Here is a 103,027-nt window from a genome sequence, read left to right on the forward strand (position 1 = left end):
TATTGTAGCGTATACATGGAATAGATAAAATATTCTCATAAAATAGGAGGGTCTAGAGCACAAGTGATATAACTACAAAAATCCCATTTTTTGAAAATTGACCTCAAAGTCTAAACCATGTGCATTTCACACCACCATTGGTACCCTATTCAAATTATTACTGAATATTATAGACGTTGTATGCTATCTCTGTCTATGTGCTCACTTCAATCTGACTTTCATGAAAAAAGCTACAGGCTTTTTAATTTTAGATAGATCACTTGAACACAAGCAAATTATCCAACTTGGATTAAAAACTGGAGTTATAGCAATTGTCACAAATCCATTTTATTATGTATTGGTCACTGAATTTAGTCAAAAAAGCATTTATTGCTGCCTGGGTCACCAGTTAACATTCGTGAACAGAGATAATCAACGGATGATATTTTCATGTCTTAAATCAAGCAGAGTTTCTATGGCTCAACTTAATGAAGTTGGAGTTCTGCAGATTTAAGGTGGACGGCGGAGGGGAAAGATGGAAGGGCCAGGCGGTTAAAATGAAAAGTGAGTGTAAAGTGTATAGGACGTATAAAGGCATTGCCCCTGTTCGTTCATATGTCTGTCCGTCCGTCTGTCTATTTAATTTTTTTGTGGACCCTCTACAGGTCACAATTTTATCTGCTTTTGACGAACCTTTAATTATGGCTTTATATCCCAAAGATAGCAGTTCCTTTCGATATTGGCATGTGTCGGATCATAACTTCATGGATTATGGCGACATCATTGTACGAAAAATCCCGCTTTAGCTTGTGGACCCCTAGGGGTCACAATTTTTATCAGATTTTGCTGAAACTTTAAATATATGTTTATAACTCAAAGATCACGGTTCCTTTCGATATTGCGCATATCGCACCGCAACTGCCATTATTAAAATTGAGAAGACAGTTGGCCCAACTACAGATAGATCACTCTACCATAATCAACCCCGGAGCTTCCGCTGCACATTAGATCCCTTGACACGAAATACATTATGAGTCAAAGAATATGGCCAACTAAATAGTTCAAAATATGACAATTGGTAGTTAGATCACTTGTGCTCTAGACCCTCCAATTATATAGAACGGCATATGACTAAGAGTAACATAATACATGTAATATCTGCAACGCCTAGTGACACGTGGTACCGGGTGTATTTGAATACTTATATTATTAGAAAGAAAACAAAGGTTATATTAATCTGGCATTTATCATATCAAAATACAATATATTGATAATCTCGGATTAGGATACAACGCGGATCATTCATAATCACTGTTATTTGATCAAAAAGATACATTATGGGAGATTCGATAACGAGTTGGCAGTTCTCACTATAATAGTTAAAAACTAAATTATGTAAAGGCAATTTGCTGAAAATTTCTTTCAAATGGATCAACTATGAACCAAGAACAAAGCGATCGAATTTCCGCCTAGCCTTGATCATCATTACTAAAGTCAGTACGATAAACAGCATAGTCTTGATTATCCACTTAATCGTTAATTCGTGAAGGAAAATTATGCAGTAAATCAGCTCATAATCCACTAAAGATCGCAGGCTAGCGATGCCAGTTAATTAATGTCTAATTAATAATTTAGATAACAATTCAGGCCTAAAGAAAGACCTGCAATAGACAGATTTAGCTCTTGCATAATGTATGTTTAGGCACAGGTTTTACAAAAAATTCTCAGACTTAAGAATTTAATCACCTTTCAATCACTATTATGAGAACTATCTTTGATCTAGAAGCACACAGATTTGCACATAGTTTCTTATTGATGTATTTGATACATTAAAACAACAAAGGTTTCATAAAGAGCTATATTTTAGTTAAAATAAGGCGAACCATTTTGAGTAAATTCTTAACTTAAATCTGAGAATGTTGTGTGAAACCGGGGCCATCAAATCCCTGCTCAAACGTGCTCTAACATGCTGTTTTGGAAATTACCAATAATTTGTATATAAACGTGAATTTATTTTATGACAGTGTATCTAAATGAGTGTATTATACCTTTTATAGAATGATATTAGGTTATTGTTTATCAAATCCATTATTATTTTTCTATGGTTGGTTTGGAGTGTGTTAACTGCGGTTAGCTCCCTTTAATCATAACTATTTCAAAAAGAAAAATGAAATGAAAATTAATGAGATGGTGATTAACGTCCAACTGCACGTTAATACTTGTATGTTGGCATAAGACAAACCTCGCCCCCGAGCTTAAAATAAAAAACCCAACGTGGGCTAAGCAGAAGAAGCAAAATCATAATCTATAGGGGCCTACGGATATGAATACAAAATAGACTGTGTGACATTTAAAATAATTATACCAATCTATAGTATAGCAACCTTATACATAGAAATATTCAAATGTATATTAAGACAATGTCTGCTATCAAAGCGAGAGAGAGAGAGAGAGAGAGAGAGAGGTTAACGTCCACTCGACACAAACTAGGTCATTTCGGGACTAACACATGGTTCAATTTTATTTCAATAATTCGCTTGCGCGTAGGGGTCTTTAGCAGTGGGAGGAAACTGGGGGACCCGGAGAAAACCCATGAGGTTGGAGAGGCGACCCTACTCCTTGTCACGTACAACTGGGGAATCGAAACCCCGCCAGTTGACTGAATGACAGACCGCATGATACAGCGCAGCGCGCACGTGCTAACCATTCACCCCCCCCCCCCCGCTATCAAAGCAGTTCATAGATACGTTTGTATTTGATCGTTATAGGGCTAAGGTCTATAGGCAATAACAATTCTATTCAACGAATTATGCGAAATGACATATTATATGGGATGAAATGAAATGAAATGGGATTTAACGCCCTACTTTTCTGCACCAACTGGACTAATGAAGACGGGAATACGCCGTACAGTGTACTATGAAGAAATTTTGACCGGACAGCGGCACTACGGCCTACTCTTATATAGAACTCTGTCAGCTAAGCATGTCAGATAATGACTGTGTACACAATAAAACGACTGGACACGCCCTGCTTTAATTTCCAAGAGTGTTCTTTGCCTCTTGGTGCATTTCCACGATCATGTTTATGAGTTTGCGTAAGATATTTTACTTTCAGAACTCAGACACGCAATTTCATATAATTTATACCGAAAATCTCCCAACATAATTGGGTTGCATTTGCACTGCAAATCCCCAAGATAATTGATATGGAGTTGTTTATAAGGTTTCTCTTGTAGATCACTGTTTTTATACAGCTCCCAAAAGATTACATTACACCTTTAATATGATTTGATAATGTATGAGATCATGTAAGATGGCTCAAATTAAATTAAATTATTTTGAAAAACTGATTTCCCCTATCTGCTTGTAATCATGTCAGAAGTCCTTTGCGCTAAAGCTGTGTATTTTTTACGCAAAGAAACCCCATAATCTTTATAAAATGGTTTACCAGATATAAATAGGGAAATTATTCTCCATAATTCCGCTATAATTGTGCAGATTTAACAAGATTTACGGCTCTATCTAAGAGAGTAGGTTTTCTGATCTTTACCATTTATGATTTAGATTACCGGAGAAGAAACGCTATCATAATCTCTTTTTTAAAGAAAACTCTTTATATTCGATTAAATTGACATACCATCGACTATTTTAAACAGACCCGTCTAATTCCTAATATATCAATTTAAATGTAGTTTTCACAACATTTAAATATTATGCTACACCTTTCAAGTATCCCACGATTTTATTTTAAAAAAAACATCATGATATTAATGCCGGGTTTTTAAAATTGCAGGTATAGACTAAAATATTTTATCAAAGTAAATTAGAATCAAAATGTGTATGTTAAAGTTACAATTTCATATTTTTAAGTTATATTTTTAAAATGTATTAAAATAAAGCCCTAAAATAGATGTATCTATAAACAGTCCTACCTTGTTAAAGAATAATCCTAATAATCCTATAATTCACTATTGGCAGTTAGAAATTGGCAAAAATATCATTTTCAACTTCAAATTCAAACGTTTGAAGATAGCTATTCCGTTGTGAAGATTTTTAAGTGTGAGAAAGATAACCTATGATCGAATAATAGTGAGTTGACAACCTATTGAGCAAAAGACATAGAAATAATTATGTTTTGACTTTCTTAGAAAATATAAAATTGTAACTTTAAAGAATCCAATAACGACGAAGTAAGCGGTTGATTTAAATGATTAAACTAAAGCGTCATGAATGCATATTCCTGAAGCAATGGCCCGAGAAATCCCTCTCTGGCCATTGCTGGATTGGCTTCTGATACTTGAGCTTTTGAGGGAGTATGTCTATTCTTCCCGTTCAATCAAATATATCCCAAGTATAGCAACATGACAGCCCTTCGTTTAATCTAGGGTCTTCCGTAAAACTTTGGACAGTGATTTAAGGTATTAAAAACGGTGGAAGTATTGCTCGTCTCCAAACAATATTGTTTACATTGTATCAGTTTTGATATCCGATTTGTCACGCAATTAGTTTTTCTGCAATATTCTGCTATTCATTGGTTAATAGCAGTTAGCTATTGGTTGTTAATCGGACTATTGACCAGTCATAATTTGGAATAGAAATTTGCTTCCATTTCAGCAGTGTTAAGTGGGATTAGCTCTAATCAAACGAAAAACACTGCGGGGATATGCATGAATGCGGTGTTAACTATACTTGATAATCAAGCTTTCCTATATACACCATAAATCAGCGACAAAATTTATGATTCAGAATATTGTTATTAAGGAATAATCTGTATTTTTCTGTCTCCATGCCATGTCCTTTTAAATTCTGGAATTGAGACTCTAAAGGTTTTCTTTCTATTAATATTGTAGAGTTCCATTTTTAGGCTGTTATATCTGGAGTTTTTATTATTTACTAATGAATACATAAAACTTTATTTTTTAAATGAATGTCAATGAAATTTACTTTCATCTCAAATTATGTTCGTGATGACAGACCTATCGATTTTATGGAGGCGCTATACTTCAAAAGACGGAAACATTAACTAATTTGTTGTATTTTTTAGGATGATTTTGCCTTTAATTTAGCCAACAAACGACGTTCAATGCAGGAAATCATAATCATTAAACCAATACAGCAAACTTTCATTATCATTTTTTATCGAAACAAATACGAATTTGTAATTAATGGCGATCATAGCTTTTCTAATGATGTTCATTACCATTTCTCCTGCTTCTCTCTCTCTCTAATCATGTCAAGGTCTTAAACTACGTTATCAGTTTCAATGAACATGAAATTGATTCCTTAATGAACGTTATATGCCGAATAACAACACCGTTTTCATTACGTTTTATTTGTAACCCGTTGATGACTTAAATGTTATTAGTAGGAAACGCCATTAAAGAGGAATTGAATGGTATGAAATCAACGTATCTTCTGATAAAACCAAATAATCTCACAAGTTATATCAACACGCATCGCCTTCTATTTCGCCTGATATCGTGTAATCTCTATGAGTTGGGGCTATTAAACCTCTCTAAATTCAACACTTTCAAAAGAATGGAAATTTAAGTAGTTTTCACAACATTGGTAAAGGAGAATCCTCGAATTCTGAACTCTAAGAAAGTCGTCATACAAACCCACACCATTACGAGTAAGTCGATAATCTTGGGCGATTTTCTCAGAAAGCAATTTGTCAAGACCGAAGACTATCAAGTCTTGTATTGGGTAATCAATGAAAAACGACCTTAAAGTTCTCTTCAAAACTCTTCAGTGTTAACATTTGTCAAAGATTAAATATAGGTGATATATTGAACTATCTTTGTCGATCTTTTAAAAAAATGGGTGAAAACCACTCATTTGAAGAAATTAGTTGAGTTGTTCGTGGAGAAAATGAGATACAATATGTATTCTTTGGTTATTCTATTGTAAACGTTGCAAGAAATGATTGCTTGTGTAAACGTATTGTGGTTTGACAACATGATTTTTTTTATTTTATCATGAATTCAGTCTAATGATGCAATTTGAAACTAAAAACTCTCTAGCTATTAATTTACATCATCTTTTTGTGTGCCAAATTGACATAGTGCTTCATTATTAATCCGTTTTTCTTACTTTTTTCGCCTGTGCGTGTTTATTAACTTCCTCTCACCTCGGTCAAATTGGTTCGTTCTTAAAATCCAGTAACAATTTCCTAAATTACAGAATATCTCGATATTATGGACATATTTTCTGTTCAAATATTTTTGATTATATTTTTTTATTATTTTCCATAGGTATACATAATTAAGTTCTTCTTTTTAACCAAACGAATATCATCGACAATCACCGCTTCGGCTTTGGGTTAAGACTTAAATATTCGCGCATGTGCTGTCAATATACGAGAGAGACACTGGTTTTTCGTCCGGTTTTTAATTGCCAGTCCCGCTGTCTTGCACCACTGATAAGGGAGAAACCAGACTGGACAATTAATTGCTTCGCAATTATATATAAGCCAACGTTATAAGGGTTGGATTCAGATGTAGCAAGGCCCTAGGTTATTCTACTAAAGAGCCCCCCCCCCTCTCCCACTTACACCCATCGCCCACTCTCACGACTATAGGAAGATGAAAATGTGTTTTAAACACTATTCATGCATTGAGCAAAGACGAGGATAGCGACGGATGTTTATGACTTCAGTGCGTGAAAGCTTATTACAGTGTGTCGTACCGTTGGTTCGAACTCAAGAAGGTGTTCAGCTTCGAATGATCTTTATTACAGTTTTACATTACATAAAATCTGACAATGCTTGTCCTGTCTTCCATCCTCACTCACCGCCAACAACAACAGCCCAGCGCGTGTCATACACCCTTCTCATTGGCTATCTCTCCCTGCACTCACCGCAATACCTTATATGGACATACAAAAGGAGTAAAGGTACATTCGCACGGCTTTCAGATTAAAGGTGCATTCACACATTTACTGTTTGTCACACCTCCCCCCTTAAAAAGTCAATGCCTCCTGGCAGTGGTACATTTAAAACAAAAACTAATTCCCATACTATGCAATAAGAAAATGAACTAAATATGCCTATACCTAACCTAGGATTTCGACAAATAGAGATAAAATCAATGATAACATTAGTGATACATGTATTAAGAAGAGGGGTCAAATCTGACTACAGGTTTTGTTTTACGACTAGATCGGCGTAATATAGGACGTGGTGACGATGTAGACAGAGTTGGTTTAGGTATTTTTGTTCGTAGGGGTTGCTTCTGAGGATCAGGTGGTCGTAGAGGTACTACTGGCTGTTGTAGAGGGAGCTCTGGTCTGTTAGGTTGTAATGACGGCTCATTGGCAAAAAACAAGATATCCTCATCTGGATCAAATGTTTTATGGCGAGGCACCTCGGATTTATTATTAAGTGAATTGTGGTCAACAGGCTCTATAAGTTCACTTTCTGGTACTTCTCGCATATAGGCTGGTTTCAGGTTTTTATAATGAACGATAATTTTATGATTTTTTAGTTCATCAAATATTTCATAAGTTGTTTCCCCCAACACTGTTATGACTGTATATGGACCTTTCCAACGATCGGCAAATTTCTTAGATTCACCTGCATCAAATATCATACGACGTAGAAATACATGATCTCCAACTTCATAAGCTTGTCCGCGTATTTTCTTATCAAACCAAGACTTTTGTCTGGCTGCTGTTAATTCGGTATGTCGATGGACCTCTTGAAAAGCAGTTCGAAGATTTTCGGTAAGTTGTTTGGCATAATGATCAACTGTTTGGTAAGCTGTTCCAGTGTTGGTGCCAAATATAGCATCAAGTGGAGTCCTTGGAATTCTGCCATATACTAACATCGCAGGAACATGTTTAGTCGATGAATGTTTAGTGGTATTATATGCTAAGCAGACGAGTGGGAGATAACGATCCCATTCTGATAGTTTACCAGTTGAACACTGTTTAACGATTGCTGATAATGATTCTGCAATAACTTTATTTGACCTTTCAACTTGTCCGTTGAAACTTGGGGTATATGCTGGTGTCTCCGTTTTTCTAATATGAAGTAATGAGTATAGATCTTTCATCAGTTTAGATATGAAGCAAGATCCCTGATCAGTATGGATTGTTTCTGGTATTCCAAAATGAGGAATGAAGCGATCTATTAAGACATCTGCAACTGTTGTAGATTCTTGGTTAGGTAAAGCGTAAGCTTCCAGAAATTTTGTAAACTTGCACTGGAGAACCAGGATATAACGTTTATTACGCGTTGAGCGTGGAAGTGGACCCTGAAAATCCATGGAAACCAATTGAAATGGTCTTTCTGCTATAACAGGATGAAGTGGGGCCTGTCTACTTGGAGTAGGTGATTTCCGTAAAGCACAGAATTGACAAGTTTTACAGAATCGTTTAACATCTTCTCTCCAGCCTGGCCAGTAAAAACGCGATCGAATTTGGTCCAGAGTCCGATCTTCTCCCAAGTGACCAGAAGCAGGGTTATCATGGGATACTTCTAAAACTTCAGTGATCATGGACTTGGGGACAACGATAAGAAGACCTTGGTTTCTACCATCCGGTGTCTCATCTCTCTTATAGAGCATTCCTCGTTTTACTCTCAGTTGGTCAAAAACTTTCAGGTATGGTTTGACTTGTATATCTTGGGTAAAAACTGGTTTTCTTTTACAGAGTACATATTTATATACTGTCTGGATAACCGGGTCTTGAAGTTGGGCAACTTCCAGGACTTGCGAGGACAACATAGAGACGAATACACCACTGGAGGTCATACTAAGAATATTCGAAACAGCATGCGTACTTGGGGAATTGTGAGATTCAATAATATCTGAATCTGGAGATGGCTGAATTCTAGAGAGAGCATCTGCGTTGGCATGTTGTTTCCCTGAACGATGAGAAATTGTATAATCGAACTCCTCCATATCAAGACTCCATCGAGTAAGTCTGGAGTTAGTGCCACTATACTTCTTTAAGTATATCAAGGGTTTGTGATCGGTGACTAATTGAAACTGTCTGCCTAGAAGATACGATCTGAAAACTTTACAGGCCCAGATAATGGCAAGACATTCTCTTTGAATGGTTGAATAATTCTGTTCAGCTTTAGATAGTGATCTGGATGCATACTGTATGACGTGTTCTCGGCCATCGAATACTTGACACAATATGGCACCGATAGATAGTAAGGAGGCATCAGTCTGTACCACAAATTGTTTCGTAAAATCAGGAAAACTGAGGATTGGCTCAGTAATCAAACATTGTTTTAGATGAAGAAAAGCTGTCTGACAGTCTTCTGACCAGACAAAGGGCACTGCCTTAGCTGTGAGTTTGTTGAGCGGTTTGCTGATTTCTGCGTAACCTTTAATGAAGCGACGGTAATATCCGGTGAGGCCAAGGAAAGCCTTAACATCTGTAACGTTTTTTGGAACAGGGTAGTCTCTAACAGCCTGAATTTTGGATGGGTCAGGTTTTACCCCTCCATTGGATATAACGTGTCCCAGATATTTGATCTGTGTGCTGGCAAAATGACATTTGCTAGGTTTAAGTTTGAGGTTTGCGTCTTTCAGTCGAGTGAAAATGGTCGTCAAATCAATCAGGTGTTGAGTAAAATCTTTGGAAAAAATTACAATATCATCCAGGTACAAGACACAAATCTGCCATTGCAAACCTTTCAATACGAGCTCCATTAGCCGGGTAAAAGTTGCTGGGGCATTAACTAGACCAAAAGGCATTCTGCGGAATTGGTATAACCCTCCATCTGGTGAAGCAAAGGCACACTTCTCTTTGCTGTCTGGATCTAAAGGTAATTGGAAATATCCCTGGGATAAATCGATCACTGAATAGATATAGCTTCCAGCAAGTGCATCGAGGGTCTCATCCACGCGAGGGATAGGGTAGGCATCTCTTCTGGTGATCTGGTTGAGTTTACGAAAATCGATGCAAAGTCGTAACGTGGAGTCGGATTTCTTTGCCAAAACAATTGGAAATCGCCATGGGCTTTCACTTTCCTCTATAACACCATTTCTGTGCATAACATCGATCATTTTCGTTACTTCCTCCTTTAGATGATGAGGAATTCGACGAAGTGGTTCTCTGATTGGTCGATCGGTGAATGTTTCAATGGTGTGTTGAATTCTGTCACAAAGTCCAGGTTGACTGTCAGGTTTAATAAAAAGATCTTCATATTCTGCAATTAAGGTGGATAGTTGGTGTTTCTGTTGTTCAGTAAGGTTACCATTGGCTGAAATGCCATCCAATATTCGCGTAATATGACTTGGTGGTTTCGGAGTATCAGTACAAACATAACGATTATGGACAAGTTCCTCGGCTTCTGTAGAAAGAGGTTCAGCATTCCGATAAACAGTGGAAGCATTGGTAACAGCTGTAGCCCAAGCTATATTATCGCCTTTACAGAGATTAATGTGTTTATCCCCAAAGTTAAACATCATAAGCATTGCCCGCTTATCCTGAACTCTGGTTAAAGTTCTTCCAACTATAACGTCAGTCTTCTCTGATAGTCCACATAATGGTTCAAGGATTGTGTCAAAAGAAATGTTGGAGGTAATGTTCATTCCCACAGGAAGGATAAGCTGTTCACCGGGTGCTATAGATACATCCGATATCAGAGAAACGCGACTAACTGTAGGCGCTCTGTTATCTTCTAAAACTGGAATGACAGTATCTTCACGAACTATCTTCCGTTTCCCATAATCTATCACAATGTCATTATGTTCCAAAAAATTGCGACCAAGGATACATTTCTCTGATAGGTCGTTGACAATATAAAAAGTTTGGAAGTTAGATCTACCTTGAAAGTAAACTGGTAGAGATACAACACCATAGATGGTAAATTTTGAAGAATTAGCGACACGTAAAGTGGTTGTTGATGTACTAACGGTATACTTTTTATTGTTTGGTAGGGACAGGAAAACCCTAGTATCAAGTAAACAAACATCGGATCCACCATCAAGCAGGGCCTTGGTATTCTGTCCAATGATTTTGGTAGTTATTCGTAGAGGGGGAGATTTCATGATCGTGGTATCTTCAAACTTATCTTCATCATTGGTACATGTTGACGAAAAATGTGACCTGGGGGTGGGACACTGCCTTGCTATATGTCCGATTCCACCACAAATCTGACAGATAATACGACTGGATCGTGTGTTGTTCTCTGAGCGATACAGGTAATTTTGGGAACTCGGTTTAACATCTTCACGCAGCCACTGACGTGTTGGAGATGATGGATGTCTATAATAATCATGACCAGAATACACTGGATATTGATAAGGTGGTGAAGGACCATGATGCATTTGTTGATATCGCTGAGGAGATGGAGTCCGAAATCGCCTGGTTGAGTCATAGGCGGGTGAATAACTTCGACTGTTCGAGAGCTTTCTGGATGGAGAATGGTCACGAGAGTTTGGTGAAAATTGATAACGTTTTGTCGATTTTTGTGAGCTATAGCAGTTGTCATAAGGCTGGTTGTAATTGGTTCTATATGGGGATGGAGACCGTTGACGGTGGGTAAACCTTGGGCGGGATTCATAGTTCGCTGGCGAAGGTGATCGATGCCCTGACTGGTGACGCTGTTGTTCGGTGGAATACTGCGGAGTTGGACAATCGCTGTGGTTATGGCTTGAAGGTAACCTTTTTTCACGTTGTGACCTGTCGGGGTCTTCTTGGTATGTACGGTTAGAGGCTACAGTAGGACTGTCGATCTTCTCCAATGCGGTCTTAGTTTTAGCAATATGGATAATTTTAGGTAAAGATTTTAGCAATTTCGGTTTATGCTGAGTGTGCTCAAAAATATACTTTCTAACAGAGTCAGGTATAGCAGATAGAAATTTATCAATAACAATAGCTTCTAAAACACTAGAGTCAAAATTATAATATTCTCTGGCCAAAATCTGTAACCTGGCGGCAAAAGCTTCAAATGTCTCGGTGTCTTTCATTTTAGCTTCATTAAATAAGATTCCAGTTGTATGATGATCTAAAGGACTAACGAATTTATCTTTCAACATAGAAATGATGTCTTCATAGTTGTGTTGTTTATCAGTAGGCATAGCCTCCCAGCTGGTTTTTGCATGTTTTTCAAGCAATAAGGACAACACTTGACCTGCATAAGGGGTATAAAGTGGACTGTTCAGGGCTCTTTGAACTTTGTTTAACCAGTCTTTTAAATAAATGTCAACATCAGGTTCTTCACCTGAAAATGTCCCAGTAAACTCCTTCACTTTTGAATAAATGTATAAATGATCTCTGACTGGGTTGGATGTGTTGGATTGAGTGGTGGGTTGCCACTGTTCAGCTGCTAAGCGTTGACGGAGATCTGCCAATTCTCTTCTAAACCTATCCTGTTCTTGTTGGTGCAGTAGTAAACTGCTTTCCATCATGTTTTGTAATTTCTCAACCTCGGTAAGTTCCTGTTCTGTACGACCTTTTGCCCCAAGTTGTTCTCCGTGGGTTGACATTTTAAATATTAAAGCCAATGTGTTACTATTAGAATAACAGAAATCGAAGGTCGGACAACTAGCCGAAGAGGTTTGCGGTATCACTAATGTTAAAAAGAAAAAATAATGGACAAACATACAAATATATATAGTGATGAAAACAATACTATTACTGGATATCAAACGTCAATCAGAGTCTATCAATCAAATGACACACACGTAGTCCAATGCATCAACATACATGACAATATGATATACAAATTACCACATTACAATTATTATGAGGAACACAATATTCATATTATTTACGTTACATACAACATCAACAATCGAACAAAATAAAACTCAAGACAATAGAGTCTATAAAAATTGAAAATAAAATACTTGAATATTTTATTGCGGTATGAAGTCCATAAAACACACAAGTGTTCTGTTGTGGTCTGGTAAACGACTGACTAAATGATTCTTATAGAAATTGAATTTAAATAAGACACCATGAGTTTATTATACTGTCGATTCACGGGAAAAATGTTCGAGCATTTCGTCGGTGGATCTTCAATTCGACGAGTGAACGTTGTACTCACTGGCAGTTGACTGACAATAATAAATCGTCACTTCTTATAATCACCAATTATCAAAAACGTCACTGGAAATATTTGAAATATATCACAGCTTAACTCATGTCACAAGTTACTGATTATTCATCGAACAATACTCAGAATCCTGGTTCGGCGGCGAGCTGTTAGTAAAGAAGCACAGGCCTTCTTCTTTCTTCGACTTTGAACGACTTTTCTTTACGAAGGTTCTTCATTCTCGTTCACACAAGTAAATTTCACACACCTCCGTGACTATCGGGGACGCCAATTTGTCGTACCGTTGGTTCGAACTCAAGAAGGTGTTCAGCTTCGAATGATCTTTATTACAGTTTTACATTACATAAAATCTGACAATGCTTGTCCTGTCTTCCATCCTCACTCACCGCCAACAACAACAGCCCAGCGCGTGTCATACACCCTTCTCATTGGCTATCTCTCCCTGCACTCACCGCAATACCTTATATGGACATACAAAAGGAGTAAAGGTACATTCGCACGGCTTTCAGATTAAAGGTGCATTCACACATTTACTGTTTGTCACACAGTGTTAAAAATATTATACCTCATTGTTAGAGGTCAACTAGAACTTGAGGACAAGGTTTTAGCCTGCCAAGGTAGATCCAGCACTGGACGTTATAATCCTAAAGCCATGGTCATTAAAATACATGTTTGTTTAAATATTGCTGTTTTTGGTTCTTGATATAATTCATTAAGAGAATTACTACTTTTGAAAGAAGCAACGAAAGAGAGAAAAACAAACTGTTATTCATAATTACAACTGTGGATTTTAAATGATTTTATGAAAGTATTTTATATATTTTTAAAAACTAAATTTATTTGAGTTTATATAAGATATAAATGAGTAAAAGAGATTACACCATGAGGCTATCATATTTCGATAAATCTAAAAGAGCTATAAAAGAGCTTAAAATAAATTGAAAGAATATAAATACTCCGTCAGAGTTAACAAGAAGTACAGATAGTTCAATACAAGGTACACATCTGAGATTCAGTGACTCAATGCTATTCGCTAATGGAAAGGGTCTATAGGCTAAGTTGGTATCCATGTTTAACAGAATTTCAATGGCTTTCACCACATCAAAGTCGAAAAATCTATTTCCTTCGTCTTAGCCCGAATTTGTCAATACTTGCCATGGTTTCATCTCTTCTTTTCCAGAATCAATCACAAAGAAATTGTGCTACCGTTTTATTTCGATTATTTGAGGGTTTTAATAAGATAAGAGTTTGTTAAAATCAAACATAGTGTAAGTGGTCTTTTTAAAAGTTAAACAATATAACTGTTTTTTTTTTTACAAGTTTTAGTCCTTCATTCTTTAGTCTTCTGTTGTAAACCTCATTTTTACTGATACTGTATTTATACAAGCAACGTCCATCCTCGTCATTTATATTGTCACATGGATTGATTGAGGTGAATCACACAGCTTCTAGATTTTAGGACAGGTTTGTTTCGGGTCTAACATCACTGTAACCCTTGATAATTGAGCATCACGCATAATCGATCCAACTGTAGAAACAAATTCCAATAGAAAAAATCGGCAAAATCGTTCAAAATCCAATGGAAAATGTCAAATAAAATATATTCCGTAATGGTAAGTGGAACTGGTTGCTCCCTACATTATAATCGCCATTTGCCACTACTTTTCTGAAATCAGTCGACAGTCTATGATGCGATATTTAATGTGAAACTCTTGATTTTACCTAAGGGAAGTAGATATGTTTTCAAATGGGCACGATCTGTACACATATTACAGCCCACAAGGGAAGATAAACAGATTAATGTTAATTTGAGGATTCTATGACAATGGGACCTATCCAATTCTCGTGATCGATGCTGTAAATCCTACATGATATATTGTTTACCAAAACAGCAAGGCGTATGTCTACTTTTCATCGAATTATGTCAAGATTTGTTTAAAAATGTCAAGCCAATGCCGCCATAGGTCGACATTTTTTCGTGCCGTCCGAAGTACTAGGCATTAACTTCATTGTCAGCCTCACCAGCATCAACCCTGACAAATTGGAATCGGACTTGAAAAAATCCAGAGAGTATTCTCGTGCCACACCTGGGATTCGAAAGAAAAAAATAATATGGGGTTTAACATCCTACTGTTCTGCTCCGACTGGACTAATGAAGATGGACATACGCCATACGGTGTGCTATAGGGAAATTTGCCTGGACAACGGCGCTCTGGTCTATTCTCGGTTTTTGATCCCATCCGAACGACTATACGTTGTCCCTTGATAGGTCATCTGTCCTGCACCACTGACAAGGGGGAAGCACGCTGGGAAATCTCAAAGAACTTTCTCGGCCACACCGGGATCGAAAACTGGACCCACAGCTTGGCTAGCCAACGCCTTACTCGCTGAGCCACCGTGCCCCAACATCTGGGTGCGACCAGGGGAGTATTTCAGTCCAATTCTTTATCCATTCGTCCACCAACCACGCCCTGTGAAGAGTACACTGAAGACAAGTACTAACGCACAGTAAAACCTACTTGTACTGACTATTATCATACAATTCAGATTCATTGTCGCCTGTTTTATTCTAGACAGTGGTATGTGAATACGTTAACTTTCATTTAAGTCAAACAGATAAATAAAGAGATATAAGTACTAGTGATATATTTTATATACAATAGAGAACAATACAAGTATTTGATATAATGACAATGTACAAGGTGGAGAAGAAAATACATTATTGTGATAATCATATATTATATATGATTTTATATATTGACCCAATTGACACATTTATTATCATTCATACATAATTCATATAGATTCACAACCTCTAGTCTGATATTAACACAAGAAATACCTACATATACAAGCAATTTATATATCTACAAATTATACCGTTTACGACATATTTTTCTTTACATTTTCTTTTAACTGTTGACTTTTGTTTTAAAAGATTGATTCTATTAAATTCAATTATTCAACTATTCATTTGATTATGAAGCTCAGTTCGAATTGAATACTTTTTCACTCTTGGAAATAGTCTCCCACAAATGGAAAAATTATTACATGCAGGCGCCTCACATACCGGCCAAAATGTTCATAACCACATGAAAGGGCCAAATGAATTTGAAGTTAAAATTTTATTTAAATACCCTTTCACCATAACATTTCAACACTGAAAACATATCTTTTATTATGTCATTGGTAGGTATGCGTGATTGTCATTTTAACTATTACTATTTTGCAGGAATCAATGGCCCTCTCTACATTTGAGCTAGGCTGAATAGGCAATATTAAAAAAACAAATATACGCACAATAAAAATCCATGTTATATCAGATCAGGTATAGTATTAAAAACAATTGGTTAGATGTATAATATGTTATCTTAGATGAAATGGGGTCTAACGCCCTACTGTTCAGCTGTAAAGGAAATTTTTTCCCGGTCAGCGGTACTACGGCCTACTCTTATATCGAATTCCAACTGCCAAGGGTTCTTTAACATTTACGCCAATGTATACAATGTGTACATCAGGTATAGTATTTGAAAAATTTGGCGAGCTTTAGAATCTGTCCACTAATCAGATTCACCGTACGAGTGAAGATTCCAGGTTATCTCGTATCGAGTAAAGTAATAGAAAATAACTGGTGGTCAGATTCGTCCTCATTTAATGATAGAAATTATATATGAGTGTTCTTTAATCAATATTAACTGTTCAATATAGCAAGCTGATCAAATATAGAGAAAGAGATGGATTAATACGGCAATTGATAGCCTATAATTATTTTTGTCACACATCTAGAATTTTAATCGATCACAGTGATCGACTTGTCTTGAAAAATTGCTCAGTGCAAGACGATTTGTTTGGCTATAATCTGTCTGTCTTTGAATCCCTTGGTATTTCAAGTAAATGGGCGAACAATTGTTAGGACCTATATTTCAAAGATTATCCTACCGATTTTGTCGCGTTTCTTCCTTTGATATCCAGGCGCTGATCTGTTTTCAATCCACCCTAAATCAATATACTGTCAGGGCTCAGAAAAAATACAAATTTTGGTTGCATTTAAAGAAGCAAGGGTCATTATCAACATAAATACGTTATAGATCGTAGTGAGGCGCATACTTTTATGGAATGCTTTCACTAAGAACGGTATTTAAAAATCCCCGCTGAACAGCAGTACAAAAACAGACATTAGGTTGAAATGAGAGGAGGTTGATTCATCTTCATAATGTTTCGGGTTAACAAACCCTTTATGAAATGAGTAGGGATTTTTAAATTTCTATTAATACTCTCTCCACCGGTATCATCGTTTGATCCAGCAGCTACACAGAGCTACCGGCCTGCCCAACCTCTGCTACTTCATATTTACGAAAGCTTCGAAGTTATGACCATGGGAACTGCCTGCTTTGGGCTCTTCTGCTTGTACTGCTTTGTATACATACGATATCCGTAATGATACATCAAATAATAAACAGAGATGAGACATGGCAAATGACTGGCAAGTGTGGAATTGTAGAAACTAAATGGACGTTTGAAAATATGTTCACGTGATCACAAATATAATCCACCATCTTGAAATCATCGGTGCTACATTAGACGCAGTGAGATCACACAATCACAATATTTAAAAGCACCCATTTTTGGAAAAATATATTATGTGCACAGCTATATATACATTGTATACAATCTAGATAAAGTAAAAGATGGATATGTTATGTACAATTTAAATATATTTTGTGAGAATATATTTTAAATTAAGATTCTTAGTGTGAATAATAAAGATATGTTAGGTAACAAAATATACACCCACCAAGAGCTTTGTCAGATTATGACCACTGGCAATTGTGTGTTAAAAACAGTCTACAGTGATCGAGGGCAGCAACTTTTGCAGTCAATATTAGAAATGAAATTCGAAATGACAAGTTCCACTAAGTGATTTAAGAAAAGAAAGTGCAAATAGATCGAACAGTTTGTTTTTGTCAGTACAGAGTTTATAATAGTGTGCAAAAAAGATCAAGGATAATAAATTTAAAGATATAATCAGCATTTCAAAGGAAATTTTCGTTTCACTAAAGTAAAAGGAAAGGGTGGATCCAGGAATTTTTGCAAGAGGGGGTTTGCCAGGCCCCTGTTAAGGAAATTTGACTGCTGACAATGTACGATGCCGTCATCGTCTCTACACATTGAGATTTTTAAAGAGAGAAATCCAACATCTCGTTTAATGTCAATTTTTATAATGATCCACCCATGAAAGGGTGGAATGACAATCGACCGGAAAAAACAGAAATGAAATGGGGTTTAACGTCCTACTGTTCTGCTCCGACTAGGCTAATGAAGACGGGCATACGCCATACAGTGTGCTATGAGGGAAATTTTGCCCGGACAGCGGCACTATGGTCTACTCTTATATTGAATTCCAACTGCCAAGGGATCTTTTACGTGCATGCCAATGATACACGGGACCTCGAGTTTTCGTCCCATCCGAACGACTAGACAGCTATCCTTGTCAGGCCCTCCGTCCTAAACTTTCTCGGCCTATCCAAGGATCGAACACCCGTCCTCCAGGCTAGGGAGCCCGCGTCTTACTCACTTATCCACCGTGGCTGTCAGGAAAGACAGAGTGACAGAAAGACAGGAGCAACGACAATATATGATCACATAAAATATGGGTGTATAAAAAGTAAGCTAAACATTGATGCTTTGATATGTTGAAATAGTTTTACCCAATATATAATGCGATTTTATTTCTTGATTTAATATTCATTTTATTTTTACTTTACATACAAATACGATGGGAATTCATGAAGGGGCTTGAAATGGTTGAATTTATGAACAGACCGGAACTTATTTGTTCTGCTCCGTTTCCTGCTTTGGCGCAAGTTCTTTAATGAATCCGGTTGTCAGTGGAAAATCTACTCTTAATTATCTGTAGATAATTTGAAGCTACGCCTTGTATCAAAACTAGTAAACTATATCTTATGCTACCTTAAAACACACTTAACAGACATGGCAGCATACCATTTATTTAGTTCTAATTCAAATTTGGCGCCATCACAACAGGCACGTGGTATATGATCTGGATCTTGATTACTGGACCGCACTTCCGTTCCTGGCTGATAACACACTGGACGAATGTGAGTTTTGGGCTGAAATATGAATCAATATTAGTTTATGATATTTTAAGATAAACTTGAGGGATAATCCATCAAAAATATTATTAGTGATTGAAATCCACAATTTCTGAGCATAATCGTAACCCGCGTGTGCTAAGGGTAATTTGTATGGGCAGGGTATAGGTAATTTGCCAGGACAACGGTGTCTCGAACTACTTTCTCTTCACCAAATTCTAACTGTCATTGGTTCTTTTACGTGCATGCAAATTTGTACACGGGTCCCATCCGAAACTAGACATGTCCTCCCTGGAGAGCGGGGTTGGATATCCGAATGGTTAGCGCGTGCGCGCTGCATCATAAGGTATATCATTGAGTCAACTGGTGTGGTTTCGATTCCCCGGTTGTACGTCACAAGGAGTAGGGTCGCCTGTCCAACCACGTGGATTTTCTTCGGGTCCCCCGGTTTCCTCCTACTGCTAAATACACCTACGCGCAAGCGAATTATTGAAATAAAATTAAACCAAATGTTAGTCCCGAAATGACATAGTTTGTATCGAGTGGACGTTAAACCCCATTTCTCTCTCTCTCCTCCCTTGAGAAATCCCGAGATTTTTTTACCAACGCCAATTGGAAAATGGGACTTGATAGTTGAGCATCAAAATTCCCTACCACGATCTACACCAAAATGAAGTGGGGCTAGTTTCGCGTAGAAAATATTTTAAAGAAGGGTATTTCATCTACATTAAACAAAAATTATACAATGCCAAACAATATCCATTTTGAACGTAGTTTTTTTTTTTTAAAAAAAACATATGTTTCATTATGGTATTTAATTAAGACCTTTAAGCATCATATAGGAAGTGATATCGTTTGAATATTGTCTGTTCAAAGGGATCAGAGAATAACTAAACAAATTGTTTTGGAATATAACTGTCTTTTGTCTAAGACTAATTTCCTTGTACAGACAGATTTTTTTCAAGTCTAATTGAGTAAACATTTATTTTTAGAGACAGTGACGACTAAAATAGCTTCAACAAATCAAGTATCGCCGGGAACCATAATATAATGACATTGATATAAATAACAAATCTTTTACATAGCAGCAATGCACATCTAGAGGTGATACTAATAGTTAAAAATACATTATGGGAGATAAGATAAAGAGATGGCAGTTCTCGCTATAATAGTTAAAAACTAGATAGTGTAAAGGTAATTTGCTGAAAATTTCAGTCAAATTGATCCACTCTCAGCCGAGAAAGAAGCGGGGGAAAGTTTTGCATGGTCTCGGTCATCATTACTAAAATCATTAATATAAACAGCATAATCTCGATTATCCACTTTTTTTAAATTTAATTATCAATGGCCGTTAGCGGCATATAGGAATCTAATCCAGCCAACATCGAAGGCTAGCCTTGACATCGAGAGTTTATTATGGTCTGGATAAGTTAATTAATGTCTAATTGATAATTTAGATAACATTTCAGGCCTAAAGAAAGACTTGTAATAAGCAGATTTTGCTCTTGCATCATGCATGTTTAAATCATGTTAAAATACCCCAGCCAGCCTTTTAAATTCCCGTCAAATAAAGTTATTCTGAATGGAAACTGAACAATGTAACGGTACAGAGAAGTAGAAACCTCGAACATTACTTTTCCAAATAACTTTTCAGTTCTTGGTCTTGTTAGCAACCCGAGGCACTTGGGCATAGTGGGTGCGGAGATTGATGACCGGAGGGTGTGTGTGTGTGTGTGTGTGTGTGTGTGTGGGGGGGGGGGTTGTCTTCTCCATGCGCGATAAAATGGAGATTTCAATATTAGCGTATCTTTCACTTTCGATCTGACACCAGACTCAAAAAGCATTATGACAGACGCAGTGTATAGAAAATAACATATTTTATCTTATGTCGTTTTTTGAAACACCAAATCGCTCTAAAAGCCGCTTTAAACATATTGTATAGTTGGAATGAGTATTCAGCTGTCTTTTGCACTGCTTCTTTATTTATTGTTTTTACACTTGTAAGATCAGTTTTAGGCACCGTAGCCAATTATAAGAAAGTTTATCATAATTCGTGCCATTCAACACGAGATCTTCTGACCAAAATCTAATCTAATAAAAACACCAGTATCAGTATTATTTAGTAATATTTAATTTTCCGATAAACGGTACAGTTACCATGAATCTAGAATTATTGCAATTGAATATTTAGATCTCGGGGAATAAGCCTAATTTAAAATCAATAAATCGTTAGGAGTTACAGTATAAATGGCAATGTTTGTTTGGTGTTCTTGTTATTACAAGTAAATAAACAAAAGATTGTTTAATGTTTATATTATTTTAAATTCTTAATCTAAGATACATACCATACAACGGAAACGAAATCCTAAAGCTACCTCAACTGGGATCACTGCTACAGTTTCACTTCCGTTACAGCACTTCATTTTTGAACACGTCACAGAAAACTGTGCATTGTTTGTTGCGTATCCGAGGGTACCGTTACAACATTCTGAATCCTGTGATATTTTTGAACGACCAATATCTCTGACTACCTGAAAAGTAGAAATACATTAAACATTACTTTGTTGTTTAACTTCCACTCAACACAAACTATGTCATTTTGGTACCAAAATATGGTTCATATGGTTCATTTTAATTCACTTGCGCCTAGAGATCTTGATCAGTGGAAGGAAACAAGAGGTGCTAAAGAAAACCCACAAAGTTGGACAAAACAAAACTCAATAAAGATCTAATTTCAGTTAAATTGTAGAAGGAAGATTCGTGTATGTCGAATATCTGTTAGAGTGTAGAAGAACTGTTGGTTTATGTCAGTGAAAAAAGCATACGTTACCCCAAACCCCACACCAAGTGATGCCTGGATTTGATATTATGTTTATTGCAATTTGTTTTTAATATCCATTGTGATTTTATAGCAATAAAAAAGAGTATTGTAGGGCTCAAGACTCTCCTTACTCCTATTTATTAATCCGCCCACATAGAAAAAACATATTAAACATGCGAGGAATCGGAATCTACGGAAACTATATCGAATGTAGCACTGAGAGTATGGCGATGTGTCATATTTTCCCAAGAGCCGCCGCTGTCGATTAAACAGGGATTCGGTAGGCGTTAAAGAATCTGAGAAGGTGTATATAGGAATTACACCCTTTGAAATAAATCCACAGTTAATAATATTGGTTTATTTGGTATCTATGGTTATATCACCCTTAGATTGTCATCCAACACTTCACTGACAATAGCGATGTCCATTTAATGTCATTATTAGGAACACCAGTCTAACGGATAGATCATATAACTGTCACTCCAATTATACCTGAAAGTGACAACTCCGTAAAATCCTAATCACACCATGTTGGATGGTTTTGTGTGATTCCGACAAAGAAGTCCATTTGACTGTCAGTTATGGTTATGAAAATATGTCACTGGAAAGTTACGGGACAAAAAATCGTATTACAGTTGGCTTTTTGTAAGGTGTACCTTTTTATTTCGAAACTGTCATTGATAGTAACCAGCCCGTGTTATATTGAATTCATGTCGAAAATATTGACGAGATAGACAGACATTTCGTGACTTCACCAAAAGTTGGTATCAATTTAAAACAGTTGTATCAGCCGGGGGCAGCGATTTCGTCAACACACCGTAGATCCCAGACAATCTAAACCAAACCCGGCCCCGCCATGCAAATAGCTCTAGTAATGTGGGGAGATTTAATATGAAAGTCGGCACCAGTTGAAAAGCGCTGTAAGAGCCTAGGGCAACTGTCTCGACATAGTCAACACTAGAGGAAATTAATCTTAAACTCTACTTTTTACATTTCAAAAGTTCGTCTGGTCGAAAACACTGCCCTCGCCGAGAGATTATATGTAATCAGCAAACATGGAAACGGGAATTCGCGCCGAATCTATTGACTGACGTCTAATTTCCCGGGGGGTGTTACACCGTAACTCCTCCAACCTAAAATTAGCCCCAACGCGCTGACGAAGCAACTCTTTTTTATTTACACAACCCTTACTTACGGTTCTCATCTGTTCCAAGATCTCTTATTTGATTCAACCTGGTTTGATTCAATCAATGGACGAGGACTCGATAAGGTTTTTGATGTTAAAAATACGTCAATTGTTCAATAGAATATCAATTAAGAACAGAGACAAGTCAAGGGTATAAGATAAAACAAGATGGTACTATTACACAATCTCCTCTAGCAGAAGTCAACAACTTGACATACCACTTGAGACCGCCTGTGTCTCACTCTCGGCATAAGATCTCGGACATGACTGATTACAGATGCCAGCAGTTTGGAAATGATATTTATAGGAGAAACACCAGACATATTTCAGAGAATAAAACTGGTTTATTCTGAGTGGAAAGATCTTAAAAGCCGTTATAGAAGTCACACCCATATGACTCGATCAGTGTGATAACTCTTCGACGAAATAACAACGTCTAGTTTTCAGATGCATAGAATTGAAAACTACCAACAACCTTGTGCCTGCAGGATAAACCTTTCTATAACCTGTGGTTCCAATATTCTTCTGGGCCCTTATTCACGAAAACTTAAACTAAGATACAATCGAAATTTTAAGCAATACCGCAATTCGATTGGCTGACCAGTAAAATCAATTTGCATATATCCAATCAAGTTGCAGTATTTCTTAAAATTTCGGTTGTAACTTAGTTTAGGTTTTCGTGAATAAGGGCCCTGCTTTCCAGCGAGTAATAACTTTTTCATTGTAAAGTTTACAAACGATATCAAATTTTCGGGAGCGCTCTAACAATCTGACGTATACACTGGTTCGAGCGTATGTTAAAGCTGAATTCCGATTACAAAACTACAGAAATAATCAAATAAAAAAAATATTAACGCCCTAAATAATCGCCATACTTGTTTTCAAAGTTGTAGAACAATCATGTCGATTGTACGGACTACTTGTTGATGTCCATAGAAGTTAATTGTGGTGATTATCTACGCTAAAATGTAAAGTTATGTTTAAAGAACACCACCAACACAAGTACACCTATAAGCATTTCCCCTGGACACGCTTATTTCCCCTGGACACGCTTATTTCCCCTGGGTACGCTTTTTCCCCTAACAATATGCATTTCCAATATTACCTGACTAATAGTCCCGTTTTTGAACATCTCACGTGTTTAAACAAAAATTCCCATTCAAATTACCATTCTACGCTTTTGTGGACTTTTGTGTAATATTCAGAAGATCGACTGAGAGCGTTTTTTAGCGGACGTGCAACGGCGGGCGCCATCTGACTAATTTAATAAAGAAATTATTGGGCGTGGCTTAGATCGAGGATGATGCAAGATCATCGTTTCGAACTACATGCAGAGAGTTTTACTTCCAGACCATCGAATTAAAAAAATCATCGTGCATGCATCTATGAATTATATTATGTCGTAGGCTAAATTCCGAACGATATTTTATTTAAACAGCGGTGGAACTTTTTACTAGTAATTGAAAATGCTTCTGTAATAATTAGCTCAAACAATTTATTCTATTAAATGTTAAAGGTTCCGCCAAAAAGCAAATACAATGTGCAAATTAAAACATTCCATCCATCATCGAACGTGAAAAATCAATGCTTTCAACGATCCAAGTCTTTTTAATCGACCAACAAAATAGACTTTTCGTTAAAACTGGAATAGTGATGTAATAGATTTTAAAGCGAGGTAATTTTCCAATTTGAATTAATCTACGGATTGACAATTTTATTGAAGCGAGTTTTATTGTATTTAGATCTAAAAACCATTTATATTTATGTCCCCGTGTTCATTAGCCCAGACGATAATCTCCAGTCGCGTCATTCATTATATTATACCAAGTGTCGTATTCGCACAAAATTGATACTCGATGATCGGTCTTTGTGTTCCATATATTTAGAGAGAATAATCAATCAGCGTATTAAAGTTAATGATCAATAATAATAATGAAATTTTAACTGCTTAGGTGTAGATATGTCATTACCTTTTCAAACCATTAATGATAGGTCTTTTATCAACGAGAAACACAATACACCATATTAATATCTCGGATATTTGAAACGGAAGATAATTGATAAAGCACCATCTAGTACTATAAATGATGGAATACATAGATAATTCGGATGAATAGTTTTCACTTGAGCTATGATTATAGTTATTTGATTCTCGTGTAACTTGTCGAGTTGAGATGTAATCACTTTATGACTATAGTCGGTGTATAATAAATGGCATCTATAAATTTACATATTCAGTCATAAAACTGTACCGGGGACATTAAAAAAGACCAAAAAACATTAATCTCATAGTCTGGTATGGTAGTGTGGTCATCATAAATATAATACACAGACGATTAAAGTTCCAGGCTGGTTGGTATTCTGGGTGAATCAGTTATGGCGTTAATCAGCCTGAAATACGACTTAATTAATCGTAAGAAGTAAATGTAAGGGAAGGTCCATTAATGTCTTGTTATTATAGTCTAAACCAAACCAAGCAGAAATAATTAACCAACAAATAAATCATCCAGTGATCTATACTTTTAACCTATCAGTTATAAATTATAAATATATCTGTTGTTTTTTTGTACTCGAGACAGTAATGATAGCAAATTATGTTAAGTCAATGACGTGAAGCCCAGTTCTTACTATCAATAGCAGCAGCTTTTGTTTCCTGTAAAACGCCTCTACCGATGTAAACTATGGTAAATTAGCTCAAATTAAGGCACGAAAGGTTTTTAATTTGGTAACAATGACCGACATATAGTTCTAATGATTCGTGTAATGTGTTGAAACTGTCTATATACTCTCAAAGGTGTGATGGATCGTTGGTACTTTTTAATATAACCCTGTTACTTTCTCAGTACATCAAAACATCTATCATACACTTGTATTTTGCAGACAGTGTGTGGGGGTGGGGGTGGGGGTGGGGGTGGGGGAGGGGTTCAATCAGTGGCCACCACCCTCTCACCTAAACCTCCATACAAATATATAGGTTTTGTCCACGGCGTTACAAATAAAATACTAAAAATCGGTCAATTACCAAAGCAAATTGCACTATTTCACCGAATATATGGACAGTGTTTGCCTAGCTCAGTATCGTGGACACGAAATGTGCCCCCCCACCCCCCGTTCAAAACTTATTGAATCTGCGTTAGTACGGACATCACGCAACTTAGTTCTGGTAAAAGATACAGTTTTATTTAGTACACTTTTAGAAGATATGAGGGTCTGTTAACCGCTATAAGCTATTTAATCATACGATAGCTCAACAAATTTAATTGGACAAGTCGTTAGTCCTTCAATGGTTACCTCTAATCTATTTCAAACGAGTCTTAACATTTTACTAGACTGGACGTAAATATATATACATTAAATTCATTGATTTTCTATTAAATGTTTTAATGCTGTGTTCTGGTTTTGTGAATTGCCTTTCATGCTTACCTACCATGATGCGCTTTTATCATGCTAGATGGCCATTTGCTTTATGTTTTGGCTAAAAATACTTGCTACAGACAAAACATATCACTTTATATATTCACATCCAGTTGGACCATAGAATTTCAAATCATGCGAGTATTTTTTAAAATCTGTTTATTGTTTACATACAACTGTAGTCCATTTTAATAAAATCAAAATCCAAAAACTAAAAAGACAGATCACCTTAATGTAAGTCTGATGACAAAGATGTTTTACATCATATTGAATACCTGAGTAACGTTGTTTAGAATGGAAAGGGTTTTGAAGGTTTCAACAGGGAAGGGATATGTTTTAGTCTATTTAAAAATGGTGACCAAAAGACTCGCCACATTATTACCATATACGCAAGCCAAGAGAAACGTTATCGTATGTTCTTGAATACAAAAACTACAAAAAATAGTAGTTTTGTAAAGTGGGCCCGATCGATCTGAAATAGTAAAAATTCCCCGTTTCAGATACACCCATAGTATTTCTAATTCTATGACTGTATCGCGGTGTTACAAACAAAAAAGAAACTGATCAATTCCAGAAGGGGTCCAAAATGGTGGACAAACCGTCAACAAGGTAAGTAATATCTCCGTTGAGGCAGATGAAGAAACATATGCTGACAGTCAGTCCTATTTATGCATCCGGATTGCAAGATTGAAAGAAACGGGTGTAATGCTAAAGTCAATTAAAACCAAATAAAAAAACAATTTTATAATATTTTATAAAACTGATTTAGCAATAATTTGAATTGTAAAATAAACGCTATATGAAACTATGAAAAATGACGATTTTGAAGTATGAAAACGCCTGAACACAATGATCAAAATTGAAAACAAACATATCTTTAAATTTGGCATGCTCATGCAATAAAATGGCGATGTTTTTTTTAGAATTCGGGTTCCCGTTTAATTTGCCTATTACCCTTTTCAATCGACAATTACTATTTCTGACCCCGCCAATGACGTCATGAACGTAATATTAATTTAGTGTGGCATTTAAATGACACGTGGTTACGTCGATAAAGTTTTTAAAAGTTAGTTCTAGTATAGCAGTCATTATTAACTCCGTGGCTTGCTAAATGGAGGTCCTGTGTTCGATCGCTGAGTTGACCGAGAAAGCTTATCGGGATGTGTCCGGCGTGGGTCCCACTTGTCAGTAGTTTATGGAGGAGGGCCTGGTAAGAGGGAGCGCATAGTCAAGATCTCTTGACAGTTGGAATTCGATGTAAAAGTATGCCGTAGTGCCACTTTCCGGACAGAATTCCACATAGCACACTGTATGGCGTATACAAATCTTCATTAGCTCAGTATGATGTTAAAGTTAATTTCATTTCATTTAATTTCTATATACATGTACGCTATTAGTATATACATGTACTGAAAAGTTTTCAGACAAGTTTAACACAATAATATATACTGTTGATAAATAAGAGGATATATATTAGTTTTATTAAGTATAATGTAAGTAACAAACAAGATACTTCAAAACCATGGATAAATAGTTTACACGTGTCTGGTTCAACGTCGTTGACATTTTGATTTGGCTACTATCTTCGAACATCAATATATTGAAATCTACGTTCCCGTTATTTGATTGGATATGTATGGAACTAGTGGGGAGACATAAGTTTATTTAGAGTAGATAAGTCTATACGAGATTGTTGATTAGAAAGTCTCGGCTTGTCATTGGAAGGATTTTTAATCCGTTTCATATTACAATATTGTGGAAGTGGAATCTCTATACGAAATATCAGTCTAGAAATGGTTCAATTTACAAAGATATGGTGAATTTGTCATTATTCGTCATCTTCTGCAGGAAATATAAACAGAATATAGTCAGAACAAGCCAGCGACAGCTATAATCTTCATAAATCTTTTTATGATCTTCTTTAAATCGTACTGGCCTTCGTGTAACTGTATTGGTCCACAGCTCTGAATTACAAATACAAATTTTCATTGCATGACTGATTGTGAAATGAAATGGGGTTTAACCTCCCACTGTTTTGCGCCGACTGGCGTAATGAAGACGGGCGTGTGCCATGCAATGTGCTATGCGGGAATTTTTTCCCGAAAAGCTGGATGACAGATTGTGTTAATGGACAGACTAAATAAATACATTCCAGGGGCCTCGTCTTTACGTTCCAGGATGCATTCTAGTGTAGTTTAATGCTCTGCTCTAAAAGAAATAAGACATTTTTGTTATGTTTCATACATTTATTTTTAAAATACTGATGTGGTGGGAGTGGTAATATCTTTTAATTCTTATTGCCATCACCATGAATAACGTCATCAACATTGTAAAATCCTAATCAATATGAAATACAGGATTCTTTTTAACTTTTATTATTGACGATCATTCTACTGCAGGAATCAGCCAGTGTAGCTAACGTGTTTGTGTGTCCATTGGTAAAAGGATTGGAACGACAACCTCACTGAAGCATCTGTTGGCGTGCCTATTATCCAACACAAAATAGAATCAAGTATAACTTGATTAACACATCATGGTGACTCCAAACAGTTTACCTCTTCTCATTTCACGCATCATACTTTTAATGTCCAGGCTTTCATTTGATTTCTAAATTAAGTTTCAACCTCTCCAAATCCGATTGACATTTTTTTGTCATATCGCTTCTAGTCACATTAAGACGGGAAATGGTTTGAAATGATCACAGCCAATGTAATACAAAGGTGGGTTCTGGGTAATATTACGTTACAATGACGCTGAAAAAAGTTAAATTTTATTAGCTTGTGTTTGATTGATGCTAACGGGTGATTTAAAGAGACAGGGAAAATGGGATATTATTATAAAATGATCAGTAAGAAAATGTGATTCGTAATTTGAGAAATGTATTTAAGATCTCTTAAGATGAAATGGGTCGATGGCATGTATGAATCGTTAGCCACTAAAAGCTTTATTTTGTATCTTTAAATCTGTCTTTCAATTGAACAGATGAAATGTATTATTTTATGGCTTAGGGAAAAAGTTGACTTTAATGTTGAAGTAGATTTTCATGCTTGTCGTGAATTGTAAGCTTTTAGTATTATCTCTACGGATTTGCCGGAAAAACGACTGCTCAATAAAATCAAACGATGTTTTCTTTACAAGCAAAATATATTGATATTTCTAGAAATTTTAAAATCACAGTGGAAAATTTTTGATAGGGACACAAAACTGTATGCAGTTATACAAGTCTTAGATGACATCCACATCTAAGAATTCCTAACGAGTCGTAGAAAAATAATCAATGCAGAGTGCATAATGGTGCATTCTATACTCTTCAAAAAAAGAAACGTATAGCACATTTTCATTTTTTTTATTTATATGAATGATATTGTTGTTTCCATAAATCTTACATGTTTTTAATTTCATTACGTAAGGATTAAAAAAAAATCATTATTGGTTTTAAATGTAGGGTCACTAATTGTGACTGGTCATCATTTTTTCCGAAATTTGTTTTCGTTTGATTGCACCAAGACCCCATAAGTTTAACAACTTCGCAAGCTTTTAGCATAAACCGCAAATCTAAGGCCTTTAAAATCCCGGGGTTCTCGGTTTGAAAATCAGTTGCACATGTAAACACTCAACAAGCCAAGTGATGCCACATCTGAACGAAGACTATCGGTCGGTTACAAGCAGGTGAATCCCATACAGATGTAGCCAGGCTGCTGAATGTTTCCCGAGTATCATTTCTCGCCTTTGAGATAGGCACCGACAGCGAAGATCAACATGTGACCGCCCAAGCTCAGGCCAAACAAGATTGATCTTACCTGCTCTGGGTCTTCACATCCAGTTGCGTCATTTGCGGAAACGGTTCGAAAGAGTGACCTCTACTGCAGCAGTAATTCCTGGACGGCATAGGATCTCAGACCAAGCAGTCCGTAAAAACCCACACGAAACCCGATTTCGAGCCAGACCTCCCGTTAGAGCTGCTGTTTTGAAATACGCCGTCACCATCAAATCCGACTTCAGTAGGTTCAGATACACAGGGTATGACCACAGTAACACTCGAGAATAGTTTGGTTCAACGATGAGTCGCGCTTCCGGTTGCAATGAGGCGATGGTAGAGCGAGGATATACCGACGACGAAATGCCACTATGCGTTTCTTTTTCAGAAGAGTATGTTATGGCGAAAACGGTTGCGGCAATATGAAGAATATGAGTCCCTGGGTAGCCCACTCTTTTTAAAACGCCTGATTTCATATCTTTATTATCAAAAGATCACATAGCTACTTCGGTATCAAACAGACTAAAAAAATATTGAGGATGTCCTTCTTCGTTTATTATCACCCTTTAGACATTTGAAGAAAAAATAAATTCTTTGTGGTAAATTTCATTTATCGAAAGACAAATTCCTTTTTCACAGACACACAAAGCAAAAGGCGAAGAACGTGTGAAATATAAAACTATTATTAGTTAAATGTGAATGGTGTCTGGTCTATGATTTCTCTAGAGATAAAGAGAGATATACATCTGTCTAAAAACAATCTAATAGTACATGATAAACAGGTTTTAAATTCTACCACCGAGATCTACAATCATAGCTTACTAATATCTATCTAATGTAACTACCTAGACTAAAAGCTTAAAATATACATGAGTTGTGTTTTAAACTAATCTATATTTTTCCTTTGAAAGGTGATACAATTTACTGGTCAGACATTGATATCTAAGGATAAATATCCTATATAGAACAAATGTCTGTGTTTAGCGGCAATAATTTTTTTTTTAAAAAAGAAATAAAATGAAATGGGGTTTAACGTCCTTCTGTTCTGCACCGACTGGGCTAATGAAGGAAACGAGGGAAATTTTGTCCGGACAGCGTCACTACGACCTACTCTTATATCTAATTCCAATTGCCAAGGGATCTTTTACGTGCACGCCAATGTGTACACGGGACCTCGGTTTTTCGTCCCATCCGAACGACTAGACAGCTGTCCTTGTCAGGCCCTCCGCCCTGCATCACTGACAAGGGGAAACCACGCCGGAACTCGAGGTTAGCGAGTCAGCATCTTACTCACTGAGCCACCGCGGCTCATAATATATGGAAGAAAGAAACATACATCTAACATTGGCGTCTGTGTTATTTATAAACAAAACGACAGATACTAAACTCAATTAGTATGTTATCACCATATAGCTTATTTTACGACCTGGTGGAATTCTTAAAAAATTAAAACATTTCATCTATAAATCTATAATTAATGATTAAGTAATTTGGACATTTATGTATGTTGTGTCAGCATAAACTAGTTCATTTTAAATAATGTTTTATTCTGATTTTTATCATTTTTACGTGCCATATAAAAGTCTGGTTGTTATCGATTCAAATAGAACTCCCTTAACGTGCATATTACTTTTTTGAAAAAAAAATGTTATTGCTGGTTTCAGTGAGGTTTGTTCGTCACAACCGTGGCATTTAATGTGCTACAAGTTTATATCACCCTAGATGATCCTCTAAATCAAAGTTAAGAAGCTACAAAGGTTATATTTAACTCACTAATAAGTTGAGATTGAGAGAAGAAAGAAACAGTAAATATTAAGCCATGGGAAGCAATAAACACTGGGGAAAAACCTAGAAACATCAATATTCCAGTATTACAAATTACATACACACAGAACTGAGTTTATCCACAGGAATTCGCGCGATAATGCTCCACATGGTTGATTTTAAAATGTCGATTTTTTAACAATCCCATATGTTTTACAAAATTGGAAAGTCTAAAAATCTTTCTAGTATGCTTGTAATATAAGGTTCCAGGTATTATTTTATATGATATTTAGTGTTGAGAACTGGACAGAAATTGTCAGAACAGGAAATCAATTTAATAATCCTGCCTGAGTTTATGTGACTCTGGATATCAGTTTAATTTTCCAATACCAATGACCAGAGAAGTGGAAACCTAGCTTGAAGTTTTTCTGGGCCAAGGTCACCGTCCGAAAACCTTCAGCATAAGGTTTGGAAGATAATAATATCAATTTATAAGAATGTGAACCAAATTTCTCGCTTTAAATTACAACCCACTTCTCCGTTCCAGTTTTATGTAAAAGAACAAGATATATTACTTTTATGTTTAATATTTGTTTTAGATTATTATAAATTTGCACACTATAGATAAATACAAAACCCTCTGTTGAGTGAAATACGTTTTTATAGATCACAGCAGCGTGTTTTCAATCACCTTATCTGTATTTGCTGTAACAACACCTAAGTAAAAAGTTAATCGAATGAATCAACACACGACCCGGTTAGTAAACCACTTATAGTTAAGCGAGTAAACACTATCAGGAACTCTTTTAGTCAGGTACTAACCAATATACAAACCGACTTAGTACCAGCTCTGGACACCCGAGTTCTATGGGATTAGATTTTCTTCACATGTAGAATGTGATGTGAATTAAACATCGGGATGTATTAAATCTTTACTGATCTATTCTGACGTAGCATTGCTATACAAATATGGTGGCAGAGGTTGGATATTGAGGGGGATTAGTCTAGAAGAAGTTGACAGGATGTCTGATAAATCATTCGCTTCAATTCGTCCAACCTGATTAGTGTTTAAATGGATAATAATAGCCTTCACTCCTCTCAATCCTCCCCGGAGATTTCTTGTCCATTTTCTTAATGCTTGAATGTTGTTCCCATATTAATATCTAGTTAATGTCCTTCCTCTAAGTCTTTTCCATTAACTGCCTATTAGCTCATTACACTCTGGAGCTAGTGAAACAAGGTCCGAGTCAAGGATTTTAAGTCCTAATGCAGTAATTTATCGCAGCATGTCTTATCCTTGGCTTATACTGAGACTAGTCACATCAATCAACTATTCCTATTCATGATCAGTTATAGTCTACTCCCAGTCATTGAATTCTTTTAAGACTTCCTGTTGACTTTACTAGTAAACCATAAAACTCTGTTGATATGCTTATATAAATATTAACTCCAATAGTTCCTTCATGGCTATATTATGTATAACATATAAAACTATATCTGGGGAAACCAGAATGGACGAGAATAATAAGCCGTTTAACTGTATATTGAACCCGAGGCAAGTTGTTAACGTCTCCTAATTCCGATTGGATTAACGGGATTAACAATAACGTCTTTACAACCTCTTAACGAGATTTAGGGATTATCCCCACCTGCCTTAGAAACCACTCTTGATGATGGATTTAGTACAAGGTGAAGGTTAAACCTTGGAATTCGTTCACGACACTTTTCTTGGAGACTAGATATAGCCGACCGATTTCGATTGGTCATTGTTCTGGGGTTAGCGATCTGTGTTGGAATACAGGCATGTTGTATATTTAACACCAAGTAATACATATAGTTGTAAAGCGTTTTCTACACATGGGTTATTTAAATAATGCAGACGACTTCTTAATTATTTTAGGGAGCACATTAAAGATGCATCCTGTAAGATTCTGATGATGAGCTAACCGTTGTTGTTATAATTGTTAAAAAAAAGTCAAAAGATAATGACAAAATAAATTTATTGGAAATTTCATTTAAATTACTTTATTATGGGCGAAGTTATCACTGTTTGAAGATGTAGCGCAGATCGTTCATTATCGTAGCAACGGTAATTGACAACCGAGGTTGTCTCGATCATCCACTATCTTTACATTTTTAAATTTCGCAGGTATTCAAATCCATTCAAATCTCGGCCATCCGATGACCTAGTGAGTTTAATATGAGCTTGGCACGTGAATAAATGTCTAAATAATAATTTATATATCATTCGAAGCCAGAAAAAAGACCTGCAATAGGCAGATGTAGCTCTTAAATAATGCACCTTTAAGTTTGAAGCGGTTAAGATTCTGTCCACCAATTTTCCATAACACTGCAATCTTTAATTGGTTCTATCCCATCTTTACTGAACATGTGAATGATGGACATAAAAAATTATATTGTAGTTTTATAGCCAGATGTACATATTATACATGTACTACATATTTATCAAGACTAGAAATAGGGATTACACTTAGCTATAATTATTAGCTATTTGCAACAAGCGTAAAATTATTTAAAGTAGCTAAGTCTCTAACTCAATATCATCCAAAGTCTTCAACATTGAAAACACGAATTCATTGTCAAATTAAATCAACAGTGATGTTGTGATCTTACCGGAAAAAATGGGCTTCTGATATTCAATATTTAAGACAAAATACACATTTTACCATTAGTACACGAACCGTGTACCAATAATGCGTTTCAGCGCCATTTGTAACAAGGGGCTCGAAGAACGAGACAAGTCATATTCCTACAATCTTGCCAACAATCCCGTTCCCTAACGTTATTTACATCTCAACGACCTTGACAAAATTGAGCTGGCTTTAACAAATAGATTTAGCCTATTCCACAAGACAGTGATGTCAACAAACGGGGACGCTATATTTTTATCTGATGAGCATACGCAATAAATACTATCGGTGTAGACTTGAATAACCAGACGCTAGAGTGCCATTCGATTGAGATTTCTGGCGTATTTCGCCGAACATAACTGATTTGAAATTAGAGTAAAACGGAAACGATTGAATGTAAATCAGTTTATATATATATATATATATATATCCATATTACATTATTATATGCGCTGTGACCCATATGTGTCAATTTCACGAACCCAAATATTAGCGACTTAGCTTCTTAAGTCTTTAGTTTATAATTGGTGAAGAAAGGTAAACTTTAACCACGATTTTGAGTTCGTCCAGCGAGATGATATAAAAAGACATAACGCTCAAGATGTAATTTACATTAAGGAATTATTGAGCTCTATCTGATTAAAATACAGATCTATATTTCGTTTCGTTTTTTTATACTTTCGATGGCCTACACTACATGAAGATCTGACAAGTTGTACTCGAAGGTCGTGTCAGGGGTCGTACGCGCGGCTTTTGACCCTATGACGTCAGACATTGATTAATCCATAGAAATATATATCTATAAAAATATATATTTCTATTTATTAATCAATCAGCGTTGACGTTTCTAGTGGTTTACCCACAGTTCAGTGCATGGCACGCAAAGAAGTCGCCGTAACAGACCGTTTCATTGGCTTATCCCTCGCTTCAACCAAAACGCCGGTAATATAACAACTCTTCCAGATCCTAGTGTAGTAAAGACAAGTAAAACGAAATTTTGAACTATAAAAAACGAAACAAAATAGGATCTGTGTTTTAATCATATTGTATTGAGCTTAGATTACTCACTATTCACTATTTCGCAAACCAGTATTACAGTCTTGATAATACATCGTCATTTTTCTTTACAAATCTCGCAATGTCACGTTATTTCAATACTTTCATCGTTTTTCACTTTTTATGTGCCAGCAATAAATATTCACCATTAATGCAGTTTCAAGGAAATACACCCCGTTTCAAATCACATTAATCAGTTACCAAGGAACTAATACTATATTCCCCCCGCAAAATACAATTTAAAATTCCAATCAGTTAACCTTCGTGAAAATAACACGTTCGTCGTGTGCAGACTATTAATATGGTTTTAATGTAGTCTGATGTTTTCTTTCACTTAGTTATATCTTAAAACTGAAAAATAAATTAGAAATAAAATGTGTCTAGAAGACAGTCTAGTTTCACAAATACAATTATATCACACTGTAGTTATATAAGAATTATAGGTCGCAATAACTCTAGTTTAAATAAAAATGAAATATAAAATCTGCACAGTTTCACTTAATCATCTATATTGGTTTGTGTCGCACAATTTTACAGTTTTATTAAATAGCATTTTGGTGTTTAAATATCTTACAATTTGATTTACAGACAACATTTAATATACCCACAGAGAAAAAAGTAACGCAACACTCCTATTTGCATATAGCGCTATATATTAGCTAATTTACCGTGCGTTTTTGAAGGGCAAGATAGGGTAGGAATGGCCTGCAGACGCAGAAAATCAACAACGACACGCACATGGTGAGAAGAGGATGATTGTTAAAGTGTAGAATTACAACCCTTTCGAGGATCTCTCTTTGGTACCGTTGACCACTGCGATTACCTCTGACTGTTAACAGTGGAAGCTTCCACAAAAGACAACACCAAATGGAACATGCTCTAGGATGCCATGTTCCAACATCGCAATACCTCTGTTCTACCTTCCGTCATGTACAAGAGCAAGCGAATCTCCTCCGGTGCGAGAATTTTTGGCTATAACTATAACGCCATTTTCTAATAATGACGATCTTGGTAACATGCTAACCGTGCAGCCTTATGGTTAGGGTCAGGTGACAAAAGAGGTCGTCTTTGCGCTGTAATGGGTGGTCAAAACCCCATTGTGAAACCCAGACAGTAATACAACGATTTTAAAACTTTCCTCAATGCAGTGGTTGATTTCCCATAAATATGCTTTTCATGACGCAAAGGATGCTTGCTTTTCTTGAGCCTTCATTTTCATTTCATTTCATATTTATTTACGTAATAAATTTATCTTAAGCGTATAAATATTATGGTGTTGCGATACTTTTTTTTTGGTCTATAGAATTAATGATATCAATTTTAACAAACATTAGGCATGCAATGTGAAAATGCGGCTTCTCATACAAAGTTTTTGCTTACTGTTGACATTTTCCGTTTTATCCCTTGAAATTCTCATGGTATTAATATTCATTCCAAATACCCTTCCTTTGGTACAGCAAATTATGAATAATTATGTTTTTAATGATTTTAAAGCTACGAATAATGTTTTCCTTTGACTTACTGTTTAAATCTGACAGCTTTATTACTGCAATTTTTCTTTGCCTCGAACAATGATGATGTCTTTCGAAAGACCGTTTTGACCTTTTTTCGGGAAAGTATTAATCGCCCATTGACTTTTCTTATTATATGCCATACTATCAGATCTATTTCACCTACAGTACATTTTGATCTTAAGTGTTCAGATGCCCTTGACAGTAATGCATGGAAATACAATTTATGGTATAAAATAAGTTACAAAAACATCTTTGTCTAGTAATAATCAGAAAAAAAGAAAGGACATTATACAGTGATATATCACTTGTTAAAAGAAATAAGTTTTCAAATGCAATCATAATAACAGGTTGTTATGTGTAGGATAAAGCACGAGATTGGGGTTATGCTGGGGAAAGAAAGACTGAAGAAAATAACCCGAGAAAAAGAAAAAAAACAAGGCCCGCCAGGTCGAGTTTTTTCTGTCACGGGTTTTTTCTGAAGTCTTTCTTCCTCAGCATAACCGAAGTGGAGGACTTTATCTTGCTTATAAACCGTCTTTGTTTACATGTATGCAAGATGAGAATATCCCAGAATTATCGTAAGAAAAACCTTATATCATGTTTTCTTATGGGGACCCCCCCCCCCCCCTAACCTGGAAGAATAACCCGTTACAGGTTTAAAGAACAACTTTCAGGAGAATAACCCAAAATTTCCATGTATATATCCAAAGCCGTCCCCGACTTTCAGACCGCAAGTTATTCCGGGCATAGAATATACCCCAAAGATCAAAGAGATTTACCGTTACAGGTTTATAAATCCGAATAATTTGTCCCGGGGTGCGTAAAATGAAAAGGCCTTCCCGCCATATGATGGTAGTTGGGGTCTTATTCATTGAAACTTAAACTAAAATAGTTGAAGGATTCAGTCCTTCGATTGGCTGAAAACGAACATCAGTATTAGGATTTTAACGCGGAAGCCAATGAACAGATTGAACTTTTAAATATTGTAGTTTAATTTTTCATCAAAAAGTCCCATGCTTCTGGGTTGTACTAACTGAAAATGATTACTAACTGGAGTGCGAATTTGTATTAATTAAGTATGGGGGAGCTAAATCAGAAAGACATTTGTACGTGATCAGCATTATTTAAAATCAATTCAGATTGAGGTAGAAAGGCAATGGAAGCAATTGGACAGTAACACACTAAAACAACTATTATATGGAATAAATATCACTGGTTACAAGCAACGTTTCGGCAAAGGTACTCTCGTCTTTATCAAGCAAATGACGACTTAATGATAAAACCCTAAGTATTTATATAGTATATAATAAGAAGCCATAAATGAATATATATAGCAAGAACAGTTTTACATACACGAATTGCAGAATTCCGAGAAAGTTCATTGGAATTTTCGGGCATGGTTTCCCACTTGTCAGTGGTGCAGAGCAGAGGGTCTGGCAAAGGACATCCTATACACATTGGCATGCACGTAAAGGGACCATTGGTAGTTGGAATTCGATATAAGAGTAGGACACAGCGCAAAATTTCCGTCATAACACACTCTATGGCGTATGCCCATCTTCATTAGTCCAGTCAGAGCATAACATTTCATTTCCTTGTTTAGGTTGCCATCTTTATAAATGTTGTATCTCATACTGTTTAACGTGATGACAGATTCCCCTACTTTGGAATCCGATCTTAAAAACCACACTAATCCACCCTGATCATATGTCATCATTTTTATGCAAAAACTGCCAGCAAATATTTGTCTACATTGCTGATATAAAAAAAGGTAAATGAGGAAAGACTGTTTTAAATCATTATTGTTCTTCTGAATAAGTGTGCATATAATGAGTTAAAATCCATCAAAAAGATCTATGATCTAGCTCAACAAAAAGTCTGCAGACAACAAAATGTCAAGATAGGGTTTTTTTTACTGTCTCATGATACTCTTTAACCAGATGTGTTTTCAATAATCTCTTGAATCCACGTTCTTGTCTCTTTAAAATTATTGATGTAGGCCATGTACTCAGATGGATTAGAAAGTATATAAATTTGTTACCATGCACGCCTCGAGTGTCTAGGTAATAATATGTTTAACGCTATAAATATAATAATCTTTAAATGGCATTTAGATAGAGTAAAAACAAAAACACATACTTATGGAAAACAGCTACTAGTGTATTTATGACGACACTAGGGAATACTCGTCGAAACGTCGCCTTATATACACTAGTATGTATGAGTTTTTGTTTTTGCTAAATTTAGTTCAGCTCAAACATGTACTCATAGAGAATTACTAGAATAATAGAGAACTCGGTGATAAAGTGACATAATATTTTTGTCTTGAATCATCCAATACGAAGACTTTAGATGATGCATTTTAGACGTGTATAATCAAGACTAGTGTCTAATTCATCAGTATGAACGTACTATTGACAAAACGTGCTAAAATATATAACTAGTTTGTCTAAGAGTGACTTCAAGAGCAAACCACACCTCTACCTCTAAGTTTGTCTATATTGACATTTTCCATGGTAGATAACATAACCGGATGTCATTTTTGGGGCAATATGAAAGTTTCATAAACTCCGATGCGTAAAACACGTGTAATTTATATTTAAAGATTCGTTATACCGTTTGCAGTTTTACCAATAATCTCAGAATCTTATAGTTAACCTTCATGTATTTATGCCAATAGATACTTGTTCAAATTAGTTAATACCTTATTTTCACCTTATGCAAATCTATAATCGCTGTGTCTAAATATAGTATCGATATATTTATGATTAAAATCTGATTAAAAGCCGTATGAATGAAATTGTATGGTATAATGCGTGACGTTATTGAATATGATGAAAACATAGTTGTTCATCTTCCAGATTCTAACTAATACATGTAATAGAAAACAATGACCTTGAAGGACAAAACGTCAATCTTAAATGTTTTGGAAATAAATATTTTATGAAGACTTAATAACACCCCTATATAATATTATTATATAAATATATAATTGATGGCAGACGAGAAACAGACATTGTTAGTAAGTAATTACCAATCTATATGTAAGATATTAAAACTGATCGATAGTGTCAGACCTCTACGCTATGTCAGTGAGCTTATTTATTCATACTAGTACTCTATAACAGCAATATGTACCTTTAAATTGTATTGGGAATATTGCACTTTTAATACTCAGGCTGTTCTACATATCACATGGGATAATAACTAATAGATATATGTAGATATATGTACTTTTAATACCCAGTCTGTTCTTTGTACCACATGGGATAATCAGTAATACATGTCTGTATTTTTAATACCCAGGGTACCCCGAATGTTCTTCCCCGACTGGGCTAACAAATTACTAGTAAAACACAAGCTATTTAGCTGCTTAGATTACTCTATTCAATATTAATCATCTTTGTGACAGATCGATTCATATTAGCACTCTCATTTCATTGGTTTTAACATGTTAATGAGTGCTTATTAAAACTCTAACATAAATCGTCATTTTTCTTCACAAATCTCGCAATGTCACTTTATTTCAATGCATTCATCATTTTCATGTTTTATGTGCAATATCTACTCGCCATTTTGACAGTTTCATGGAAATACACCCCGTTTCAAATCACATTAATTAGTTACCAAGGAAATAATACTATATTCTCCCCACAAAATACAATTTGAATTCAAATAAGTTAACCTTAGTGACAATAATACGCTCGTCGTGTGTAGAGTATTAATATTGTTTTAATGTAGTCTGATGTTTTCTTTCACTTATATCTTAAAATTGAAAAATAAATTAGAAATAAATGTGTCTAGGAAAAAGTAGTTTACGGATATTCTTAAAGCGCAACACAGTTATCAAGGAATAAAAAAAAGAGCACCATTTCTTCAAATGGAATAAATAGTTCACCATAAACCCAGTTCAGATATAAAATGGAATGTGAAAACTGTAAAGCTTCAGTTACTCTGCTATATTGGTTTGTGATGTTTTACAGTTTTATTGAACTCCATTTGTTAGAATTATAATATCTTGCAGTCTGCTTTTCAAACAATTCTTAATATAGAAATAATAAACTGATTAAAGCAATAATAGAAAAAAAGTTTACAAATAGGCCACTGTTCTTTTGAGTCCAATTTAAACACCTTTGTTTTATCCTTTGACCCCCCCCCCCCCCTGTAAACTGGTTTATCATAAAGAATCAGTATCAACATATCCAATAGTAGTGCAGGAGAACCGCACTACACACAAAAGACAAACCTGCGGATAAGACAAACTAACATAGACATTGCAAGAAATCAGCAACAAATGGATCCGTCGACTGCATTGTGGACATTATGTCTTTGATTTAGAAGATTACTATATTAAGAATACTAGCACGAATAACTGCCATTCAATGGTTTATATTCTTAACATGGAAATTAGTTTGCATCCCTTGATCGTGTGAGCTATTATTGACAAATTTTGTAATGATTCATTACCATGTGTTGTGAAACGTATAAAATCTGAATACACGGAAACAGTTTATTTAATGATTTTCAAGCAAAAGATTTTTTTCATGTTTGTTTGATATGTTCTTGGGTATTTCAATATACTGAGAGTTTTTAGAAGCCTTGTATATCGGACTACGTAATTACAAATCCAACGATAACATTTTTCACTGTTTGGAAAATGTCATTGTTGATATGTATTCCTGGATATTATTGACCTGATTTCCTAGCATTTATTTTAAAATTTATGGTAGCCACCTTGAAATGTAATCCAGCCATCATTTGTAGCACCATTTTGTTATACGTCTACAAGGACATAATATCAAATGTATTTTCAGTCTCCTCGTAGGAATAAGACCACATTTCCTTTTTATTTTACGTCTTTTTTGCAAGAATCTCTTCAATAAATAGTATTATTATTATTACAGCATATTTATAGTGCGCCCTTTCATATAAAATGTTCAGGGGCACTTCACAAAGTGACAATGCAATCATAAATAAACAGCAAGATTATGGACATGTTAACAGTTAAAAGCCTGATTAAATAAATGTGTTTTAAGTTGTTTAGAGATGTACAACATCTGAAACTAAATGGTAGATTATTCCATAAAACAGGTACTTGATAACTAAAAGAACGCTGACCATAAGAGACTAGTTGAACAGTTTTGGGCTTTAAAAGTAGTTTATCTGATGTACGTAATGTTCGGCCAGGTGTATACAGTTCTAAAAGACCTGAGGGGTAAACAGGAGCTAACTTATTTTAACACTTAAAAGTAAGTAATAAAATCTTAAAATCAATTCGAAATTTAACAGGTAAAAAGCGTGAATTATATAAAACAGGAGTTATGTTGTCGCAGGAGTTATGGTATGTGTCTATACCAGAGATATAAAAACAGTTAAATAAGATTACGTCGTCTGTTTCTAATCTGTATCCAAGATTTGCATAATGGTTCTACTGACAAAACATAACTCTAACATAAATAGTCCATTAACTAAAGCGGGTCACGGTGTCTAAATGGGTAAGACGCTGGCTCGCTAGCCTGGAGGTCCGGTGCTCGATCCCTGCATTGGCCGAGAAAGTTCATCCAGATTTTCCGGCGTGGTCCCCCCACCCCCCTTGTCAGTGATGCAGGACGTACTGCCTGGCAAGGACAGCTGTCTAGTCGTTCGGATGGGACGAAAAACCGTGAACACATTGGCGTAAAAGATCCTTTAATTGACAGATGGAACTCGATATAAGGGTAGGCCATAGTGCCGCTATCCGGGCAAAATTTCCCACATTAGCCGAGTTCGGAGCAAAACAGTCGGACGTTAAATCCGATTTCATTTCATTTCATTTCATTTCCATTAACTAAAAACAATACGTGACGAGTCGGTGTAATGATCACACACAGAATCAAATGTCTAATTTATTATTTAACTCGTATATTGTATTATATTTGTCAATATCAGTCAATTTCAACATTAAGTAAAACCAAGTGAAATATAAAACGTGAAAGTTTGGGTTTCTATTAATCAGTTAGACAAAAAAGTCTGCAATTATCCATTTCTCACAATTTCAATTATAGGCAACTATTTGAACTGTTAGACTAAGCAAACATTTAGATAGGGTAGTGAAGACGAAGAGAGAGAAAATAATCGTTTCGTGCTTCTTTCTGATAGAATTTTATCAAACAAATGAAAGCGTGATTAGACTGTTAAAGAGACATATTTAGGTTTCAAGAAAACTATTCATTTCTGTATTGTAGAATGCTTGCTCAAACATGTACTCATAGAGAAATACTAGAATAATAGAGAACTCGGTGATAAAGTGACATATTTTTGTCTTGAATCATCCATCAAGATTCAATACGAAGACTTTAGATCGGGGGTGTCAAACATGAGGCCAGCGAGCCAAATCCGACCCACCAAGGGTTTAAGTGTTTCCCGTGGAAGAAATTACAACAAACTACCGTGTCAATAAATAACTATTATTGTCAGAGAGTTTAAATTAAAAGTTTCCGAATGTTAACAATGTTTTTGCGGTTGTTTCTAAAGTGTAAAATTAAAAATAAATGGCTAATTTGGTCCATTTCAAAGTATTGTATTGCATTATAATATATAACGATTTTAGGCAAATAAATTAATACAGTTTTCTTTATCTTGATATTTTTGTATATCTCTGGCCCACTTGATGTAAAATTTTAGTTCATGTGGCCCCTGAATCGAAATAAGTTTGTCACCCCTGCTTTAAATGATGTATTTTAGACTTGTATAATCAAGACTATATCTAATCGATCAGTATGAATCCACAGGCGTCTGTAACGTGGAAAATATTTCAAAAATAACATTAAGCTATGACTACACTGAAAAAAAACTTGTGTTGAATCAACACAAACTTGTGTTGTTTTCAACACAAGTTAGGTGTCTCTATTTAACAACACAAACTTGTGTTGAAACAACACAAACTTGTGTTAAATGTTGAAACAACACAAGACTTGTGTTAAAATTTACCAAACAACACAAACTTGTGTTGCAACTTGTGTGAAAATCTACACAATACTTGTGTTGAAACTTGTGTTGAAATTTCTGAAACTTGTGTTGAAATTTCTGAAACTTGTGTGGTTTCATAAAAACTTGTGTATAACCACCACCAAAACTTGTGTTTTATTTTCCCTTAATTTAGCAATCTTTCCCATGCAGCCCCCACCCCTTTTGCTCTGTTTAACCTGTAAAGTTTGATAAATGAGGTAACAATAATTTTATTTGTTAAATTATCATTTATTCATAAAATGATAGGAAAAAGTAAATTAACACCACCAAATCAAAACTAAATAGACATCATTTGAAATGTTAACAGAAAAACAGAGATATAATTCTAATACTAATAAAAATTTTGTTATACTTTGCTCCCCCCCCCACATCACAAAATACAAAGTAGCTATTTAATTTTTTCTTTACCCGAAAACAAGAACTGAGAAAAGAAAGATCCCTACCCCATACCCCAAAAATATATAATTCAAATATATCTAAATTTAATAACATCCAAACCAAGCCCTAATTAGATTAATTATGCACTAAATTGAAATACTTTCAGAAACTGAAAAGTGCTACAAAGTCATATTACAAGTGATTTGTGAGGCATCTAGAAATAACTAGCATACACAGAAAACTAACAAAAGAAAAATGCACTATTTTGCAGGAGTAATAAAATGATGTAGAACCTTTTCCTCATTAAAAAAAACAACAAACAAAATGAATATTTTGTACATAAAAGGAGCAAAGCATCAAGATTACAGGATTGAAAAATAAAAAAATATCAGAGAAAATCGCAAACATTAAATAATATGTACAAAATATATATAAATAATCACAAGTCAAAAGCAAGGAGGAGTCACTGTGGTTCAGTGAGTATAAGGCATTGGCCGAGAAATTTCAATTGGATTTTCCGACATAGTTCCCACACGTCAGTAGTGTAGGACATGGCAAGGGATAATTGGGTATAAGCCCGGAATTGAAACTACCCCCACTGCGTTTACTTTAAAGAACCCTTGACAATTGAATTATCTGACTCAATGACAGACCTTCTGATCCAATGTGCGTGTGTTAACCATTCGGCCCTCCTGGGTTCCATTTAAACAACCCTTGACAGTTGAAATATTTGATATAAGAGTAGGTTGTAGGGCAGAATCACCATATTAACACAGAAAAGTAGGATCTTAAACCCTATTTCATTTCATAAGCAAGGGAAAGTCACCTTAATGTAGGTCAAGGTATTTTGTAATTTTGGGTATATTTGATCTACATTTGGTTTCTAGATTATGCCTATTAAATACTTTATGATTTCCGACCAAATTCTAAGTGATTAATATGTCACCTTACATTCTATATTATACATAAATTTCTGTAGAGAATTAAAATCTAATTGTGTTTGGGAAGAATATTTAACAGTAAAAACAAAAAATAAATATTCAAAAATTGGGTCAAATGCATTCTTTTCCAGAATTTTAAAATAAATTGATGCTTGGGATCTCTTGTTATCATACATCAAATAATCTTCCAGCCTAAAAAATAAAAAGTAGGCAATAAGAATACTTTCTTACTATTTATGGTTCACAATGTTTAAATAAACAATTTATTTTGCCACATCGAGACTGAGTCTCTATTTTGTTTCATCTTTGGGTAACACTTATTGTGTCTTGTCCAGTAACAGACCAAGGCAGATTATTATATTTTATTTCCATCGACAACAAATTGGATATTACCTATTAAAATCTATTTGAAAAGTAAAATATTGTCCATCAATTTTATACTGCTATTTACTGTAAAAATACACATAGGGTCTATCACAACTTGAAGAAAATCAATGGATGTGATTGTCAAAAATCAAGAATGCCAAGACTTGAATAGGAGAGTCCTAGGTATTTCCCCAAGAAGAATAACTAGATTACCAATCAAGTGTATAGAACTAGTTGATGATTAAAAATACAAATATGTATGTTACTTACATTTTACCTGATTATCAAGCTCTGTGAGAAAAAGTTTCCATAATATGAATAGCCATTTTCAACTGTCTTGATCTTTCTGATGTAGTTAACGGAGAAAAAAAACATACTATGTATTAGTTGACTTAAATCGACTCGACAGTTAAAAGATGAAAGTTTTAATTTAATTACATTGCATTGTAATGTGTTGGTTTGCTTTGTCACAGATGAGACAAAATGAAAAAAATGAAATGGAATGGGGTTCGGCGTCCTACTGTTCAGCTCCGACTGGGCTAATGAGGTTGGGCATATGCCATACAGTGTGCTATGAGAGAAATTTTGCCGGGTACCGTGACCCTAAGGCCTACTCTTGTATCAAATTCTAACTGCCAGGGGCTATTTTACATGCACGCCAATGTGTACACGGGACCACGTTTTTTTGTTCAATCTGAACGACTAGACAGCTGTCCTTGTAAGGCCCTCCGTTCTGCATTGTCTTACTGCAAACCCGCGACCTTAAAATATGCGAACCAGTGTCTAACCCACTTGGTCACCGTAGGTCCCCACAGATGAGATAGTCATATCTACATGTATCTGGACATAAGTAAGATTCTGTCTGTGCACATACATGTACTTCACAGTTTTACTATACTAAACTGAATTTTAAATTTCAAAATATTAAAATGAAATTAAGGTTTATGTCACATCAGCTCCAACCGGGCTATATTGTGCCAAACACATTATGGTGAGATTCTAAAATACCACAACAACAATCTTTTCTATTAGAATTGAACACTCACCCTCAAAAAACAACTATGAGAAATCATAGGTGCTCAAATCACCATTTCTTCAGCTCTTTTTTTCCCATATTTGGGTTTTTTGACTTATTTTATTATATGATCTTTGATTTGCTATGGCATCTAATATGGAAACTGAAAAATATAAATATGTGACATGTAATTAACTGTTTAAGATACCTTACCATATACAAACTGTGTGATATCTAAAACCATTTGAATCCCGAAGATCTTACCGAAGCCGTGAAAATCTGTTTTAATAACCCTTGTTTGTCATGTGACTGGACTGTCACAGTAATTAGAAGAGAGCCATGTGGCTTAGTGTGTAAGGCACTGGCTTGCTACCCGGGAGGTTGCAGGTTTGCTCCCAGTGTTGACCGAGAAAGCTCATTTGGATTTTTCAGCATGGATTCCCTGTCTAGTCGTCATGGTGGCTTAGTGGGTAAGACGTTGGCTCGCTAGCCTGGAGGTCGGGTGTTCGATCCCTGCATTGGCCGAGAAAGTTCACCCAGATTTTCCGGCGTGGTTCCCCCTTGTCAGTGATGCAGGATGGAGGGCCTGACAAGGACAGTTGTCTAGTCATTCGGATGATACGAAAAAACGAGGTCCCGTGTACACGTTGGCGTCCACGTAAAAGATCCCTTGACAGTTGGAATTCGATACACCGCAGTGCCGCTGTCCGGGCAAAATTTCCCTCATAGCACACTGTGTGGTGTATGCCTGTCTTCATTAGCCCAGTTCGGAGCAAAATAGTAGGACGTTAAACCCCATTTCATTTCTAGTCGTTTCAATGGAACACAAAACCTGAGGTCCAATTGGTGATACCCACTCGATATAAATGAGTGGTGATTGGCTAATGCTTCGGCGAAGCGGACAGCCGGACACACCACTCAAATACAATTCGACCAAATATATTAAACATGTTTGATTCGGGCGTATGTCAGTGGATAAACTAGGTGAAGTTTAGCGCCAATTGATTCAGCCGAATCCTTTGGCTAGTTTATCCAGCACTGACGATTTAAGTTTGTACTTTCTTTATATGCAAATATCACATTTGAAAGAGGCTGTAGGCCTACTTTCTTTATATGCAAATATCTTATTTGAAATAGGCAATTATTATGTGATTCCCCACTTGAATGTGACTAGGAATAAGGTCGCCTGTCCAGCCTTGTGGGTTTTCTCCGGGTCCTCCGGTTTCCTCCCTTTGCTAAATACCCCTAGGGTGTATTCGAAACAGTGTTCCGGTGCAGAGAACGGACGGAGAAGGGGTTCTTGTCGGACTTGAGCAGTCTGGAATGCGTTCACGAACACGTTCCCGTTCTCAAATCCCACACTACCTCATAGCTGGTGTGAGGGAGAACAAACATGGTCGACGTATCGATAACTGCTGAGAAAACAGCATCATGGGTGCATTTATTAATTTAAAAGTTTAATACCGTTCGAAAATTGGATGTAGTATGTGGCCAGTATAACATCAAATAAGTTAGGTTGCCAGGCAACGAAACATATGCCCACAGCAGTTTAATCGTTTGCTCAGTCAACAGGGATTGTCGCATATTCATTCTTTTGTAGGTAATGTGGGCATTTACAAGAAAAGATTATAATTTTTGTCGTTTGTGGGTTTACAAAAGTTCTACAAACTGAAACAAGGGCCTTAATTGTTGAAATTTGACAGCTTTTTTGTTTTGTGTTTTACTAATTTAAATAATGCATACAAATCGGATGATAATTTTGTTGTTCGCGCGTTCACAAGGTTCGAAAAAGTGAAACAAGGGCCACAACTCTAGACATAATTCACGGAAATCGCAGAAATTTAATAGACGTCTTCGTTTTACTAATTTAAAAGATGCAAATGAATTTCACAAAGTGAAACAAGGGCCATAACTCCAGAAGAAACTAACGGAAATTATTGAAATTAAATAGGATTCATCTCATTAAAATAAACAACATATCAATTTCAAAATAATCAGGTCTGTAGACGACGGACAAACCTACGGACGAGGGCGATGACAATATGCGACCACATTTCCATGTGGGCGTATCAAAAGGTGATGTAATCGTCATCCAAAGAATTGAAAAGGAGTAAAACGGAGTCATAATTTATCATAAGTATGCTTAATAGCGAAGTCAATACCAAACAAGTTATCGTAACAGATTGTATAAATTTAATTCATCTTGTTACCATGGATACCGTTCTCTCATGTTCGAGACTCATGAAAGTGTTTTCATGTTCTTCAGCCGTTCTCGAACCTGCGCGAACACTGTTTCTAATACACTCCTACGGTACGCGCAAGCAAATCATTCAAATAAAATTGAACAATATTAGCCTCAAAATTACCTAGCGCCAGTAAGTATAAAGGATCTATCCGACAAACACTAACAACAACTCTAGGTTTATGCAGAATTAATATAACACAACATACACAGATGGCAATAGAATGAGACAGTGTTCAGGAAAAGGGCGGAAACGGAAGAAAAAAACCCGTCCTACTTGATTCTAGGACATAAAGCATGGGCCTACTTGATTCGACCAATTTAATACAAGGAAATGAATGGCATAGTTTGTGTCAAGTGAATTTAGTGAATTTTAAACCCCATTTACTCGCCCTCTCTCTACAGAGATAAATACTTTTCCTGTTACATACAATAACAATTATTGGCCATTATATAAAAAATATATTAAAAGGAAATGAAATTCTGTTACCTGTTTTTCTTTGTGTAGTACATGCTAACATCAATGACTGGAAAAAAAATAACGAAACTGTAGAGAAACTTCTGAATCATTGAAAGTCTAATTATTAGGCCTACACATTGATGACATTGATATAAAAAAAAAGGCTGATTTGTTTGTTGTTGTTTTTTTCTTTTACAGAAATATTAAGATTACATTTCAAATAAACAACTAACACAAAAGTTAGTATCTAGCTATAGTCCATGTCTGGATATACATTTCTCCTTTTTTTTGGCCCGAACGTCTATAAAAATCAAAGATGGCGGCCAATAATTGCAACCGGGCATTACTATAAAATCAAGACAGATTCTTACCTGCTGGTCCTGGTCGGGGGTTTCTTGCAATTATAAGTATTTGAACAACGGTGTAGCGCCGATTAGCTAATAATAATTAAGCACGATTTCAGAAAAATTAAGACAGAATCATTAGATTGCTGAATTAGCGGAACACTTTTAGAACACATCAAAAAAGATTTCTTTGTGGCGCCATTATATAAATAGAATTCCGGTGCAGTCAGTGGCAGTGGTTCTAAATCTGACTGTTTTAAACGAAACGAATTATTATATACATAGAAGCAATATATACATGCTAAATTAAATACATTTTTTGTAAAAATTTACAAACCTGCGGTCTGGTATTCTATGTGACCATTATAATATTTTTTTTAAAAATATCACGGCTAAAGCACTCTGTTGATGCTAACGTCACTACATCTAACTGAATGTCGCTGATATAATATCAAAGAAAGAATTTGTCGCAATGACTAAAGTTTTGATACTTCTTCTTAGTTAGTTGTATTTTACGTCCGCTTCCACCGAAGTGATATCGCAGACAAAAAGTATAGATAACTTGGAGAACCATTATATCAATAAGTCGATTATGAGATACACGTGGATGATCAATTAAATTTGATTGGTTACTTTTCAGTTAACCAATACTGTCCAATTTCGATTACATCAACCAATTACATTATTAAGAGTTTTACTCATTTTTTTTGTTCATTGCACATTGAATCAATTTTCGAAAACACCAGGGTGCTGAAAATCACATGTACACTATATATTCATTTGGTCTATCAGTTTATTGGGTCAATAAAAAAAGACAGACATTTTAACTATACAGACAACTTAACACCAATTAACATTCAAGTCTGTCTGGCAATTGTCTGATTAATTGGTACTCACTCCCTTCCAGTGAAGAACAGTATGTGATTTTCGAGATGTGAATTAAGCCCTTTATTACTTTTCTTAAAACTTGACGACTCCCGAATTCAGACTTTGTATGGAGTTTTTTTCTTAAAAAGACAACAAATCGTGGAAGGTACACATTACTTGTGTTAATGATATGAAAAAACACACAAGATTTTATAAATCGACACAAGTTTGTGTTAATGCAATGCAAAACAACACATAACTTGTGTAGATTAGTTTTAACACAGGTACTTGTGTTGAGATCCAACACAAGTGTTTTTTCAGTGTAAGTATAATGTCTAAAGTCTGTTAAGTCCATGTTCGTAAGCGAGATTACCAAATAACTGATTTGATTGATAATATCGCTGACGAACATGGACGTAACAGATTTAAACATATACTTAGATAGCTTGATGTTATTTTTGAAATATTTTCCCCGTTACAGGCGCCTGTGTATGAATCTACTTTTGACAAAATGTGCTAAAATTTATAACTGGTGTGTCTAAGAGTGACTTTGAGAGCAAAGTAGAACTCTATTTTCGAGAAAAGTTTATCTTTCTATGTTAGATAAAATGACCGGATGTCAGATTTTGGGCAACGTAAAGGTGTTATATACGCCACAATGTAATACAATACACATGTAAATTATTTCAAAGATTCGATCAGTTTTACCAATAATCTCAGAATTTGATAGTTCACCTACATGTATTTATGCCTATAGACATTGTTTTCAAATTAGTTAAAACCGAAAACGAAATGAACTGTTGTTTATAACGTCCGACTGTTTTGCCCCGACTGGGCTAATAAAGACAGCCATACGCCGTACAGTGTGTTATGAGTTAAATTTCGCCGTGGGATAATTGGTAATACGTGTCTGTACTTTTAATATCCGGGGGTTGGATGGCCGAATGGTTAGCACGTGCGTGCTGTATCATAAAGCCTGTCATTGAGTCAACTGGCGTGGTTTCGAATCCCCGGTTGTACGTGACAAGGAGTAGGGTCGCTTGTCCAACCTCGTGGGTTTTCTCCGGGTCCCCCGGTTTCCTCCCACTGCTAAAGACCCCTACGCGCAAGCGAATTATTGAAATAAAAAATAAACCGTATGTTAGTGACGAAATGACTTAGTTTGTGTCGAGTGGACGTTAAACCCCATTTCTCTTTCTCTCTCACTTTTAATATCAAACATGCACTATGTATCACATGGGATAATTGGTAAAACATGTTTGTGGTATTAAACAATATAAAGAATATAATACTCAATACCCTTGTTTTTCTAAATATCACTTGGTATAATTGGTAATACATGTGTGTACGGTATAAATAATATTACACTTTTAATGCCCAGGTTGCTCAACATATCACATGGGATAATTGGTAATACATGTCTGTACTTGTAAACATTAGATCATGCATCTTTTAATAATTAAATCCAGTTGGTCTTGTTATGTATTCATCTACGAATTGTACCTTTAATTATGTGATAGTACACACGCACATACCAATCTTAGCTACTAGCAAGAAGCTACACCTTCTCGAATCAAAGCCAAACTGTCGTTCCATATGGCTAAAAGTAATAACCAATAACGTGTCACACAAGAGGCAGATTCTGCTTAGTCTTCCCAGAACATTTGATACTACTTCAATTTTTGTAAGAAGCCCCTTTCATCGAAATGAAATTGGGTTTAACGCCCTACTGTTGTGCTCCGACTGGGCTAATAAATTACTAGTAACACGCAAGCTTTGCGCGCGGAACTATTTAGCTGCTTAGATGACTAGCTATTCACGATTTCACAAACCAATATTTCAGCCTTTGTGACATATCGAATCATATTACCACTGTCATTTCATTGGTTTCAACATGTTTGAGTGCTTATTAAAACTCTAACATAAATCGCCATTTTTCTTCACAAATCTCGGAATATCACGTTATTTCAATGCATTCATCATTTTTCATGTTTTATGTGCAATATCTACTCGCCATTTTGACACTTTCATGGAAATACACCCCGTTTCAAATCACATTAATCAGTTACCAAGGAACTATTATCCGTTCTCCAACAAAATACAATTTGAAATTCCAATAAGTTAACTTCTTGAAAATAACACGTTCGTCGTGTGCAGACTATTAATATTGTTTTAATGTAGTCTGATGTTTTCTTTCACTTATATCTTAAAATTGAAAACTAAATTAGGAATAAAATAATTTGTCTGAAAGAAAGTAATTAACGGATATTCTTTCAGTAATAAAATTAAGGCGCAACGTAGTTATCAAGGAATAAAATAAACAGCACCATTTCTTCAAATGGAATAAATAGTTCACCATAAACTTAGTTCAGATATAAAATGAAATGTGAAAACTGTAAAGCTTTAGACAATGTTATTGAACTCCATTTGTTAGAATAATAATATCTTGCAGTCTGCTTTTCAAACAATTCTTAATATAGAAATAATAAACTGTTTAAAGCAATAATAGAAATAAAGTTTACAAATAGACCACTGTTCTTTTGAGTCTAATTTAAACACCTTTTTAAACTAGTTTATCACCCAATAATACATTCTACAGTAGATATCGCTTTTGTGATAAATTTCATAATCTACTGCGATATCTTCTGATATCGCTTTACATGAATTTGATTGGTCAGTTAAAAAGAAACTACTTTTTTTGTATTTTCAAAGAACAGTTCATTTTTTTTTATTAAAAATAACTTCTTTTTTTTTTATTAAAACGGAATTATTTTTTTTTTTTATTAAAAAGGAATTATTTTTTTTTATTAAAAAGGAATTATTTTTTTTTATTAAAAAGGAATTATTTTTATTTAATTGGCCTTGATGGAAACACTTGGTCAATGTAAAGGACTTTACATACATTATGCAAGAGCAAAATCTGATTATTGCAAGTCTTAATTTAGGCTTCAGATGTTATAGAAATTATAAATTAGATCTTTATTTAAACAACAAGCCCAAAATCAACTCTGTAGACCCACGGATGGCTCGGCTACAGCTCGGATTTAAATAGGATTTCACTTATCAATTAATTCAAATATGGCGCATCCTGATGAGAATACGTCAGTTAGATCGAGGCTAAATGATAGAGTGTACTTAGCGAGGCCGCTGTAGAGCGTTTGCGCATGCCATTGAAAACTTTACTTGATAATCGAGATATGTAGGTGGAGTTAACGCCTGTCAATCAAACGATCAGCCACGGTGAAGGCACATTTCACTACCATTTCTAGTCAAATATTACAAAGTTGATAACTATGTTCAGAATAAAGTAATTTGACTGAAATTTTCAAAATATTCTTCTTTCATCATCTACTTTTGAATTGTTATAGCAAGAATGGCCAATTCTCTGTAAAAATCTCCCATAATGTATCTTTGACACTGCTGTAATGGAAGCAAATTTCTGTTCCAAATTATGACTGGTCAATAGTCCGATTAACATCCAATAGGTAACTGCTTAACAATATCATTACGCTTTAAACAGAGCTCCAAATTGGACCAAATATGTTTATATAACATTAGGTCATGACTCACGATTTTATTATACCCAATTAACGAGTGCATAGCAGAATATTACAGAAAAACTAATTGCGTGACAAACGAGGCTATCAAAACGAATACAATGTAAACAATACTGTTTGGAGACAAACAATACTTTCACCGTTTTAATACCTTAAATCACTGTCCAAAGTTTTAGGGAATACCTCAGATTGAACGAAGGGCTGTATCATATATATGTTGCTATACTTGGGATAGATTTGATTGGACGTGAAGATAGACACACTCCCTCAAAAGCTCAAGTGTTGGAAGTCAATCAGGCAATGACCAGAGAGGGATTTCAGTACATCTTATAACATTTAAGAACGATCCGAAATAAATTTTGGAATAGACAAAAATGTAGGTGAGATTTCAGGGTATTTGATTTGAGGAATGAATACGTGGATAACCTAAAGTGAATTGATAATGGTAAACCAGGCAAGAATATCCCCTGGAATTTTCTCGGCCATCACTTGTCAACGCCTCACTCGTTGATCCACCACGGCCCTTTAATCGGGGGAGCTTTGCTAACTCTAAACATTGGTCTGTAGAGCCTAAAATAAATTAATAGGTAAATATCTAGCAAAATTGGCTATGTACCTTTAAGTCACATTATATGAAAAGACCCAAAGCGCCGTGTTTGAATAATGTATGGATTTTTCTATTTAAAGGTCAACATTCATGATTAAAATATTTTGATTAAAAACTGCTGGACAATACTGTGGGAGTGATTGTCTAGCTTCTTTATACAATGATGAAGACTTGCTAGTTCATCTTCCCGATTTAACTAAACAGAGAATAATGACATCGAAGGACAAGTCGTTAATTTTAACACTAAGTTGACAGGATATGTATTAAATATGACCATTCTGTGATGATGAATCTGTGACCCTGTATTACAATAATTACAATACGAAGACATTATTTACTATACTGATTAATGACGTTCATGTGGAAGATACTTAAAGGAGTTAAACCTCATTGATTTATGTCAAAATAAAGTATTGAATTGGATTGATCTGATGTGTTATATCGATTAGTGATACGACAGACTTTCAAAAGATTAAGTGGTAGTCAGCTTGTTTACTAATTTCACTTTCAATTTTGGATAATGTTTATCTCAACATTATAGACGTAACATTTTCAAAGAAGACAGCTTGCCGGTCCAAAGAACAAATCAATATATGCATTCTAATGAAACCGAATCAAAGAGGTCTAATGAGTTTAAAATGAGTGGGGGGAGGTGGAGTGGGGATGGCGCCCAGTAGTTAGTTGCACATAAAAAAAACCTCTCGAGGGTTGGAATTCCTCTGCTCTCCTAAATTTTAATATTAGTAGTACCGTGAGCTTTTCAGGTGTTTTTCAGCAGGGTTCTCGCTAGTCAGGGGCTGACAAAAAAAGTGTGCCTGGCCGTTTGGATGGGACAAAAAATCACGGTTCGTTTACCTTTTACATTGTTATATATGTAACGTATATGTTATCCTATTTTCATAGTATGTACAAGTATATATTTTATCATCAATATGGAAGCATCGCCACATTTATAACAATAGGTTCCCATAACAACAAAACAACTTGGGCTGTAAATTTGTAAACAACAGGGTTCCTTTTTGTTGAAAATATCTTTGACATCTATGTAGAGGAGATAACTTAAACAATATTTAGTAGAATGAAAGACATTTATTAAATTCACTTGATTCTAGGTTTCAAGTTAAAATAAATATCATCAAGGTGCACTGTATGATAATAACTTAAAATATTCCAGATCTTGAATTATTTTCTCTTTTCTTGGCTCCTGGGAATATGATGTCAACGATTTATTTTTATGACTTATTTATGAGATGCGGAGCAAAGGAATAAAAGTCATTGATCTTAGAAATTTTGTGTCATAAAGTAATTGAATAATGTCAGTTCTTGCACAATAGCTATCCATTATTTCTGACACCATGTTTTTGCTAGTAATGTCACCAAGTCAGGGTTATGGACGTTATAGTAAGGGAGCTAGGTTCAGGTTGTTTCGAAAATCACATCCAAAATTTCTACTATGCTAGTTGAGTGGACAGCGGTGCCCCATACTTTGAATCTCGATTCTTAAGTTGCGGGTCCTCTTCCAATGGGGGGGGGGGGGGTCGTCGAGAAAGCGTCGAAATTTCGAGTTTAATTCGACTCTTGTGTACCACGATCAACTTACGTGCATAAGTCGACCAACCTCAGATGTCACCCCCCCCCCCCTCCGAGATATTTTACCCCCCCACCCGATACATCACTACAAGTTGATACAATTATTCCTTTGATCAAGCAATGCCTGGAATCCACATATTTCACATGGGGAAAAAACTATTATGGACAGATCCATGGTTTACCGATGGGATGTCCTTTATCCCCACTGATTTCCGAAAATCACTTGATGTCACGAATATTTAGCTAATCACAGTATGTACGACTGTGTAACGTTGTTTCACCCATAGCTAGTGACAACTACTCGTGTTCACGTCCCCTGCATTCCATTGGATAGTTCACACTGATGTTTGTAATATATATATTCATATTTTCACATTTTATTTTATCTATTTGTGTTATATGCTTGATAACGACTTGTGAAATCTTGTTGAAACGTTGCAGTGCAATAAACGATAGTAATTGCTATTCCATATAGTGTGTTACATGATTTTGTCCTAAATGCTAAATGCCATTTAAATAATATAAATATAAATGTATCGCATACAATGTTGAATGCTGAAATGTTGGGTAACCACCGGTCAATAAAATAATAGCAGGAAGTTAAATCCAGTGTCATTTAATTTCATTGGTCTACAGCATTATTACTTAGCTTTGATATTGAAGAAATAACAGTAACGCGTGATGAGTTCTCCGACCAGACACAAAGAGTAGAATACAGGGTTCATCAATAGAGAAATCAAACGTTATGTTTTCATCGTCTCATATGCTAAGGGCTAAAATGAATATGGCTTCTGGTCGGTTCGTAAAAGTTTAAATTGTATCCTCCCCCCGTCGTTACATTTTACACCGAAGATTCCGCTATCTCTAACAAAGTTAACGGGACATGATATATACCTACTCTGTCTTCTATACTAAGGGACATGATACATACTCTTGTCTAGTACCGGTTACAGAATACTGAGTACTGATAATGCACTACAGGATAGAATACCTATTCTAGTACTGACATTGCTCTACCGGACAGGATACCTACTGATAAAACCTATACGGGACATGATGATTACTCTAGTACTGATAATCATATACCATCACTCAAGATAGCTACAGTGGAAATTCACGTTATCGTTGTTAACTGGTTTGATATTCGCCAAACGTTTCTTATATTTCCATCTGGGAATTTAAACATATTTTTTTTAAAATTAAGAGCAACGTAGGAGCACATTTTGATTTATATATTAAATACAGCTCGTCACACGTTATATAGACACACAATATAAAGATAACAGGAAGAAACTTCATCTGCAAATTTTAGTCAGTAATAAAAATACAGCAATGCAGAGTGATATGACGGAACTTTTCAATGGAAGGATTCTTTTATGCGCACGCCAGTGTGTTCACAGGAGCTTGTTTGTTTTTTGTCCCATCTACAATACTAGACACTGTTCTTTGACAGGCCGCTTGTCCTGCACCACCGACATGGAGAAACCACGACATCACGACATCGGGCTGTCGCCTTATGAAGGGTGACACCACGACATCACGACATGATACCAATCAGCTATCATACAATACAGATTTTAGGGAACGAAACAACATAATCAAATTGTCGAATTTAATTTTTCTTTCTTTGGTTTATTTAAAATTCCTCCTCCTCTGACATAACAGTAAATCAGATCTGCGTCGTGTCCCAAAGAAATACCAGAGATTCAATAATATTACTGTTCTTGGTACGATGTATTGATTCCTCAGTTTAAATCATTATATATCATGCTATAATGCATACAAACGGAAATCCTGTGTGTATAAGACTACGTTCTATATGATTCTTCGGTATCTCTAAAACTATTTCATCACAAATATGTGCTACCAACCGATTCACTTATTTTGTTTTTCAGAAGTTTGAGTGTCCTTTATCCTTATTTTCCTTTTTATACGTCCTAGAGGTTTGATTCACAACAATCGGTGCTTATTTTTCCATAAAGATACTTACCCGCGTACAAATACCTACTGATTTGATGCTATATTTGGACTAGAAACCTATTCAAACTAATTAATTTATCAAAAATTTGATTCAAATCTCTCTCAAACCTTTGCATACGCGGGGAGATACCTCAAACTATAAATAAACTGATGCTAGCGGTCATGTCTGTCTCCTCGCTTCATTGAGGGAGGTTCCATTTTTCAGAATGTATTTTTCATTACTTACTACATCCATTTACCATACATATTGAGACCTAAGTAAATTCTTAATTATTTTCTGTCAACTTCTTTTTCCGCCGTTTAATTGCCGAGTCTTTTGTACGTTGAAACTCCTCGGTGTTACCAAATCCACTTAACCATTTGTCCAAGAAATAACAATCGCTCCCTCAGTCAAGCTAGCACGCAATAAGCTGGTAGACAACAGTTGGGTGGCCAGTTAGTGATACCCTGGCAGTTTTGCCTAGTGCTTGTCCCATGGGTGTTTTTAGGGCAATCACGTATTTGTCTAATAAGATTTGGTGTCTATACTTTCCATATATACCAAATTTGCCATACTTCTTTTGGAAATAACCACCCGATAAATACTTTCGAGACAATGCATCATCTTTAAAACTGTTACGACCCTACAAATAGTTCTAATAATTACTATTTGGTCTACAGATTTATTAGATCATAAATTAATGAAAAAAAAATTAGGAACATAACTTAGACTGAATAAAATCTATGGCAATATAAACTATTCGCAATGACAAACATATATCAGTGAACTGACGCGACTTCCTCTACAAGCAAATCTAGAAACATATTTACATCAATATTGATTGACAGGCATGAAAGGGTTTCAGTCAGACACTCATTGAGTGAAATTTTTATTCACCAATAATGAATTCCAATAACAGTTACAGATACAACCTCTATCTCATCATAGAAACACGGAGTGAAGAAAGCTGTTCTATGTGATTTATTCTTTTATTAGTTTCCAACTGACTAGCTTTATTCTGTTTCATAGAAACTCTAAAGATTTGTCTATAAACTATAGTAAATATACCATTAATTGTACCATTCCTGTTTTAGAAATAACACTGGAGATATTCTGTAAAATTATCTAGATAGGGAACCTAGAGATGTGGTTTAAAATGTACCCAGATTGTACCATTCATATTTAACTGTAATAGATTAGGCCATGGATGTTTAGTAGGAAACATAGAGATATGCTGTAACATTTATCTATATTGTTCCATAAACGTTTAATAGGGCCAGTAGAGATATTCTGTAAAACGTATCTATAATGTACCATAAATGTTTAATGTTGTTTAATAGGAGTAGGGTTGAGAGCGGTAGTCGAGAGGTACGGGAATTGGACTCTCGAATTATTCAAGGTAAGTATTGCCCAGTCGTGCGGATGGGACAAATACTGATGTCCAGTGCCAGTGTATGGATAACATTCTCTTCCCTATAGCACTCTTAACCCTATGACAAATTAACCTAATTGATCTCAAAATGTTTGACTCAATCCCAATTTATTAATAGGAACAGTAGAAAAAATATACAAAATATTCTGTAATGTACACGCAATGTTTGATATGAACACTGGGTACCTCTAAAATCTATGTATAAAGCACCACACATGTTTAATAAAATTATATACGAGATGAATATTTAATGCACTATGTAGCTGTAAATTTATATATATACTTTACCATCTATCCTTAATGGCCATGGTATTGGCGTCCCATGAGAGGTAAAAGGTTGCAAGTGACAAAACAGGCAAATTTGATATTTTTGCACCAAAAGTTTATAAATTGACCCCTCAAGGTTATAACAAACAATGGTGACAATTGCAATGATACAAACTACAATATGGGCAATTAATATTAGGTAGTAAGTGGAAAACTTTACCAAGATGTCACCGGGAAAAGGTAGTAAGTACACTGATGGCAGTGTAACAAGGTCGTAAGTGACATTTAAATATGTGCGTAGCAACTTCTTTCTGGCAAACTTCTTTCTGGCTTTCCCACAAAAGCCTGTGTACATTTCATTTTGCGATAATAGTGTTTAAAATTGATCAACCCGCAGTAGACTTTAATCCTTGAGTGGCATTTAGGGATTGGGCACATTAAAAAACACAATACAATTTATATGGAAAAAATAATCACTGGTCTGTACACACATAGCACGACGTTTCGACAAGTATCCTCTTATCGTTGTCGTTTTGGGCTTGATAACAATAAGGGAATACTTGTCGAAACGTCGTGCTATATGTGTACAAAACAGTGATTGTTTTTTCCATATAAATTGTGTTGTGTTTTTTTCACAGTAGACTACACAAAGAACGGGGGTGTAGAGAGCTATTATCGTTGTCGTTTTGTGCTTGATAACGATAAGGGGATACTTGTCGAAACGTCGTGCTATATGTGTAAAACACAGTGATTGCTTTTTCGATATAAATTGTGTTGTGTTTTTTTTTTCACAGTAGACTACACAACGAACGGGGGTGTAGGGGGCCCTTTTTGCTATATTGCATGTAAGAGACGCTTTTAATACCCCACGTTCGCCATTTCAATGGACTGTGGTATGGTATGCGTACACACTAGAGCGAATGGGAATAAAGAGGGATAGGGAGAGGGCTGTGATGCAATGAGACGTCCCTTGAGAGAGAGAGAGAGAGAGAGGGAAGGAGCGACGGGGTGGGGGGGGGCTGAGAGCGAGAAAGAGAGTTAGAGAGAGTCACATTGTAACTTAAAGATAGGGCTACGCAGAGAGCTAGAGAGGGGGGGGGGTAGTTAAAGAGACGGGCTAGGGACAGAGAACTAGCGATAGTGAGGGCTAGAGAGAGCGAACTAGAGAGGACGAGGGCTAGATAGAGAGAGGACAAGAGCTAGAGAGCGAGCTTAAGAGTAGAGTAAAGAGAGAGAGAGAGAGGGGGGGGGGGCTGAGAGCTCGAAAGAGATCCACATTGTAACTTAGAGAGACAGGGCTATAGAGAGGGAGAGGGGGGATAGCTAGAGAGGCGGGCTAGGGACAGGGAGCTAGCGGGAGCGAAGGTTAGAGAGAGCGAACTAGAGAGGACGAGAGCTACATAGAGAGAGGACAAGAGCTAGAGAGCGAGCTTAAGAGTAGAGAGAGATGGGGATTAACGTCCACTTGGTTCAATTTTACTTCAATAATTCGCTTGCGCGTAGGGGTTTTTTATCAGTGGGGAAACCGGAGGACCCGGGGAAAACCCACGAGGTTGGACAGGCGACCATACTCCTTGTCACGTACAACCAGGGAATCGAAACTATGCCAGTTGTTTCAGTGACAGACCTTATGATTTATACAGCGCGCACATGCTAACCGTTCGACCATCCCCCCTCCTACACACACACATACACACACACCCTGAGAAAGATAAGGCACAAGATGGAGAAAGCTTGAGAAAGAGAGAGATGGTGAGAGCTAGAGAGCGTAAGATAGAGAGAGACCTAGAGAGATAGCGACACGGAAAGTGAGAGCTACAGAATGGGCTAGTGAGGGAGGGGCTTAAGAAAGCTATCGGTAGGGGGAGAGCGAGCTAGAGGGAGAGTGCTAGCTAGAGGGCCAGGGGGGAGGTCAAAAAGCGCTAGAGAGTTGACTGCCAAGGGATGAGACTTGCCCCTCACAGAGAGAGAGAGAAGGGCGGGGGTGGGGCTACAGAGAACAAGCTAAAGAGGGAGTTATAGGGAGTTAGCTCGCAAAAGAAAGAGGTAAGAGAGAGCTTGACCTCGAGGGAGAACAAGCTAGAGAGAAGGGCGAGAGCTAGAGAGCAAGCTTAGCCTATTAGAGAGAGATAGAAAGAAAGAGAGAGAATCCACAAGATGAAGAACTAAAGAAAGAGAGCAAGAAGATAGGGAGAGAGGGTGTAAGCTAGAGAGAAAGCTAGAGCGTGTGAGATAGAGCCCTAGGAAGATAGCGAGATAGAAGGCGAGAGCTAGGGGCGGGCTATAAAGAGAACTATCGATATGAGGAGAGCAATCTAGTGGGCGAGAGTGAGGGGCGGAGGGGGTGGGGGGTTAGAGAAAGATAGAGATAAGCCTGCGATGTGATGATACTGTCAATCTACTGGGAGAAGGTTAGAGAGAGATCGAGAGAGAATGAGCTAAAGGTTGGGGTGGTAGGGAGGGAGCTAGCAAGGGTAGGGAGTAGCGATAGAGAAGGGAGAGCAGGGGGGTGGGGTGGGCACAGCAAGGGAGAGTGGGGGCTAGAGCGAGATAAAAAAAAGTGGGCGAGATAGAGAGGTGAAGAGAGTGAGATAGAGAGAAGGTTGTACGATACCGCGAGGCTTGACAGGGAGGGTGCGCGCGAGAGCCAGATAAAGGTATCAAGATAGCGTGAGAGATAGAGGGAAGAGGGGGCTGGGGTTACAGAGGGGTATAACATCCACTGAACACAAACTAGGCTATAATTTTACTTCAATAATTTGCTTGCACTAGGGGTCTGTATCAATGATAGAAGTCGGAGAAAACCCAACGAGGTTGAGCAGGCTACCATACTGTTAACCATGCCACTTAACTCAATTACAGACCTTAAGATCTAAAGCGTACCCGTAAGACCAATCTAACTTCCACCCCATCGCTAAATCACACAAGGTCGTAAACAGCAATAAGTATGTATCTTTGGTTATAGGTAGAGAGTAGAAAAAGGTCGTAAGTGACTTTTCCGAGTTACCACACCTGATAACTGAAAACTTATATTGCATTTCTAACTATTCCCAATCATAACATACTGTACAAAATATTAGAAAAAGACAATAAATAAACAATTTTACAGGACCATTTTCAAACCTTTTAACTCGATTTTCTCGAAAAGTGAAAAATGTCACTTACGACCTTTACCCTCTCAGGGGACGTTGTGTTATGTTATAGTCTGTACTCATACTGTCACTCACATGGATACTATATCATATTTCAATGATTATTGTATAAATGGAAAAAGAAATTCAAAATATCCAATTTAGAGATTGAAATAAGACACCTACGCAACAGTCCATAGAGCTGGTGTTTGAAATTCGTAAGAATATATAAAAATGTGTTGAAGTTTTTATAACGAACATTGTGTTTTAAAAGACAAACGAAAGTACCATTGACCTCAGCTTACACACGACACCATATTCTTCATAGCAGCAGATTAATTTTTTCTTGTGGCAGAAATCAGAATCAGGTGTCAACTTCAATCAATTAGGTATCGCCTCAGGAAATGTACGCAAAGTACACGGCAATAGCCGTTCTGAAAATCCATTCTTGGAAATTAATTCAAAAGAGCTAAATAGGAATACGAGAAGGACAGGTAATAGAAATCCACACTTTCCATTAAAAAAGTTGTTAATGTCTCTAAGAAAACCATTGACTATGATTTTACACGCCATTATTATGATATTATGTCACTTCATACAATTAAAGGTGAAATACGACCGATTTTTAGAAAAAGAATCGAGGATAATTATGAAGGGAACATTATAAGATAGACACGCTATGCAGTTCTATGGCAAGATCATGTGGCTAACATCCTTTTATTTATCTTGACATTGAACGTATATTTTGTCAATTGCTGATAATCCATAGAAACTTGAAAATGATATCCAAAATTTGAAGTCCAATACCTAAAGTTATCTGATATTTTAACCATGAGGAAATGGAACTATGAAAATACCTGAATATTTTATATTTAGCCAATATTATACATATCATGTATGTCAATTTTGTAGGTAACCAACTATATGAATGGACTTACTTAAATTTACCAAAAGATATTAGCAGTATCAATCAGCTTATTGAAAATAAGCATTAAAGCCCGATGTTCTTTATTAAACTCCCATTTTGTTAGTAGGTGTTTCGATGTAAGAAGACTGACATATACATATAGCGATTGATAGATACTGATTGTGTTAATGCAGAACGATTTGTCCTGGCAACCAACGTAGCTATCATCAGTTCTTCAGATAAACTTGCTACAATTAAAGGGTGGGTGAGTGAATCGTCGTTTGAGCTGGAAATAAGGATCTATGGAACAATTCTGGTTCGAGTGTCAATCAGTCAGATAAAAAATACCAAATTGACCGCCATAATTCAAGATGGTTGCCAGCTTTTTCTTTCTCATTTCGCCTCATTATTTTTATACTATGGAACGTAGGATGGTGATTTTAGTCTCTATACCTAGGTTTGTATGTATGAGTAATTCAATAAAAATAAGATAAACATAATTGTGGCATATTTTCTCTTCTATTGAGTCCTACCTCGAAGTAAATTCTTACACAATTGTTCTATCCCAGCTAGTTCTCGCATGTGCACTTGCACTGACGTGTGCACTTCAACGTTGTCGTCACACATTTGCACCGAGAGCAGGTAATTGCGCAAGACCACTTCACATCCGAGTGGAACACATCCTTGGCAAGGGGCAGCGTGGTCTAAATGGGAAGTTGCTTGCCGTCCTCTTCCTTCCACCCATGATTAGCTGGGTTGTTGACAGGCATCATGGAAGACACTCCTTTTGGGGAAAGTCTCTCCACGCCCATAGTCTTCTGTGAGAACAACGTCAATCGGACGCGGTCAACATCATTGTTCTCGTTTGATTCATTTGAGTACAGCCTACAGACAAAGTTTGTTGCCACATCTTTCAACTTTGGCGATGTTTGGAATGGACTGTCGACAATAGTTACAAATTGCTCCATACCAATGTACGGCCCCCACTATATCCACGGAATTAAACAAGGGGAAGGAAAATCCATCTAAGTCTGCCATATTGAAAATAAATAACCATATACTGGTCTCACATGGGTAACTCGTTCTTATTTTACAACCAACAAACATATAATTCTTGAGTACAGTGTGGAACATTGTGGCATGAACACCAACACTGTATAGTTTCAAGACATTTTATTTTACCAGACCAAGATCACTGTGACCCCTTACTAAGTAAATACAATTACTAATAATATACAGTGTTCTGGAAGTGCGATGGTCCTGTGAAAATTTAACCATTCCAGGCGCGCTTGTTTGTTCAGCATCCTCTTGTAACAATACATATCTGGTTTATTTCAAGATAATACATACACTATGCCATACTTACTTATTTTACCCAAAGGAATTCATGATATAGATATAGATATAATCTAAATCTAGTTACATGAATACAAAAGGAGTTTTTAATTGGTTTGTATATAGTTATTATTGTTAACATTAGTTAGACCGCCATGCATCCAAACCCACAAACTATTGGTGCTCCATGGCTAATCTGATGGGCGAACGGCATTGTTTACACAGAAATTAATACCATGGACAACGATATACATACCCGGTAATCAGAACAGTTTTGATATGAATTTATATAATACCGTAACGATTAATATTACAAGGGAAAGGGGGCCTTAATTTCTGGGTTGTGCCAGATATACGAAATTCACGTACGAAAGTCCCAACCGAGAAATAAGTAAGCCGTCATTAATGTTCTAAACAGTTTTTATTTCGCTGTTGAAGACCAGTTAGACTTTCAAAAATGTCTCTAGAGTTTATAAAAATACCCCCTACCCCCCTCCTAAAAAAATAATTTCGCAGGTTTCAGTCCTGGAGATGGTGTTTATTCGGTTTATCAGTCTATTAACATCTAAAGACTGGTTTAAGTGAAACATGTTCTGAGATTTGGCGACAGCAGAATAGTACAGCCAATCAAATTTCTGGATAATCAATGATTAGGGCAACTCAAAAGTTGTATTAACATTCTAGATACAAACCTTGTCGGTATGATTTAGGTGTAAGAGTTTTGGTCCAGAAAAAAAAGACAAAGCCGCAACTCCAGTTAAAAGCACAACTAAACCACCGTTATTAAATGATATTATGACCATAGAATTCCACGAAACGTCGCCAAGATAAAATTAATTGTTATTCCCTGGGTATGTGCAGGGCCGGTTTTAAAAAATGTGGGCCCCAATTTAGGAGGTCTGAAGTTACAGGATATGAATACATTGTTGCAGCAGGATATGACAAAATAGCCACGCCTGGTAGCCCAGCTGCCAGATTGCCTGGAAAATGATTAAGTAAGTGAGCTGTGGGGCCAAAAACCGACCCTTATTTAAAAACGAAATTACACTGGCGTCCTTTATGCGATGTTATATTTCATTTAATACTAATTTTTGTTTTAAAATAGAAAACAATTTCTACTATTCAGAAATGCTTCAAAACTGGATACAAAATGCTTAATAGATTTCAAAAGACAATTTATGTTTTTTTGTTTTCTTGAGACATTTCCTGGCCATTAAGACTAGAGGGAGGTGAAATAATTAATTTATAAACAGGTTATAATATCGTCAGTGACAGTACAGATATATCATTTCACCCTCTTATAAAACTAGAGACAAAAACACCTTACCATTATAAAACCAACTGAATGCACGCGTTGATTTATAATCTTTCAAAAAGAAAAGAATAACACGGAAATCAATAAGGGACACAAAATAAAACACTAGTTTTATCTGTCGGTAGTCATCATCCGGGGAGCACATTTAGTATGGACCTTGCGGGGATACTTATTATCCGGAAGGCACCAGATAACTACGATGTGCGCGCTAGTTAATATCTGGCGCACACTATAGTTGTAATTGTAATTGTTTATTCCAAATGCGTATGCATATAGGTATTAAATTACATAGTATACATATAATTAAATGGCGGATACCGTTTAACACAGGGCAATAAATATGGTTCATGCATACATATATTAGAATATCAGTCAACAATAAGTAATACACAAACAATTTGCTTATTAAATTTAATTAATGCACTTTGCAAAACAGTTATTATAAAGGTTGTTATAAACTTGTTAGTTATTTTGTGCCCATTATTCAGCTCCGTACAATAATGCTTAACGGTGTTAAAAAGCAGCAACATTGCATCGTACACGCAATAATTTGCCCTAACACCACGACGCTTTTCGAGAACGGTTCGTCCAAGAATTAGATGTTATTTTGTGTTCGTTATCCAGCTTCGTACAATAATGCTTAATGGTGTTATAAAAAAACATTGCACCGTACACGCAATAATCTATGATGCTTTTCTAGAACAGTTCTTCAAATAATTAAGGAATAAAAACAACAGCTCGTCGTAGGTAATGTACATTGTTGATTGCTCTTGCCAATACGCCAATATAAAACAATGGTGAACAACTCTCTGGGGTTTCCACAGAGCACATTTTAATCAGCTTTAATCTGATCTCCCGTGCATGTTGTTTATATAATCAGGAGGTTTCCATTCGACAATTTCCAATCTATATAACACTAATGAAAAAAGGGTTTTAAATTAATCTCTTTACCAAGTGCTATAATTTTATCTATTTTTAATTTGGAGTATATGATCTTTTTACGTCACGTCGCGTGTTGTGAATTATAGGGCCATATTAAATATAAATAAAACATAGAGTTAAGAAACAAGAAAATGTTTATTTGAATTTAATATTATTATTTTCTCTGAGCTGAGAAACATCATAACTCGCCCTCTGTCTGTAATCAGATTAATGCGTATTTCTCAGCTGATCAGAACTCAGTACTAATGAATTAAATTGACAACAAGGACAATACCCGGTGAAAGAAAGGAGTGATTTCAGAAATTGACCATAAAATCTTAAACTATTTAACAACATCGTTAAAACATTGTGCATTGCAATACGGCTATTCAAAAGTTACAACATCTTATAAAACGTCTTGTAACGACTGTTCGTGGGGTCTCTTCGGGTCCTTCGGTTTCCTCCCACTGCTAAAGACCCCACGCGCAAGCGAATTATTGAAATAAAATTGAACCATCTGTTAGTCCCGAAATGACCTAGTTTGTGTCGAGTGGACGTTAAAACCCACCTCTCCCTCCCTCTCTGTAACGACTGTTCGTCTTTATGTGGTAACAGAGTTAGTAGTAGGCGGAACCCCGGTATTCATCCACAGACCCAATAAACGTCATTGATATTACAAATCGAATATACATATTTCAACCGATACACATCCCATCTTCGCAAATGATTTATTTTTTCAAGCCACTGTATAATCGAGATAATACAAACTATTTTTGCCTTTTTTATGAGCGGGATTTGTCTATATCTAAGAGAGAAGCTATAGGCACGATCATCATACCCTCATTTAGTATTTTGAAACCAACATTAGATGTCATTGAAATATATGTTCATTATTTTGTATAGTCTGAAATCAACAGTGAAATATCCCAAGGTCAACAAATTCTACAATGTTCTGTTTGTCTTCAACAACCCCTACAACAGTAACTGGGAATCTAAACTTTCCGTTCTTTCTTGATATAAACAATTGTTCATCCCTTTCAAAAATAAGACTTCTTTATCTGAAGGAACGCCCAATAACTAATTCGACCCGCAGTCGGACAGTATAATCAGAGTATCGTTAAATTTTGTCCGAGTTTTAGTTTTCTTACCAATATCAACACGGCATATATAAACGGCATTTTAAATCCCACGAAGCAATATGTCTGGAAACTTGCAACACATAACACTCACTACACAGTCCAGTTGAGAAATGAAAACAACCCAGTTCGTTCATTAGATTAAATTTAAATCTACAGCATCCGGAAAACATAAGTTTGTTTGTCTAGAATAACAAATGGTCCCTCGAGCTACCAAAAGATGTTGCGGATACTGACTATATAAATACAGTAAAATTTCATCACTTATCGAATTGTCAATCGATTTCGATTATATTCGGTTTTATGTAACGAATTCCCCAAGGTAAGTTAAGCAGGTATTGTATGTATGTTTTGAAATAAAACAGACATTATCACTTGAGGATGTTGTGTGAACTGTATGGACATGTTGAAGCATGATGAAGTATAGCAGTGCATTCAAGACAGTGGATAAATAAAGTCTCTTAGTCGATAATCGTTATCGCTCTTAAAATTAAAATAATCGAAGTCTAATTTTTAATATTAATATGCTCTGCTGTAATAAATTATTAATTCAGTGCCTTAATCAAGTTACTATACTCCGATCGATGATTAATGCGATTTTTAACAATGTCTTTTAAAGGAGCTAAATCGCTAATCTAGAAATTGACACAAATTGGTCGCAACGCATATAATAATGTAATATGAATGTATATAAACTGATTTACATCCAATCGTTTCCGTTTTTACTCTAATTTCAAATCAGTTATGTTCCACGAAATACGCCAGAAGTCTCAGCCGAATGGCAATCTCTAGCGTCTGGTTATTCAAGTCTACACAGATAGTATTTATTGTGCAAGCTCTCCAGATAAGAATATGACGTCACCGTTTGACATGACTTGTGGAATATGTCTAGCCTCGTTCTTCGAGTACCTTGTTACAAATTGCGTTAAAACATATTATGATACACGATTCGTGTACCAATGGTAAAATGTTTATTTTGTCTTAAATATTAGATATCAGAAGCCCATCTTTTCCCGATAAGATCACACCTCCAATGTTGATTTAAATTGACAAATAATTCGTGTTTTCAATGTCGAAGGCTTTGGATGATATTGAGTTAGCTACTTTAAAACATTCCACTGTAAACCTTACTTAACGACGTTGAAATGATACGAAAGTTAAATATTTGATAGTAGCATATCATCTATAAAAACTGTGTTAGTTATTATTATAAACTTTTCAGGGAATAACACCAAAGTATTTAATAGCAGTACATTATCTATTAAAACTGTTTTAGTTTTTATTCTATATTATGGATTCGTTGCCATCAAAGATATCCTAGGACAACATTGCAAAATCCGTCGCACAGTTTGATATTTTTTAAAGTTGATTGTCATCCGGATGCATATTCTGTCAGATAATCAAACATCAAATTATCGCATTTTAAACGAGGAAATAGTTAAGACGATATCGATTGTAAACTGAAAAGGGATCAATGTATCAGAGGAAGGTCAATTCTGGAACTGATTGTATCGAGTTTGAATGTCGGGAATACATTTCTCTTCATTGACACAATCATTTCTGTCAATCATTATAACAATACGTTAAAGGATAATTTTCAGAGAGAGAGAGAGAGAGAGAGAGGGGGGTAATGTCAACTAGGTCATTTCGGGACTAACATATGGTTCAACTGGTAAGAAACTCTTATAGAACCTTTTTATATCCTAATCCCAAGCAAGTGTCTGGATAAGAACTCTAGTCATGTATTAATGTTTCACTTGTATACTAAAACAAACTTCTTGAACCACAAATGACCTCATTAACATTTAAATACTAGACAGAGAAGACATTTACTGGTTTCAATTTTATCAACTAGATAATATACGATACATATATATCCACGTTTTGTCATTTATAATTGACCACATGACGATTATAAGTATGGGAGATTTTAGGTCAGCATTTAGGACAAGACCTGGAAACATCACTCCACGCTGTGTTACAGACGCATAGTAACAAACGCCACAGGCACGCCTGTCCGCACCAACTCGAAACGTGTAACGGTGTCATTTTATTCCCGAAGTGAATTTAATTTGCAAACCTGGTAGCCATGATGATGACGTAACAAGGGTGTTAATAACAACAGAATGTATGGTATATAAGAGATGTGTTTTATTTAATATCTTTTGTAAAAAAATTATCGAACAGAAAAATATATATAGAACTTGGAAATGTACGGATAAAAAAAAGACTTTCTTTAATTCCTGTAAGTAGTGGTAACTACAAGTAGTGTCTTTTAGCTTTATTGGAAACAGTTTCACATGATCAATAAGGTGTTCTGTAAATAACTGTCTAACTGCAACTCTTCCATGCATATCAGTCAATGTTAGTTTAAATATGTTTTCAGATTTATTTCTAAAAAATGATTTAATCAGATTTACGATTCATCGTATTATAAAATTACCTCGAGACGTATCCATATTGCATTTGTAATAGATGTGAAGCAAGTCATGAATCCTGTAAATTAGAGAGGTATTCAAGATGCAGTCGAAGAGGGATTAAATTGGATGTATTCCACATTATGCCAAGAGATGTGTATGGATTCTGTGCATTTAAGAATATTAAATAATGATTTAAACTGAGAATTCCATCTGAAGGATCAATACACGGTTACAGAACAGGAATACCATTGTGAAAATCCTTTAATATTAGATTATCCAAGATCATGTGAAATTTTTATATATAAACTAGCATGCCATTAGACAACCGGATATTATAATTAGTCGTTTCCTTGTTTGTAATGGAATTTAATAAATGGAAAGAAACGTGTTATTGTATTCTTTGCAACACGGCGGTGGGTAAAATGTCAGAACATTAATCATGATGGGTTCATCTGGCTATGCCATATTGAAATGAAATGAAATGGAGTTTAACGTCCTACTGTTCTGCTCCTAACCTGGGCTAATGAAGACGGGCATACGCCATACAGTGTGCTATGAGGGAAATGTTGCCCGGACAGCGGCACTACGGCCTACTCTTATATCGAATTCCAACTGCCAAGGGATCTTTTACGTGCACGCCAATGTGTACACGGGACCTCGGTTTTTCGTCCCATCCGAACGACTAGACAGCTTTCCTTGTCAGCCCCTCCGTCCTGCATCACTGACAAGGGAGAACCACGCCGGAAAATCTGGATGAACTTTCTCTGCCAATGCAGGGATCGAACACCCGACCTCCAGGCTAGCGAGCTAGCGTCTTACCCACTTAGCCACGTGATCCCCTATGCCATATTGTGGATGTGGCGTGTTTGTAACTAGCTGTGCGGAATATTTATGTGACACTATCCTGGTTGCGACCGCCAAACAAAACAACAACAATGTGACCCTGTCGTATGTCACGGATCTCCAAAAGACGAACTGTGACACAATGGTGACACTTATCCAATCAAAACTTCCACGTTGTGTGTTTTTTTTAAATCATAAATTAACTGGAAGACTGTGTTATTATAACTACAGTGTATGTTTATATAACTACAGTGCATGTTTATATAACTTTATATTAAACATACATTATGCAAGAGCTAAATCTGTCTATTGCAGGTCTTTCTTTAGGCCTGAAATGTTATCTAAATTATTAATTAGACATTAATTAACTTATCCAGACCATAATCAACTCTAGATGGCATCGCTAGCCTGCGATCTTAAGTGGATTGTGATCCGATTTACTGGATAACTTTCCTTCTCGATTAAACGATTAAATGAATAATCGAGACTATGCTGTTTAACGTACTGACTTTAGTAATGATGACCGAGGCAGAAATTTCATTCGCTTAGTTCTCGGTTCATAGTGGATCAATTTGAATGAAATTTTCAGCAAATTGCCTTTACGTCATCTAGTTGTTAATTATTATAGTGAGAACTGCCAACTCGTTATCGAATCTCCCATAATGTATCTTTAATTATAACATCCATAATACAAAAGTTATATACAGGAAACACACAGCTATGCCGTTAAATATAAGTTAAATGTAAGTTCCGAATCACTTAGCGTGTGGTCTGTGGCGAAAGTTACACTCTTCCTTCTACATGATGATCTCTATCCTGGCCTCTAAGCCGAGGTGGCTAAAGGTATGTCTCTCTAAGAACCCCGCATGGTGTCTCTATGTCGGCCTCTAAGCCGGGTCGGTTATACGTCCGCCTAGGAAAGCCGTATGATGTTCTCTCTATGAACATCGAATGATACCCGGCATCTAAGCCGGGGAGGCTGTGGGAATGTCCTTCTGAGAATACCAAATTTAATGATGTCTGCAGGAAATTTAATCGCGCCCTTTAATTTATATAAAACGTTTAGATGCGTAATCTATTAGGATGGGCCATTACCATACTTAGGTAAGTGTTTCATTCGGACACGCATTTCCGTCAACCTTATTTTATTTAATTGGACTAATCGGCGCACCAGTTAGCTGGACAACCATAACCCACTTTCAGAAATGGATGGTGGCAGAACTGTCAGTGAGCCCGTCTAAGAAAGTTGTAGAATAATGCAACGTACCTAATTATAGTCCAAATATACCCGTCACCCAATTGATTAACGACTTTAATATATTAAACAGATCACCTTTCTAAAATAAACCTTATAGTATAATAATATAGTATTACATTTATAGCATATTAAGCAACTATGTCCATCATTGATTTTCTTTAGACGAAAATGTCTCTTCAACTTCCCATTCACGAAAGAAATATTAGAAAAGTTTGAAAAACAACAAATCAATCAAACAGAAAATTTATCTCAGTTTAACACTGTAGCTGTTGGGTTTTGCAAAGACTTGGAGAATGCAACGGCGCATATAATTATATTTGAACTTGGTATGATTACAATCTCACACAGTCTCCGTGTTTCATATATACAATTAGTCTTGACTAGTTATAAAGAGACATCCTATCGAAATCCATCACCACGCAGTTATTGTCCGTGTCAACCTAACCTTGTAGAGATTTTACAATGTTGCTGGGATTGTTTGGGAACAGATAACGAAAGTCGGGGAGTCACTCAAACATGTCAGGGCCTTTGATTAATATATTTTTAAAACTCTACATTTAATACACTGTTTTGGTTGTTGTTTGAAACTAGTCCGAATTGATTCGCTTTTAACGACGGACGAAGAACCCCATTCAGAGATAAGCATCAATTATTGCCCCTGTCGTCGAAACCGTATACCCTCAAAAGAATGCAGATGAAGTTATCTTTACTTTCTATTACACCACAAGATATTTTAACATATGCCATTGCTGTGAATTATAATGATACTGCTTTAGGGTATCGTCATTTCGAAGTTCACAGACTAATATTTTAGCTTCAGAAAGAAGTGGGGTCCCTTGGGTCATGGAACTTGATAATGCCGGTGCATGTAAACACTTTACTCAAGCTGCACTAGGTAAACATCGGTCATCAATTAATATTGACATATTCTTCTTCTTCTGAGTCTATAAATCATTGAAATTTATTCATAGAAAAGTGAACAATATGTTTTATGTCTTAATATATCTTTTATATCATTCATCATATATTTTGTGTTTAATATAGAGCAAGTAAATAGTAATAACATCAAAGATGCTGATATATTAATCGTTAGTCGACTTGCTATGTTTGTAGAGAAAAAACCGAATATCAATAAAGCTGAACCCATAACATGTTATTTATATACTGTATATCCAAACAAACATTATTCATGTTATCTGCGTTTCTTATTCTTCGATCAACTACATGTATTGCATTTCGACAAATAACATATATTGCTAAAACATTTCTCTGGTTTCAATGGAATACTAATGAAGTACTATTATTGTAAATCTGTTATTATTTGTACCTGTACTATTATTGTGTATTAATAGTACCTGTACTATTATTGATAATCTAATATCGTTTGTAACTGTAATATTGTTGTGAATCTGTTATCATTTATAACTGCACTATTATTGACTTATTATTTGTACATATACTATCTGTAATTATTTGTTACTGTAATATTGTTATACTATCATTGTGAATTAAGTTATTACGTGTAACTGTACTATTATTGTCAATATGGTATTACTTGTGACTACTATTATTGTCAATATATTTGTTATATGTAACTGTACTATTATTGTAAATCTGTTATTATTTGTCACTGTATTATTTATTGTGAATGTGAAGTCTGTGGCGCGTAAATCAAATAATAATTCTTCTATTTCTACTTCTCAATGACCAGATTACTTGACTAGATTACAAATAATGAAATCCCCTGTAGCGTCAACGGTTACAATAAAGATCAATTAAGGTGACGAAAGATAAAACCGAACCCTAGAGACAAACCCTGAATAATGAGAAATACGACAACTGATTTTTTCTGATCTGTTAAAACGGAACCAATATTAAAGAAAAAGTTAATAAAATCTTGCACGCTATAATCTATCAGGGCAAGTTTTACTACCAGAAACCAATAGAACAGAATAACGTTTTACTACCAGAAACCAACAAAGGAGAAGAATAACGTTGTGCTGCAAGAAGCCAATATAACAGAATAACCTAGTACTACCATTAGAATGGAATAACGTGGTACCACAAGAAACCAATAACACAATAACCAATACTACAAGAAGCTAATAGAGCAGAAAAGCGTGGCTGTAGCAGAAACCAATAGAATAGAATAGTGTGGTACGACAAAAAGCCAATAGAACCAAATAACGAGGTACTGCAAAAAACCAATAGGACCGAATAACGTGGTACTACAAGAAACCAATAAAACAGAATAACGTGGTACTACAAGAAACCAATAGAGCAGAATAACGTGGTACAACAAGACACCAATAGAACTGAATAACGCGGTACTACAAGAAACCAATAGAACAGAAAAACGTGGTACTACCAGAATGCACATTTCTTATTATTGACAATATAGTATAATTTTACAGTATCTTACTGCATGTAGCATGCACAATTAACAATAATTTCAACCATTAACACCAATGGCGATAATTTCAGAAGCATCTTTATCAATGGTAAGTAACGTAACGTAGTTGGGCTATAATTGAGATCGCGACTAAACTTGGTATTCTAAATGTATATCCCCACCCCACCCCCTTTACTTCCATAGAATAATACATCTAATAATGTGTTTAAAGCAGACATAAACGTAGTACAGAAAACAAAAGACTGTTCTACCCTCGTAGAGTGTTAAGTGATTTGCTCGGTGGAAGGTCTTATAGAAATATATGTCTTGTTTAACCCGTCAGTCGCTTGATAGAGATAAATTCAACACAATCATCGGAAGTTGTCGAAATATTTCCATGAATGCCGATTAGGTATTTGGTTTGATTTCAGCACGGATGTACTTCACATAGAGATGGTGTTTAATCTCGACCATCTTGTAATACGAAAACTATACCCCCAGTATCATCACGGATAGCTAACTCTAGTTAGACAAATATTTAGCTTGGAACAATCTCTTGTTGTATTTTCCACACCAACTTGAAGTAAACTTCCGTATTTAGATTCATTAAAACATATTGTGTCTGGTATAACAGTTACTAAACAAACAACAACAAGGTTATACATATAAGAGAATAATAATAAAATTTATAAGTATATTAAATAGGTTTAAATCTATAGCAGATCCCGGGCATAACAGAATTGAAAACCAGAAGTTTGTTATTCTGGTATCACGAACTGTCCCCGGGCTACCAACCGCTACGTTGTCCCTCGACTGACTATAATTCAGTAAAAGAACGCCCTTAACCGCTTATCAACAAAACTCTTATCAACAATAGGTTATATTCTGAATTCTTATAATTTGATTTTGATTACAATTGGTTCTATGCTTTAAAATCCCCAGGGAAAATAAATATATTGTAGATATATATCTTGAAATAAACCAGATCATAATTATCACCAGGATGTTAAATAAACAAAGCCTCTAGCTTATTGGAACTTATAACAAATATATATTTTTAATTCCATACCGCATAATAATATATTATTATTTTTTTAATTCAGAAACATCATTATTAAATTAAAATAATCGTCAAAGTAGCATTACCGTATAATAATATATTATTATTTTGTTTAATTTATAAAGATCAGTATTAGTAAATTAAAAGTTGGATTAAAAGGGATTTAAATTTAAATAATCGGGTAATTAGCATTAGTCTTAAAATGGATAAATAATGTATTTCTTAAAGATACATTATATAAAGTTTAGATAAAGAGTTGTCCGTTCTTGCTATAATAGTTTAAAATAGATCCAGAAAAATGGATATACTGAAAATTTCCGTCAAATTACATTGCTCTGCGCGAAGTTACGAGTGTTTGAGGTTTTAACAAGATAGTCTCGATTCTCAAGTTCCATTTTAACGTTAAATTTTATTAAATGCTGAAGCTGTTCTAATCCATTCAATATCTTAATCATTCAATAGTCTAGAGAGTTGATTATTGATTTGTCATGTAAATACATGTCTAAATAATAATTTCTATAAAATTTGAAGCCAGAAAAACGACCTAAAATAGGAAGACTTGGCTCCTGTATATATAAATTCATTTTTAACATGCTCGTCTGTAATACGTTATTTCATTCAATAAACTAAAAACTAATCACAAGACATCAATGTAAAAATTTAATATCCTTTCAGATAGCCTGTTCTATTTGACTCGATTGTGTGATATTATATTCAGACGTCTATATTATCTATAAAACATGTGATCATATGTAATCTTAGATCTATTAGGAAATGTTTTTGAATGAATGCGCATCCATCAAAAGTCTTCTTTTTTTAAAATAAAAATAAAAAAATACTTTGGTTTGGTTATCACTTTCATCTCATACTAGAAATGCTTTTGAGTGATTTTTGATTATCCATCAAGAAAGTATAACCAATGATTCTAAGCTTTCTGAAATTCTAATCCAGGAAATGTTGGGGTCGTGACGAAGAAGATAATTGTAAACTGAAAAAGAGGTCACGGTACCACGGAAAGGGTTAATTCGAGAACAGCTGATACTCGAGTTGGCTGTCAGGCGTAAATTCTTCCCATTAACACAACCACTATCTGTCAATCAATATATCAACATGTCAATCTTCTTACATCCAAAATCCACCAATTAATGTGGTCATTGTCTCAGGCCCCCTTGCAAAAAGTTTCGCCCCCCCCCCCCGCCCATTTGAAGAAATTTTCGACCATAAAAAAATGGATATACATTGTCCGTCTATATTACAGCACCCCTGAGAACACTTCTCACCCCCCTCGTTGCTCTGAGCTAGTTACAGCCCTGCATTGTCTTGGACCAGGATTTGAAATATATAGCAGCATCCAGTTTAACTAGTTCACGCTTGTCGTTGCATTATTTATTAAAGACCCATCCCCAGTTTCGATTAGTACAGGATCTTTCATTATTCTACAAATAGTACAGGACCTTTCATAATTCAACAAATAAAGGAATACATGAAATATCCAATCCACTACAGAAACACACATGAATAATAATTATGATTCTAAACGTGTCTGTCTGTGTATCTACCAAACTGTAATACTCTTACAAAACAATATCATATTTTGTTAGGTGCACCATTCCATAATTAAGTTTAACAGCAGAGAAAACCCGATAAGCCACATCTCCCCAAGGATGAGTTACTGGGGAGGCCTGATATTACGAGAATAACTTTATATCTGTTTTCATCGACTCCTGTGTAATTGAAGTATTCACCAGTATTTCGACAGACTGGATGTATATATACAATTGTAATTCATTTTGACCAAAGTAGAAAGATATAAATTCGACTTATAACTCTATGTAATAGACTAGTGGTATCATGATAATGTAATAATTTGATCGTTAGTCTATTTTTTCAAGTTAGCATGCACAAGTCAAATTATCTGCGGTATCGTATATAAGGATTGACACCTTGCGCGCCCCCCTCATAATGACTGAGTGAAAAGTGAATACATAGCATCGGGATGGGTTTTCTTTCAGTAATACAAAATCAACCAACGGCACAATTTCGACTAAATCTAGATGGTAAATCCCGCCACTGTGCAAAATGTGGGCACCAGTCCCCATATTCATATGGTTAAGTAATATATAAAAGAAACGAAACGATGTATTACATTTTAGGACTGTAGGCCCTATAGCTTGTAATTTATTTTTCTTGAAACACAGATCGATGTTCGTTTTTCATTAATCAGTTCCGGTATTATTTTCTACATTAATGGCGAGATTCTACTGTGACATGCGCGATATACGATCATCAATAACATCATCACCGCAAGCCAGCATACCATAATGAATTCAGATGAGCTAAGCTGATTTGAAAAATAATGTTTCCCACAACCTTTCTGCTAAAATCTTTTGAGCTAATTTACAAGGACTAATTTTCTCTCTAGCCATTGTGGTGTGTCATTGCTTTCTTTAATTTCTTAACACCCCCTACGGCAATACCAAATTGATTGAAATTGACATTCAGTCTGAACAGTCTGAATTTTGTCAGAAGAAAACGTTACTCTGATGCTTTGATAGTAGTAATAGTAGTGAAAAGACAATGTGAAAATGTCTTTAAAACAAAATCTTGCGTGATAAATAATCAAAGATGGTATGTAATTAAAGATGCATGCCCACGAAAGTATTTATAGTGTAGTTATTCCAATAAAAGCATGACATATTTGGTATATATGGAAAGTAGCGAGGAACTCAATCTTACCAGAACAATATTGGATTCCCTGAAAACTACCAATGGAACACGCACAGGACAAGAATGTAAAGGTGCCACTGACAGCCTGTAAGGAGTGCCTCTTATAGGTTGATCTAACGGTTGTGGGAACATTGGGGGACTTAAGCGTCCAATAGACTCAACGATTACACGACGGAAAAAGAAGCTGGCATAGAATAATCCAAGAATGTATCTCTGCTTCGATATTTATGGTAAATGGAAAGCGACTAACAACAGATACAAGTTATAATTGGATGATCCCTCAATCAAGTGACGGGCCAAACAAGATTAATTAAAATTTATTCTTGTGTCATGGGGTAGTTTTCTTGCGATTAAAATGTTTTCAGAGGGATTTGATAGATAAATTAATTTGAATGTTTTTTTTTCCAAATAAATCATCAAATCACACAGGTATATAGAATAACTCGTAAATCCAATAAATTAGTAAAGCATTCAGGAATAAGGCTATGGCTAAAATGTGTGGATGCCAAAGTCTGTTCACGAGGAAAGAGTGAATAGTGTGCATGAAAGAAAAGCAAATAATGATTTAAATGTTCAATTCTAACAGAAGAATCAATACCAACAACTAGAACAGGATTAGTATATTGGCATCCCGATTTCACTCGTGACATGATACAGATGTGATTTAGTATTATGTCAGATCAAACCAAATTTTACATAAACTAGTCGATAAAAAACCGGAATTAAACGAATGGATTAATGTCATTACGTTCTTTTAACCCCGTTAAGACCATTATATCATTGGCAAGAAGCGCATTGATTTTCCTGATTTATTTCCGAAATGTCTGACGGACTGATGGCAAGGACAGAATTAGTGTTCAAAGCGATTTGCTTCCTGAAACACAATATGGATTGAAAGCTTAATAACTTATCTTTCTAAACTTCTTAGATCTAGTAAGGTGGAAGTTGCGTCAAAAACAATATGTAGAATAATTTAGAAATAGCGATACATGATTGAGTCCATAAATCGTAGAAAGATTTGAGATACTTTTCTGCACATGTAAAGGGAATTTGCTGAAGATTTCAGTCCAATTGATCCACTCTGAACAGAGAATTTAGGGCCTAGCCTCGATCATCATTACTAAAGTCTCGATTATCCATATTTGTATTTAATCATTTATCAATGAGCGTTGAGCAGCAGATCGGGTTTTAATCCAGTAAATAACACATGCTAGCGATGACATCGAGAGTTGGTGATGGTCTCGATAAGTTAATTAATGTCTAATTAAAATAATTTAGATAACATTTCAGGCCTATAAAGTAAGACCTGCAATTGGCAGATTTAGCTCTTGCATAATGTATGCTTCAGGGTTATTTACATGGGATCTCGGTTTTTCTCTCCATAAGAACGACTAGACGCTTTTCATTTCCAGATCCTCCATTCTGCACCAATGACACTCTGGAAAAATATCAGGGAACTTTCTTGGCCAACAACGGGAACGTACCCCGAACCTCCTGCGTACTGAACAGCGCCTTACTCACTGAGGCACCGTGACCCCCTTGAGCTTTCGAACAGTATATACTATAAGGTATGTAAGTGTAGGAATCTCTGTGTGATTGTCTGCGATATCACCTCGGTGGAAGCGGACGTAAAATACAACTAACTAACAACAACAGGAATCTCTGTGAAAAGGTTCGTAAAAAAGAAAAAAAAAACTATGACCGAAAAGACGGTCTTGTCTTCCTTCCTGATTCTTCCTGGGCTTCAACAGCCATAATATCCAATCAATATGGCCACGGGAAAAGTCAGATACATCGTACTAGGTTTATTTCTGCTGTGATGTGTATATGAAGTGTGAGCCGGGTTGTGTTTATATTAAATATACACTTACAGACAACATTGATTTTTATTTTAGAAAAAAAAAAATTAACTGTTTAACTTCCCACTCAAGAGAGAAATATTAGAAAATTTTCAAGAATAACAAATCAATCAAACAGAAGAAATTATCTGAATTTGTACACAGTATAGCTTAGCTGTGAACTTCTGCGAGAAAAGCGTCTGCCACATCTCACGATTCAGTTGAATTATGCCCCAATTTTCTTCGTGGATTTCAAAGAAAACTTTCAGACTTAAAGGGGCATTCCCAAATTTGGTTACTTTGAGTTATTTCGCTATTGATTACAGGTTGTAATAATGATAATAATACATGTGTGTATTTCCCCTTAGGAGAATGGCAGAAACCAATTTTACGAGTATAAAAGTGATCTAACTTGTCGTATTTTCAAAATCTAGAGAACAGCACTAGAGCCACATTTCTGTTTTGCGATGCGTTTTATGGGCGTTGTACCAAATATAAATTGGCATACAAATGCTGAAGGATGCACCCTTCTCTTAGCAATGCAGTAAAGTTATACAGCTATTACAACAAATTTCAACGATGGTAATTTAAAACGAGCAGACTAATACTTCAATATCAAAGAGAAATGAAATGAAATGAAATGGAGTTTAACGTCCTACTGTTCTGCTCCGAACTGGGCCAATGAAGACAGGCATACGCCATACAGTATGCTATGAGGGAATTTTGCCCGGGCAGCCGCACTATGGCCTGCTCTTATATCGAATTCCAACTGAGAAAGGAATCTTTAATGTGCACGCCAATGTATACACGGGACCTCGGTTTTTCGTAACCATCCGAACGACTAGACAGCTGTCCCTGTCGGATTTGTAGAGCAAATTCAGATTAATTTAATAGAAATTATTACATGCCAACTATGAAATATAAACTAGAAAGCAAATTTGGATTTGCTCCTGCCATGTAATAAAGGTATGTTGGGTTTTCATATAACTATAATCATCCTAAAAGAAACTCAACCTAATTTAATTTTGAAGAAATTAACTAATTATTTTAACACATTGAAAACCTCTTCCTTAGTATTGAATTCCATTTTGATTACTGGTTCCACATATCTGTACAACTTCAAGGAAATATTTCAATTATTTCCAGAGTCGAAGGTGTTTCTACAATGTACACAGACAAAAAAAAATCTCTCTTTCAATAGATCTAAAATGACCGAGGGTGGGGGCATGTGTGTGTGTGTGGGGGGGGGGGGACATGTTAGACACAATTCCTTGATAGGCATTTGCGAAAAGCGGTGATAATTTAAGCTAGTGTAAAATAAGAATAAGAGACGATATTATGTGAAAGACTTGTTAACATTAGAATTACTATCTATTATTGGTAATAACGAACCGTGTTAAACGCTATATTTAGCGCAAGCTAAAATAATATTCATGGCGATTGAGTTTCTTTCACGACCACAATAACTCTATGAATAAGATTTAATGAAGTCAGATGAACTGCATCAACTCAGCCAAAGAACAGTTAAACATCAATAGAATTTATTGATAACCCTAGCATTTCCTAGATCAAAGGGTTATTTCAGAATAATTAGTTAAGGGACTGCTAACTTAATAAACATTCCATGATAAGTGATAATTATTATAAGAAATAATTAATTACGAATAGAAACAAAGCATCTATAGCGATCCAGATCACGGATTCAGATCAACCCAATTTTTACATCCGGGTATTAAAGATATTTGAAGTGTACTATAAGAATCTAATATAAGAACGATTTGTCCTCGAGATTTCCATCTGGGTAACTTCTCATCTTCCTACTAGATAGTTAATTATGACCTTTATTGGCTCTAATAGTCACTTGACCGCTCTCCCAGACCACGTTTGGACATCAGTGGCATCGTTCATTGGAAGACAATCCCCTGTGACCATTTGTGTCTGATTAATACAACTCGATTTTCGGTTATCCTGCTTATGATTTTATTATAGTCTACAGCTAAAGAGATATAGATCTCTCTTTATGCGAGTCTAACTGAAAATGGTGATCGTGAGTAGACTTCTGAGGGTAAGAATGGTAGAAATCTAGAGAAATTCATTTAGGTTTATTTAGTGGAGACTATGAGAGAACAGCGACAGACATGTAAAGCTAGACGCACACGGGAGAAATTATGAACAATGGTTCGTCTCTGGGGAATTGATGAGGCGCAGAAGCGAAAGGGTAAAAGCTCCATATAACCAAACAGTTGATGAGATGTCGGGAATCATTTTATTTTACAGGCATGTCGATCGCCATTCAGGATATTGCCTTAAAAATGAAAATTTGGCGATATATTTGATCTGTCTATTGTCTATTAATCAAGCTTAGTATTGATATCTATTTCATGCAAAAGTAGTAATTTTTGTGGTTTCCATATATACTAAAAATGGCGGACACTATAAACATACTCGTTCCCTTGTTTTGGAATATTGTCCAAATAATTGGAAAGTGGTATCAAGTGTTCTAGAAAAGTATAAGTATAGACTACCATGCCTCGTGCATGATATGTCATTTTGTAGAGACGACAGTTTTCATTTTTGACTGGTTCGCTATGATCCTAAATCAGTAAAATGGTTTGGCTTTAAGGTTTGGTGTAATACCGGCTTTATTCAGCAAGTTTAAGTTTGTTTTCTGGTCTATCGAAATGTTGTCAGTATGTATTTGATGGTTCATTAATCAAAATCTACAGACATCGTGGCTAGAGGGACTTATTGATCTTATATTAAACAACTAACTGTCACATATCTGCACATAATCATATAAGTACTAAAGCAAAACTTGTATAATTAGAATCGTTGGGCCTGCTCTTTGACTGACAATGACACAATATTCTTTTTATGATTTCACACGGACTAGCTTAACTTACAAATTAGAAACGACAAAAACCCAAAAGACTAATATCATTTTCTAGTCATCATAGTTTAGAATTGTAAATCGTATCCTCAAATGTAATCAAATAGTTTTTTTAAATATTGTTTTATCTTCGGTGGATTGGCAACAATTTTCCGGGTGTTGTTATATGCGCCTCAGCAACGAGGAACTGATTGTCAGGGACTACTGGTCAATAATCGAAATTGATTTTTTAAAAGATGATATTCTAACATGTACGGTGCTGCTAAAATGGCGGTAATCAGTTCATGGAAATTGATTGATTTTGTTTTGAAATATATCTGTTTATGTATATGTTTTGTTCCTGAAATACGACCACACGAATCTGAAAATGAATTAATTGTTTCTTCTCCCACATATCAAATACAAAGCGCAGTTTCTTATTTACCTTACGACCAAAAGTGCTAATGTGATGTGTTCATTTAAATTACTTCTTAATATCATCGAAATCTGAAAAATATTGAAAGGTGGGAATCATTGACTTCTAATATCTTGAAATGACATAATCAGTGGGCAAAATCTGATATTTTGTGATGATTTATTTCAAATGTATATTGACTTCAAGAAAACAAGCCATTAATACATACTCCAATGATATATATTCGATCACAAATATAGATTTCCTTGCTTCGGGCTACGACTTACCAGGATCTTAAGATTGAAATCCTATTTAACTTACATCGTCAATAACATTATCAGAACCAAAAATCTGGATATTCTGGCATACTTTTAGAAAGCCAGGATTGTTATATATTGTATGGAATGGTTGACCTATCTCTGGGTGGTGTTAACACTTCAGTCTGGAACTTTTCAGTTTTCTTTCTGTATATTTTATCGAAACCCTCATTCTATCTCTACACTAAAACCAAACGTGTGTAAACGTAATTTCCGGACAAACGATGGTCTGAGTGAAAATGAAAAATAAAGATTAACGGAATGACAGAATGGTTTTCCAACACAACTTCACTCACAAGACTTCAATCAAACATGCTTATTATAGATGGCTTCCGCATCCACAGTAGGCATACTCATCCTATATAATAGGGATCATGAATCCAATTAAATGGATCGCCCGTCTCATAAAATCAGAACTTCCTCCAAAGAACCCAACTCATCTGTTAGTTCCTAAAAGGGAACTTCGCTCACAAGACCTTAACCGTATTGGGAGGCACAATCAATCCATGTCGACGATTGCTTCTAATAGATGAGTAATTCAAAGGATATTTTCAACATTAAAATTTTGTCACATATGTTAACGATACACTATGAATTTGAACAACAAACTACGTGTTATTTGTATCATATTATTCAAAGCAGTAATCTAATCAGATTTCGCACGCATCTAATTTGAATATGCATGAGGCAAATGTAAACAAGTCAAATTTATTTTTTTTATCGACCGCTAAAGATTTCCAAAAAAGCACCAATTCCTCTGTCAAACTGATCGTGCCTGCAAAGAACCAGGAGACAGGTTAATTCAGGTTCAAAATGAAGTTAAATGAAAGCTAAATTTGGGTACGACTCCTTTCAATGTGTGTCGCGTTTTCGTTGATCTTTAATCTTGGAAAACATAAACCGTTTCCTTTTTATTACACCTCAGGCGGCTAGAACTTAAATCAGTAACCTATATAAGTAGAGTAATTATGGCTAACTTGACAGCATCCTTCTGCTACGGTAGTCCATTTAACATTTAATGGGTTTTTGTCAAACACGTAGTCCTGAACTGTTGCCATTGTCTAAAATACTTAGTCAAACGACTCCTAGATTAAAAGAACTCACTCCCAAGACAAAGGGTCTAGAATAAGGCTTTCCCCACGGACCTCATAAATGTCCGAGGTTCAATAGTAGGTTATTAGTGTAAGCCGATTACGTATTAGCGCTGTAGACAGCCAAATCTACAAAAAGTGTAAAACCTATTTACGATTTAAAATATGAACGAGATAAGTATTAAGATTGTCTAGATGTTATATTTAAAATGTCAGATTTACTTCACACGGAAGTGATGTAAATGTTTTAATATGCCGGGATCTTAATTTCTGTCGACGCTTTAATTTACTGCATTTAAGAATATGATTAAAATGACAAAGCTACCCGATTACAAGATGAAAAAAATATATTTCATATATTGGTTGTTTGAAACTAATCAATAATAAAATGCACTTCACTATGTCTACATTTTCTTGCATAGACAGCGGAATATGAGCCAATGCAAATGGTGTTTAATGTATCATTCTGTTGGCTTAAATTATGTTTAAAGAGGTAAGATTTGTTTTTAGTTAAAAAATGAAAACGGAACCCATAGACATTTCCGGTGAAGAGGGTTAACAATAGTGATATTGGTATTCATTGATATTTTATCACTATCATAATGGATTTACGCAATTCCTTATTTTAGAATTTGTTTTTCAAAAACGATACATTTGGACTTCGGACATCTTAATTTATAGATCCAAGTTCCGAATTCTATTAGAAAGATTAATTTTACCCCCACCCCCTAAACAAATGGTAGCTGCGTGAACTACAATAGTAAATGAGAAGTGATATCAGATCTTCTAGATAATCGATGCTGTTTGTTTATAATATAGCATCGATTATGTAAATCAAACAGAATTACGGTTGTTTAACCGGATGATGGTTGCTTGTGTTAATAGAAAGTTTAAGCAAATATAATAATATACTAGCAGGATACCCGGCTTCGCTCGGGGGTCATAACTCCGAAACCGGAAGTGGTAGACTAACGCCACCTGGCCTATGTTACTCCCCGGTCCAAGCTACCCCTATACCCCAAATTTCAGACTCGGGGCAGACCTAGTGTAGCCGCCAACCCCGAACAGACAGACTTCGCTCGGGGGTCATAACTCCGAAACCGGAAGTGGTAGACTAACGCCACCTGGCCTATGTTACTCCCCGGTCCAAGCTACCCCTATACCTCAAATTTCAGACTCGGGGCAGACCTAGTGTAGCCGCCAACCCCGAACAGACCGGCTTCGCTCGGGGGTCATAACTCCGAAACCGGAAGTGGTAGACTAACGCCACCTGGCCTATATTACTCCCCGGTCCGAGCTACCCCTATACCCCAAATTTCAGACTCGGGGCAGACCTAGTGTAGCCGCCAACCCCGAACAGACAGACTTCGCTCGGGGGTCATAACTCCGAAACCGGAAGTGGTAGACTTACGCCACCTGGCCTATGTTACTCCCCGGTCCGACCTACCCCTATACCCCAAATTTCAGAGTCGGGGCAGAACTTGTGTAGCCGCCAACCCCGAACAGACCGGCTTCGCTCGGGGGTCATAACTCCGAAACCGGAAGTGGTAGACTAACGCCACCTGGCCTATGTTACTCCCCGGTCCGAGCTACCCCTATGGAGGCAGACCACCATTAATTTCCCCATTGACTTCAATGTTAATTCTGGCCTCTTTGCCCACCTCCAACTTTTCCCCAAATTTTCGTTGGGCTGAATGCTTTTCACTACAGACAGAGGAACAAATGGTCATGTCTTTGCACTAAAATTTGTATGAGGTTGACCACCAAAATTTTGAGATACACAAACTTGAAGAAGCATACTAAAAACATGTAACTAGTTGCCGTACATATCGCCGTAGCTAACCTGATAACCCTCTTATCCTTCCGCCTCAAAATCATGAATATTTACCAAAACCTGGCAGAAAATGTTAATTCAAACCCTCTTCGTCCATTCTAGACCAAAAAATCAACACAAATGGGCATGCAAAAGGGGAGAAAAGAAAGAGAGAGAGAATTGCTATAAATAGACGAACTACAATTCGTGGGTACCGAGATGATGAAATTTAATGGTGGTCTGCCTCCCTATACCCCAAATTTCAGACTCGGGGCAGATGTAGCCGCCAACCCCGAACAGACAGACTTCGCTCGGGGATCATAACTCCAAAACCGGAAGTGGTAGACTAACGCCACCTGGCCTATGTTACTCCCCGGTCCAAGCTACCCCTATACCCCAAATTTCAGACTCGGGGCAGACCTAGTGTAGCCGCCAACCCCGAACAGACCGGCTTCGCTCGGGGGTCATAACTCCGAAACCGGAAGTAGTAGACTAACGCCACCTGGCCTATGCTACTCCCCGGTCCGAGCTACCCCTATACCCCAAATTTCAGACTTGGGGCAGACCTAATGTAGCCGCCAACCCCGAACAGACAGACAGACAGACAGACAGACAGACAAACGACAGTCACAAATATATATATATATATAGATAGATACATGTATAGCAGACCAGTTGAACAGCCCTATCTTAAGGCTCGAAATAACACCACTCTAATTTTTCGTTGCTCCCCGGTCCGAGCTACCGCTATACCCCAAATTTCAGACTCGGGGCAGACCTAGTGTAGCCGCCAACCCCGAACAGACAGACTTCGCTCGGGGGTCATAACTCCGAAACCGGAAGTGGTAGACTAACGCCACCTGGCCTATATTACTCCCCGGTCCGAGCTACCACTATACCCAAAATTTCAGACTCGGGGCAGATGTAGCCGCCAATCCCGAACAGACAGACTTCGCTCGGGGGTCATAACTCCGAAACCGGAAGTGGTAGACTAACGCCACCTGGCCTATGTTACTCCCCGGTCCAAGCTACCCCTATACCCCAAATTTCAGACTCGGGGCAGACCTAGTGTAGCCGCCAACCCCGAACAGACCGGCTTCGCTCGGGGGTCATAACTCCGAAACCGGAAGTGGTAGACTAACGCCACCTGGCCTATGTTACTCCCCGGTCCGAGCTACCCCTATACCCCAAATTTCAGACTTGGGGCAGACCTAGTGTAGCCGCCAACCCCGAACAGACAGACAGACAGACAGACAGACAAACGACAGTCACAAATATATATATATATAGATAGATACATGTATAACAGTCCTATCTTAAGGCTCGAAATTTTCATTTTTCGTTCAATTATTATTTCTCTTCCCGTTTTAGTAGCCCAGTCGGGTAGAATAGAGGAACGTTAAACACCATTTCATTTCATTTATTTCTAGTAATACCAATGAGGAAGTAAATTGATTTATTTATAATGATTATTGATTTCAGATGACGGAATCACCAGATTCATGAAACGTAGTTTAAAAGTGATATTTTTGTTATATGTCCAAATTAGGGAATAAACACAACATAGAGAAAATATTAATGTGACATTCAATTCATTAATAAGAAAAGCTGGTATCACATAAATGTCTATTATGTCATGTTAAAATAATGTGTTTCGTCCATAATACAATAAAGCTGACAGAATAGTATGCCCGATCCCTCAGACTATAATAAAATATGTGGAAAGAATATTGGTCTGGACAAAATAGCGCCAACTGTGTGCAAGCACAGAATTTCTTCGCTTCGACTGCAACGGATATTGGTCAGGGACAAATTGGCGTTAATTATGTGCGTGGTAACTACTTACCCTACTCTTCGAGTACACGGTTTATGCAGTTGTGCCTCATGCTATGGGGGGTTGGATGGCCGAATGGTTAGCACGTGCGTGCTGTATCATAAAGCCTGGCATTGAGTCAACTGGCGTGGTTTCGAACGTGGCAAAATTAAACCATATGTTAGTCCCGAAATGACCTAGTTTGTGTCGAGTGGACGTTAACCCCCCCTCTCTCTCTCTCTCTCTCTCTCTCTCTCCTCTCTTTCTCTCTTATGCTATGTGTCCACGATCTGGTACGTGCAGATACGTTCAGATACGTTTCGATACAATCAACACGATTGCTAAGACGGACATCAATATATGATAAGACATGACAGGATCACCACGATTACTCCACGATTAAAACCAAGATTTCAATCGTGATAGTGGGAACCTAGCATTAATCAACCGGTTAACAATGCTATATGAAATCTATGCTATAGGCCTATATAAAGGAAAATAACTCTGTGTAAAATTGATGTTATAGAGCTTTCCATTAAAAACCTATACGGTATCGATAAAAAGAGAAATAGCCAGCTTTTACGTTTGCTTGACCAGTTCCAATGACCGATCAGGGCTGACCGACCGACCGACCGACTGATAAAGGTAACGACAACAAACTATATCAAAAACATATACATGTATAATGATTTTCAGGAACCTTGAGCATTACAGCCCTGCATCCAGAGTATTCAACCTTGTACGTTCGCCCAATAGATTGGCATCCAGATATTTCACGATACTGTACTAATCTGATCGGTCAATGTCCTTTTTCATAGACTAGACCGAATTCTGTTTTCTAACATCGAACCCAGAAGTATAAATATGTACAGGTTTAAAACACTTTCGTCGGATGTCTGGCTTCCATGAGACAAACTAAACATGTAAAGAACAGTGTATAGATAATATGAATCAATATTAATAAGCAAAGTAGATATTAAGAAGCATCATATTTATGTCACGGTGGTCCCTTTGAAGCTATGCTGATATAGTAAAAAGTTACCCTAAATATATTAATTACAGGAAGGCCACACCACATATAACAATAACTACAGAGAAACAAGCAAGACAGACACATAAAACAATGACAAAAACTGGACATTTGTCATGTCGGGAATCGAACCCGCGATATCCGCTGTGTAATCCATGCATACACTTCTACCGAAGGAGACAAAGTCAACAGGAATTTTATTTAAACTCGAAATAACACAGGACAGAGAGTAGACCATGAGTCATCATTTATACGAACAGTTGCAATTAGACTCTAGAATGTTCCAGTTTCGACCATGGTTTTCACCACTCGTCGTATTTGTTATGTGTACAAAAGCCATACGAGGACCAAGTAAATCGATTCGGGAATCAAACCGGGTATCGTTTAATACAAGGGGCTACAAAAGTCCATATATTCAAATACACAAAAGACTCGTTTTCCGGAAGCTGCTAAGCCAGAAACAAACATTGTATCTCAATGAAGGTAAATCACAGAAGTAAGCCTATATCATACACGGAAAGCGACCATATATGTCCATATTGAAATATATAAGTAAAGTAAGACTACTTTCTGAAAGACTTGATAAACCCGTTACTTTCTTATAACTTGTGGTACAAAGACGAATTCTCATAAAACTGTCGCCATGCCATAATAACTAACCTTGGTTGCTAACACTAACACGTAATATACTCTTAAAAAAGTAGGGGATATTGAAATGCAAATACCTATGCAGGTTGTGATATGATAAATAGTCATGGACACTTGACATGATTTGAGAGTATGTTCACAGATGAAGAACTTATAGCCCAACAGAACCACTGAGCTGCATGTGCAACACGCAATAGCGCCATACACGTGGGAGGGGTTCATTGTCAAATTTGACACTTCAAGGAAGGGTTGATGAAAACTGCCGCGTGCTAGTTTATCCTATCCATGTTTGCTTTCCTATCGGTTCTTACATAAGATTTACTGTTTAGCGTATCTTTGCTTTAGTGTGTTACGTTTAATTTGCAATGAGACTTTTTTAACATGATGAACGTGTACGTGCTATTGGCATGCTTCAAATGGGTTCTACACAGCGAGCAGTAGCCAACATGCTAAATGTATCACAGTCTGTGATCAGCAGACGGTAGAACCGGTACCAACAAACACACAATGTTGATGATAGACCTCGTTCAGGTCGTACTAGAGCCACTACACAAGCCCAGGATCGATACATTCGTACACAGGTCCTGCAAAATCGAGGACAAACGGCCAATCAGCTTTCTGTAAACTGGTACCAAGTTACAGGAATTCGAGTTACACCCCAACCGATTAGAAATCGACTACATGCAGCCCATTTGCATGCGCGACGACCGCGTGTTGTGCCTCCATTAACTCGCCAGCACATGGCAAACGGGCATCAATGGTGTAGACAGCGTAGAAATTGGGGTAATCGTCGATGGACGTGTGTTATGTTCTCAGATGAGTCCAGATATACTCCGAATTTCACCGATAGGCGTGCGCGCGTTTGGAGGCGTGTAAATGAGCGTCATGCTAACGTTAACGTCAGACAGCATGACAGATTCGGGCGTGGGTCTGTTATAATGTGGGGAGGAATCACCATGACTGACAGAACGGACTTGCATATTGTTTAAGGAAGAATCACAGGTGTGTACTACCGTGACCACATCCTGGCACCGATAGTTCTGCCCTTTGCTCAACGTGCAGGTCGACGTTTCATCTTTCAAGATGATAATGCCCGTGCCCACCGCGCTCGTGTCGTGAATGACCATCTCCAGCGTCACCATATTGTCCATATACCTTGGCCAGCCATGAGTCCTGACCTTTCCCCTATAGAGCATGTCTGGGACATGATCGGGAGACGTGTTCGTCGACGTCAACGCCAACACTGCAAGAATTGGCCGTGGCACTGCAAGAGGTGTGGGTCAGATTGTCCCAAATCGTGATTGGGCGGTTGATTAGGAGCATGCCACGACGAACTGCTGAATGTCTGAGGATTGGTGGAGCAATTACTCATTATTAAGACAAAAATCAAAAACGTCCATTTTCACTTTTGACAGTGTATCTCTTTGGGCGTGAAATGGGGCCGTCAGATAAGCTGCCCAGATAAACTGTTTATGTTCATGTGCAGGCAATTAGCCTTTTATTAACATACACTGGTTACCTCTAATAAAATCAGCAGTGCATTTCCGCAGTTTTGTATTGTTTCTGAATATCCCCTACTTTTTTTGAAGAGTATATATACATGTAGATATAGTCCACTGTATAATCTAGTTTCTAATAACAAATTCTAAGCACGACTCCTTGGTGTAATCATCCACACGGAATCTTTAATAATTAATATTGCAATCAGCTTTAAAAAAAATAGAAATAGAGGATCTCTTCAAAGTTATTTTTGCACTAAAGATGAACTTGCGTTGTTTATTTAGACGGATGTTAAAATCGTCCTATTGTTATTAAGGAGTAGATCCATGTATTGTAAGTGACGATGAAGTGACACCCTAGCTTATCTGGTAGGTCTTTTCCGGAACCTTAACATTCTAGAGTCTAATTCCCTTTTACATAGCCCCTCTCTTAATGTAAAACTGCGTTAGAAACAATATCCCCAATTTCGTGAGCACATCCAGACTACATCAATTATTGTGAAATAGACTTCCCCTGTTAGTATTACAAATTAAAAGCTCCATAAACCCCCCGTTTTCCTTAATTATCAAATATTAAAGACTTTTTAAAAGGTTTTATTAGAATTCCTAAGCTTAATCAAAACAAATGAATAAACGTGTGCTGTTGTATGTAATAAGATGGGACTAGGTTCCATGTTTACAATACATATATTTGTTTAATAAACCAGGGATTATAACCACCAGAGTCACAAGCTGAAATTCATATTAATACCTTATTTTTAAAAGAAATATTCCCTAAAAATGAAATTGCTTAAATGAAACGAGATCATATCATTTGTACACTTAAAAATGAATTCCACGCAAAACGTAAAAACGGCCTCCGAAATAAACTTTCTAAAAAGATAAGCAAATCCAGGCGTTGTCTAACCCTTGAACACCAAGACAACGTAGGTCGCTCGCATGCCAAAATGCATCACTGAAATTGATCAGTTAGCTCTACATATTTGTGTGCGTCATTTCTAAGTAGTAATAATGGCATTGCTGTTAAGAGAATGCTAGAATATCGCAAATTATTAGCTATGCAATCTTCCAAAATAAAAAAAATGAAATATCGGTGTATCAGAAAAAGTAAGCTTGATACACAACATTTCTATGTAATTGAAACAGCAGATCGACTTGGATTTCAGAAGTCGAACCTATATTGTAGAAGGTACCATCAGTGCAATAATCACCAGAAAAGTTACCCTATTCATGGAGTACTAACGAATTTATGTTTGGGAGCTGGGTCAGAATGTTTATGTTCCGTGAAGTAATCAACGAGTTGTATTAGCAAAGGGTATATATTGGTTGTTATCGGAATATTTCTCTTAATGTCTTTAACTACAAATACAGTATATGTTATATGCCAGAATGTGAATTAATATATGTAATTAAATAAGAAGTATATACATATAAATAACTCACCCTTTCTTGATGTGTCTGGCTTGAAGAGTTAACGTATCTCATGAGAACAATTAAGCCAAGACTGGTCACAATAAGAACCACAGAGCAGAACTTGGTCTTTGAACGTCTATTAAGCATTTCCACAATATTACTGCATCATGTGCCGTTGTCGTAGTAGTGATATCGTTAAAACACTGATCATTTCACTAATCGAATCGGCTAACTTCCATTATTCGCTTATAGACAACTCAATCAATTCTGTAATAATTTACACTCGATATATATATCATGGCATCGTCATTCTAATTCTGTATTCCACGTGTGGCATTTGTCCTCTGAAAATTAAAAATACATTTGTATTGCAATCCAAATAACTTTAGCTTCAATATATAATAGTGAAAAAATGATATTTTCATTGAGGATTTGTCAATACAGAAAGGTATTTGCAAACGACAAACAAGTTCAATTCCTCCAATATACACTTTCAGGACAGCTCTAGTACGTCGCATGGATATCAAAACGAATATAATTAGCAATGACTTTACATGTAGCTCCAATAGACAACAATGATAAAAATGATATTTTCATTGAGGATTTGTCAAAATAGAAAAGTGTATACAAACGACAAACAAGTCCAGTTCCCCGAATATACACTTCCAGACAGCTCTTGTGCGTCTCAAAATAATCAAATTACAGAACTTGTTCTGACGTTAATATATTTTTCAAGATGTCTATGTATGACAGGAAGAGCTTTTATATTACTAGTATTGTGATTTTCTTATTTAAAGCATCGAGTGGCGGCCGGTTACATCCCCTACTCAGACTTTGAAACAGGTACTTGTAAGGCTTAACACGCGACTGTAGAAAATCACAATGATGGCCACTGGCTCTTTTTTTAAATGCATCTTGACGCAAAACTGTTTCTGTTATAAATCTGTATAAGAGTCGCCGTATGGGAACAACGGTAATCATCTTGTTGAAAGGGTGTATTTTCAAGGATATTAGAATCAGAAATACATACGTTATAATTACAGCGCGACAAACTTGATGCCACCAGCAATGAAACTTGAAATAAAGTTAACACCATGTAATTTGGCCCTCTCTTATTATATCTCTTACATTTCTACCCTATTTCTAATTCTTCTTGAATGCTGGGTTACAGTAATTATTGAAGACACGATACGAAAAATGGCACTGGAACTATAGTGGCATAGATTAAATGGTTATTTCCCAAGATCTATCTTAGAGGTCCGATACGAGTCTTGTGTTTCACTGTTTTCTAGAATTACAAAAGAAATCGTCGTGCTGAGCCTAGAATCTCAAGTGATTGAAATACCCATCTACGAATGTTTTGTACATAAAAATATATTTCTTTATAAGCATTTGCTGTCGGCTTTTTTTTAGATTAGCTACTTATTGGATTAAATGGGGGGGGGGGCAATTACAAATTAAGAGAAACCTGTTCAACTGCAGGTGTGGTACCGTGCAGCACAGGGAACGCTTACTATGCACCCACTCCCGATCCATTCTCTCGGTTTGATAGTGTTTTATGACTTAGGTTTTTAGTTTACTGTTATCTGTGGTGCAGTTTCCCCAGCACTTACTATTAGTTAACCACCCACGTAGTTTCGTATATATGAAGGGAAAAACAGTTATTTTTTCCATGACCGAACATTACAGTCAAATTGTATTTTTTTTTTATTTATCGATTTTTCTTCATTTTAAAGCGCTTTACTTGTATTTATTTCCAGATTAGAAACCGGGATGGCATTGGCATTTAACCGGTATATCTGTTCAGGGGGGCCATTAAGCATGATTCTAGACTAAAACTCAGCTTAGTTTGCGACAAATACAACTAAAAGCTCATCAAAAACTGTCAAATACCTCGATTTATTTCATGAAAGCTACTAAATTACTGACAAGTTATTTCAAAAAAACAAATTTCTGTGTAGCGTTGAATTCTCCGAGGGGAAGTTTATTTTGTATGAGATGAAGATTACAGCAGATTAATCTTCGGTTATTACTCCAAGAACCAAATATCGTGTAATAGGTAATAACACTTTGTACAGCATGTTATTACTCGAATGTCAGCTAATAAATGAATTTTTTTTAACAAGAAAAGAAAATTTATTTGCAGTGTAAGGTAACATTTACTTCAACTTTATAAGCATGTTGACTTTGATCTAGAGAAATTCGCATAAAAAGAACTCAGTAAAATTCATCCTCTTCGCAGTGTTTCGGTTGAGAAATTGGCAATGTGTTGACGTTTCAGTGAGAGTAAACACTAGCTTTCTTTTTAAATGCATCTTGACGCAACAATGTTTCTGTTATAAATCTGTATTTGAGTCGCCGTACGGGAACAACGGTAATCATCTTGTTGAAATGATGTTATTTCAAGGGTATTAGAATCAGAAATACATACGTTATAATTACAGCGCAACAAACTTGATGCCACCAGCAATGAAACTTGGTCACAGACGTATATTTCATTGAAATAAAGTTAACACCATGTAATTTGGCCCTCTCTTATTATATCTCTTACATTTCTACCCTATTTCTAATTCTTCTTGAATGCTGGGTTACAGTAATTATTGAAGACACGATACGAAAAATGGCACTGGAACTATAGTGGCATAGATTAAATGGTTATTTCCCAAGATTTATCTTAGAGATCCGATACGAGTCTTGTGTTTCACTGTTTTCTAGAATTACGAAAGAATTGTCGTGCTGAGCCTAGACTATGGCTTTACGAAGTACGAAGTAACACAATTAAAAGAAATGCAAAACTGTCAAATACGCGAGATCAAATATATTATATAAACCTTTAATTAATCAACAGAGAAGATCGAGTAGAGTTTTTTCTCGGAAATAGTTCACGCTAGAATACTGCAAGATGATGTCTTGTGTTATTGTAAAAGAGATCTTTTAGAAAGAAATAATCAACATTGTGCGTTGTTCAAGTAACTTGTACATTCTACAGTGGACCGCCTCCAACCCTGTAAAACTGTCTTTTCAATGTTATTGTGTATTTTTCTAGTGATTCTAGAAGTAGCTAGGCTTCTTAAAGGTCCAAATCAAACCAAATTGACTTTAGTGATGGCTGTCGTACACGTAAAAGGAAGAACATGTACTTAAGGTATTTTCTAGAATCACTGACCCGCTGTTTATTCGTTAACACCCCGTATACAGCTAACAATGTTGTCATAATCTTGTATAATAATACAATGTCTCTTACCGAAATCAATCTTGGTTAGCATCCATTTTTTTTTATTAAGCTAACAACTAATAATGTACTAGAATCACGCCATAAATAAAAGGCTTCTATGAAATCGACAAATCTGATAAAATCTTTAAAGGTCTTTTATCACCAATTGAGTAATCGGACCAAAAGCAATATAACATTGGCAATATCTTAGTAGCTATTACAGTTACTTTAACATTCTCTCTAAAGAAACTACAGAAAGTAATTTGTAAGCAAAAACTGTAAGAAATCTAAAAGTTCTCGAAATTACTTACGTTTGTTTCTCTTTAAGAAAAGGCACCAGCTAAAATCATGTCCTATGAAATAGAGTTGTTGATTCGAGAAATCGTTTACCACATAATTTTCTCTAACTATATACCACTACACAACACTTAGTCTGTAAGTCCGACAGTCCTAGCTCAGTCCAGCTTCAATTTCGCTTCAGTATAATTACACTTTGGCTCGGTTTACCAATGATTGGATGAGCGGAAAGAAGTTCCTAGGGGAAACACGCGCTTTCATATTACCGTTGTGTGTGTGGGCAAATAGCGGCCAATAGTTGTCAGTGAGAAGGTTATAATGCACAACTAACTTCTACTCAATGACAGATATTATAAAAGAAAATAGCCTGCCGTCGGCACTTCATCATCTTCCAGGGATCATTCTATTTAAACTCTCACGTCTCCGTGTTCCTGCATATAAAACTGCATTTTAGAAAGAAGTTCAATGCTGCTAACTCATTGAAATCTTTAAACGAGTATGCATGATCTCTAAGGACATGGAACGTTATACTTAAAGGACATAACCCGCATTGCTAGTTTCAGCTATGTCAGTCGGTCATTCGTATTAGAGGAAAAGAAAGGGCATACTGAACGGGTCCTGAACGGTCGCCAAACAACCAAAATATTTTCAGTATTATCCTGAAGCCATCAACCCTAATTTACCATATGATGCAACACAGCTATCCGACGGACCATATATATTGATTTTGTAAATACTGTTAGTACAATTTTTCCCCGAACTTTATATTTCAAAATTGCAAATACATAAATATTTCCCTCAAAGATGTCCTCTCTGTATTCTGATCACAAGGCGATCATATATCATCATGGATTCTACTTTAACTACAAAGAAAATTAACTGCAATTCTTTTCACAATCTATATTTTTTTATAATTTCTCCTCAACCAATATGGATTTAGCCATATGTGGAAGTTCGGTTTTTTATGAACTACATTAGTCTACATTAAAGAGTAACATAGCATCGCCTCCAAACATGTATATATGCCATTACGTGATTCAAGATAAGAAAATATAAAAAAGTACAAGACATTTATGGTCAGATGAGAATAACCTTAAATCTAATTTCCGACAGAAAGCCATTTAAATTCTGTAAAGATGCTTTCTTCCAATGCTTCTCAATTCAATCTTTGCCACTTGAGAGCATTTTTATCTTCAATTGCAATACCATTAAAACCGACTTAAAGAAATAAAAAAATATTGGTAATGTTGAAAATTATCTCAATAAATTGTACCCTGTCTAATGCCACCTTTAATTTGGTTATCCTTTCATATCGATGTCGCCTTATTAGATCAGTACGGTGAAATAAATCTCGCTCAGCTTTTTCTTTTATGCAATCGAGATTTGATGGACGCTGTTCTCCTAAAATCATTTCTCCATTAAAAATAAAATCTATAAAGACCCTTTCCTTTCGTTAGAGAATCAACACGAATTTTGTTATTTCTTATGAAAAAAAAATGATAACATCAATAATCTGTTATTTTCTCTTGCTTCATTAACGAGAAGTTCCACTCATAATAATTTTTTTACAAAAGTAAATACAATAATGAAAAGAAAGTAGCATCAAAATCATTTAGTTTTCTTAAAATAATACTTGGTATGTAAATATGAATGTATATTTTATATCATTTCATACTTGGCAATATTCACAAGTTATCAGCTTTAAATTTACTTTAAGCCTGTCGCGTTATTATTATTTTCTTTCTTAGACTAAGATATGATAATTTTAATCTTAAGCACTACGTGTGCAATTCGGCATGGGGTGGGGAGGGGTGGGTTGGGGTGAGGGGTGGAAGGGGTGCACAGACAACAGCCTACTTTCCTTCTATTTCCAAATACACAGGAATCTTGAAAATTTCCAAAGTTTATTTTTGATCCGCTCCGACCTCTGGACTATAAACCAGAAAAAGTCAAATATAGTGTTTAAGAACATGCACACAGAGATCTCTCATTCGTACTGATCAAAACATTATTAAATTCTTACACATTTGAGCCTTTGTAAGTATCTTTGAAATAATATAAAGACACCCGTTAAAGATGCCTTACCTGTGCGTGCCTTATGGGGTGTTTTTCAGGAAAATCAACATATTTCTAGTAAGATTGTTTGTCTCTACTTTCCATATTTCAAATATGTCATACTTTTATTGGAAGTAAGTCGGAATGTATCTTTAAATGCACAGTATAAATATGATCAATTGCAGATTTTTAATATTTGATTCGTTATCCACTATTTAAATATTTTGCACAATGCAGAACGGGGAGCATAAAACATTTCACCTTTAAAGTTGCATTATGTAAGAGCTAAATCTGCCTATTGCACGAAATTTTCAATATATTCATTTTTCATTATCTATTATAGCAAGAACGACCAGCTCTTGATCTAAATCTTACATAATGCATCTTTAAGTAACGAATTAAGACGCCGGGTGTAACGTTATCAGTGTAACTATTGGCCATTGATTATAAATAAAGTAATGTTTGCGTGTTATAACAGCTACTAATCGTATTCTGGAAAAATATGGCTGTAGCAGAATAAACGTCAAATTCGTTCGTGTTCGTGTAGAAAGTGTATATTCATGTTTAAACCAATATCATGACACTAACGTCTATATACCATATAATAAAACACTATTTAAGGTGATAAAACATGAACGAAGGCGTTTCTTTGGAATTAGAACTTATTAAGTTATAGTATTGTTTTGTCGAAGGGTATATATTTTTGATCAATATTTTCACCATCATATCGTTTTGCTTCCAGACGCTTTTCACGAGGGACCATATATAATCGAGCCACTTCTCAGAATATTCTCTCCGTATGGAAAAGAGGTGAAACGAACGCGGGCAATGTGAAGACCAATTCAAAGCTGATAAGTTTATAACTGCCATTTGGGGTCTATCAAAGCTGGTGGCCACTTATTGAAAGAGAAAGCTCTGGTGATTAGAGGAGCTAATTCATGTCTCTACTTGTCAGTGTTAATACATGAAAGAAAGCAGCCAAAAGCATTGATAATTGATTTACGTCTGACATCGCGAGAGGGAATTAGTTGTGAAGTCTTGTCTAGTTCGTCCCATGCATTTAAATGACTCGCTGGTATCAATAACTGACACGAGAAATACGCAATACGAAGAACTTTCCCTTTGCACTGTTTTTTTGTATTCATTCCATGGCTTGCGCATATAGCAGAGGTGCTGTCTTCTCGTTTAACAGGGCAACTGTCTGATATGTGATATGAATATGGCAATTATAGGTTTATTCAACATTCTGAAAGCTGTCCGTCGGAAATGCACCCTCTTAACATAATTATTTAGCATACACTCAGCTTTGTAAAACCCAATTTTCAGACCCATAAGATTTCTGCATATCTTGATAAAGGAGCGAGATCTTTTAAAGGGTGTTGCGGCTCAGGGGTTAAGATATGTGGAAATAGCCAGAACTGTTGTTTCACCATCAGACAGTACTATTTTACCAACTAACCACTAGTTCTTGAACAATGTACCCCACATACCCGACTTCGACTTCACTCACCATAAGCCCCATACACAACCCATCCCCCCCTCGATGAGTTGGATACTTGGATGTTCAATTGAATGAAGGTTTGACATGCTATATGACAAATGGAGGAAACAGTCCAGTACCCTTCTGAAGCTTTACCACTAATCTCTTCTTTTCCAGAGACTTTTATTACATACAAATATTAACATTCCCCCCTTTGTTAACCATGGTTATTCTTATGTGCCCACCTCAGTAACATCTTTATATTTTGTTACTCCAACTCAACCACAATCATCCGTTCCCACTCAATCTTATCCTTTTTAATAATATGTTCTGTCAGGGACCCATGTTATTACATCAGCATCTTATTCTGTTTTTCTGTCGCTAAAGTCTGGGATAGCGGTAGCTCACGCGCGATGCGGAATTGGAAAAGAAGTATAGTAGAAGACGTTATTGATGGACGAAGCAGTAAAGGAGTAAGAGTTTAGTGGGCGCGAAGGCCTGGTTAGTTCAAAAGGCAGAAAAAGTGCAAGAGTTTAGTGGACGAAGTCGGAGAAGGATCTGTTAGAGAAGCAGACAATGGATGGTTAGAGGAAAATACGAGACAAGAAAGTGAAAAGAGCTGGAGAAAAAAACTAGTTATTGGAAGAGATTGGAGAAGAAATAGATAGTAGAGGAAGCTGTAGAAATCGTGGTTAGTGGAAGATGCAATGGATATCAGTGGTGACTGCAATTTCAAAAGATAATCAGAACAAGAATGAAATACAGCCAAAATAATAAGTGTATAAAAAGGATTGAAGACGGACCAAAAAATAAAGAATAGATGAGTCATCAATGAAAGAAAGGGTTATCTAACTCCGGATAACGATCAGTTCTTACAGTGTTAGATCTGGTCATGGTTGATATTTTTCATCACCACTCGTTAACAAGTTAATGAACACGGTAGCCTATATCCATATAATCTATTTGTTTTATTATCAGAGATGTTAATGCACACGACAGTTTAATCAATGATGTATAGGTTTTGTGCTAGGAGACATTATTACGTGAGGATTCGGGACAAAACATCGTTAAAGGCCATCGCTTAACATCACGGAGTGTGTACTCGAATCATTACTTCTTGGTGTCAGAATGATTTTACTGTTATTCCCTAAAGATTCGTTAATGGTAGATGAAAGTTTAGTGTATCCTATTAAATAGTCTTGGTTGACAAAACCCATTAAGAATATGAAGTGTTGTAAAATTGATCGGGTACCAGACGTGTTAACTGAAATATGATGAGATGGCATGAAGAAACATCAATGCTGGCTTAGATGAATAAATGACGACATATCATATTAGGATTTCCTAATATGTTTTTAACTATTACAGAACTTGACAATGTACTCCACAGTAATATGTCATGCTTGAGTCGTGGTGCATGATTGGTCTGACTAATGACGTTGAGTAAAAGCAAACGGTGAGGATGTTCCTAAAGGTGA

General features: G+C 36.0%; 1 protein-coding gene and 1 long non-coding RNA gene across 2 annotated transcripts; both read right to left on the reverse strand.

The window, feature by feature from the left end:
- Positions 1-15,709: 15,709 nt before the first annotated feature.
- Positions 15,710-98,337, reverse strand: LOC126811001 (uncharacterized). The gene is made up of 4 exons (XM_050536460.2): positions 98,029-98,337; positions 94,534-94,847; positions 21,461-21,646; positions 15,710-19,133 (listed from the first exon to the last, which is right to left on the reverse strand). The coding sequence occupies exons 2-4, from the start codon at positions 94,648-94,650 to the stop codon at positions 18,969-18,971; spliced, it is 468 nt and encodes a 155-aa protein (XP_050392417.1). The 5' UTR covers positions 94,651-94,847; positions 98,029-98,337; the 3' UTR covers positions 15,710-18,968.
- LOC126811002 (uncharacterized) lies at positions 46,241-50,051 on the reverse strand. Its single transcript, XR_007675350.2, has 3 exons — positions 49,719-50,051; positions 47,018-47,149; positions 46,241-46,317 (listed from the first exon to the last, which is right to left on the reverse strand). It is a non-coding gene; the product is annotated as an uncharacterized LOC126811002 (long non-coding RNA).
- Positions 98,338-103,027: the final 4,690 nt, after the last annotated feature.

This window comes from Patella vulgata, chromosome 2 (assembly GCF_932274485.2).
Source record: "Patella vulgata chromosome 2, xgPatVulg1.2, whole genome shotgun sequence".
NCBI lineage: Eukaryota > Metazoa > Mollusca > Gastropoda > Patellidae > Patella > Patella vulgata.

Bases quoted from the DNA above. Each gene is read 5' to 3' on its own strand.
- LOC126811001 (XM_050536460.2), bottom strand. From the start codon at position 94,650: ATGCTTAATAGACGTTCAAAGACCAAGTTCTGCTCTGTGGTTCTTATT. The intron at 21,647-94,533 runs GTGAGTTATTTA...TCTACTTTTCAG, and splicing joins GCCAGACACATCAAGAAAGG to GTAGTCAGAGATATTGGTCG. The intron at 19,134-21,460 runs GTATGTATCTTA...TTCATATTTCAG, and splicing joins GATTTCGTTTCCGTTGTATG to CCCAAAACTCACATTCGTCC.